This window comes from Antechinus flavipes, chromosome 1 (assembly GCF_016432865.1).
Source record: "Antechinus flavipes isolate AdamAnt ecotype Samford, QLD, Australia chromosome 1, AdamAnt_v2, whole genome shotgun sequence".
NCBI classification, from domain to species: Eukaryota; Metazoa; Chordata; class Mammalia; order Dasyuromorphia; family Dasyuridae; genus Antechinus; species Antechinus flavipes.
Genome location: NC_067398.1, coordinates 715,998,579 through 716,137,173, shown reverse-complemented (window position 1 = coordinate 716,137,173; position 138,595 = coordinate 715,998,579). Strand labels below are relative to the sequence as shown.

The 138,595-nt window shown below is 52.4% G+C and overlaps 4 protein-coding genes across 19 annotated transcripts in view; 1 reads left to right on the top strand and 3 right to left on the bottom strand.

The window, feature by feature from the left end:
- The first annotated feature begins 18,746 nt into the window (after positions 1–18,746).
- On the top strand, positions 18,747–65,742 carry MORC2 (MORC family CW-type zinc finger 2). 7 transcript variants are annotated; one of them, XR_007949765.1, is made up of 28 exons: positions 18,748–19,923; positions 31,134–31,187; positions 37,217–37,251; positions 47,090–47,158; positions 47,406–47,496; positions 50,280–50,388; positions 51,778–51,937; positions 52,048–52,159; positions 52,276–52,380; positions 53,099–53,224; positions 53,323–53,402; positions 53,791–53,873; positions 54,168–54,253; positions 54,913–55,053; positions 55,141–55,295; positions 55,486–55,614; positions 56,468–56,573; positions 56,750–56,882; positions 57,546–57,620; positions 57,719–58,111; positions 58,712–58,855; positions 60,248–60,302; positions 60,424–60,565; positions 60,658–60,855; positions 60,942–61,035; positions 62,169–62,357; positions 63,324–63,844; positions 63,931–65,742. XR_007949765.1 is itself a non-coding variant. In XM_051973145.1 (27 exons), exons 1-27 carry the CDS (start codon positions 19,856–19,858, stop codon positions 63,522–63,524), a joined length of 3,219 nt encoding a protein of 1,072 aa, XP_051829105.1. In that variant the 5' UTR covers positions 18,747–19,855; the 3' UTR covers positions 63,525–65,742. The 7 variants fall into 7 exon arrangements, 5 of the variants coding, with proteins under 5 accessions (XP_051829105.1, XP_051829103.1, XP_051829104.1 ...); XR_007949764.1 differs by having other exon boundaries at positions 63,324–64,255; positions 64,471–65,742; XM_051973145.1 differs by having other exon boundaries at positions 18,747–19,923; positions 57,719–57,997; positions 63,324–65,742.
- A 13,384-nt stretch (positions 65,743–79,126) lies between these two features.
- On the bottom strand, positions 79,127–82,736 carry LOC127543804 (apelin receptor B-like). Of its 3 annotated transcripts, XM_051970121.1 has the most exons (4): positions 81,549–82,736; positions 81,362–81,429; positions 80,779–80,870; positions 79,127–80,591 (listed from the first exon to the last, which is right to left on the bottom strand). In XM_051970121.1, exon 4 carries the CDS (start codon positions 80,515–80,517, stop codon positions 79,285–79,287), a length of 1,233 nt encoding a protein of 410 aa, XP_051826081.1. In that variant the 5' UTR covers positions 80,518–80,591; positions 80,779–80,870; positions 81,362–81,429; positions 81,549–82,736; the 3' UTR covers positions 79,127–79,284. The 3 variants fall into 3 exon arrangements, with proteins under 3 accessions (XP_051826081.1, XP_051826071.1, XP_051826062.1); XM_051970111.1 differs by having other exon boundaries at positions 81,362–82,736; XM_051970102.1 differs by lacking the exons at positions 81,362–81,429; positions 81,549–82,736 and having other exon boundaries at positions 80,779–81,347.
- A 14,740-nt stretch (positions 82,737–97,476) lies between these two features.
- LOC127548713 (collagen alpha-1(I) chain-like) lies at positions 97,477–116,072 on the bottom strand. The gene is made up of 12 exons (XM_051976237.1): positions 115,992–116,072; positions 111,959–112,075; positions 108,964–109,028; positions 108,576–108,847; positions 107,686–108,039; positions 105,090–105,686; positions 104,891–105,011; positions 104,715–104,805; positions 104,107–104,234; positions 103,808–103,925; positions 103,387–103,465; positions 97,477–102,548 (listed from the first exon to the last, which is right to left on the bottom strand). Exons 1-12 carry the CDS (start codon positions 116,070–116,072, stop codon positions 102,451–102,453), a joined length of 2,121 nt encoding a protein of 706 aa, XP_051832197.1. The 3' UTR covers positions 97,477–102,450.
- A 4,994-nt stretch (positions 116,073–121,066) lies between these two features.
- The window catches only part of OSBP2 (oxysterol binding protein 2), a 243,366-nt gene continuing 225,837 nt past the window's right edge, over positions 121,067–138,595 (bottom strand). For all 8 annotated transcript variants that reach the window (XM_051973137.1, XM_051973135.1, XM_051973136.1 and 5 more), the window contains 7 exons: positions 137,274–137,519; positions 131,778–131,898; positions 127,954–128,057; positions 126,118–126,213; positions 125,211–125,395; positions 124,103–124,326; positions 121,067–123,799 (listed from right to left, as the gene is read on the bottom strand). In XM_051973137.1, coding sequence (XP_051829097.1) covers positions 123,660–123,799; positions 124,103–124,326; positions 125,211–125,395; positions 126,118–126,213; positions 127,954–128,057; positions 131,778–131,898; positions 137,274–137,519 — 1,116 coding nt within the window. In that variant the 3' untranslated portion in view covers positions 121,067–123,659. The remainder of the gene's footprint in view (positions 123,800–124,102; positions 124,327–125,210; positions 125,396–126,117; positions 126,214–127,953; positions 128,058–131,777; positions 131,899–137,273; positions 137,520–138,595) is intronic.

The window sequence follows — 138,595 nt, the reverse complement described above, 5'->3', positions numbered from 1 at the left end:
TAGTCTCTTCCACTCATTTTTTTTATCCCAGTCTAGGTCTTCTTGGGTTTGTGGGCTTCACAAAAGTTTTGCTCTATTCTTAGTAACTAGAAATATCCTAGCCAATGCATATGATGTAGCCTATATGTGACATATATAAATTTTACACACACACACACACACACAATCAAGAAGTATATGCACATTTCATAATTATATTTTTCATTCTAGAATTCCATCTTTTGGTTGGAGTTATTTATTTTTAAATATTTATTTTTTCAATGAACAAAGATTTTCTCTTTCTACTATTCTCACTCCTCAACCCACAATTGAAAAGAAAGAAACACAACTTTGGTTACAAATTGGCATAGTTAAGCAAAGCAAATTCCTACATTGTCCATGTCCAAAAATGCACATCTCACTTGGTATCACGAGTCTATCACATCTCTGCTAAGAGGTAAATATTGCAATGTTTTATCAAGTGTGCTCTGAAACTCTGCTCACTGCTTTGATCAGAGTTCCTAAGTCTTTCGCTTGTCTTTACAATGTTATATAAATTGTTCTGGTTCTTCACTTTACTTTGCATCAATTCATACACATCTTCCCAAGTTTGTCGAATACATTCCTTGCATAATTTTTTATGATGCAATAAAATTTCATTCCATTCATATGCTGTAGTTGGTTCAACCATTCCTCAGGAGATGGATGGAACTCCTTTGGTTTCAAGTTCTTTGATACCATAAAAGAGCTGCTACTCTTTCTTTGATCTCTTTGTAGTACCTCTTTGTAGTTCAGTCCAACTAATCCAACCCAAGAAACATTTATTTATGTGCTTATTATGTGCCAGGCACTGTGCTAAGCACTAGGGATGCAAATAAGAAAAAAAAAACAGTCCCTATCCTCAAAGAACTTATAATCTAATGGAGAGATACAACTCACAAAAGGTGGGAAAGCCGGGGTGGCCACAGGGATATCTTGTTCTGAGGCATTGAAACCAAAGCAGCAAACATAGAGTGAACAGAAAATCTAGTTTCTGCCCCCTATAAAGAAAGACTTTCAGAGGAGTTTGGTATCCCACTCTTAAGCCTTCCAATCAAAGAAGAGGAGGCTAAGGAAGGCATGAGTTAATGAAGTTAAGTCTTGAGTTAGTAGCACGAGAATGAGATTAGACATGATGAGCCTCTCCTGGTAAGGGAATCTTGTTCTTAGAACTGAAACCAGGCAAAGCAGCAGATGACAAGTGGAGCACATGAACCATACATGTTAGTGCACCTAGATGACCTGTTTTTAGAAAACTGCTGGAAGAACAGGAGGCAAAACTGATGACAATATTAGACCAGTCAGAAGCTAGTCTGAATGGGGTCAAGTGACAAATGCCAGCTTTACCAAACATTTATCAACTATACAGTTCATATGGTGTTCCAGTGAGAAGTATTATTCAGGTAATTTTCATCTACGTGTGACTCTCCATGGGGTTTCCTTGGCAAAGATGCTGGAATAGTATGTCATGTCTCTTCAGCTCATTTTACATTTTATATATGAGGAAACAGGCAAGCAGGGTTAAGTGGCGTGGCCAAGGTCCCAGAGAAAGTATCTGTGGCCAGAGTTGAACTCAGGAAGATGACTAACTCTAAGCCAAGCATTCTAGACATTGTACCACCTAACTGCCTAGTAATAACAAAGAAGTGAATACAGGTTCAGAAAAAACAAAAGCACTTCTCAATTAGTCACGTCCAAAAAATGGAGCAATAACCATGCTTTTATTGCCAAATCTCTCATTGATTTCACTTGAAGATACATGATTGGGAAGCACTAGAAGCAGGTCAAGACTTAAACCCTTAGGGAGTGATTTGGAGGACATTAGGCTGGAAAATATAAACAAATATTTAAAGATTTTATAAAGTGCCTTATGTATGCACCAGTATTGACTTATGTAAACTTGGGCAAACTATGTCACATACCAATTATCACTTTGGGGGCTGTTCTGTATCAAGAGAACTGTGGTTATCAAAAGTTTATTGTATAGACAAATAGAGGACCTACTGGCAGTGATTCTCGGTATCTTCATAGGCACTAAAGTTTTTGGTTTTGAGATGGATTATTGGCTGTTGTCTTTCATTCTCAAAGATGACCAAAATGACATCACTATGTTAGAGTTAAGTTACAGTGTGTCCAACTGTGGGTGACCAGATCAGCTTATCACACATCAGGAACATATAGTCCACATGAATATTTGGAGTGGGGATGTTCCTAAATTTGTAAATCTCCTGTTCCTTTTGAGCTGTTGTAATTCTGCTCTGCACACAGGACATGCAATTGATTCCAAAGTTCTTCAGAGAAATCTTAAAAGTGTCTTTTCATTCCTTCTTCTGAACTCCAGTAAGCACTTTCCTTGTGTGAGTTTTCCCATAAAATAGTTTGTGTGGCAAACCTACATTTAGCATTTAGACAACATGATCAGTGCATTGCAGGTGTGCTCTCTGGAGTAGAGTTAGATTGCTTGGCAATTTAGCTTGAGAAAATACCTCAGTGCTTAGTACCTTATCTTGTCAGGTGGTCTTCAGACTCTCCCTAAAACTATTCAGATGGAAGTGATTCAGCTTCTTGGCATGGTGCTGGCATACTATGCAGGTTTCATACATACATACAACAGTGAGGTCAGCAAAAGACTCTGTAGACCTTAATTTTGGAAAGCAGCAAAATACCTCTTCTCTCACACCTCTTTTTTTGGAGGAGGGGATATCAAACATTGAGCCAGCCCTGCTGATACATGTTTCAACTTCATAATCTTTGTATACCTCCCTGGAAAGCATATTGCCAAGGTAAGAACTTATCCAAGCAGTCAAAATTTCTCCATTTGCTGTTAACAATGGTTCCATGTAGGGATGGTGTGGTACTGTGAAGAACTTGTTTTCTTGATTTTAATTGTTATATCAAAATTAGCACAAGCAGCAGAGAGTCCATCTATATTTTGTTGCATCTCAGCTTCTGAGGCAACATTGAATGCACAATCATCTGTGAACAAAAAAAAGCGTGCATTGACTCTCCCTCTGTTTTTTAGTCTTGTGGTAGCTTTTTCAAGTTAAATAATTTGCCATCAGTGTGGTAGCTGATCTTGCTGCCATTACTGCCATTGTTAAAGGAACTTAACAATACTGCTGAAAATATCATGCTAAAAAGCACAGGAGCAAGCATACTGTTCTGCTTCACTCTCTTGGTTTCTGAGAAAGCACAAGAACATTGTTATCCAGAGCCCAGACAAGGATGGGGTCATGAAAATGACATAATCCTGATGAACTTCTTTGGTTACCCAAATTTTGCTCTCATTTTCCAGAAGCCTTCATAACTGACAGCTTCAAAGGCCGTAGTTAGATTGATGAACGTTGTGTACAGATCTGTTCTGTTCCTAGCATTGTTCTTGAAGTTGTCAGGCAATAAACACCATATTTGTAAATTGCTTAATACAAAGCTTAATACAGTATAAGTACTATATAAATGCTAACTCTGATGAAGGGGAGAATCTCACTGTAGTTCATGGGAAAGTATGTCTTTGAAGATGTGGGAGCTACAAAGGGTACAGATAATCAGCTGGTTCACCTGGGTTTTAAAACTAGTTGGTCAGCTAAGATAGGTACCACGCATGAACTTTTGAAATGGTTATCCTCCACTGTCCACTCTTCTGCAATGCACTCACATTAGAGAAGCTATATGTGAGTATACCAGACAATACAGACTGAAGGCAGTCACCCGTTGAAGTGAGATAATTCAATGAAAGAGAAAGGAGAGACAGGGGGTGAGGGAGAAGTCATTCCAGGGGAAACTCCCAAGCTAGGAATGGGGACATGCACTTGACAGATGCTCCCATTTCTTCAGTCTTTTCCTTCAGCAATCTGAAATGCAATTGGCCTCTTCCATTTCCTTTTCTATAGCTGAAGGTTGACTGGATGCTTGAAGAAAACGAAGTTTTTCTAATCCCAGAGGAAGAGTTTTAAAGGGGGATTGGTCTTGAAGAGTTCTGAAACAAGACTCAATGGGGATTCTCATTTGGAGAGTCCTGAAAGAGACTGGCAAAGACTAGAATTTTCTAATCTCTCATCATCTCCGGGCCCTTACCTCACACAGAGCAAAGCCTTCATTCTCAGTGATAAGGAGTGGGTCTTTTTAAGGGCAATGGACTTTGGAATAAGGATTACCTTTTTCTCTGGGGCTGAAACTCTTTGCTGTCATTTGTAAAGATCAGCTCCGGCAGGTCCAAAACTCTTATAGTATAAACACAAATATCCATTTAATCCACTGGCAAATGCTTAAAATGCCACCATCCCAAAATGGGTAATGGCTTTGACCAACCATGAGTTGTGTACTATCACTTTAAAGAGAACTAATGTGGAAACATACCTCATTCATCCAAAATAATAGTGATCGTGGAAATGGCAATTTGTGAAATGTAGGGAAGTGAACTAATGGAAGAAAGCAAAGCTAAAAGCTGGGACATCCTGAAGCTGAAACAATCCTTCATCCACAACCATGATGGATAACAAGCTCATTTGCAGGCTGAGAGTCACCAATTGATTATAAGTAAATCACTAATACCATTTAATGGAAACTGCTAGTTGTTTAATTTGAAAGCAATGAAAAGCAAGTCTTTAGAATTTCTGTTCACAGATTTCCTAGCTTTGGAAAGTATAAAAAGAAAATAAGCCAACACCCTAGTGGCTTAAAATCACTCCAATAAACTCACAATATAGAATCCAGGTTTCCACAGTAGCCAAAAGTGATATATGAAGTTTTCACTCACTTCTTTCTTGCCAGGAGAGTCGGGAGTATCAAGAATTCACAATATATTTTAAACTCAACAGATAAGATGGGAATCTGAAACTTGGTTAGAAAGTTCAGCAGAATCAGATGGATTTTTAAATGCACACATAGAATGCCACGAGAAATTGTTTCATAGGCTTTTTTGTACATGTTTGGGTGGGAGTTGTAACTATCCATCGACTTACTTTAAAAATTTTATTCTGAACTTAAAACAAGTATTTCCATAGAATTGAATAGAAAAAGATTGTACATGAAACTGCAAAAATTATATACCGCCATTCCTTTTAAATATATAATAAAGTTATGTAACCCCCCCTCCTTTTTCTCCTCCATCATCTTAGAGATGGTACTATTAGGCACAGATATGTATACATATGTAAAACTCTTTCAGTATTGGGCCACCAAAATGAGATAAGGGGTGTTTCCCCAAAAGTATATTGGATTACAAGCTGGGGTTGCAGATTGTCTTAAAAAGATTTGTGTACTTAGACCTCCTTCAAATCAAGGAGTTGCTGCTAAGACTGGGCTAAATTCATGTTTTTTTTTTTTGTTGTTTTTTGCAAAGAAAAGGAGTTTTAGCATTAATAAGAGCAAGATAGATTTCCTAGCAAAGATGCCATAGGCAAGGGGTAGGTGGAATTACTGGGCTAACCTTAAAAGTTTAGGATCCCAATGTTATCTATTGAGATACTTTTTAAAAAATTGTGTGTGTGTATGGGGGGTGGGAGGGGAGGGGAATTACGCCAAGCCCTAAAAGTCAAGGTCAGTATGAAAAGCTAAAGTTAAGTTTTGATTTGAAAACATGGAAGCATACCAAAATTGCCCTGGAGGCAATGTCGGGGTGGGTGCTGAACTCCTTCCCCACCTGATATTCCAACTATGGAGGTCCCAAAAGAACAAAGATCAGCACACAAAGGAAGAGCATTCCTCCTATATCCAATGGCAGAATTGCATTGAACCCAAGGATACCAATGTATCCACACAGCTTGTGGAATATCTTGAGTGTCACTATGACAGCAAGACATCAGAGAAGTGCCTCAAGACATCCTTTTAATAATCTAACTTGTAACCCCTTATCTATCCCAAGTATTGTTAGTGCAGACATATGCCACCTTCAGAGGATGGCACTCAGATAAACAAGTGAATTAAGATATATTGAAAGCATCTGCATGTGATTCAGGCATTTGGTTCATTAAATGCAATTTTAATAAACAATACTGCAACGTGTTCAGATTGTCTATATATACCAAGTAGAGAATAACAGTGGGCATATGAAAATGCTTTTATTTCACTCCCTTCCACTATCAAGGAAGACAGGGTCTATGCACTATGAAGAGCACAACAAAGACTACATTTCCCCCAATTCTGTGGGTACTCTGAAATTCCTACTTCCCTGCATTGAGGGGTCTCTGCCTTCCTGAGTGGATAGAGAGCTCTTCTTATGTTCCCTAAGGAGGGCCCTCATCTCATTTCCCATCTGTTTGAACTAGTCTGGACTCCCCCCTTTCCCTTTTCAGTTTCCTTTTGTGTTTTCACACAATTAGACTATGAACTCCTTGAGGGCATCCCCAGCACTTAGCAAGGTGCCTAGCTTATAATAAATTCAATGTTGATTGACTGTGGGCTCAAGATATTAATTGTGGAAGACTCCAAATCTCTATGGAAACAAGGGAATGATTGACTATGGCTGTAAGCAAGTGTTCTCTTCCCCTCCCCTCTCAAAAAAGTATGGTTATGTAGTAGCAATGTATATAGCTGGCTACATAGGTAGTTTGAAGGCAAAAAAGCCTTGCAAGGGCTGTGGTAGCCTTTGGTCCATTAGTCATTGACAAGCATTTATTTAGCACATAAGCATCATATTAAGTAATGGGGATACAAAGAAAAGCAAAAAGTTCTTGAGGTCTTCACATTCTAATAGAGAAACCATGTTAAGCCATGCAATAAAACGACTTAAATGCAAATTATGCAGTGTGACTGAAAAGCAGTTAAAGAATGAGTGGTGAGTGGGTAGATTAGGACCAGACATGCGATTTTTGAGTTGCATCTTGAAGCTTCCTGGTATAATATGGCTCGTCTCACTCCTACTCTCAACCACCAACAGACATTTTGAACATAAACTTTATTATGTAAAACAGATATACATGTATAAACGGAGGTAAAAAGTATATCTGGTAGCAAAAAACAACCATGACCCATGGAGAATTTCCAACAGCCTGAAGGTATAGCAATGTTGATCTCATGATAAATGTGGGTTATATATTACCCTGACTATTCACTGTTGAAACCACTTTCAGAGTTGGTATCAATTTCAGCTTCTTATAATCTAGGTTATAATAAGCTGCTGAACAGAGCTGGAGAAAATCATGGAATCATGCTGATTGGATCCACTGCAAATTTATGCTACAAAATCTCAACTGGACTCTCACTGAAGGCAATCCTTTTACATTTCCCAAAGGGATTCAAATTCCACTCATTTCCATGGCTGTTTCAAAGCTTTCCATCCCTTTTCCTCCCTTTTAGTTGAGTATCTTGTTTCACATGTCACAGAAAAATTAAGGACATTATCGAACATCTTTTTTTCTCTCATATGATTCAGACATCTTCCTCTAAAAGCTTTCATTCCTATATCATAGAAAGTGGCTGCTTTCCTTACCAAAGCAAATTCTTTAAAGTATATCTTCGATCTCTTCCTGAATCATATTTACTGTTTTTTTTAATACTTAATTTCTCCTTTTCTTCCCCCACTTCTCTATCTCATCCTTAAATCCTCACTTGATTCTACTACTGTCTTCTCTCCTTTGCTCCTTGAAAAAAAAGCCATCAAAACGTCACCACTTCCCTGCTTCTTAACTCTCTCATAATCTGGCTTCTGACTTTACTATTCAATCTAAGCAATATGGACTTAGTTGGGCAACAGGGAGTAATTTATCAATCTAGCATGACAGGCTTTCTTTCACTTGTAGCTTGAAGTTCAAGCCAGAAGCAACTATCAAAATCAAAGAAAGCTTGGTTTAAAACTTTTACAGACAGTACTGCATATGTATACATGAAACGTATACAACATGAGATGTGTGGACACAATATCAGTGACAATCCCAAGTAGAAAAAAGCTAAAATGAAATCTCATACACTCCTCAGGTTCTAGAAGTTCAAAGTCTGCTTTTTGATTCCCAAATGCTTCACTAGCGCAGCTTGTGATTATCTTCAAGACAGCTTCGTTAATGGGGTGGCTTGTATCAAATTGGTAGGTTTTTATTTTTAAAGCTGAATCTAAAGTCACTTGCTTCAGTTGTCCAGCTTTGAAATGTGATATAATTTGCCTTCTTTTCTTCAATGGACTTCTTAGTTACTACTGGATTCTGTTGTATGGCCTTACAGTACTTAATGGGGTGGCTTGTATCAAATTGGTAGGTTTTTACTTTTAAAGCTGAATCTCAAGTCACTTGCTTCAGTTGTCCAGCTTTGAAATGTGATATAATCTGCCTTCTTTTCTTCAATGGACTTCTTAGTTACTACTGGATTCTGCTGCATGGCCCTACAGTTTGTTTGCTCCTTTGGCTAAATGAAATTTAGTCTGACTGAATGATCCTGAGTGAAAACACTGTAGTTCAAACTAATCTTACCTTCTATTGATTCAATCGAACTTTGAACCTTAATGGCCATTCGAACCTCAATTCCTAGTCTCGACTCAGGCTTAAAGAATTGGAAGGAGTCCCAGAAAGGCCAACTTCTTGAGGGAACTGCACTTTAGAGTGGTTTGTACCTCACCAAAATGGCCTTAATTTCTTCCCTACAACTTGTTATTCCAAATGTGGAGTCAAAACCAAAAAATTGGCTTAGGTCCCTTTTAACTGCAAAGAAGGGAAACTAAAGGAATGACTTTCATGTTTCTTTTGATGTGCTTCAGTTTCATTTTTTTTTCCTATCTGAAACTCTATTCTACTTGCTCTGTATGTTGGTTATTCTTGGCCCCAGATTTCTGCAGTTCCTAGAAAGGTCTGGCTTATGAAGAGTTCCTTCTCACAAAGATATATTTAGGAAATATATGGGCTTCATTCACATCTTTTTTGGCTTCTTTTGACTCTGCAGCTCAATTTCACACTGCATTAAAATGCCTTTGTCTTTTCTAAAAGGTAACTTTTATAAACTTTTCAGAGCATCAATGTTTAAATGTGAAATTTCAATGAGGATAAATGAGTATATATATCTAAGCCCACCGACAGTTGGTGACAACAGGGACCAGAAGCCAAATCAACACTTTTAGATTATTTCTGGCAATTTGAATTCATTCTTCCATTAAAACAAAGTGTTCTGAATCCTTAATAGCCTTAAAGTTCAAAGAAGGAAAAAAAAAATGTTTCATGGTAACTCTTCCGTCCTAGGAAACGTTTGATATCTGGTGAAATTTTTTGGGACACTAAGAATAATGAATTCACTGATGAATTCATTGACAGTACTTCTAGCATTGCCACTCAGAGAAGTAAATACTAAGCTGAAATTTGTTTTTGCTTTAACACCACATTCTGCTTTCAGAAACCAAGTTTTCTCTCCTTCATAAGATTGCATAGGGATCATTCCCATTCTTCTACATGTCTGTAGTACTTTGATTCTGTAGGACCAATGTCAAAGTACAGCACACATGGCCTCTTAGAAACATCTGGTTCTCATTTGTAAGTGGATTTTTCTGAAGATCAATTCATAGATTTAATGCAAATTTGCCTACAATTGTGGAAGGTGGAGGCAGGAAGGGACCTCTTGACCCAGAGACTAGCAAATAGTTAATGTATGGGAGTCAAAGACAGAAATGAGCAGCAGCAGCAGGAGGAACACGTGCAGCCAGCCACGTTGAGGCCTGGCCAAATCCAAAAGGACACATGGAGGTCAGATAGGATGGGGACATTCCATACCCGATCAAGGATAGATAGCAGACACAAGGGTCAAACATGTGGCTAGGCAAATCTGGGAAAAGATCTTTCAATGCTAGAAGTCTTCAGCCAAGTCATTCTTCAGCCTTCGTAGTTGTTTGAGTATCCTTTGGTTTTCACTTTTGTGTGTGTATATGGAGGATGGAGGGGAAGAGATGGAGAGCACATTGAGAAATTAAAAGGTGATTTTTGGGAAAATGTGGATTTCTTTCATAATTCTTTATGGAGTTGATTTTGTGGAATCCAAATTTAATTACAATTGTGTATACTAAAAAATTAACCTTTTTGCACTTAGAAAATAAACCCTTTTGAGCTATGTGCCTTCCCTTTTTGCCCTCATTTCCTTTTGTGCTTTTAGTCATCCTGTAAAACAAACTTCTAAGAGATTACTTTCTTTTTTCAAATGTTTTATCAAAGTTTCTATCTTATTTTGTCACTAATTCTGCCCTGCATTAGTTAATAGTTTTTAATCTCCCATTCTTAGTCATTATTTCTGCCTCAGATAGTTCTGAGACATTTCATCTTTGCTCAGGTCTACTGTTAGCATGAAACCTAATTACAATTTCAATTCTTCTCAAAATGTCAAAGGATTTGAACAGGCAGTTTTCATCAGAAATGAAAATTTTGCTATGTAGGAAAATGCTCTAAATCATAAATCATTTATGAGAAAATGAAAACAAATCTTAAGAGGTAACATCTTACACCCATTATATTGGTAACATCACCAAAAAGGAAAATGCTGTCCAGGATGTGGAAAATTGGGGCACTAACGCACTGCTAGCAACCAAATGGGGCAGTGGATAGAGCATCATGTCTAGTCAGGAAGATTCATCTTCCTGCGTACAAATTAGATCTCAAGTCATCCTAGCTGTGTGACCCTGAGCAAATCACTTAACCCTACTTGTTTCTGTTCATCTGTAAAATGAGTTGAAAAAGGAAATAGCAAATTTCTCTAGTATCTGACAAGGAAATTCTAACCTCAAATGGATCACAAAGAGCTGAACATGAATGAAAATGACTGAACAAAAATGCACTGCTGGTGGAGCAGAAGCCACATTCAAAGGGCAACAAAATTGTGCACACCCTTGATCCAGTAATACCACAACTAGGTGTGTACCCTCAAAGAGATCAAGAAGACAGAAAAGGACTCAAGATGTACAAAAATATTTGCAGCAAATTTTTTGTTGGTAAAGAACCGGAATGCCCATGGGTGACAGAGCAAGTTGTGGTATGTGATTGTAATGGGACTATTATTGCGCTGTAAGAAACTCTGAAAAACTTGGGAAGACTTATATGAGTTGATGTGAAATTAACAAAAGTAGAACACTGCAATAGCAATATTATGACAATCAACTATGAAAGATTTAGCTACTCTGATCAAATGACCCACAATTTAAAGGACTCATGAAAAAATTTACTTCCAGAGAGTAAACTAATAAACTGAATGGAGATTGAAGTATCTTTTTTCTTTTCCATGACTATATCATAGTCATGCAATGGGGAAAGATAGGAAGGGAAATTGAGAATCTGGAACTGGAAAAAAGTGAAAATAAAATTTAAATTACTTCAATTCAATTTACAGAGTTATTTTCAGTTTAAGATTTTAGGAGGTGAAATTTATAGATTTGAATGGCTTGGCTTACCATTCTAGTAAAAAAAAAAAAATGTTCAACTGTCTCTTCCATATGCCAATGTTGATCTAGAATCTAACATGTTAATATCTAGAGTCCATTGACTCAATAGAACAGCTTATAACATCAAGAGGAAAAATTAGGTCAGACTGACATGGAGGATTTTTAGGTAACTTCTGGCTTTAAAACTGTACACTCTAATAGTTATTAGATTGAGATAGCCATTTGAATTTTTAAAGTCATGACCCATCAGCTACTTGCACTTGAAATACAACCATATCATTGAGTTGAAAGCTAATTTGAGTGGAGACCTTTTCCTCTAGATATATAGAAAGCCTATTACAACCAGTGGTAATCTATCATTGCATTCAAGGGGCTTCAGAGGGTCCACATAGTATGCTGAAAGGGCTTAATAGAAGACAAAGTGTTCCTGAAATATAAACTTTCAAATTTTAGTCTTGTATGTTTCTAAATTAAAAACAACACAAGTATGCACTGTGTCCTGCTCAGCTTAAACAAATATTCAGAAATTTCTTGAGCACTGAGTTCTTTCAAAGTGTAAATACAGCAAGGATATACCACTAAGAATACCTTAAAAGATTTATGTGCTAAGGCAGAAAGGTTTCCCTTCCATCTATGGAAAGGATACACTTGCTGGCTTTGCAAACCTTTTTTAAAGCTTTTTGTTCCATTCAATTATCAAATAAACCTGCTGACTCAGGAGAGGGAAAAAGTACTTCTAAATATTCAGCAAAGCTCCATCACAGCTACTTTTTGCACTTGACTTCAAGATCAATATGAGCTCTCTTCTTACAAATACAATTTCATTACTAGTTTCATTAGTTAATAGGATTTAGAGATAGAACTATCTCCCTCATTTTACAAATGAGGAAACCAAGGTTGAGAGACCTCTTTGCTTGAGTTAGCTAGTGTCACAGAGCCACACTTTATAAACTAAAGCCCTTTCAATTTGGTTTTACACTATGCGATTCCAAAGTAAGTACATTAAGCTTTATGGTTTTTCTTGGCAAACAATACATATGATAGAGTGGGAAATCCACTTTTTGCTCTTATTTCCATTTCCAGACTTCTATTACAGTGAAGTCTGTCCACAATATAGGTCTCTCTCTAGCACCGCAACAAGATTAGGTCATCCACTATACCACAACCTCACAGAGGTCTTCTAAACTCATATAGTGAATATGTATTTTACACACAGACACACACACACACACTTATAACAATCTACCTTTTAGAAAGCTTGATCCTGGAGATGAAAAAACCACACTTAACTCAAAAATCTTAATTTGTTGAACTTCAACAAAGGACACCAGAAATCAAAGATGGGAGGGAAAAAGACTAAGGATGTGATTTAAGTGCTTAAAGTAAAACCAAGACCCTGGTTTTTGCTAAAAAGCCAATCTTTCCACTATACATTGCCTTCTTAGTATAATGCTGTTGTCTGATATAAAAAAGGGTGTTTAATCTTTGCACCATTTCCCTCTATTCTCACCAAAGCATCATGAGGTATTTTATTGAACCACTATGAAAGATTGCAAGTTACAATTTTCATGCAGTAAAAGGGCTTATCTGGTTATGTGATTAGGAGTTTCCCACCTGCCCGCAAGAATCTAAGATCCAAATATATTAGCTTCACTGGATCCCTCTTTGCTCATGTTAATACTCCAGGTACCAATTGTGTTTTAAGACATCTGAAAGACTTAAATCAATAGCAGGTAGATAATTGGATGCTAAATAGATAACTGGAGCCAAATTGATGGCTAGTATTCTAGAATTGGAAATAAGAAAATTATATGACCATCCAAGTTTCTAAGAGATCAAGGAAAAGATGTACATATTTTAGTTCTGCCTCATCTGTATTTGAAATTAAAATGTCAAAGTGAATTTGATTTATCAAACTCATTTGGAAAAAAGATTGAATTTCCTTGTTTTCAAGTTCTATATTGGCTGTAACGCAGGGAATTTGAACTAATCAGTGTTCTCAATTATCTTCCTTACCTATCTAGAACATCAATTCTCCCATTAATTTTTATTGCTCTTTCCAAAACATAGGCTAATTTTCTTGTCAGAGAAAATGGATAAAATTGAGTTGAGCAGCAATGTGTTCTGCCATAGATTATACTTGTCCCATCAATCCCAAGCAATGTTACCCAACTATATTTTCTAAAAAAGCCAGAGCCCTCCTTGTTCACAGCTTTCCTTACCTGGCTCAACTCATTCTGAGATTAACCCTCATTAAAGAACTGAGATGACTCAAATATACTATGCTGCTCCATAATGGTTCCAGTTTTCAATAGGCCAGTGAGCATGATTTTTGTGACAAAATTTTGTATTTTTAAAAATTATAGTTTAATCATCTTTGATATCAACACATCATACCAGAATGGACTCATTTATTTTTGATGAGGTCCCTAAACTAAAAGTTCCAGGGAATTTTATAGTTTAGATCTGGAGAGAATCTAAGTCTTGGCTGAGTGAGTGAGTGAATGTAGGAGGATCTAGAATTGGTTGAATGGCTAAACCACAATAGTCATTTTCAATTTGGGAAGGTCTCAAGGAAGTATCTGTGCTTGGCTGTGTGCTGTCATTTTTATCAGTATCTTGGATAGAAGCATAAATGGTATGCTTATTAAATTTGTAGAAGACCCAAAGCTAAAGCATTAGCTAGCACACTGGATTTTTTGGGGAGGAGGTTGAGATGGTTGGGATTAAGTGACTTGGCCAGGATCCATTTTAAATGCCCAAGTTTGAATTTGAACTCAGGTCCTTCTGATTTTAAGGACTGGTACTCTATCCACTGCACCATCTAACTGCCCCTCACTTGATGTTAAAATTCTTGACAAGCTAGAAAATGTGAGCTGGATCAAACAGGATAGAATTTGATAAGGATATGTGCAATTATGCACCTACCTTTTAAAAAAAATTATCACAGTAGAAAGTAGGGAAGGCATAGCTACATATTTTGAAGATCTGAGGAGTCTGCTGACAAAGACAGTGTGACTCAATATATTGCAATCTTAAAACTGCATGGAGAGGACTTGAATCCAGTCATAAGGAGTTAATAGGTCATACCTGAATTAACTGGTTCTGGCTGCCATATTTTAGGAAGGATATTGATGATCAGTTGATGGAACTAGGGATGTTTGGCTTAAGAAAAAATACTTAAGTAGGCCATGAATGCTTTCTTCAGAAAGTGTTTCAGATGTAAGGTGGCTTAGATTTGTTCTGGAAGGTATCTCAACAGTGAGGCAGAGGCAAATTTAAGCCTGTTAGGAAAATTCCCTAACAATTAGAATTATTCCAAAGTTTTAACAAGCAGCTTGGGGCTCCCTTCTTTGAGGTCTTAAACTAAGAGTACATGTGTATGATAAAAAGGAATCCTTTTTCAAGTATGCCTTACACTAGACGGCCTGAGGTTTCTTCAAACTCTGGACTTTTGTTTTTGATGACATCTGTGTGCTCTTACCATCTTCCTCACTTACCTTTTATTTTCACTCCCTATTATATACTTTTATGTTCTTTTCAAAGAGAAAAATGCAAACTAAACACTGAATTGCCTGCTTCTTTTTCCTTATGTTATTGTTCCATGTACCCTTAAAAGTAGTTTACAAACTTTTCTCAAGTTTCTCTAGAGCAAGGAATACATGAATATGCCTTAATATTTTTCTCCCAACCCCCAAGCCTCACCAGTGTCTGATCCACACAGAAGCTTGGCATCTGACTGAATTAACCAATAAAGGAATTTGGCAGGGGAAATCTTCACATCACTGGTTTCCTTCCTGCTTTGGTATGAAGTGTTGCAAATTACCCAAATAGCACAACTAAATTTTAAGTAAAAATCAGAATAACTTCCTCATGGTCTAAAAAACAAGTCCAACTAGATGATCTCTAAGATCCCTGCCAGATATAAATCCTACCATCTCAAAGAACTTCCAAATTATTAGTTATATGGAAATAGGTTGACTTGAAGGTAGTGAGTTCCCCAATCAGTGGAGATCTTCAAGGAGAAACTGAATTCACTTGTTATGGATGTTGAACAGAAGATTCATATTTCAGGTGGGGTTTGGATTAGATGGCTTCTGAAGTGTGTTCCAACTACGATTCCATGAGGCATTTTTTAACAAGGGATTCGTTGAATGTCCTTGATTTACACCTCTGCAGGATTCCTGAATCCTGGCTGTGATGACACTTTCCTGTAAGGACCTTTCTTCAAAGGTGCCTGAGGTTATAGGAATCTTTTATCCTGAAACTAATTACTGAACTTGCTTGAGAATCCTCAAAGCCTGTAACATAGAATTTCCAGGAAGTGATGCATATCATGGCTGATCTTTGTGGGAGTGCTCTTGTAACAGACAATAACACTACTCACACGACTGACTTGGACAGCTTATGAATTTATGAGAGAAATTCAAGCTTGAATCTTAGTTGCTTTTTTTTTTTTCTCCTTTCCTTCAAAGGACTATGCATCACTTATATTTCATTTGATGTTATTTCCACAGAGATAAATGTTTGAGATGTTTTTATCTACAGCAGCCACATCTTAGGGACTGCCTTCTTTTTGGTTCTGGCTCTTAGAAAGATGGCTCCAAGACTCTGGCTGATATCTGCTTGAGACTGAAGGAAGACTGGCAAAATATGTACTTACTGCAAGGATCCTTGAGTCAAACTGAAATTCTTCCAAGCCTTAGTCTTTATGAATTGCTGTGGTCAAAAGAATTCATCAATGGTAAACGAGCCTCTCTGAATTTAAGCAAACAATCAGTTATTTACCTACCTTGAAATATTTTCAGCTTGGTAACCCTACCAGAGCTTTTATTTTAAAATAGCCCCAGAAATAGCTCTTTTTCACAATAAAGCACTGGACAAAAATTTTAAATCATATTTAGAAGTTTTTTACATGCATTAGAAATGTACCATGTGTACTCTTATAAAAGCAATTTATCATTTCTTTAAAATGTCATTGCTAAGGCCAGGACAAATTTGATCTGCAAAATAATATTGAGTCTTTACTTCTAAACACCTACACATTTTTTAAACGTAAGGATTCTCTTCCTTTTGCTCCTCTCTCCCTACTTGACTCTATGCCTCCTGATCATAGCAGTGAGGTTAACAAGAATTTACATAATTTATCTAAACTAGGCACTAGAGTTAAGTTTAGAAAACAATGTTTGTTGGTCAAGTCACTTTCATTTTTCAGAGGAGAAAATAGGCCCACAAAAGGAGGATGGCTTCCTCCTTCCAATCAATTGCAGGGCTGGTCCTTGAAGCCAGCTTCCCCAACTTCCAGTTCAGGGATCTGTGCATTATAACAAAGGAGACAGCTCACAATTGCTGGGAGGAAGGGCAGGACCCCCAGCTTCAAATTCCTGCTCGGCCTCTTGTGTGTGACTTTGTTCAAATCAACTCTCTCCCTGAATCAGTTTCTTCGTCTATAAGATCAGGAAATCAGATTTCTAAATTCTTTTCAGATGCAGATCAATAGGACCTACTCAGATACAAACTTCAAAATGGAGGATCGGAGTAGAGAGGAAGAGTAATAATTGCATAGGACCACGAGATTTACAACAGGAAAAAAAATTCTACAGTAAATCTCTCCCTTTTCTAATAAAGCTGCAGTTGCGGTTCAATGACTTAAGGTCAGGTGACTCGTGAGTCTTCTCTAAACTTCTGAGTCTTTTTACTTTACTGCAGCCAGATAAAAGCCGTATTATAAAATACCCCTGCAGAGCAGCAATTTCCCGTCACAAATGGAGAAGTTAAGTCCCCGAGAGGCAAACGACTTGATCGGCTACTAAGTGCTATCTCGGTACTTGGATTCTAAACTGAGAGAACACGCCATATTGTCTCTGGCTTAATATGAGCTGTTTGCTTTCAGGGCGGGGAAAGAGCCTGGCCTGGACAGTCAGAAGCCCCTTGGACAATTCACCGAGCATTTAAAGCCACGCCCTCTGACTGTCAGGCAGAATTTACAGAACCCACCAGACCGCTCTCGAGGGGAGTCAGGGGTCACTGCCGGGGAGGGGAGGCCTCCAGTGTCTTGGACTGGGGGCCTGCTCTCCCCCGGCATCAGGTGAGGAGGGGCTGCTTGGTGAAGATCGTTAAGTGAAGATGAAAGGCTGGGACGACCGCTCTCCTCTCCCCAACCTCCCAGGGAGGGGTGCCCCAAGGCAGAAAGGGTTAAGGGAGGGGCCTGGCTCCGAATAGAAGCTCTCCCTCTCCCCAAGAGGCACCGAGCCTCGTACGAGATCCACGACAACAGCCCTCCCCCAACCACGGACCGGTGGGAGGCCCGGGCGTGGCGGGCCCGGCCCGTGAGGAGTCCATCCACCCGCGGCTGCGGCCGCGGCTCCGGCCGCGGCTCCGGCCCTGACCGCGTCAGCTCAAGCCCGCCGCGCGGCGTCCCCCTCTCCCCCCCGCCGCTTTGTTCCCCTCAGGCGGCCCGGGCGCCGGGCCTCACCACCTGCGCTCCGGCCTCCGGCCCAGTCAGTTGCCGCGCGCTACCCGAACGAACGAACAAACGAACAAACAACTTCCCCCGCCTCCGCGCCGGCGCGAAGGGGCAGAGGGCGGGGCGATACCGCGCAGGCGCCAGCGCGACCTGCGAATTTTAGCCGCAAGACGAAACAGCCGCTAACCGAATCATCGATCCCTCGGGTTCCCAAAGCTAGACGGGCGTGAGAGCTACCACGTGTGTGGAGGCGGGGGAGTGGGAGTGTCGAAATTCTTGCTCCGAAACCCGATCCAGAGTTTCTCAACTCTCTAAATGCCCCATTAAAGCCCACTCGTGTCGCAAGTAAACCTAAAAACAGCGCCTGCCACGCCCTTGAAAACAAAAGTACTGCAGCACGTTAGGCTCGAGGTCTCTTTAAAAGGCGTGGGAGGGACAGCTCACGTGACACTTCCAGGCCTGCGCTCATCTCTCCCTATCTGTTCTTCGCCGTCATTGGTCCCAGTACTTTAATCATCCGGGCCCTAAGCTCTTAGAAGGAAGTGGTGCGCTGGGATTGGTCGGGAGGGACGGAGGGCGGGACTTTTGCCCTGTGATTGACGGGCGGGGCGGGGTTCCTCGATTGTCTGCAGATGTGAGGGTATGGGTAGCGGGGGCACCGCCCTCGAATGGCACGTGGGCGGGGCTGAGTAGCTGTGATGGACGCCGCGGCCCGGGCCTGTGATTGGCCGACAGAACCGAGCCGGGGCGCTGGGATTGGGCGGCGGCCGGCTAAGGGGGTGGAGGACGAGACGGGTGGGGCGGCTGAAGCTGGAGCGGAGCAGTGTGCTCGAGACCGCGGACGGGGAGCAGACAAAGCAGCAGTTGCGGCAGCGGCGGCGGCGGCGGCGGCGGCGGCAGCAGCGGCGGCAGCGGCAGCGGCGGCACATGGTCTGCGGCGGGGCGCGCGCCGTGGCCGTTACTGCAACGTTCGCAGGGGCTGCCGACGGTTGGGCGTGCGCTCCGCACCGGGCGACTCCGCCGACCTCGGGGCGCCCGTGACTCGCTCCCTCCCCCCAAGAGGAGGCCGCGGCTGCGGAGGAGACTCAGAGCCTGCGCCTTCGAGGGGGAGGAGGCGGAGCCCCCGCTGCGGTGCCGCGTGCAGCCACCTCGGGAGGCGGGAACTGGAGCATTGGTGGCTCGAGCTGAACGCCCCGCCCCCCCTCCGTTGTCCGGATCCTCTCCCAAATTTAGGGGGAGTTCACTCCCCACTAGGGTAACCCTGATTGCCGAGCCTCGAAGGAAGCATCGGAAGTTCTGGGGCCCTTCCCTGCACCAAGACCGGCAGCGAACCCTCCTTTTGACTCCCATCCAAAGATTCTTAGTATTCCCCCCGGCCTCCGAGACTCAGGGACTCCAATCCCCATCCGGGATTCTTAGGAAGTGACACGTGCTGGGCTCACTGGGAAACTCCAAGACTCCGTGGGAGAGTTTGCCTGTTCCTCTCCCTCCAGGATCGGGGGCTGCACGAGGCACCCCCTCCCAAGATTGTTAGGGAGTGAGGTCACCGCCTGGAATACCCGCTCGTGACCAGGACTGGGAGGGAAGAACGATTGTCTAAACAATTCCTGCAGAGCTAGGAGACTGCCTGCTGAACTCCATCCGGACTAGCCCGGCCAAGGACAAAAAAAAAGAAAGCCCATCCTATTCTAGAATCTTCTTTGAGCTTCCCCCCTCCCCATGGAATAGTGGCAGGACTTGCTGGCCAAGGAACCTCAAACCCGAATTTTCCTGAAGAGAGCTTGAAAAGGTGGTTCAGAGCACTTCACTCACCATCCTGAGAAGCTGGCCCTCTTCCAGTCCAGATTGATTCTCTGAAGGACTCTTAATGTCTTTCTGAAATTAACTCTTAAGAAGAATTGTGGCACCTTAACTGTATATTTTTTGGGGGAAGGAGTGGTTAGAACACAGGATAAGTGATTAAAAGCATAATTATAACTCCTCTGAGTGGGCTGTAGAGAGCCCCACATGTTCAGGTTTTGACAAGACTACCAGTTATGGCATTTACTAATTACAGCAGTCTGAATCGAGCCCAGCTGACATTTGAATATCTACATACAAATTCGTAAGTATCATGGGGGTGCTTCCTAAAGTCACCCATAGCAACGTTCCTATTTATGCTGGAGCCATAGTTTCGTTTGACCTTTAAGGTTTCACAGGTGCAGGAGGTGGAATCAAGCCATGGGGAGTCGGCAGAAGAAAAGGGATCAGTGAAGTATGGGGTAGTTGATGCAGAAGAAGCCTCAACTTCACTTATTGGCTCAAGCTGTTCTACAGTGTTGATCTAACAAGGAGAAGCTTTGATTGAAGGCATTTTTATATGGAGCTGTTTCGTGGAAGAGTTTAACCAAAACTCACCAAGGGCTGGCTGATCTGTGGATCCCCACAAGGGAGGATTTCCTAGCATCAACTGTTGTTTCCTTTAGTGGGAGCAGCCCTTACCCGTCCCCTCCCCCTGGAAAAGAAATGATTATTGGAATGAGTGTATTAAAGAAAGGAAACCATTTTGGAGAAGAACTTTCAATGATAATTCATGAGAAGAATAGTCTTACTTGTAGTAGTAAACAGAATAGGCCTTCCCTGCCCTGGGAGTTTGCACATTTATTGAATAAGCATCATAATCTTGTCAGGCAATAATAGCATCCATTTGAATCACATATTTAATTAATCTTAAGAAAGCCTGCTGATTGCAGTCCAGAAATCTGAGTGGGACACAAAGTGATTTGCTATGGTCTTCACTTGTGTACCTAGACAGAACACCATCACTCTTGTAGAGTTGAGGCCTGTGGTAGTATGTTGTTTTTGTATTTCAGTTGATGTTTTTCTGTCTGAGCTAATCAGAATGAGGGAATTTTTGCTCCTACTGGTTCTCTGTTATTTAGAGGAAAGCCTCCCACTGACACTCTCCTAGGAGGAAGGTAAGTATTCTAAGGTTCTGTTAGGGAGTTGAAGAGCAGTTTCAAAGTCACTCCATAATATTTGGTGAGTTGCCCTTCATCTGGATCAAAGTAGAAGTTTCTAGTTTAGAATTTATTGACACATTGCCAAAGGTACTCACTGTTGTCAGAAAAGGACAAGATGTCTTAGTTTCTTAAAGTTCCCTGGAAGAGTTTTAGAGAAAAAGTGAATTGACCTATTTTTCCTCTAGGGAGGTAGTAGGATATTTAGGAAGCAGTGATCTCTGCTGCTATAGTGATAAGATCAAGGTTATTTACTTGTCTTGGTCCTGGAAAAAAATGATGTAAAAATACTGTCTATGCCCTAGAAGGCCCTAAGTATCAAAAAGTAAAGGAATTAGATCTGATGAAGCTCTGGGAACAAGGCGGGGGAAGGAAGAGAAAGAAAATGCAACAAATTAGTCTGTTTTGCTGCTTGTAAAACACTTCTTTGGGTTTTTCCTTTTATCTAAAAGTTTAGTGGAAAAAAGACAAAAAAAAACTTAAAGGAGGTTTGGAAATTTCCTCTGGATTTCAGTTGACACCAGCTTGCAGCTACCCTCCTTTAGCAGGTACATCTTAGGACTGAAAATGTTTTGGAAGCTGTAATGATTGCTGTTTGGATTACACTACTACTCTCAAGTTTGAAGGAGGTTAGAGACCCTCAGAATAGGAAGGTGTCTTATAGGTCAGTTAGTCTAAACATTTGCCTTTCTGTCTCAGTTTCTCTCCAGTTCATCTGATTGAATTAAGTGAATTTCTCAACCCTGGTCACATGGCCTCAGGATTTCCTGACATTTAGACTACTGCTCCATTCCCAAAGCATGATGGGAAGGTTTGAGTGGACACCATTTATTGCATCAGCCATAAGGTTTTTTTGTTTTTTTTGAGCACCATGTAGATACCAAGTTTATGAACCACAACCAGAAGAGAAGATAGACCTTTTTAAAGATAACTTTGTTCAGTATAGGAAATAAAAAACAAATTTCTTGACCTCAGAATCAGAATTAGGGTTGAAATTCTCCCTTGGCCCTTAGAAATCCACACATTTATATTTTCATGTAAGGATTGAGACCAATATTGATCATGGTGTTAGAATTCTGTTTCTAATCCGATTTCAGAAGGAAGAAAACAAGTATAGAGAACTTAGTCTGTGCCACGCAAATGTTCACACATGATAAACCTTTTAAGGCAATGAAATGGAGATTACTGCATTATCTGTTATCTAAGGCGTTCTTTAGGGAGAAAAGAAACCTTTTCTCATTATCAGCTGTTGTTGATCATTGCCATTTTTAAATCAAACTAAATTAGGCCTAGGTCCTGTCTTTTAACTTGGAATCTGACATTGCATCTGAATGATTCTGAACCTTATATGATATAGCCTCTTGTATACCTGTTTTTAAAAAGTTGCTTTTTTAAAAACGGGATGTCAATGAATCAATAAGTCAGCACTTACTAAGCCCTATGTGCCAGGTACTATACAAAGTGCTGGGAGACAAGTTCAAGACAAACAGTTCCTGCCCTCAAGGATCTTACAATATAATGGGAGAAAACAGCACATAGAAAGAAGCTAAAAAAAGGAGGGTGGGGAAAGGGGTACCCACATGGAGAAGTCTGAAAAATCCCAATTTCCAAAAAAATCAGGTGGAAAATGAACTCTCTCATTAAGTGGAAGTTTTGGAGTTTATGGTCCACCCTCCAGAGGCATTTTATTGTTTGTGGTAGTTTATTTCCCTATATTTCTTACTCTTTGTGATCCCATTTGGGGTTTTTTGGGTAAAAAAAAACCACTTGGAGTGGTTTGCTAGTTGCCATTTCCTTCTCCACAGATGAGGAAACTGGGGAGAACAGGTGCAGGTGCCTAAGGTGACAACACCTAGGAAATAGTATTGCAACGTGATTATTAAGGTTGATTGGATTTTGCCCAGTGATAAGATTTGCTCAATGATGAGCCTCCAAGAACGTGTCAGAGAAGTCTTTTTTTGGCTTGTTTAATGTGTTGAATCACATTAAATCCTGTTATTGTTGATGGCACCTACTTTGTGCCTATCCCTGATGATATCAGAAGAAACTTCTAGCGGGGCTTTAAATTGTTTTCTCTGGTTCATTGTGACCATATTCTTATTTTTGATACTCAGTTATTAGGGTAGAGCTAACTATAGGCCAGGGATTTATTTATTTGCACTTAATAGTATTTTGGGTTTTTTACAGTTATATGTAAAAATAGCTTTCAACATTTTTATAAAATTTTGAATTCCAGATTTTTCTCCCTCCCCCACTCCAAGACAGCAAGCAATTCAATATAGGCTACATATGCATGTTAAACATTTCCATATTAGTCATATTGTGAAAGAAGAATCAGAGCAAAAGAGGGAACCCATGAAAAAGAAAAAAAAATCAGAAGAATGAAAATAAGTAAGGTTTGCTCTACATTCAGACTCTATATACCTTGCTCTGGATGTGGATGTCATTTTCCATCCCAAGTTTATTATAATTATTTTGAATCATTACATTGCTGAGAAGAGCTAAGTTGATCAAAGTTGATCATCATGTGGTGTTACTGGTACTGGGTCCAATGTTCTAGGCCAGAGGATTTTTTTTTTTTTTTAATCGTGAACTTGGTGTTTCTGTGCATTGTGCCTTCGGTATGGTTCATGCTAATGGGATGCATTAGAAACTGGATATCAGCTCTGTGGCTATGATGTGGTTAGTGGCAGAAGTTGGTATGTGTGGCTTTGCGTATGAAATCTGGTACATGTAAAAGAACTGACAAGAAATAGCTTGATGAAGGTGTAGTAAGACACTCCCCCATCCCCCAGGGTCACGGTGGTGTGTCTTAGTCATTTAATTGTCTGAATGTTTTGAATACTGTGGATGGCTTGGGAATTGGACTTGGGGACTTGGGGACAGGAGTCTTTGGTTCTCTTTCTAGCCCTAGAGACTAACCTGTGGTCACATGATATTTCCATTGGTTGTAACCATCTGTGACTGGAAATGGACCTACCAACCAAATAGGACCACTAGGCTCAATTAAAGAACTTCGAGCCTTTTAAAATGTCAGTTAATAGCGCAGATACTGTAGTTTATTCTGGATATAAAATATTTCTCAAATTTTTCTTAGAAATTTGGACAATTGCTTCCCTATGAGTGATTTTTCCTTTTTGAAAAAAATAGAAACCAAGAAAGTACATTGAACTGAGCTTAAAACTAATAATTTGTGGGTCCTAGTTCAAGCTGAGCATAACTAGATAAACCATCTCCATATTTAATTACATTCTTTTGTACTTATTTCATCCTGCACTGAAAAGTGAGTTTAAATCCAAATTCTAAGCTATAAAAATTTTTTTGTGCCAGAGTTTGTTGAAAATTGATTTTTAAGTGGTTGATCTCGTGGACCCACAGGCAGAGAACCAAGAAGAAAATGTCAGTTTTCATTTGATAATCAATTTTTTAAAATTCTAAACTGAAGTGCATCTTTTGCTTGCCCCAGTCATATAGTCTTATTTTATGATTTGGATGAGCTTTCTTGGTTTGAAAGTATATATTACTAGAGCATAATTAGAGAGCTCTTCCTATGTTTAGTAATATTATTCATGGGATAAAAGGACCATATTATTTCAGGCCACATTATTTTATAGTTGAAGAAACTGGCCTGTGGTCAGTCAGAACCAGCCCTCCCAGGTACGGGCTCTGCCTAACCAGCTTTTCATTTCTTGTATAAAGTTGCTCTCTTGGGATGATTGGTAAAAGGAGGCTGGTGAAATGGCTGAATGGGCTATCAGGCTGCACCTGGCCCTTGTTCAGGAGGCTTGGCTCTCCTAGGCAGGTCAGCGGAGGTCACTGAGCAAAGGGCTGGAAACCGTGGACCTTCCCAACTTTCTCCAGATCTCTGCTTTCAGAAAGCTTGATGGTGAGCTTATTCTCCCAAGGGCTTTTTGGAAGGTGTGCCTTTGTTAGCTGAGAACTGTTAGTCTGTGACCCTCATGGCTACATCTCCATGTTCAAACCTTCATGTGCTGAACTCTCCCGTGTCCTGGGAAACCTTTGGGAGCTTGTCTTGTGCCTGGAGAGATCGTTTCTTCTGAAATTAGTTCATTCTAATTCAAACTCCAAGTGTCTCCACTGGTGTTAATGAACAAAACCTGAAGTAATTCCAGAAGAAGCTGCCCTGGCCCTTGGGGGTGCCTGAGCATCTGGGTGCAGTGCTGTGCCTGCAGAGCCCGGGACAGGAGTGTGCTTTGGGTGCTCCTGAAAGCTTTCTAGGGGAGCTTCAAGATGAGCCTTTTTTTACTCAAGGAACCACTTGTTAGTGTTTCAAAGGATACTGTGCCAAGCTTTTCTTTCTCTTCTTGAAGACTGAGGAAAGTTCTCTGTGCCTGGCAGAATTACTTAACCAGAGCCCAGTCTACCATCCAGATTTGAGGGCCTCCCTCCTGAACCTCTACTCTATTTTTTACCTGTAGGCGTCTAATATGAGTTCTCTCCTTGATAGAATGTAGATTCCTTCAGGACAGGGATTATTCCATTTTTGTGTCTCATTGTTTATGACCCCAGCACATAGTTGGTGCTTAATAAATGATTGCTGATTGATCAGCTCTCCCGGTGCTAAATTCTTAGGGTCTTTACAAATTATTCTAAATTTTTCCAAATTCAGGTGGAAAGGCTGCTTATCTTTTGTGGGAGCAGCTCAATAATTATGAGCATTAAATTCATTAATTTAGTACATTACCTCATAGGAAATGTTATGACTGATTCATTAAATTTTTTTTTCTTTTAACCATCTCCAGCTACTATGTTTTTTGGTGCTCGTTGTTTTTATAGGATGGAAGTTGAGGTATGACGAGGGTGAGATACTGGATTTAGATTCAGAAGTATTGGGTGTGAATCCTCGTTTTGTTACTGTCTAAGAATTTAAAGACAGCTAGGTGGTGCTACAGTAGATAAAATGCTGGGCCTGGAATCAGGGAGACCTGAGTTCAGATCTTACCTGAGACCTTTACTAACTAGTTGTGTGACCCTGGGTAGTTACTTCTCCCTGTTTGCCTCTGTTTCTTCATTTGCAAAAATGAGCTAGAGAATTCAACATGTAAAGGACTGCTTGCCATCTGGGGGAGGGGGTGGAGGGAGGGAGGGGAAAAATCGGAACAGAAGTGAATGCAAGGGATAATGTTGTAAAAAATTACCCTGGCATGGGTTCTATCAATAAAAAGTTATTTAAAAAAAAAAATGAGCTAGAGAAGGAAATGACGAAGCACTCCAGTATCTTTGCCAAGAAAACCCAAAATGGGGTCACGGAGAGCCGGACATGGACTGAACAACAATATTTGACCTTAAGCGAATCTCTTCCCCCTTTGGACCTCAGTTTCCTCTTTGAATGATGATCTCTTAGAGCTCTTTAATTCTAAGTCCTGATTCTTAGGAAGCGATTTCCTCCTGATCCACAGAGTTCCTACAGTTTATTTAGCATTCAGGTCTTTAGCATCTCATTGAAAGTCTCCATTTTGGATTTGACTGGACAGATAGTTTGACCTTTGTAACCAAAGGTGGTCAAGAAATTTCATCCTTTCTCTGTAATTTTCCTTTCTATTGATTTCATGAAGGCCTAAGTTAAAAGTTGAATTTCTGTTCTGGTCTCCATTTGGGAGACTTTTGTCCTTACTACATCTTGGGATTTTCTTCCCTCTCATTTTCAGATGCATTTTCATCTATGATTCAACTGGCTGAGGTCAAGCTTGGTTGAATTGTGTTATTTCTTAGTTTTCCATGGCCATTTCTTCCTTTCTCCCCATAATTACCATTTATACATGGTAAGTGCTTTTTTTTTTTTTTTATAATAGCTCTGTGATACAGGTATAAGAATTAGTACTTTTTTTATAGTGGTGAGAACAGAGGCTTAAGTTAAACGACTTTACTAAGCTCACCGGGCCCTCAGATTAAATGTCAGCACTGGGACTCTGCATGTTCCTTTCATGGCCTTAATTTTCTTGTGCATTTCTAGCAGCATTTTTTTTTTTTTTTGATTTGAGGGCATTGGACTTCCTTGAAATCTTTCCACTCTTCAGTTTTCTTAGAAGTCAAGGAGGAAGAACCCCATTAATCTTTGTAGAAGTAGCTTGAGGAGGTCAGCGTGAGAGAAAGGCTTGGGAAGTTCCTACCAATGCTTCAGAAGTCGGTAAGAGAGCAGTCTGAGAGGAACAAAGCCCAGCAGGAGAGTTAGGGCCAAAGGTTAAGTGGTAACACAAAGGTGATTTTTGACTGTCTCAGATCTTGATCTTATTCTAAGTTACTCTAACTTTCTGTGTCTCTCTCTGGGTTTTCATAATGGGATCCTCTACAGTGCTTTAAAAAAAATTCAGTGACAATCATAAGATTCCAGAGATGAACGTTATTATAGTGGTACAGAGAGGCAATGGTCTTGCTCTCCACTTAGCTGGGATAAGCCCCTTCTCTCTGAGCTTCAATTTCCTTATCTGGAAAACTGATCATGGACTCCCAGGCAGGTGATTGTGAGGAAAGCTGCACAAGCTACTTAAGGCAACTGATAAAGAAAGGCCCCTAGTGCAGGGAACAGATGGAGCCAGAAGAATTTGTTTTCTCCTCTTTCTGTTATATGATCCTCCTTTTTCTTGGTGTGTTGTCTTTGGATTAAGAGAGCTCTTGCTTAAAACCCTGCACCTTGGTGGCCCTGCTAGAACTGGGGTTCTCTGGTGTACTTTTTACAAATTGGAAGAGTTGGGAGACAGTTTTATCAGATGTTAGCTTTTTCCCTTTCTTTTTTTTTCTTTTTTGCTGAGGCAATTGGGGTTAGGTGACTTGCTCAAGGTCACACAGCTAGGCAGTGCTCAGTGAGGCCAGATTTGAATTCGGGTCCTCCTGACTTCAGGCCTGATGCTCTATCTACCATTGCCACCATTTGACTGCCCCTCTTTCTTTTTCTTAAAGAAAATAGGTCTATTCCTTTTTGTCTAATAATCCACTTTCATTTGCAAATATATCCCTGTCTTCCTAGAGAGTGTGCCTTGTAACAAAAACCAAAACATAACAAAAAATGACATGGAAAGTTTGAACTGGACCCGGTGCCGGCGGTGTTCCGATCGCCTCTGTCCTTTTGAGGAAGGAAGGGAGGGATGCTTCCACAGCTCTTCTCTGCCATTCGAAGTGCACTGGTTTTGTTTCCATTCACAGTCTTGTGTAGCATTTCCTTCTGCTTTTCTGCATCTCTTCATGCAAGCCTTCTCGTGCTCCTCTCAGTTTTACAGCACAGGGATATCCCCTCGCAGCCTCAGTCTGCCTGTTTTGCAGCCTCAGAAACCTCCTTCTTTTTCAGTTCTTTGCTCCCATAGAAAGTGCCATTTAGGGGTCTGTGGGTAGGTTTGAGTAGGTTGCCTTTTAAAAGCTTTGACTTTGCAAACTGAAACTGTATTTTTCACCTGCAGCTGGTCAGGGATGCCGAGGTACTTAACCTGTTTATACTGCCCTGGGGAGTCCTTGCTCAAGGCCTCAGGGGCCTTGGCTTTCTGCAAAGAGAACTTGTTGTTCTGGAAGGCTGAACTGCCCAAGGTGGATGAGCTACAAGTCAATTACACTTAATTATTGGGCTCATTAAAAATTAGTAGCAGAGTTTCATCATCAGCTTTTCTTCTTGGGCGGGGGAGCCTCAGATTCCCCCAGAGGTGACTCTCATTTCCTTGGAATCAGTGCCCCAAGGGAAGACCGCCTTCTAGTGCCATCAGGCTGGTACTGCCCTGTGACAGGCACAGGTCACTTAGTCCTTTGTTTCCATCTTTAAAATTTTGGGGTGGGTAAATTCAGGTTCTGAATGCTGTGGTCTAGGCCTGGTGTCATGGAACACATCCGGCTGAAGCCCACAGGCCTCTCCTGGGGATCTTGTGTGTTGTAGAATCAAGGGAAATGTACAATTTCAGTTAGACACAAGTATGAGCAAAGATGTGACTTTTCCATCTAGGTTCTCCTAGACCCCGAAACCTTTGCATGAATCCTTTGGGGTTCTGTGGGGCCCCCAGGTAGGAACCTGATCAAGATGAAGCTTTGAAGACTAGTGGTCGCTGTTATGGATTTCTTTGCCAAAGGGTAGATTAATGTGAAGAAATCCTTTGTCGTTTTAGAATTGATAGAATAGAAACCTGGAGGAGCTCCCTAGGGAACCGGCAGTGGGTGGCTGTCAGGGTCCCTGGTTATGGGCCGATGCATTGTGGTGGGGCAGAGCAGTGGAAAGCCCGGGCTCTCCTCCCCTTGTAATGTTTTGCTTGGCCTCCAGTACTGTTGTCACTTGACACAGTGTAGATGACCTTCGGTTCAGAGGACCTGGATTTGAATCCAGGTTTTGCTAGTTACCATTTAGTGGCTTCCCCGGTCAGTTCCCCTCAGCTCCCCAGACTGTGACGGGGTGGAGCTGTGCTCAGTGACCTTCCAGTCCCAAGCAGTTGGAATTGGTCTCCCCTTTATTTTCCTCAGCAAGGAGAACTGTTGACTCGAGTTTCTTGTTGACCTGCAGAAATTGAGGAGTGAGTCGGGAAAAGGAGAGGAAATACAGGAATATATTGGGTGACATCAGATAAAGGGGAGTCAAGGAAAGAAGGGTCTGCTACTTGGGGCCAGTGGCCCAGGGCCAACAGTAGTAGAAGGTGGCAAGAATCAGCTCTTTTGCTTCTGTATTCTGGGGAGTCGTCTTTGGGATCAAAGGAAAAGGCTGTTCCTCCTACCCTGCCTCCAGAAAAATGACCAACAGGGAATTGACAGCCAGAGAATTGGGGGTGTAGGTGGGATAGCAGCCCCAATTGGTTCTTGAGGAGTTCGCATTGCTAGGCCTTGAAAGGCCTCCTGCAATTGGCTCAGGTACCACAGCCTTAGAGAACAGGCCTTTTCTAGATTTTCCCTCCCCTTTCCCCAAGAGGAAGAGCCAACAGACTAGAAGCCAGGGAGCTTGACTCTGATTTCTGGCAGCTTTGTAGAATTTATTGTTGTTCATCATCAGCAAGAAAAGGGAGCAGCGATCCCAAAGAGGGGCAGCCTGCAATTTTGTCAAAAATGTGGGGTTTTGGCAGGTCAGCTGGTGTATCAGGAAATTGGCTAAATTGATCAAAATACTTGACAATCTTGTTATCCTCGTGGACAGGAAGTGGGTTGAAAGACAGTATGATCAGGTTGACAGGAAGTGGGTTGAAAGACAGTACAGTGGGTTGAAAGACAGTACGATCAGATGGAGTTGAAGCTGGTTTAATTAAGGGAGGTTCAATAGGTGGTTTGCTGTCAGCTAGGCTTTTGGGATTCGTGTTGACCCAGTGCCGCCTTGCTTTTTTGTAAGCGAGTTTGCTGAGGGCCATGCTACGGGCTTCTCCACTCTCTCAGAGCCAGCAGGGACAGCTCTTGGAAGGCTGGAACCCCAAGCCAAATTCAATTAGATCAGATTTTAGAGTGCTGAATTTGGGTCCAAGAAATCGCCTTCAAAAGGATAAGATGCAGGAAGGTGCTAGATGTTTTATTTGGAAAGACAGGAGTGACCAGTGTGTGTGAGCCAGCATACTGACATGAGATGTCAGTCAAGGATGCTAATGAGACCTGAAGGAGCATGAGGGAAGTCATGGCTCTGCCATACTCTAGCCTGATTGAACTGCCACGGCGATTTGGAAGAGGCAAAACTTGGGCTGGATGTCAGGAAGCAGCTTTTTGTAGCAGAGCTCGCTCAGAGTGGAGCTGGGAAATTTTCTTACTCAGGAAGGAGTGACTTTGTAGTCACTGGAGGTCTTCGAGTGGAAGGACTGCATCGGGTGTATTGTTGAGCTTGATGAGCTTGGGTGGGAATTCTATGAGGTCCCCTCCCTCCTTTCCTTCCCCCCGTCCCCCAAGATCTGTAATTCTCTGCTGAGACTGCCTGGAGCAGCTTGTGCAGACGGGAAACTGAGCTAGAGAAGGAAGGGACCTTGGGGATCCCTTCTTCCAAACCTTTCGTTTTATGGACCAGGAATTGAATCGAAAGAAAGAAAGGCTTGGCTGCCTTCATGCAGACTAGTAGTAAGTGTCATGGCCGACATTCTCTCCACATCTGGAGCTCTTTCCATCCCAAAATGGAGTAGAGGTAAGGCAGCAATGGAAGTAAAAGTACGAGCCCCTTATGTTCATGGGGCTGAGGTTCCATGATGCTGAGAAGCACCAGTCAGCTCAGCTGGTGGGAATTGAGTAAATTAGAAGAATAAGAACATGGGATGGGAAAGTTTCCATCCTAAACTGATAGCAGTAACTTAGATTTTTTTCTCATTTTTCTAATGATGCTCCTTTTGATGTCGCTGTGATCTCACTGACTCTGCCTTTGACCTTTCAGAACCACCCATGAGTTCCTGTTTGGAGCCCTTGCTGAACTCGTGGACAATGCCAGGTTTGTATCCTTCGGGCTTATCTGTCCTGCGTGGATGGGAGGCTTTTGTGTTGTGATGTGTCTTTGTTGTGTTTTTGTTAACTCACCGATCTTTGCCCTCCAAAGCAAGATGAGTGGAGGTTCTATTTTTGGTGGTGCTATGAAGGATAGTTACTTGTTCACTTGATGGAACAAGACCATATACACACGTTGATCACAAGCCAAAACATTTGTCCTCTAGCACTGTTGACCCTAATGGAGACAGAGGAGCTTAGAGTTAGATGGGTAGGGTTAGAGTTGACGCGGAAATACTTGTAAACAACCCTTGTCCATGTTTGCTAATGGTTTTCCCTTTGTAGCTATATCAGATCATTTTCATCAGCTAAAATCTTCAAGGAGATGTGAGGGTTCTGGCTGATGAGGCTTTGACTAGAAATGAGTTTTCTTTTTAATTCTTGTTGAAAACTTAACGATATATGAGTCATTTTCTTGCCCTAGTAAGGAGAGTAGTTTAAATATGTGAATTTTTCTTTTAGGATCTTGCAGTGCCTCCCGTTTCGGTGTTCAGTTTGCATGGGCACATGTCACCTTTGGTGTGGAGGTCTCCCCTGACTGCTTTTCTAGGCCTTATGCTAACTAAGATCTCTCTTTCTACCTCCCATGATCCTGTTTGCTCATGCTGCCCTCTGGTTTGTCCAATGCCCCCCTACATTTATTTGGAGGATTTGGCAGTTCTTGTGGTGTCGGTGGATTACCAGCTCCTTAGGAGTCAAATCAAATGCCTAGGGAATCATTCTGAGTTTTCTGGGCCTACTGTCTTCCAGTTTCCAGAAAACAAGAATCTGCCAAAGGAGTGTCTGCCGTCAGACTCTGGCCCCCGTCGTCACCTCCAGAAGTAGTATGTCTCCTCCTTCCTCTGTGCCCTAACCACTCTTCTTACTCCCCTTGTACTTCAGCGGTGGGTTGGTGAGCAGGTGGACATTTCCTGGGGAGACTGACAGTTCTCCTTCCTCCTTCTCTCCTTCCCTGTAAAACCTAAGAACCGTTTGGTGTCCTGCGTTTTTAGCCAGGATCCTAGCTTGAGGAATTACCATTGGTGCTGCTGCATGCTAAGCCTGGGCATTCCTTTGAAGGCATTTCCCCATCCTCTCTGTAGAAGAGGATCAGATGGACTTGGGCGTCTTGTGGTCTCTCTCCGTTCTCTTTCCTGGCTGCCAGCCCCAGCACAGAGACGATGCTGCTTTCTCTGCATTTACCTGCTCCTAATCATTCAGGCCCTCATCTTTCGTGCTTTTGAGCTCTCCCTCCTCCTGGCTATTTTCCTTCCCTTAGATGTCTGTCTCCATTGGTTCTCTGCCAGTCTGCCTGCCTAAATGCTCCGCTGTCTCCTTTCCTGGTTCTCTTCCACATTCTTCCCCCTGATGATGACTGTCCCATAATGCTCTGTGTCTCTGCTTTGTTGATCTCATCACCCACATATTGAGTTATCACCTCTCTTCAGAAGACTCTCCTCTCTGTAGATCCAGCCCTGCTGTTTCCCTGAGCTCCCACTCAGTCCCACTGCCTGTTAGACTTCTCCATCTGGATGTCCTTTATGTGGGAGTCAGTTGCAAAATGTAACATAACTAACAGAAAGCTGCTTTGTGCCAACCATCCTTCATCCTTTCTAGGGTTTTTAAGGGTGAAATTGGAAGGAAAGAAGTGAATATATGGAAAAGAAAAAAAAAACAGAACTTTCTAGGACAAACCTGCATAAGAGACAGTGCTGCCATCACTGAAGGTGAGGAAACTTGTGGACCTGGTTGTTGCAATAAGGCAATTAAAAAACCAACATCAATCAACCCATAGGCCTTCACTGCAGAATTCTCAAGGATAACCTCTGATTGTCCTGAAGATGGATCCAGGGCCTCCTCTGTGGTGTTTCTCAGGACAAACAACAACCTTCTTCCCAAGGGGAAAAAATGTCAATTAAACGAAACCAGTTGACCCGGCCAATGGCCACTGACAGCATTATATCTCTTCCCTCTGTTGAGAGAAGAGGAAGGTGGGTTTCATCATCTGTCCAAGCTCAGCCAGTCTCATGATCACAGGCGGTCTTATGAAGTTACAAGAAGGGAGCAGAAGGTTAACTCTATACCAGTTATACATTTCAGACACGAAGAGGTATTATGATTCCACTATGCTCCTTGTTTTTATCGCCCCCCCCCCAAAAAAAAAAAAAAAAAAGCAGAACAGAGGTTCTTAAAATTTGAGATGTGGCAAAGCCCATGGACATTTTCCGAGATCACGTATTAAAAGGTATAAGACACATAGAATTTAAAAAGGAAATAAATTACAGCAAAATAGACTTATTAAAAGATAGGAAAAAAGCTTCATAGCGCTCAGGTTAAGAACTCACACAGTGGAACAAAATATATACCATAAAGCTTTCCTCCATCAAGATATCTTCTACATATATGTCAATCATAGAAGATTTCCTGAAAGGTGTAGAAGAAATGACTGTATTGCTCCCATCAAATAAGTAACAAAAGCAGAAGTGTTGGCCACTGCCACGAAGGATGCTGAGGTTATGGCCCAAATGAAAGAGATTCCAGGTGGGCCCATTTACAGGTAAACATGTTGCTTGCATTAATTCAGTTTCAATCCAGTAAACATTTATTAAGCACCTCCTCTGTGCCAGGCACTGCTTAGCACCAATAAGGAAAAAAGAATACAGTTCCTGCCCCGGAGGAGCTTATGGGTCAATGGGAGGAGACCACACCCAAAAAGAAGCTGAAAAGCAGGATAGGAGGAGCCATTGAGGATACCCACATGGGTTGTGGAGTGGAAACCATGCAGATCTGCTGATGGAAAATGGAGAATTTTCTCTACAAAGGAAGGCTTGGGAAGGTGTTTACTGCTCCACCATCCAGCTGTCCTGTCAAAAGAGAGTCAAAATGTGCTAAGTGTTAAAAAAAAAAACTTGAGTCCATTCAAGTGGTGAGAGATCAGGCACATCTCAGTGACGTGCACAAGTCGCTCAAAAGACTAAGATTACACGATGTCTGCAGATGGACAAAAGATATGATTTGATATGAACAGTGGATGGAGCACTGGACCTGGAGTCAGGAAGGCCCGAGTTTAAATGTGGCTTCGGACACCAGCAGTGTGACCTTGGGCAAGTCACTTTACCCTCCTTGCCTCAGTTTAGCTACAAAATGACTTGGAAAAGGAAATGGCAAAAAACATTCCAGGGTCTTTGGCAAGAAAAAGTAGGGTCACGAAGAGTTAGACGTGACCAAGCAACAGAAAGAGAGTTCGATGCCTTTAAGTAACGATTCAGTGCTCTTAGCGTCTCCAAATGGTTACATTCTAGTATCGCTGCCTTGCTTACCCACAGTCTCCAAAGAATTAGAGTCGGAGGCCATCCAAAGAGTGATGGAGAGGTGCCTAGTGGGCTTGAGAAGGTGGTAGCCATATTCAGCCGAAGTAATCTGAAGCAGCATAAGAAAAAGATGACCAAGAAAAGCGGCGGGCTGGCTTGTCAGTGAGGTGGAGAATCCATCAAAGAGAACTTGTGCTCCACTGGGATCTATGCCGATGTCAGCAAGTCCTGAAGGCCGAAGAGATGGAATATTGATGGGAGGATGGGCAGACTCGATGGATCATACTCTGCACTGGTGGAGGAGAGGCCCTTGTGGGTATCGAAGTGTGTTCACATTGCCTGCGCTTTAAAGCTCCTCTGCACAGTCGGGCTTGCTTCTCAGCAGTCCTACTCCGCTTCCCCACTCTGCTCTGTAGCCTCCTCTTCCCTACTGTCCCTGTGCCCTACAACACCCCCCCTCCTCATCACTTCCTGTCTTTCCTAGCTTCCTTCCAGCCCCACCTTCTATCCTACCTGGTCCAGGAAGCTTTTCCCAACCTTTCTTAATTCTGGTGCCTTCCTTCTGCCTGAGGAGTAGTTCCCCTGGATGCACTCCAGGGCCAGTTGGTGCAGAGTTGTTTACATGTTGGCTTGCAGGACTTTGTGCCTAACCTGTGCTGGAGCCTCCCCAGCTTGTGTCGGTCTGCTCAGCCACACATAGCGATGTCATTTTCAAGTAAGAAGGACAACAACTAGCATGTTGTCTTCTCCAAGGGCAGAGACCGTCTTTAACCTTCCTTTATTCCCACTTCTTAGCACGATGCTGGGCACATAGTAGGTCCTCAGTTGGCGTTTATTGACTGGACTAGATGGTACCAACAGTCTCTCCAGCTCTGAGCTTATAATCATGTTGAAAAGGGCCTGGAGAATCGGCCCATTTTCTATCATAAAAGAAAACTCTGGTGTTCTCAGCTTCTGGTTATCCAATCTTGGCCCAGACCACTCAAGTCAGGAGGAGCTCAACCCTTCTCAAAGCCCATTTTCTATGGGACTTGTTCTGCCTCTTTAGACAGGACTTCAGCTGACTCAGCCCAGCACTAACCAGTCAGACCCTGCATCTTTGGGGTGACCCTGTGAGCCCCACACAAATGATTCAGCTGCTTTCCTCAGGACGGAGCTTCGGGGATTTGGACGGGTGATGGAGCCATTTTCTAAATGGAAGCGTTTCTAGTTCTTTCAGCTCTCCCTCTCAGGATGTGGCTTTCGGGCTCCTCTGCATTCTGTCAGCCAAGACTGACCACAGCATAGTATTTATACCTTTTTTGTTGTTGGCTTGCTTTTTAAAAAATCATTTTTTTCCTTTTTGATCCTTTTGATCCTTTTTGATCCACATAATGATGGAAATACGTATTAAAAATGTGCACAAGTTTAACATATGTTGGATTACTTGCAGTCTAGGGGAAGATACGGGGGAAAGGAGGGAGAAAAATTTGGAACACAAAGTTTTGCAAGGGTGAATGTTGAAAACTATCTTTGCGTGGATTTGGAAAAGAAAAAGCAAATTTTAAAAATGCCCCAAAATGAAGACAGCTCAGCCAAGGTGACAGTCCGGAAAAAATGCTGCACATTTCTGTGTTGGAAGCTGTGTCACATGGTTGACTTTAGTCCATTTAAGGCAAAACAAACAAAACCCGAGTGTTTTTTTCCTCCCAATGGCAGGATCATCTTGGATTCCTAAAGTTTCATTTTTTACAAACCAGATGACTTAACGAGCTACTTATCACTCTGCCCATCTGTCTAATGAAGATGTTGGAGGCTAATGATCTATCAGGTCCTCTCGGCTCTAAAATGGGATTTTATCCTGTAGAGAGCCGGTTTGACACAGGCCCTCCGGGTGGCTTCCCTAGTGACTGGATACTGTGCCTGACTCGAGCTCAGGCTGGAAAGGAGTTTAAATGAGTAAACATCCGTGAAGAGACATCTGCTTTTTTCAGGATCAGGAGAAAATGAGATGAGGTCTTGTGACTTGTAGCTGTGTACTCTCCACGTGACCCGCTTTTCCATTAGACCTTGGCAAAACACGAGTTCTCCACTAAGCCAGGGGCAGATGTGATACTGGAGAGGAAAGCATGGCAGGGTTTGGTTTCCGTCTCTGCTGCAGCCTGCCTCGGGGCCAGGCATTTGCTTCTGGACTCTGGACCTCCCCTAAAGGCCCTTCCAGATCAGACTTTGGGTTCTTCTCGTTCTGCTGGTTCTTCTGGCCCGGATCTTGATGACAAGACCCAGGGGACTGATACTGCATGATGTTTTGTAACTTGCAAAAATAGAAGTGAAAATCCAAAAGGCTGCAAGCTGAATCATTGGGGGATCTGTAAAGGAAGCTTTTCTAACTCCTCTTACAAATGTTCGCACCGTGAAGGCGTTTGTAAGATGGGCCTCTTTGTGTCCCATTGCCGGAGCCCAGATAGCCCAGACATGGGAAGGCAAGGCCTTGCTGCCTGGAGCAGTCAGACGTGTGCGGTAGTGCCCCCAAGAGTGCCTGCTGTGGAAATGCAGAATGCTGAGGCCGGGCGGCCACGAGGTCTCGGAGGTCAGCTCGGGGGGAAGTGACGGGGCCATCTCGGAGCCGGGTTGGGGCAGCTTCCTTCCGGTGCCCATCTTCGATGCTGATCCTCTCTCTCTCTCTTTCTCTCTCTCTCTCTTTTAGAGATGCTGATGCCACCAGGATAGATATTTATGCAGGTAAGAGAGCTGTCGGGTCTTAGGAAGTCATTGCTGGGCCTGGAAAAAGAGAGGGCGGGGAAAGAACTTTGCCTTGGGAAAAACACCAGTTTCGGAGACTTAGGCTCCAAATGAGTGCTCTGGTCACTCTCTGTGAGAGTGATGTTAACGTCCAAGCCTCCCCCCTTCCCCCCCGGGTTTTATTCCATCTTTCAGATGAGGGGAATTGAACCAGGTGACCTTTGTAGAAAAGAGCACCCACAAAAGTACTCTGAATGGTAACAAGTCAGCCTCAGAGATTAAAGAAAACATTTAGTACCACAGGACAAGATGGAGTGTCCAAAGATTATGCAGATAGTCAGAGGAGATCAGGAGAAATTTGAGAGGTTGAGGCAGGAGGTGCAGCAGCCAGTCTGCAAGGAGGGAAGTGAAGTGCCCAAGCCTTGGCTGAGCAGGGGCTTGAGGGGAGAAGTGGAAGCACCATGAGGAAGGCCTTCAGAACACATCCTCTTGAGGCCCCATCTGCTCTGGAAGAACCAGGTCATCCTGCTCTGGCGGCCTTCAGAGGCTCCCCCCGGGTCTTCAGCATCTGTGAGTGTGGTTCCCACTGAGTTGTTGGCAAAGCCTTGCCTCTTAGAATTTTAAGTTCTGTGGCATCTCACTCATTGCCGTACTTAGTTGGCTCCATCCTTTTGCAATAATACTTCCCCTTCCCCTCTCCCCCCCCCCCCATTGGTAGGGAGATGAGGGATCTCAGTGTCTTTATCCATTACTTTGCATTATTTGTCTATTGAATGTTTCTATCGATACCTTTCCCTTTTTATCATTTGAACAATGAAAAGTCGGAAAGAGAGCGGAGAAAGGCGGCTTTGAGATTTCATGTGGCTTATGTCAGTTATTTTTTCCTGAGGAACTCCCTGTGGAAGAGACAGTATGGTGTAATGATCTTGGAGAAGCAAGAGTCAAATGCTGACTCTGATGCTTGTTTTATGATCTTGACAAAGTCATTTCTATGGGCCTCAGTTTCCCCATCTGTAAAATGAGGATAGTAGCATTTGTCCGCAAAATCCTTCTCAGCCTCAAGTAAGAAAATGCACAAAAAGCGCTTTATATGTAACATGAGATAAATATTTGGCAGTTCCTCCAAGAGGTTTGAAGTAATTTTGAATGGAATTAATGAGATTTGGAGAACTGAAGATTATATGTTGACTTGTAAAGTGATCTGCCTCAATCCTTTATCTTTTGGGGCTTTGGTCATTCTGCAAATAGAAACTTCCTTGTGACAAGTACCAGGAAAGCAATCACTCCCAAAAGGAGTTATTTCCCCTTTCTCCATCTTCAGTGAAGGAAACATGCACTGCCCTTGGGCAGCTGCCCTGGGTTTGACTCCTGGAAACCTAAAATAGCTCTCTTCATTCCAGAAGGAAAAAGAAAAAGGAGATTATTGGTCACAGTGCCCCTTGAAAAGTAGGTTTTATCCACTGGTGAATAACATGTGATCATGTTCATCATGAAAGAAGGAGCGTAGGACTTGGGAGAGTCCTTTACTCCAGACTCCTTTATTTTCATAGATCTGGGTTTGAGCCCATCTCTGTACTTAGTACCTGTCTGATCTCAGGCAAGTCTCTTTACAAGTACAGGATAAGGGAGGTTGAGGTAGACTAAGACCTCTAATGTCCTAGTTCCAAATCTATGATTCTGTGCTCTTTGTCCATGAACTTAGTGTTAACAGGAATGAACTATGTAACTTTGATTTTTTTTTAATGTCATTTACTAACATTTTAAAAAATATTTGACACTCAAATTGTCTCCCTACCTACTGAGAAAAGGAGCGATATGATCCCGATGCTCCATTGTTTAAACCCAGAAGACTGGCCCTCACCCTGACTCCACCCCGAAAAAGCTCTAACTAAATGATGATCTCCGGCTCTGTTGAGAAGCAGAAGAAATGGCGGAGTTGGCTTAATCCTGTCCCTATGGGGAGCAACATTATTTGATGGAACCCTGGATTGTCTCATTCCAGAAGCCTCCAGATGGACAGATGCACGGAGCCATCACCTTCCTCTGTCAGAGAGAAGGAAGAGGGGAACGTTTTTAAAGAACTCGACAGGCTCCTCCAGATCGGGGCAGAGATCCTTGGCGACCTTAATGTGAAGGTTGAAGGTGGGCATTGGGGAGGAAGATGGCATAGACTCTCAGAGGCCCAGGACAAGACCTGAGGCTTGTGCACTTCTCAGAATCCTCCCAAGATCGTTAGTGTTGCCATTTGCTTTTCTAAATTCTTTTTTATTATGCATCTAACCATCAGCAGCAGAAAAAAGCTTTCTATGCTCAAGAAAGAACATGTCTTGGATAAGAGTTTATGTACTTTTTAAAATGTGTGTAGTTATATATGTGTGTATGCACACGTATACACATGTATATAATGAAGGAGTAATAAGAGATTTCCACTTGGTATCAATTCTGGAATTCTTTGATCTTTGCCTCAGAAAGATGATGAGAAGGAAATGGCGATTTTGGAGAGATTGTGAGAGAACTTGCACGCTTCTGGAAGGCAATATGGAATTGTATACAAAAGTCACTCAAACGTACATAACCTTTGACCCAGAGAGGGAACCCATATGTTCAAGACTATAACAGCAAAGAATTGGAAACAAGATAGGTGCTCGTCCATTGGGAACTGGATGAATCAGTCAAGGTTTATGAACGTCCCTCTACCCAGAGTGCTCTCCCTGGTGAAGACATTCCAGGCTTCCTTCAAGACTCCACTCAAACCCGCCTTTCCAAGGTGTCCTTTGCAGTCTGCATTCTCTCTCTAGACTTGGATTTCTTTCTGGAAGCTCACGTCAACGCTGGAATCACCCATTGGAAGTATTCGCCCCTCCTTCCCCTTCTGATTGGATGGCTTTTGCCTAACCTAAGGAGACCATTCAGACTCACCCTGACTTCTGGCCCCACCCAGGCTGAACACCCTGTGTGTATTTTGATAGTTCCTGTGGCAGCTTGTGTACCTCCCCTCCCCCAGCTTGTTTTTATGTGTTATTTCCCCCAAGGGAGAGTGAACTCTTATTGTATTTATTTTCATTCCTGGCACTTAGCACCATAGCTGGAGTAGGAGAAGCCTGATACATCCTGCCCACTTGGAATGTGTTCCCTTGCCGATTGTGCAGTAACACTGCCTGGGGCTAATGTATACATAGCTATTTGTACTTTGTCCCTCCCATTAAAATGCTCCTTGAGGGCAGGGATCACGATTTTGCTTTTGTATCCCAGGACTTGGCACTGTAGGCTAATATATAGTAAGTGCCTAATAAATGCATATTGATTGATATGAATGGAATGGAATGTTATTATGCCAGAGTGAAAACAAAATGTGACATTCAGAGAAACAAAGGAAGACTTCAGGCAAGAGTAAAGATCTTGTGTTAACCTGGAGATCTTCATGCAAACCCTCTCTTGGGGAGATTGTCTAGCTTCCTATTTACAGGCCGGGGTGGGAGGCTGGACCAACTGCCCTCTGAAGTTCCTTCTCCATCTTGAGTCTGGCCTACCAAAAGTCAGAGCTTTCATCTGTACCATGTTATCAGGTTTTAATAGAACCTGGAGAGAGATATTGAGTTCAATAATTCAATTCAATAAACATTTATGAAGCACTTACTATGTGCCAAACAAGCATCATGCTAAGTGCTAGAAAAAGAGTCAAAAGCCAGTCCCTGCCCTCAAAGAGCTTACGAATGACGGAAGACAGAATACAAAAGGAAGTAGAAATAGGAAAGGGGCCAGGGAGTACCCAGGGCAGAGGCATGATATTCATGATGTCTGTGGTATTACAAAACAAGCAGCGCTACATATACACTGGAGTGAATGAGCAGAACCCAAATTGTTTTATACTATCATAAGGTGAAGAGAACTTGGAACTTGATTAACTGAAGCAGTGGACAGTGACAACATTAGAAGATTAAGGAGGAAGCAACTCTCGCAAATTGACTGGACAAGAAGGAGGCGTGCGTTCTCCACATGGCCAGTGTGTTGATGGACGCATACCTATAGTCTCCTTGGAGAGAGAGCTGGAGTGCTACATTAGGGGTTAGGTAGGCCAAAAAAATCATCAGAAGATTGTTTTAGAATCGGTCATTTCTGCACATTATATTGGCTTTTTGCCACCCTCTGATCCCCAGAAATGAATCTCCTTGAGCAAGGTAATGCCGTCCAAAAGATCATAGATTTTTGAGTTTGAAGGAACTTGAGTCCAACATTATACTGGAAATGAAAGCGTGAGAGATCGACTGGTCCACATTGGCCTGGACACTAAATGGCAGAGCCGGGATTCAGCCTGGACTTCACGTTGCACTGGTGCGCAGGTTCAGCCAAAGCAGCTATTACTGTGACCTTACCTGTTAGTATGTGCAGGAGTCTGTTCCTCCTGTTAGATAGTCTTCGTGAATTAATTCTTTAAGTGCTCGACACAGAGGATACTGAATAACACAGCAAAAAAAAAAAAAAAAAAAAAATGGACGAAACAATGACATTGCCAATGCAAAAGTTTCATTGGAATTGTTATCTGTGTACAGTCAGAATATTGACCAAAATAAAAGTCATGATAACAATTTAGAAGGCAAGCTCAGGACAAGAAGGCAGTGTGAATAACCTCATTGAAATTTCCATTCACATGTGCTGTTGATGCTGAAGATTGGGAAATAGAAACAAGGCAGAGATATTGACCTTAATAATGACTATTATCGGAAGCTGATGGCTGACGTTTACCCATAAAGGTGATGGTGATGGCCTAATATGAGCTGCTTGTAAGATGTGGGGGAGGTTCCAAGAATTATTGTTTTATAAAATTGCTCAAAGCCACAGAAGCAGAAAATAAGGGTAGAGAAACATTGATGTGAACCCCAGCTATCTTGTCACCCCAAGGTTGGAATCTTTCATGGGAGAACCTGCAAGAGGACAATACGAGGATAGAAAATGGAACAGATGTGATGATGTTATTAGGGGGATGGATTATCTCGGGCCTTGAAGAAATAGCACCATAGAGAAGAAATTGGGAATTGCACTAGACCAAACCCAGTGATTCCTGGAGTCATCAAGAAGGTGTGGAATATTGGCTTTACCGGGTAACTCACTTAGGGAAAGAGCTGAAAGATTGGAAGAAATCATGCAGACCATACCCAAGAGGCCACTGAGAGTATATATTAAAAAAAAAAAAAGCCTTTGTGATTTTTATGAAATCAGGGTGATATTGATCTCAATGGTATCTTGAGAGTATTCTTGATGAAACTATAAGGGAACGGGCAGGCTTTAACAATCCTCTACAGCTGTGAAGTTTTATTTGCACCAGTTGACCCAAAACATGCAGAAAATGCAATAATCCTATTCTATGTGATTATTGATGACCAAAATTAAGTTTTAAGTTTTAAAAGGTGTTTGTCATGATAGAGCTTTACAAGGTTCCACCAAGGATGCATATGTTGGGACACGATCCTTTGAAGATTGGGACTGCCGTCCGCTGTTCAATTTTCTATGAGTCATGTCAGCTAAGGAATATTACAGAGATGTCTGCTTGCCAAAAATGTTAATCACTGTCGTGGAGGCTCCCTTGTGCCATGTTCAAGAGGAAGAATTTCTTTAGAACCAGGAGAGTCCATTCTGAAGTTGATGTTTATGAGTGACTGGTGTGCTGGGTAGATCGAGGCCCTCGACACCGAGATCCAGAACTATTCAGAAGTAATTGGTCTAATAGTCCATAGGGAAAAGGTTAAATGCATGGAAAAATATCTCGTGTCCAGAGTGACAATCATCTAAATGGTCAGAGGCCTAGGGAATTGCCGTGCTTTTCACCCCAAATGTTGATAGCAGTCGTATTGCAGAGGGGGTCAGTGCTGGAGAGGGTCATAGTGGGTAAGAGCAGGCTGTACCATCTTTCCAAGGATGAAGAGGACTCGAGAAGCAACATGTCAGTAAGGAAACGTCTAGAAGAGGAGGCAGCCTGCCTGGTCATGTGACAGAAGTGGAAGATTGCAGATGGAGACCCTCCAGTTGTAAGGTCTCAAAGGCCTAGAGGAAGGCCTTCACTGGCACATTCGGCAGAGATTCTTTAGAAGAGAATTCTGGTAGGGTCTAGGCCAGGAAAGTGAGTGTCGGCCAATAAGGTCAAACTGAAGTCTGAATTGTGTTAGGTTCATGTTGGTTGCCCACTTTCCTAGTCTGTTCTCCTAGGCCTTCAGCCCCGAGCTGCCAAGTACCGGTTTACCTTGGAGTTATCTCCTTGGGCCAATTTCCTTTCTGACTCTTCTTGTTTCCCATATGGGAATCACCTGGATTGGGAGAAACCACGGAGATAGATGAATGAGCCCAGCTGGCCCACAGGGAGAACTTTTGAGGCTGATCTTGCTCTATGTAATCAAATCATTTAAAGCAATCTTCAACCCTCGCTAAGTGCTTCGTTGTGGTCGTCCTTTGTCCTCTAAGAGGACCAAAATGAAATCACTTTGCTGAGTTACCGTGTGTCTGACTGGCCGATCAGACCATCATGAACCCGGACTGCCCGGCCACAAGTCGGACATAAATAGTCCACGTGAACATTTAGGGTGGACTTTCTAACTCTGTACATCTCGCATTTCTTCCAAGCGGATTCAATTCATCTTTGCTCATAGAGCCCCTTCTCTGATGAGGGCACACCATGTGGGGTGGTTCTGTACCAGTGTCTCCCATGGCATACAACTGAGCCTGAAGTTCTTAGGCGAGACCTTGAGAGTGTCCTTGTATGGCTTTTTCTGACTACCTTGAGAGCGCTTGCCCTGTAGGAGCTCTCTATAAAATAATCTTTTTGGCAAGCGTCCATTGGACATTTGAACTCCGGGGTGACCCAGTGGAGTCGCGCTCCCTGCAGGAGACGGAATGCTTGGCAGTTTAGTTTGGGGAAAGGACCTCGGTGTCTGGTGTCTTCCCGTACCAGGTGCTAACCCTAAGTATTAGAGACACAAAGGAAAATCAGAGTAGCTCTGCCCTCAGCAGCCTGGAGGCTAATGGCACGTGTGCATGGAAATGGGCATCCTTACGGGGATGGAGTTTAAGCTGAGTCTTAGGGGAAGCCAGGGAGTGATTCTGAGAGGGGGAGGTGAGGAGGCCTGGGGCCTGGCCAGTGCAGAGGCGTCGGGCTCGGAGATGCCCCTGTGAGTAAGGAAAGGCAGATAGGACACTGGGGCTGGGCCTGCCAGGTGTCTGGAGGGCAACAATGTAGCAGGACCGGGTACTGCAGGATGAAGCCCGCTGCCTTGTGAAGGGTCTGGGGGAGGCCAGGCCCACCCACTTGTGGCACCGATTGGCCCAGGGCGAGCCAACATGGAGGAAGTTATTGGCACAGAACTCAGAGAGAAGGCCTGGGGCAAGTTGTCCTATGCTACAGGAGCTCTTTTGGCCCCGGTAGTTCCTCAGAATTATGTTTGAAAAGGATTAAATAAAAAACCATAGTACTAAGCAGTAAATGAACTATATTGAAATGAGTTATCAAAGTATATATCTGTTTTACAAAACAAGTTCTGAGACCTCAGGTTAAGTGCTGTTCTACTTCAGCCCCTTTATACAAAGAAAGGAAACTGAGGCCCAAAGGCCATCTTTTTGTAGTCCAGGGAATGAATGAATAAGGAAGCATTTAGCAGTGCTTAATACGTGCCAGAAAAAGGGAGGGAATAAGCATTTATTAAGCACCTCCTGTGAACCAGGCACTGTGCTGAGCACTTTACAAATGAGGTTTTATTTGATCCTCACAGCCATCTTGCTGGCTCGGGGCTGTTATTATCCACCTTTTAGAGTTGAGGAAATGGAGGCAGACAGTGCTTGAGAGGCACCGCTGGGCAGTCACACAGCTAGAAAGGGACTGAGGCTGGATTTGCAATCGGCTCTTGCTGCCTCCACTCTAGTTCTCTTAACTGCCTCACGGTGCTATCATCTCCTGCCCTCAGAGAGTTTTCTTTCCCCCCCAAATGGTGCACACTTGCTGGCCACAGAGCTCATTTTAGTCTAGGGAGTCTATTAACAAGTCCTGGGAGATCAACCTGATTACCATTGGGGTAGACTGAGAGCTCCTCTCTTTGCCCCGTCCCCCAGGGACTTCTCTTTCTCATAGAGGGGCTTGCCTGTTGTCAGGCCGTCTCCCAGGACCCTAGACTTGGGCAGTGCTACACATCCCCAGACCCCTGGCCAGTGCCGAAGCTGCGCTCCCCTCGCGTCCCTGGCCGATGCCCCCACGGGCACAGCTTGGCAGCGACAAGGGCGGCCCTGGCATCTCTCTTATAGAGATAGAATAAAGCTAGGCTCGAAATTAGTGACCTTGTGATCTACTTTGAGCTTTCAGGTATTTTCCTTTTCTCGGTAGGAAATTTGGGGCTTTTCTTGCCCCGCTTCCTTTTTGTTGCTTCTGTTTTGGGTTCCTCAAGGATTCTCGTAGCTCCCCTTCTCTCCCCCTCCCCAGACTTCCTAAGGCTTTCTTGGGCTCCTGGACTTCATTCATGGGATCATTTGGGAGCCTAGACAATATTTTCTACTCTGCTTGGACTAGGTTCAGATAATTTTAATGAGACCATTTAATTGAAGGCCTCCAGTAGGCCAGAGAGACCTTCTGGAGTGTGGCTGGAGGAGGAGGAGGTTCACTGAGGGGCTGAGGAAGAGCAAGAGCTCCCTCCCCAATCTTGGCTGGCAGCTTGGGGGGGTGGGGAAGGGCTCCAGCGGCTCCTGCCAGGGATGTGGCAGGCGGGAGTCAGGGTGGAGACTTCTGGGCGGAGTCTGCGAGTGCTCACATGCAGACATGTTGTGGTACGGCCCTTCCTCTGGGAGGGAGCAGGCAGGAGGGATGGGAAGCCTCCTCATGCCCAGAACAGTTGCAAGGCTTGCTGGGCGGAGGACAGTTGGCTAGACGTGGAAAGGCTGGTGGAGAGGAAGCCGGAGCAGGACAGCACGCAGGCCCAAATATAGACGTCGCCGGGGGCTGGTTTTCTGTCCGATGTCCGGAGTGGGCCAGCAGCCGGGGGTGCTGAGGGAGCTTTCGGTTCCTGGAGTTCTCAGTTTTCCCCTTGCTTGGGAATGTGGGTGAGCTTCCTGCTGGGCGGTGGGACCTGGACCAGATGCCTCTGAGATTCCTCCATCTTCTCCCCCCCCCAAAAAAAAACAACACAGAGAAAAAGTTCAGCGAGAAGAACTCAAAACCTGAAGGAGGAATTGGAAGGAACTTAAGGGCTGGCTGGACAGAGCAGTGGTGGAAGGCAGCAAGGCCCAGGGGGTCATTTTATCTGTGAGCAGCCCTCATGGGCCCAGGAGAGGGCAGACTACACCGGCTTCTGAGGGGGACCCTGCTTTCCCCCGACCATCCCGTCCCCCGTTAGCTTTTTGCTCCCCGCTGGCGGTCGTGTGCTCGTCCAGGTCCTGAGGCTGCTCCACGGTGGCCGCCTAGGGAAGATCTCATTCCCGGTGTTGGGAGCAGTCCCCTGGATGTCTCCGAGGTTTTCCGTCAGTTTGCAGAAGGCCGGGGGCTGCTGCTGGTCCCGGCCTCCTTCCGGGCTCTTTGGCCATGGTTGGGCTCCCCCGTGCCCTCTGGTGGGGACACTGGGCGCTGCAGCCCTTTGAGCCTCCTCCATTGTGTGGGAGGCGGCCCCATGGTCCAGCTAGGGGGTAGGCCCAGCCTGGGGCAGCCGCCAGAAAGGGACTAGGAGGGGAGAGTTGGGCTGCTGCGGCTGGGACGGGGCCTTCTCCCTGTGCCACGTGACCAGGCCCTGCCGCCTTAGTGCCCCAGAGGCTGCGCGACCCCCCGGTGAGGGCTTCCCCTTGGGCCGCCGCTCACTCTCCTGACGCTTCTTTACAGAGCACCGGGACAACCTCCAGGGAGGCTTCATGCTCTGCTTCCTGGACGATGGCGCCGGAATGGATCCAAGTAAGTGACTGGGGAAGAAGCAGGGTGGCCCTTTGCTGGCCTTGGGCCTCCGGGCCAGGAGTCGGTGGCAGTGAGGAAGCGTGTCCCGGGCCGGGCGGTTCCGTCGCCCTGACGCTCCCCAGTGTGTAGCCCCTGAACATTTCCGGGGGGACGGGGGCTCCTCCCACCCCTGGAGCTCGGTGCCAGCCTCGGCCTTCCTGGGTCCTGAGGGTGGCGGTCCCTGCCCATGCCCGGTGTCTTGTTGCAGGTGATGCCGCCAGCGTCATACAGTTTGGGAAGTCGGCCAAGCGGACCCCCGAATCCACGCAGATCGGGCAGTACGGCAACGGCCTGAAATCGTAAGTAGGGGCAGCCCCGCGGCGCTGTCCCGGGAAAGGCCGTCCGTGCTCCCCGGCTTTCCCGCTCACCCCGACTAAGTCACTAACTCCCCCCTTCGTCGTTGGCTCCTTGGAGGGGGAAACGATTCTGGCAGGCCGACCTGGAAGCCAGTTGGGAGCCTCGAAGTTCCTGAGGGAAGTTGTTGAAGGGGTTTGTGTTTAAAACCTGTAAGAGTCATCCCCCCACTCCCCGCAGGCACCTGGTTGCCTCCTTGTGGCTTGGGGGCTCAGCTGCAGGTGTCAGGCAGGATGGCTCTGCCAGCCTCGAAAGGTGGTGCTGGGTCAGAGAACCAGCCTTGCCCGAGGTGTGGGGAGAGCTCGCCTCGAGGCCCAGGGCAGGTGCGGGGCCGGCCCACGGGGATGGGGGCTCCTCGATGGGCCGACTCAGGACAATGGCGATGGGACGGGCGGAGACGGCTGCCGGTGACCTTGCGCTCGTGATCCCAACTGCCCGGCTCCCCTTATTGGCTCCAGTTTGTGGGGAGCCTCCGGAGCGCATTTCTCTTTCTGAACTGTCGTACCTTTGGGTAGAATCGGACGATCTGGGGGAGCCAGAGACGGCGTGGCGGGAAGGGGGGAGGATCAGGCGCCCAGCTGGGCTGGATGGAGGCTGGACCCAGAGGGTCCATGTGGAGGCGATCGGGGCAGCGGGATTGGGAGCCAGTGACAGCCCATCTGGGGCCCACGCTGGACTTGAGGCTGTGCTGTCTAGGCCTGGAGAAGGGCGTAAGAGGGATTGGGGGCACCCTCGCCAGGAAGCAGGGCTACGTTTGGGGGCCGGGGGCCTCGAGGGCCCCAGGAGCGGCTGTCAGACAGGCCCAGCCTGGGGACAAGAATGGGGCCGGCCCCACTGGGAGGAGTGATGGGGTGAATGGGGCCCCGACTCGCAGGCAGGTTCAGATCCTGCTTCCAAGACTAAGTGTAGCTCTGTGACCCGGGCAAGCCACTCCTCCTGCCCAAGCCTCAGCTTGCTCACCTATAAAGTGGGAGGTGTGGGAGGGCCCTAGGAAGAGGAGCCCAAGCTGCAAATAACTGTCCAAGAGGAAGACAAAGAGAGCTTTGGAAATGGGGGGCCCAGCAGCTGGGAGGGAGGAAAGGAGCTTCTGGAGACCGCGTTGTGAGCCCAGAGTCGTGGAGGGAACAAGGGATACTCCAGGAGAAGAAAGGGGGCCAGTAACAAGGCCGGAAAGCGGCTCTGCTGAGGTTGGGGGGGACGCCCCAAGTCTGCCAGAAAGCCGTAGGCCCTGGCCTGGAGTGCCACGCTGGGCGGCCGAGTGTGGCCAAGGGCTGGATCAAAAAGGGCGTCATTGCTGACTCTTCCCCCCCCCCTCCCCCCAGCCTGGGGGTGAGCAGAGGCTTCAAGGGAGCTTCCCACGGGGAGGGAGCTGGGCCCCAGGATTCTTGTCCGGGCCAGAACTTTCCAGGCTGGTGCTCGGGCCTCCAGGCCTTGGCTGCTGGTAACGTCGCCCCCCTCCCCCCCCCTTACCCATTAATTTTCCACCTGTGCCTTATCTCTGCCCCATCAGCCATTTCTTTCCCCTCAGACCTCACGTGGTGGCTCATGTTCTAATCCCTCACGCACTCTACAATTTTGGATCCTGGAGTTGTCTGGACGGGGAAGAATAAAGAGAATCTGCCCCTGTCCTGCCAGGCTCTGGTCAGGTGCCAGGTTTTGTGGCCTCCTGGGCCACGGTTAAGAAAGGGCACAGGAGCCCTGAGGCTGGGCCTCCAGATGGTTTCATGGCATGGGAGGAGCCCTTCAGTGCCCGCAATTTCTCCCTCTGCAAATTGAGAGACAAGCCAGATGAAGGCCTGACCTGGGAACTGGACAGATTGTTGCCAAATTAGAGCAAAAGAAAGACAAATCCCAAGAATTTGCCCAGAAAACCTTAAGTTTTCTGCCTCAGTGAAGAGTTTTCACGTTGCCAAGGGCGAGGAGAGGGGGCATTCACGCGTCAGCAGGAGAAGGGCTGGAAAGTGCCGTCACCCGGAGGCCTTGATGTGTTCCAGGCGGGCTCTTCTAAGTATCTCGGGAAAGCTTATTTTAGCGAGCCCTCCCTCCCAAAGGCAAGCAGACAAGCGAGTGCCTCGGCCGCCCCCGCTCCCTGACGCAGAAGCAGACATGGAGCGTGTCTGATGGAGGCAGGAGCCCGGCTTTTCACAGGGGCCGTTCTGCAGGACCGCGGTCACGGGGCCTTGTGGGTAAAGGCTCCGAAGGCTGGCAAGCTGGAAGGGTGGAGATTCAGTTCTGGATGTTCGTGCTCCCAGAAGGCACCACAGAGCATGTGGGGAAATGGAGTGACACAAAAAGAATGGAAAGTGGGAAAAAATGGTGGCAGTTTTATACCTGTTTTATGGTAAAGTCAAGACAAACTTTCCATAAATATTGGCCCTGTCCGGGGCCTCAGGGCCCCCGCCACCTTCTGTACGCCCAGAAGCGGACGGCCAGAGGGTCGCACCTGGCACTTAGTGAAGCGGTGCCATTTTCTACCCGGGCACTCTTTCTCTGGGAAGAAACCACCCAGAAGCAGTGCCCGGGACACTCGGAACCTTCCCTGAGAACTCAGTTGCATCAGGAAAACTCTGTTTCGCGGTGGTAGCTCCCCTCCCAAAGGCGTCCTCCCGGCCTCGGGGTGGGGGCTCGGCCTTGGGAGGCCCCGCCTGCCCCTCTCCCCCCACTGCTCCCGGATTCTCAGCCTCCTTCTGGGGGCTGCCTCCCATGTTGTTTGTCTCCTCCTCTCCAGGGGCTCCATGCGTATCGGCAAGGATTTTATTCTCTTTACCAAGAAGGACGACACCATGACCTGCCTCTTCTTGTCTCGCACGTTCCATGAGGAAGAAGGCATTGACGAGGTAGGCCCACCACACGGAGCCCGGGCCGGCCCTGCCCGGGGGATGGGGCACACGCAGTCACCAGAGGGTCACGCGGCTGTGGCCAGGAGCGCGTCGGTCCCAGAGAGCCCGTGTCGGGCGGCTTTTGCGTGTGGCCCGGAGGGAGCCTGGGGTAGGGCCGGGCCCAGGAGATGATTCTTCTCCTTGGATTGCCCAGGCGGGGGGCCGGCCGGTGGGAGGAGGCCTCGAGCAGGCACCCCGCGCTTCTGCTCCCACGTCCGCGTGGCCAGCGGGCTGAATCTCCCGGGGCTGATGGAGCCGGGCCGTACTTTGCGCCTCGGCTTCTGTAGCCCCCTTGATGAGACACAGGCCTCTGGGGGCCGGAGGGTCCAGGGCCAGAAGGGTTCCGGGGGATCCTTGGCCAGCTGTCTCTCGAAGGCCGGCCCCAGAACCTGGCTCCCCCTTCCTGGTGGGCGCCCGACAGAGGGGATCGGAAGCATTGCGGAAGCCTCCGGCACCGTGGCTGACGGCAGTAATTCAGGGCGCGGAGCCCAGGCCCTTCCCTTTCTGCCACAGCCGGGACCACGTTCCACCAGAGAACGTTGTGATCAAAGTACGGGATAAAGAGAAACTGAGGCACCAAGTTCTCACAATGGCCCATTTACTGGCGATGTCCGAACCGTGACGTGGGAGGTCCGGCCAGGACAGGCTGTGAATTGGACTTGCACGAGGAGGAAGCGTGTGGGGACCCCTGCCTCTCTTTCCCCTGCAGAGCCGGGGACCGGGGATAGATCAGGACAACGGGACATGGCTCCGGGGCAGCGGGAGGCCTCGGCTCAGGTTCTCACCGGGTCTCAGTCTGCCCAAGGTCGCGCCACTCAGTGGTTGAGGCTGGGCTGGAAGCGAGGCCGGCGGAGACCGGAGCCCTCGGAGAGCCGCTCTGTGCTGGCGGCCGGGTTTCGGTCCCGCTTGGTCGGGACCGCTGTGGACCGGCACCTCCGAGGGGTCCCGCGGCTCAGATTGGTAATTTTGTGGTTTGGAGGAAGTGGCTAAGAACGGGATCCCCAAATCCGGGTTCCGATGAGGTCGGGTGCCCCGAGCAGCCCCTTCTTGGTCAGTGACTGACCCACAACAGCCGCGGTCAGATGCACAAAGAGCGGGTTGAGTTCCAGGTTTGAGAGAATGGAGGGGAGGGGCGACCAGCACGTGGGGGGTTAGTCCTTTGTACTTAACAAATGCTCCTGGAGCCTGTCCCCCGGGGCGTCAGAGGGAGGGGAGGGCACACTGTAGGAGGGCCGGGTGAGAGCCCCCAGGCCCGGGCAGGGCCACGTTCTCCCTCCATCCCCCGCTCCCTCCCCGAGCCGGCTCCTACAAATGTGGAAGGGCCGCGTGGCTTCGTCCGGTTTCCAGGTGATTGTGCCGCTGCCCACCTGGAACGCCCGGACCCGCCAGCCCATTACGGAAAACATGGACAAGTTTTCCACCGAGATCGAGCTCATCTACAAGTATTCGCCCTTCAAATCGGAGCAGCAAGTCATGGATCAGTTTAAGAAGATCTCTGGGGAGACGGGTACGGGACTGTCCCTGTCTCGCGGGGGATCGGCCGCTTAGGTCACGGGGGCGTGGGCTCGGCGCAGGCCCCGAGTCCCGGCTGAACCAACGGCATCGCGACTTCCCTAGGAACGCTGGTCATCATTTTTAACCTCAAACTCACGGACAATGGGGAGCCTGAGCTGGACATTGTGTCGGACCCCCGGGACATCCAGATGGCGGAAACGTCCCCCGAGGGCACGTGAGTAGAGAGGGCCGGGAGGGGGCGGCGGGCGCCTTGCGGGCACAGCCTTGCCGAGAGGCCTTTCCCCTCCTGTTTCTGTAGGACCCGAGTGTGTTCTCACTGGGTCCTTCTAGGGAAAGTCGGCAGAAACGGCAGAACTGCAGAACCTGCAGGTTGGGTCCCCAGAACTTAGCTATTTCCTCTCCCCTCAGCCTCCTAGGGATCCCCTTGAAGAGCTGGTGAGTTGTCTAGTAGTATTGCTCACAAGCCTCATCTTGTGTGTCCCCCTCGTTGTTAATCAGTTAACAGTGGTTAGTTTTTGCAAACGAATATTTACTGAGAAAGCACAGCAAGAGCCAAACCCCTCGTTGTTGCTATTATTACTTTTTGCTGAAGCAATTGGGGTTAAGTGACCTGCCCAGGGTCACCCAGCCAGGAAGTGTCAAGTGTCTGAGGCCAGATCTGAACTCAGGTCCTCCTGACTCCAGGGCTGGTGCTCTGCCCACTGCACTACCTAGCTGCCCCTACGTTTTTATAGAGGAGGAAGCTGCTTTTCAGAGACCCCAAAACATGCTTATGGCCACACGGCTCACCCAGCCTGCCCGGCATCCAGGCCCTCCCCTCCCTCTCCCCCTCCCCTTCTGCCCCTTCCCCCAATGGCCCTTCTCCCCCAGGCTGGCAGCTCTCCCCACCTCATGGACCTCCCCCCACGGCCCTCCCCCCCATGACCCTCCCCTCACTGTCCTCCCCCCTCCCGCCCCCGGCCCTCCCCCAGCTCACCCCCGTGGTCCTCCTGGAGCTGTCGATGCCCCTTCGGGGGCAAGGCCAAGCCCTTCCTTTGACAAGTAGATGTGGGGGCGATGATTTGCCGGGGCGCGAGTTGGTCGGTCAGAGGCAGGCCCGGCTGCCCGGCTCTGGGTGGGCCGGAAGGTTGAGCCTGGGGCCTGGTCCCTGCAGGAAGCCCGAGCGGCGCTCCTTTCGCGCTTACGCCGCCGTCCTCTACATCGACCCCAGGATGAGGATATTCATCCACGGCCACAAAGTGCAGACCAAGCGGCTTTCCTGCTGCTTGTACAAGCCCAGGTGAGCGCCGGCCCTGGGGGCGGGTCGGAGCCGGGGGTTTGGGAGGGTGGGTCTTGGACCCCCGGGGGGGGGGGGTGACACCTGGTCCTCTCGCGCAGGATGTACAAGTACACCTCGAACCGCTTCAAGACCAGAGCAGAGCAGGAGGTGAAGAAGGCGGAGCACGTGGCTCGCATAGGTAAGGCCGCCCCCTGCTGCCCTTGGGCCTTTGCCGTCTGGCCCCCAGGCCTAACTCCGCCTCAGACCCTGCTGGGGCAGCTCGGGCCGTCTCCTTCTGAAGGCGGGACCTGGCTCACTCCCCCGTGCTCGGGGCCTGAGAGCAGCCTTTACCTTCCGCAGAGGGGCAGGAGTCGGTGACAGATTTGTGGTCCTCCCTGCCCCCGCTGTGGGGAGGAGGGAAACAGGCCCGGGACTGATGGGCCGTAGGAGGCCGGGCCTCCGGCTCCCTCCTTGGGGGCTGCAGAGCCCCCGGGCCCCTGGCCCCAGAAGGCCCGGCTCTCACCCCCCTCCTGCTGCCCTCGCCACTGCTCCCCACGTCCCTCACCGGGGCCTTGTTTGGCTTTCAGCGGAAGACAAGGCTCGAGAGGCTGAGAGCAAAGCCCGAGCGCTGGAGCTGCGCCTCGGAGGAGACCTCACGCGGGAGTCCAGGGTGAGAGAGCAGGCCGCCGGGTCTCGGGGTGGGGGAGGGGGCGGCCCCCAGGCTCTCTCAGTTACTCTGGGCCGGGCAGAAGGGGCGGCGGCCCCTGCCGTGGGGATGGCAGGGGTCAGCGCTTCCCCGCCGAGAGCCAGCGGCTCGGATGGTGAGGACGCTGTGCAGGCGTAGCCGGGACGTCTCTCTGAGGCGGGACGTGGGCAGCCGGACCTGGGCGCTGGGGGCACGGGCCGGGCGCCGGCTTTCTGGTTTCCCCGTCGCCCTCCCATCCCTGCCTCCCGATCCCTCCAGGTGGCTCTGCGGCAGGTCCAGGGCACAGCCATTAACCTGCGCCGGGAAGCCGACATCAAGAAGCGCATCAGGGAGGCCAAACAGCGGTGAGTGCGTCGGGGACGGGAGGGGGCCTGGGGCGGGGGCCGTGGCCGGGTTTAGACGCCCTGGCGAGCAGCGTCTCCCTGAGGTTAGTTACAAAGTGTTTCACCAGCCTCCGATTCTGAAAACAGCCCTGGGAGGCCGGTAGCCTTTGGGGTCGAGTCCTTGCCCAGAGTCACAGAGCGGGGCCGGGCCGGCCTCGGTGTCCTCGCTGCCGCGGCCTCGGGCTGCTGAATGTGGCGGCCCCAGGGGGGCTTGGGTCAGCGCCGGGCCTGGCCGTGCTGGCAAAGCCGGGGCTTCAGCCGCGAGTCCCAACGGGGGCCCAGCCCCTCTCCTGGCTCTAAGAGTTGTGCGCGCCAGCCAAGTCCCGGAGACTTGGGAGGGGCTTGTGGCCGTCTCACCGGCCCCTCATACTAGACTCTGGGCCCTCTGGGGGCAGGGCCGGCTGGGCCCGTGGGGGGGGCAGGACGGACGCTCACTGGGCTGAGCGTCCGGGCCCCTCGGATCCAGCAGCCTCCGTGTTTCCAAAAGCCTTCCCTCCTGCGCCTCGCAGCACCTCTTCCCACCATTGCCAAAAGCTCTAGAAGGCGGGGCTGGGGTCCCCGGGCCCTCCTCCTTTCTGAGGGGCAGCAGCTTCTCTCAGCGACTCCCTCGTTCCCCTCAGGGCCCTCAAGGAACCCAAAGAGCTGAACTTTGTCTTTGGGGTGAACATCGAGCAGCGGGATCTGGACGGCATGTTCATATACAACTGCAGCCGCCTGATTAAGATGTACGAGAAGGTGGGCCCTCAGCTTGAGGGAGGCATGTGAGTATCTTCCCCGGGCCGGCGCCGGCAGCCCCTCGCGGGGACCCGAGGCCGCGGACCCTGGCAACCGCCCCCTCTCCTCCCCAGGGCCTGCGGGGGCGTCGTCGGCGTGGTGGACGTGCCCTACCTGGTCCTGGAGCCCACCCACAACAAGCAGGACTTTGCGGACGCCAAGGAGTATCGGCACCTGCTGAAGGCCATGGGCGAGCACCTGGCCCAGTACTGGAAGGATGTGGCCATCGGTAAGGGGGCGACGGTGGGGGCAGCACGGGGGCGACGGTGGGGGTGGCGCGGGGGCGACGGCAGGGGCGATGGTGGGAGCGGCGCGGGGGCGGGATGGGGGCGGCGCAGGGGCGACAGCGGGGGTGGTACAGGGGCGGCGCGGGCCCCGACCCTGCTGCTGACAGTGGCGCTCTGGGGTTTGCCTTCCAGCCCAGCGGGGAATCATCAAGTTCTGGGATGAGTTTGGCTACCTCTCGGCCAACTGGAACCAGCCCCCGTCCAGCGAGCTTCGCTACAAACGGAGACGAGCCATGGAGATCCCCACCACCATCCAGTGCGGTGAGCGCGCGCTCCTGGCCCGGGCAGAGCCCAGCGTGGTGGCGGGAGGTGGTGCTCCCTTTTCCGTCAGTCATTTACAGACCTTCCCTCCTCCTGTCCCGCCCCCACAACAGTCGGACCAGCCGACAGTGACTCTGACAAGACGGGCCACGTCCTGTCCCCGTCTTCCCCAGGGCCGGAGTCCTGGCCTTTTCACCGGGGACACCCCTGATAGCCTTAGCATACAAAGGTCACTGGGGTCTGGGGGTCATTGTGGGGAGGGGGTGACTTCCTGCCCCTCCCTCTGGAGCAGAGACCAGAAGTGACTCTGTGCATCCAGAACAGGTGGGGAGGGGAGCCCCCGGCAGCCTGCCTCTCTTAGGGCCTGTGAGGCCAGGAGAAAAGCAGGTGACCGCTGACCAGCTCAGTGGGAGCCGTCCTGGGGGGCAGGGGGAGGAGGTTCCTTGGCTCGGGCACCAGGTGACTTGGGTTTGAGTCCCGGACATGTCCCCTTTTCTGGCTGTGGCCTTGATTTACTCATCTGTAAAAGGGGGACAGTAGTTGCGTGGCGCAGTTTCTAGAGTAGTTATGAGGCGAGGGCTTTGGAAGCCTCCGGGGGGCTTTGGGACGTGTGTGGATGTGAGGGGAGAGGGGCTGTTACGTGTGGGACGCCCGCTTCAGATGGGCTGGGCTTGAAGGGGCCGCCGGCCTTCGGTCCGGGGCTCTGGCTGCTCGGGAGGAGTCAGAGCGAGGAGAAGGCGCCTCCTCGAGGACGGGCCGCGGTGGCTCCGGGTGTCCCCGGCACGTGGCCCTCACGGGAGCTTCGGGGGCGCTGACCACACGTGGCTGACCCCCCTCCGGGCTCTGTTGGCAGATCTGTGTCTGAAGTGGCGGACGCTGCCCTTCCAGCTGAGCTCCGTGGAGCGGGACTATCCCGACACGTGGGTGTGCACCATGAACCCCGACGCCGAGCAGGACAGGTGAGGGGCCGCGGGCAGTGGGGCTGGGGGGAGCGGGCGGGACCCCCGGGGGAAGCGGGCGGGACTCCCTGGGGGAAGCGGGCGGGACCCCCATGGGGGAGTGGGCGGGACCCCCTAGGGGAAGCCCAGGGTACCCCGAGTCTTCCTCAGCATCAGCTTTTGTCTGGGGGGTGCAGCTGTAACGCCTCTGAGCAGAAGCAGAAGGTTCCCCTGGGGACCCTGAAGAAGGACTTCAAGACCCAAGAGGAGAAGCAGAAACAGCTGACGGAGAAGATCCGGCAGCAGCAGGAGAAGCTGGAAGCCCTGCAGGTGGGTGGGTCCCAGGCTGCCCTCGGCCCCTCGGAGCCCGGGCTGGACGGCGGCCAGGAGCCGGATTCCCGGGCGTGGTGTTGGCGAGCGGGCCTGGGTCTCTCAGCTCTGTCGCTCCGCCTCCTTGGAGTCCGCCTCCCACCGCGGGGGCCGTCCAGCTCTCCGTTCCACAAGCTCCGCCCGCCCCGGCCCCCGCCCCACGGGTGCTTTCTCCCTCTCCGGTTCCCGTGCGCCAAGAGAGCGTCCCCCGCTAGACCCTCGGCTGACCGAGGGCCCGGGGCCTGGCCCACAGCTGCTCCTACAGGCTTGCTGAATGAATGAGTGAATGAATGAAGTGGGGGAGGGGACAGTATGGAGACCGTCCCGATCTGGATTGTGCCACCCTGTGGCCTTGGGCCCCGATTTGTCGGGGTCCGAATGGGTCGTATCCCCCTCCTTCCCCGTCCGTCTCCGCCTCCCCAAGGTTTACTTTCCTCTTCTCTCAAGGTGTCCCCGGTGTCCGGTGAACCTCCCGGCTCCCGCGCCCTCTGACCTCGGCCTCCTCGTCCGGCCCCTTGAGGACTGGGGAGCCGGGGGGGGGTTTGGGGGTGGGGGTGGGGGGGGGCGAGCCCGTTTCCTCGGAGTGGGGGGCACGGGTGAACTTGGCCCATCGTGTCCCTGCAGAAAACGATCCCGATCCGATCCCAGGCTGATCTGAAGAAGTTACCCCTGGAAGTGAGCAGCAGGTCTGGCGTGGAGGTAAATGTGGTGCGGGGGAGGGAGGCCAGCCCGACGGGGCACCGGCGCCTCCCAGACCTCCTGGGGTGACCGCCCTCGCCCTCTCCCCTCTCTCGCAGGAGTCCCACGGCACCCGTCGACTTCCACGCCCTAGGTCCCCCCCGTTGCCAGCTGTGATTAAGAATGCTCCGAGCCGCCCCCCACCCCCACCTCCCCCACCCCCACCAACTCCCAGACCAGCCTTCCCGACCAGAAGGGGCGCGCTGTCCATCTCCCCGAGACCGGGCCAGTCGCCGACCCAGGAGGAAGCCAGCACCTCCAGGATGTCTCACCCACCTCTGACCCCCCGGAAGTCCAGCGGCTCCATTGTCAAACCGGCTCACAGAGTGGTCTCCGTGGTGAGGTCCCCCACACCGCCTGTGCTGAATTCCAGGCCCCCCTGTGACGTGCCCATCCCCAAACCGGTGAAGACCCCAGTGCTCAAGAAGCCAGACCCGCCCAGTAAAGCTCAGGTGATACTTTGCTTCTCCACCACTCCTAGCCCACCCACAGCAGCCTTGTTCTCCCCAGCATCCGCCCTCCACTGGGCCTAGACCTGGGCCGCCTTCCGGTAAGGAGCGCGGCGCTGTGCGTCCCCAGGAGCGGTCCCAGGCGCAGACCCGCCCCTTCTGACCCGGCCGGCCGCGGTCTCTGGCCCCCTCCTGAGGAGAGCCCGAGAGGAGGGCAGCGGGGAGGGAGGGAGGGAGGCCTGGTTCTCAGGGCCAGAGGAAGAGCCCGTTAGTGCAAGCGAGAGGCTCCCTTCTGGGACCCGGGGCGGCCGGGGCTCCCAGGTCCGCCAAGTCCGTGCTGCTGGGGGTGAGCGCCGGGGGCCTGCAGGGAGGCTCCTGGGCCTTGGAGCCCCCCGGGATGGTGGCCACAGCCGATCCCCCCGCGGCTTCCAGTTGAGGCCCAGCTGTGTAAGAGAAGTGATTTCTGACCTGAGGCTTCCTGGGGTCCCCTCGGCCCCACTGTTAGGGGGCAGGGGCACGGGCAGAGCAGCTGGCAAGTCCCGGGGCTCCCACCGGCCCCCCCTCCCGGCGCCCTCGGCAAACTGCCGCTCCTCCTCCCCGCAGATCGTCAGCGCCCGGAAGAGGAGCTTTCCCCTCACGGAGGACGAGGCCGAGGAAGATGTGGAGAGGAGGAAGGAGAAATCCAAGCGGGGCAAAGTCCTCGTGGTGAAAGATGAGAAGAAGGAGTCGAGTGAAGTCGTGGTGGAGGTGAGCGCCCCCTCCGCGGGACACCGGGCCAGGGGCCCCTCGAGGCTGCTCCCTGGTCCTCCCCCTGGCGCTGGGCCCGGTGCTGAGACGGCCCCGACCCCCCGTAGCCCACATTCGGTTGAGAGTTTGCAGAATATGCAGAGTCGTTTTAGAGAGGACAGTGTTAGCGGAAAAGCAGCCTGGCCCAAGCCCGGGTTCGAGTCCCACCTTAGGAACTTAGCTGGGGGAGCACCGGCAGTTCTTCAGCCCACCCCTGAGTCTCGGGGCTTGGACTCCTGGGGTCCTGGGGCCTGAAGGCCCCTTCCCACCCTCGATGACCCGGTAGTTCCCAAAGGTCCAACACTCCAGAGCCGGGATCCCGGGGCCTGGATGGCAGCAGGAGGCTGGCAAAGGGGCTGAGGGGCGGAGGGATCGGCCGGGCCCGGGAGCTTTAGTCGTTTTTAGGGTCTAAACAGGTGTGGGCAGGGCAGGGAGTGGAGGCCTCGGGGACCCCGGCAGCCAGAGAGCCACACTCCCAGTGCTGCCTGATGCCCCCTGCCCTGGGGCCAGACCTCCAGGAACTCGCTTCTCCGAGATTCCCTGGGGTCCCACGGCCCCGCCATCCATTCCCGTGTGGGCCGGGAGCTCCCGCCCTTCCCATGGTGCCCTGGGAGTCACTGCTCCCAAGGCCACAAACGGATCCACCCCCCACTCTTGGTTTCCCAGTCCTTCCATCTTGCCCTCCCGACGCCCGTCCCTGGGCCCCCGGCCCCACTGTGCTGGTCCGGTTGGGGGGCTCCTCGCTCCCTCTCCTCCTCTGAGATGGTTCCCCCCCCCCCGCTGCCCAGTCACACTGTAGCCCGCTGACCCTCAGATGCCCCTTCTTTCCTCCCTGAGTTTGTGGGTGGCTTCCACGCTTGCTTTTCTCCCCAACTTCCGTCCTCTGCCCAAAAGGAGGCTGCCAGGGAGGCCGGAGGTGGTTGGAGCCCTTCCCCCCAGCAGCCACTTCTGCCGCCCCCAGACCCGCCCAGGATCTGTTGGGGTTTTTTGCCACCGTTTGTGGCCAGCCTCCGGCCCTCCGAGGGCCCCCGGGATCCCTCTCTGTGGCCTCCTCCTTGCTTCTCCGGCCTTTGCCTCTCCCGACTCTGGCCTTCCATGCCCAGCTCCCCGCGGGCCCCCAGACGAGATGTTCACAAACACCCGTTTTCCCGCCCGGGCCCCACCGTCCTCCCGGGCAGCGGGCTTGCCCCCTCGCTCCCTCGCCCCGGACCCGGTGATGGCCAGGCCCGGGGTCGCTGCCACGGTTCGCAGCCTGCCTTGAGCCCGGGGGAAGCGGCGTGTCCGGGAGGAGGGGGAGGGGCTCAGGGCAGCGGGGGCCTGGGGGTGACGCCCGGGTTTGCGTTCTCTCTGCAGCTCTCAGACAGTGCCAGCGAAGAAGACCTGGCGGAGCTGAGACGAGCCCAGAAAGGTGAGGGGGCGGGAGGGCGCCCGAGGGCAGGGCAGGGGGATGGGGGCGCCCGCGCAGACTCCTGGCTTCGGGGCCCAGGGTGGGACTGGGCGGGGAGGCCCCTGAGCCTGGTCTCTCTCAGATAAAGGGCTGCACGTGGAGGTGCGCGTGAACAAGGAGTGGTACACGGGCCGCGTGACGGCCGTGGAGATGAGCAAGCACGTGGTGCGCTGGAAGGTCAAGTTCGATTACGTGCCCACGGACACCACGCCCAGAGACCGCTGGTGAGGCCCCCTGCCGGGCCGGGGAGGGCCGGGCGCGCAGGAGGGGCCCGGGGCCGGGGCCGGTCTCAGCCTGGCTCTCCCGCCCCCTGCAGGGTGGAGAAAGGCAGCGAGGACGTGAGGCTGATGAAGCCCCCCTCGCCCGAGTACCAGAGCCCCGACACCCAGCAGCAGGAGGACGAGGACGTGATCGCCATCGAGCCCTCGACCTCCGAGTGCATCCGCATCGAGCCGGACACCACCGCTCCCAGCAGCAGCCATGAGACCGTGGATCTGCTGGTCCAGACCCTTCGGTGGGTGTCGCCCCGGCCCCCTGCCGGCCCCCCACCCCCCGCCGGCCTCCTCTGAGACCGGGCCTCCGGCTTGTCTCTCCTTGCAGGAACTGTCTCCGCTACTTCCTGCCCCCCAACTTCCCCATCTCAAAGAAAGAGCTGAGCTCCATGAGCCCGGACGAGCTGATGGCCTTTCCTCTGGTGAGCCGTGCTCCCGACCCCCACAGCCCCTCCCCTCGGCTCCCTCTCCGTGTCATTGGGGGGGGAGGGGCTTCAGCCGTCTCTGACATGGAGCGGTGAGTTCTGGAGGACCCGGGCTGGGGCCCCGCATTTAGTGACAGTGAAGTCGGGCCCGGGCCCTAGGGGGCGAGCTAGAGGGGCCGGAGGAGGAGGAGGCGGCTTCTCTGACAGTGGAAGCCTAGGAAGGGGCTACCGAGCAAGCTGGGGGGGCCCGAAGCTGCTGCCCCTCCCAGCCCAATGGGGGCAGCCTGGTCCTCCCCCACACTCCCCCCTCCCCCCCCAGATGAGGTCAGAGCATCTGCTGGGGCCGTCGTGGGCTTGTGCTAGGCATGTGGGGGGAGGGACACCAAGGATCTTGGACAAGGCCCATCGGCCCTAATCTCGGGGACCCCCACCCACCGGCTCCCATGCCCGCGCAGGGCAGGGTCATCCCCAGCAACCCCCAGCAGCATCTGCACATTGTGAACCTCTCGCAGCCGTCTGAAAGACGGAGCGAACCCCAGGCTGCTGAGGGGCCTCCCTTAGCGGCCCCTCGCTGCCAGGGGCTTCCTGGGCCAGCGGGACCCAAGAGGCCGTGTCTAGCAGAGCCTCCCAGCTGAAGGCCCGGGTTCGGGCTGAGGAGCTTAGGCTGAGTGGGCGACCCCGGGGGGCCTTCAGGAAGAGATCGGCAAAAGGATGGCGAGCATCTAGGGCCCAGATTTCCGCCCACGTGGAGATGGACGCCCCTAGAGCTGTCCTGGCGGTCACCCAGAAGGGGCTGGTGTTCCAGCATGAAGTCGGCCCTCGAGAGTTTGCAGAGCGCTCTAGAACTGGTCCCAGCTTTGGGAGATAGTGGTGTAATGCCCAGCTCACAGATGAGGGAGCTGAGGCAAGCCCAGGCCTGGTGACTCCCCTAGGGCCACACAGCACCCGAGCTCAGTGGTCTCTGCAGCCACCTGGAACCCCTGGCCTCCGGACTGCCCCGCCCGGCGGGCCTCTCTCGGCTCCCTGAAGCCCTGTAGGACGAGTCAGACTGAGCAGGGGAGCCCTCGGCCGGGTTCGGGGCCCGGCCCGTCAGGCCCCGGGCTGACCTTCCTCTCCCTCTCCCTCTGCAGAAGGAGTATTTCAAGCAGTACGAGGTGGGGCTGCAGAATCTGTGCAACTCGTACCAGACCCGGGCGGACGCCCGCGCCAAGGCCTCCGAGGAGAACCTCCGGGCCTCCGAGCGGAAGCTGCGAGAGACCGAGGAGAAGCTGCAGAAACTGAGGACGAACATTGTGGCCCTGCTCCAGAAAGTGCAAGAGGTGAGGGGCCCCGTCCGACTTTCCTGGCCTGGACACCGTCCCTGATCAGGATGGGGGGGAACCAGTCCTGATCTGGGGGAGTCCATCGGCTCTGATTGGGGGGCTACCAGCCCCAGCCCTGATCTGGGGGAGCCATCAGCTCTGATATCTCTAGGGGCCACGGTGAGAGTCGCCCGGCACTCAGCGAGCATTAATGAGGCACCTGTTGCATGCCTGCTTTGGTATCTGCGGTCTTAGGGCCTAGCTGAGGGAGGCAGCGTGCCCATTTATAAGTAAAGGCAGAAAGGCAGCTGGGGGGTGGGGAGAGGCCTCGGGATCCCTGAGCCAGGGATGGATTCCAAGAGTTGGAAGGAGAGGAGGCTGGCCTCGGGGACAGTCTAGGCAAAGATGTAGAGGCCGGAGGTCAGACACCGGAGGAGCTGCCACCAGGTCAGTGGGAATGAGCTGTGGCTGCAAGAAGGGCGCTCACCTCCCGGCAGGGGGTCATCGGGGCACCTCCCCAGCGGCCGGGCAGCCGGAGCGGCCGAGCCGAGAGCCCCCCGCGGCCTCCTCCCCCGCCCCCGGGTCTCGGGACAGGTGGGCCTCCCAGGGCCAGTCCGCGAGAGTCTCCCGGGGACCGCTGGCTCAGCCCGTCTCTCGCACCCCATTAGGACATTGACATCAACACCGACGACGAGCTGGACGCCTACATCGAGGATCTGATCACCAAGGGAGACTGAGCCGGGTGCCAGCGGGGCAGCCTGGAGGCGGGCGCCGTGGCCAGGGTGGCCTTGGGTGGCCTCGGAAGGCAGTGCCTGTCCTGGCCCAGAGGCGCGGGACCACATCTCCTTCTCGGGCCCTGACCCACACTTGTGCCGTCACAAGGAAGCTTTGAAACCTGTAGTTCTTCAGATTCCCCTTCCTTTGTTTATAAATATTTATTTTTAAATGAAACGAGCCCACGAGGTCGTGCTTTTTCGTTTACAGCAGCAGAAGGTCCTTCTGGCTGGGGGGATGGTCCTCCTGGAAGCCCCGCCCCCCCTCCCTCTGCCCCTGCCGACGCACCCGGGTGGTGGGATGAAGGCGCCAGAGGAGAGGGACTCGGCGGAAGAAGCAGGCGCGGGCCGGGCGTCCTCGCGGGAGGAGCCTCACCAGCTGCTGCCGCTGGCCCTAGTGGACACTCCCTGATAATAAAAGGTTTAAAACTCTGTGCCCTCCCCTCTTTGTTTCTTCCTCTGCTGGCTTGAGGATGCTCCCCCCCTGGCCACTGAGTGACCCAGGGCTCGAACCCCATCCCAGCCATCTCTGCTGGGTGCCCCGGGGTCCGTCCCTCAGTTTCCCCTTCTGAAAAAGGAAGACTCTGCGACTCGATGGCTTCTAAGGACCCTCGTGGTGTGGGGCTGACCCCTGGAACACCAAACCTGGCGCCGACTGCGTGGGCACACTTGGCACCGCCGCCGGATCCTCGGAAGAGCCCCGGAGGGGCAGCGGCCACACGTGCCTGGGATGTACGGCGTGACCTCGAGCGGATGTGCACATAGATCTTTGGGGGGGTTGGTGAGGCTGGTCTACACCTGTTACTTTACTGGCCCAGGGCATCGAGAGGCAGAGGAGGCTGACCTTGACGTGCGAGTCCCTGGGAGGGAGGTCACGGCCATCGCGCTCCGCTGCTGGACTCGGGGAGACCCAGGCCACCGCGGCTCTCGTGTAAAATGGGGACCAGCAGCCCTGGGGGGGCTGGGAAGCCTGACAGCGCGCTCCGTGCCCCAGCTGCTGCTATTGTCGAGGAGCCCGGAGCGCCGAGAGGTGTTCGTCTTGCCGGTGGCAGGCAGGGACTGAATCCAGCTCCGTCCTCCCGGCCCGGGCCTGTCCGCCTCGGAGACGGGGACCGCTAAGCTCCACCTGGATCCCCATGGGCCGTAGGTCGACTTCCTTTTAAAATCTGTCTGTGGAATCGTCTTTGTATCTGTCATGTTGCACTTTGAGTGGCCCGGGCCGCCCTCCTGCAGGGCCCGGGCCGGTCTCTGACCTTCCCCGCCCCCAAAGGATGCGGCTTGAGAGCTTGCTGTCCCTTGTGGGCGACTGCACGGCTTTCTTTGGGTCTGGCGCTCTCCTTCTCTCCCCTCTCTCCTAGGCCCCCAGGTCCTTCTGGGTCCTGGGCCTTCCCGCTGACGCCGAGGGAGCGCACGTGCCGAGGACAGACGGAGCGGGCTCCCCCGTCAGCGGGGACCGGCAGGCGTCTCCGGCCTCAGTGTCCCCAAGAAGACCGGCCTGAGCACCCCGGGATCCAGCCAGGTCCAGCCGGGGCCTCTTCCTTCTTCCAGGAAGCCTTGGGGTTTGTGCGACTCGGGGCCCAAGACAGGCCAAGGACTGTAGAAGAATCGTGGGGTGGTCCCTGCTCACCCTCAAGACCAGGGAGTTGGGGGATAGGTTTCACCTGACAGGTGAACTTAATAAGAACAATCATAAGACTAGAAGGTGGACAGCAAGAAGCCCCAGAGCCCTGGGCGGCATTGATCACGGGACTACCCCATCTCTCCCGAGACAGTTTCTGCCTCCCACTGGCCAGGAGCAGCCGGAGGATCCTGGAGGCAGGAGGACTCCTCTCCCTGAGTTCAAATCTGACCTCAGACACTGCCTAGTGACACTGGGCAAGTCACTTCACCCTGCCTGCCTCAGTTTCCTCGTTTGTAAAATGCACTGGAGAAGGAAATGCCAAGAAAATGCTGAAAGGGGTCACAGACTGACCAGGAAGTGGGCTCAGTTCCCGCGGATCTCAAGGGCACGGCCCTTCCCCCAGCCTGGAAGCCTGCACCCAGGATGCTCTTTGCCAGCGCCGACATTTGTCTAAGGCTGATCACGAAACTGATGGGATGTTGTCGGCAAAGACAGACTTTCCTAAATGGCCCAAAGCTGGGCCCTCTTGCTTCTCGGGAGCGGGGTCCCATGGCTGTTGCTGCGATTTCATCCTGGTCCCGTCACCCTGACCCCCGACCTTCGGGAAGAAGAGCCTGACGGGGAGTCACCCCAGCTTCCTTCCTTTTGGGACTCCATCACTCAAGTGTCCGCGGGGAGAGCAACGCCCTGGTCACAAATGGCCTTGTGTCCTGGGAGAATGTGGACAGAGGTGGGTTCAGAGGTGACTCGGCCTTATCGATCATCCCCGGGCGCCCGAGGCCTCGGAGAAGGTCATGTCGGACACCACACGAGCCACAGACGCTGCGGATCCCGGAGGTGGGGCAGGCCCGGGAAGGCCCCGCCCAGGCTCAGACTGCCCTGCGTGACCCGGCCGGGTCCTCCCTTCCCCCACCTCAGCATCCTCATCTTTGTAGGACTGTGAAGCTCAAACAAGTTACTTGTGAAACCCTGTATCAATGTTAACCATAATTATATACAATGATTTCAACAGGCCGGCATCAGCATGGATCTTGGGAAATTCCGCGGGCATAAGTGACAGTGGCCTGTTGGGTCCAAACAAGCAGCGCCTCCGGCCTGTGGGGAGCGGGGCGGGGAGGGGACGCGCTCCGAAGGTCCCCAGGCCAAGGAGGCCTCAGGGCGGGGCCGCCGGGAGGGGCAGGCGTCCTGGCGGGCACTTTTCAAAGCACCGACCCGGTGGGGTGTTCAGAGGAAGGCAGCCAGGATGGGGAAGGTCTGGAGATCCGAGCGCGCTCACCAGAGGGCCGCCGTGAGCAGAGCCGGCAGCCTTGGGCTCCCGGCCCAAGCGGAGGCTTCCCACAGGCCGGAGGACGGCTCGCTTCCCGATCCCCCTCTGGGTGAGGGAGAATGGGGGAGGCTCTTCTGCCGTGAATGCTCCCGTCCCTTCAGGGCCTCCGGCTCCTCGGGAAAGTGAGGGAGTTGGGCTGGGTCCCTGAGAGCCACTTCCTGCCTGCAGCCCTGGGGGACTTCCCCTGCATCACGTGGCTGCAGCCCCAGGGTGAAACTCACCAGATCACGTGGCTGCAGCCCCAGGGTGAAACTCACCAGATCATGTGGCTGCAGCCCCAGGGTGAAACTCACCAGATCACGTGGCTGCAGCCCCAGGGTGAAACTCACCAGATCACGTGGCTGCAGCCCCAGGGTGAGATCCACCAGAGAACTAGGTTACCTTAACCAGATTGTGGAGCCTCTGAGTGCGAGCCCTCGGACCCGAGCCCGGAAAAAGATCCGCCTTAGGGAGCGAGCGCTGAGGGGAAGGGCCTGGGCAGCACCCGGAATCAAGGGCCGGGGGAGAGGGGGGGGCCTCAAGGTCACCCAGGGACCAACCTGGTGACCTTCACCGGGTCCTTCGGCTGGGAATGCTGGGAACGGACCTGTGGGGTCCCTTCCAAGGTCGAGACCTGGGTGATTCTGAGCCCTCCGCCCCCGATAGCGGTCAGGTTCGACGAGGTGCGCCGGGATGCTGGGGGAGGGGAGGTTGGACAAGATGGCGTCCTGTGCGCACAGAGCTCTGGCATAATGTGACCACTAGATGGCGCGCCCGCCCTGCCCGGGGCCGTCCTTGCTCCCTGAAGCTCAGGGAGCCGCCGCTGTGCGCTCGAATGGGCCTGACAGGAGGAAAGGACGGGCCCTCGTGGGCTTGGGGAAGAATCAGGACCGCCAGCTTTCCTCCGGGTCCGGGAGGCCCAAATGAAGGGCAAGGACGTCGGCATGGGCCAGTGCGCGCGGGGCTGAGCTCCGGGCCACCGGGCGAGCAGCGTTTACCTCCGCGCTTTTATTAGAAATGATCTCCTCCTATTCCGGTGAAGACGGAAGTAAACGGACTTAACCTTGGCTCCCACAATCCAGCTTTTGTGTAGGGGTCAGCGGGAGCCTGGAGTGAGTCTTCCCCACCCCCCCAACATAGACACAGAGGAGAGAAAACCAGGCCCTGGACCTCATTGGGGGAGGGGGGGGCGCAACCTGCCATCCCCTGTAACCGATCCAGCTACACTGGGGAGCGGCTCGGAGCGAAGGAACCGGGGGGGGGGGGGGGCGGTCTCTCAGAACTAGGACTTTGGCCGTGGAGTCGGAAGGGGGAGAAGAGAAGGGACGTGGGGGGCAGGGATGTCCGAGACCAGGAGGAGCATCATATCGGGGAGGACGTGGGGAGGACTGTTTGTCCGTCCGCCACAGCACTTCTAAACCTTTTCACCTCTCCTGAAACCTCCCATGGTTCTCCTCTCAACTGATGAAAAATTGAGGTCGTTCACATGAGCGAGCTCTCCTCCCTCTTGCTAAGTTCCTATTGTTGGTTCGGCTTTTGCTCTTCTCCCTCGCCCCTTCCGTGATGAGGTGACCTTGCTCTCCCAAGGCTGAGCCCTCTACTCCCATCCCCTTCCATCCGAACCCAGCAGCTCGCTCCCTCTGGCACCTCCCCCCCTTTTCTCTTATTTCCCGGTTCCTTCCCTGTGGCCCCCAGACGGGTTCCCTTCTCCTCAGTCCTGAAAATGTCCTCACTCGGTCCTTTCATCCCTAGTATTGTCCCATACGTCTCTGCCGTTTGTGGCTTAACTAAACTCAGGACCGGGCGGGGACCGGGGCCTCCACCCCCTCCCCTCCTTCCGGCCTCATCATTCCGCCCAAACTCTTCTCTCCAACTGATCCCTTAGTTGCTCCCCCCAGCCTTTTCTGTCTGCCCCCTTTGAGGCCCCGATCACTTCTTGATATTCTCCTCCCTCTGGGTTTGTGGGACGCTCCTCTCTCTCCTCTCTGATCCCTGGTGTCTCCTTTGCTGGACCTTCCTCCAGATCACCCCTCTGGGGCCCTTTTCTCTGTGGACTACATTTGGAGATCTCATCGACTCCCACGGACTTGGTTACCCTCCATGTTGATGATTTCTATTTATCTGCCTTTCCTCCCTCTGCTGACCTTGAATTTTGCTTCCCCAAATGGCCGGTGGTTCTCTTAAACTTGTCCAGAATTGAAGTCCAACTTCCCCCTAAGCCTTCCTCACCTTCTCTTCCCTATTACTGAAGAGACCATCATCCTCAGCCCTCAACGTCCCTCAGCTCATGAGCCATTGAAGAGTCGGACCTTTGGTTCTTCAAAGCCATCTAGTCCACTCCATACCTAGGAAAAATCCCTGGTCCAAACCACCTAACTCTGCCAGAGACCCTGTGGTGCTAGGAGCCTCTTCCACTTGTGGAACGTTCTAATCGGGGAAGATGGGGGTCAATGGAATTGACTTTGGCTCCCAGAATCTCTGCTCGAGACCCTATGGTGCTAGGAGCCTCTTCCACTTGGGGAACGTTCTAATCGGGGAAGATGGAGGTCAATGGAATTGACTTTGGTTTCCAATTGGTGGATGGATGAATGAACAAAACAATTCATTAGGTTCTTGACTAAGCACTGTACTTAGCTCTGGAAATACAGATATAAAAACAAAAGCTTTCCTTACTCTCAAGGAGCTTGACCTCTAATGCGGGCGACGTCACATAGAGGGGTAGGCCCTTTGGAAGGGCGTTGGGTTTGGGAACTTGTAGAAATGGTGAGTGGAACTATAGGAGGCCGCCTTTCCGATAGTAATGGCAGGTGTGGGTTTGAGTAGAATTAGAAAGGGGAGAGAAAAAAAGGGGGGGAGGGCACAGCCATGTCCCAGCACAGCCATGTCCCAGGGTAAGAAGCTAGCTAATAAGTAAAGTGAGGCTGAACGAGGAGACGTGGTGTTCAAGAAGCACAGTGGCAGCTTCAGGGCCGGGAAGGGTTAAGTCCCACAGGATGTGACCGCTAGCCCAGGCATTGAAGAGATGGGGCGCTCCAGCGGTTCTTAAGCTTTTGCTCTTAAACTTTTAACACGCTTAAAAAATTATTGAAGGTTCTCCAAAGGGCTTTTGTTTACATTGATGATCTCTCTCAATATCTACTGTATTAAAGAATTGAACTGATACATTTCAAAATATTTATTAACTAATTTTAAAATAATAAAACATATTACATGTTCATGTAAAATAGTTTATGACAGTAATTATGTTTTCCAAAACAATTCGAAGAATCGTGTTGGGGGAAGCGAGGTGGTTCAGTGGATAGAGTACCAACCCTGAAGTCAGGAAGACTGAGTTCAATTCCGGTCTCAGACATTTAACACTTCCTAGCTCTGTGACCTTGGGCAAGTCACTTAACTCCAATTACCTCAGCAAAAAGCAAAAAAGGAAAAAGAAGAAACACATAGTTTTATCTGTTTTTACAAATCTCTGTAATGACCGGCTCAGTAGAAGACAATTGGATTCTCCTATTTGCTTCTTTATCCATTCTGTGGGAAATTTGCTGCTTTGGTTGAGAATACATGGAAAAAATCCACCTTGTGAAGATAAATAGCTGAAAAAAGAATTTTTTTTAGATTATATTTTTTACATGTCTCCATATGAGTTAAGTTGGGAGAGAAAAATCAGAACAAAGGGGAAAAAACAAGAAAAGAAGGTGAAAATAGTAGGCTTTGATCTGTTCAGGCTCTGCTTGCAGATGACATTTTCCGTCTCGAGTCTACTGGAATTGCCTTGGATCGTCAAATTGCTGAGAAGAGCCACATCTGTCATAATTGATCATCACACAATCTTGCTGTTGCCGTGTACGATGATCTCCTGGTTCTACTCATTTCCCTCAGCATCAGTTCATGTAGGTCTCTCCAGGCCTCCGTGAAATCCTCCTGGTGATCCTTTCTTATAGAATAATGATATTCTATAACATTTATATGCAATAATCTATTCAGTCCTTCCCCAACTGATGAGAATCCACTCAATTTCCAGCTTCTTGCCACTACAAAAAGGGCCACCGCAAACATTTTTGCACATGTGGGTCCCTCTCCCTCCTTTAAGATCTCTTTGGGATAAGCCTAGTGGTAACACTGCTGCATCAAAGGGGATGCACAGTTTAATAACCCTCTGGACATAGTTCCAAGTTGCTCTCCAAAATGGTTGGATCATTTTGCAACTCCACCAACAATGTATTAGTATTTCACTTTTCTCCACATCCCCTCTAACATTTACCATCTTTTTCTGTCATCTTAGCCAATCTGAGAGGTGTGAAGTGGTACCTCAGAGCTGTCTTAATTTGCATTCCCTAATCAATAGTGATTCAGAGCATTTTTAATATGACTCGATGCCTTTAATAATATTTTAATAGTCAAATAATGTCTCGTAAGTATTGTCGCTGAGTTGTTTTTTAGTTGTGTCTGACTCTTCATGACCTGACCGGAGGGGTTTGCCATTTCTCTCTCCAGCTCATTTTATAGAGGAGAAAAACTGAGGGTTACGTGACATGTCCAAGGTCACACAGCTAATAGGTTTCAGAGGCTGCATTTGAACTCAAGAAGATGTCTTTTCTACCCAGGCCCAGCACTCTATCCATCATTCTGTTTAGCTCCCCACACCTTGTCAGTATTTTTCGGTGCTAAATACTGGGGGTTCAGCCTCATCTGAAGCTTGAGCAGAATGACCAGAGCAGGAATCCCAGACCAAAGAGCCAGTTCCATCACTCTGAAGCATCAGAGCCTTTCAGCTGGCTTCCAGTCCACTCTGATAAACAAGTATTAAGTGTCTACGACAATACAATCAATAAAGCTACTCCCTGCCCTAAAGGAGCTTACAGCCTGAAAGCTTACAACTCCAAAAGGAGGCAGGAGGGGGGTGAAGGGGGGGACTGGAGCCAAGGAACCAAGCAGGACAGCAGATGCACAGTGGAAGAAACCACTGTAGAGGAACCCACCGGAGTCTAATGGCACCTTGCCCAGGGGCAAGCCTACGGCTATGTCGCCCAGACTTAAATCCAGGTGGGGAACTTGTAAAACCCAAACCAGGGAGCCAGCAATCACACTCTGCCCTGGATCAGACCGCTTTGGGTCCCTGAAAACTTGCAGGTCCCCAGTCTGAGCTGCCCCCGAGATCTGGCAACACTCACGTCCCTGAGAAAGCCCCAGAAGGACCCGAGGAGGCAAAACTCTCCTCCAGAAGTGAGCAGAGCTCCTCCTAACAAGGTCTGAAGTCAGAAAGTACACTGGGAAAAGGAGCGACTAAAGAAGAATCCCATCAACTAAGAGCATATTATGGTGACAGGGGTGTACACACACACACACACACACACACACACACACACACACACACACCAGCAATAACTAAAGAATACTGGAACGGGAGTCAGTAAGACCTGAGGTCAAATTCAGCCTCAGATACCTTCGGGCTGTGATCCTAAGCATGTGACTTAACCTTTGTTTCCTCCACTGTAAAATGTGGATGATGAGGATCAAATGAGATAATAGTTGTAAAGTGCTTAACATCGATCCTGGCAGCAGTAAGCACTATGTAAATGCTGCTGTCGTTATTGTTTTTGTACCCTAGAGAAGAGAATGATCCCAAAGCATCTGGACACAAGTTCAATTAGAATTCAAGAAAAAGATAAAGCAGGCATGTTGCTTTTTTTTTTTTTTTCCAATTTGCTAAATAAAGTGCTAGAGGGGAAAATGAAAAAAGATTGAGGGCTTTGGAGGAAAGAATTGGAAAGAGAATCGACAGCTTGCCATTAGAAGTAAAAGCCTTATCCAAATTATAAACTATGAAAACGAGAATGGATCAAATGGAAGATAATGACTCATAAAAGAATAAAATGTTTCATTGTTGACTGAAAGGAAAAGGAAAATAGAAAAAATGGGAAACGAGTCTGTGTCAGTCAACAAGAAGTTACTAAATGCTTGCTCTGTAGCAGACGTTGTGTTAATCACTGGAGGTGCAATGAAGTATAAGCAGGGAGGAAAACAAGCCTTGACTTCAAGAAATTTATGATCTAATAGAAGAAATTAAATAAAAGAGAAGCCAAAAAGCAGAAGGAGGAGGAGGAGGTACAATTAATTACAGGCAAGGAGAAAAACAATCCTTGACTTTAAGAAATATATTCTAATAGGAGAAATTAAATAAAAGAGGGGCCGAAAAGCAGAAGGGAGGAAGAAGAGGTACCCAGGCAGAGGCAAGAGAATCATCCGGGGCTCTTTTCCAAAATGGAGGATCCAGGAAAAATTCATCAATGGGAGAAGAGATTTGCAGGAGGGGAGTCAAGAAGCAGCCGAAGCATCATGGTGTGCTCATCTTATTTCAAGAAATTATTATTTTTTTAAGCCCGGTCCCTATTTCTTAGAACCAGAAGGTAAAGTGGGAATAGAAAAAAATCTCCAAATGAAAACTTATGGTTACATTAGAGTCGAAACCTAGAGCTTCCAGGTCAAAGGGAAAATATTGCAAACAGCAAAGAAAGAATTCAAGTAGCAAAAAGCCTCACTTACGAGCAAACACAATTTAACCCCATCACTATAAAGAAGTGAAAGCTTGGAATATTACTCTTTCCTCCCTCCCCCTTCCCTCCCCATCCCACCTCACGCCCTAGGAATAGACTCAGTTTTGTTGGGTAAGTTAGCAGCTAGGTGGCACAGTGGCTAGGGCTGTCGACCTAGTCAGGAAAACTCATCTTCGTGATGAGACACTTGCTAGCTCTCTGACTCGAGGTCAATCGCTTAACTCAGTTTGCCTCAGTTTCCTTACTTGTAAAATGAGCTGGAGAAGGAAATGACAAAGGATCTTTGCCAAGAAAACCCTAAGCGGGGTCGCAGAATCAGACAAGTCTGCCGGGATTGTCTTGGATCACTCTATGGCCGAGAAGAGCTGAGTCTCATAGAGGATCGGCACATAATCTTGCTTTTACTGTGCACAAGTTCTCCTGATTCTGTTACCCAGCATCCCTTCATGTCAGTCTCCAAGTTTTTCTGACATCTGCCTGCTCATCATTTCTTCTGGCACAACAGCATTCCATCACAAATATACCCCAGCCTATTCATCCATTGCCCAATTGATGGGAATCCCCCCTATTTTCCATTTCTTTGCTACCACAAAAAGAGCCCCTTCAAATATTTTCCCCACGTGTGGGTCCTTTCCCCTCCTCAATGATTTCCTTGGGATACAGATCTAGTAGCGACGTTTCTGAGTCAAAGGGTATACAACGTTTAAAGGGCATAGTTCCAAATTGCTCTCCAGAGTGATTGGATCATCTCACAACTCCACCAACAATGTATCAGTGCCCCAATTTTCCCACATCCCCTCCAATAGTTATCATTTTAGTCAATCTGAGAGTTGTCAGAGCTATTTTAATTCATATTTCTCTAATACAGATTGAGAGCATTTGTTTGTTTCGAATTTGGAGTCGAATTTTTAAAAGTTTAGAATTACCAGGAAACCAAAGAGTAGGGAAAATAAAGGCGTCCTTTCCCCAGCCTCGTTCTACCCATGGACCTCGGGGAAGGAGTCTGTGGGACTCGCTGCCCTGGAGCTCCAAGCTGTGAGAGACAAGCTTCCTAGCTGGAATTATCCTGGCTTTGTGGATCAGGGGCATTATTAGGATATGAGCTATCAGAGTGCGGAGGGATTAAGGTCCGAAGAGGAAGGGACGTTTATTCTGGAGGTTCAGAGAATCCCAGAGCTGGTATTTCACCTTCTAGAGTCTGTTCTCAGTCCCCGTCGGCGGCTCCCCAAGCCCCCGATCTGTATTCTAAGATCGCTTCCCAGGGGAAGCCTTCCCAGTCCCGGCACCTGACCGCGAGACCTCCAGCAGTGTTCCTCCGCTATCTCTGGTCCCTCTCAGCTCTCCCCGGCCCCGGACACTGCTTCACTGTTACCTCCCCCTCCTGGGGCAGGTGGGAGCCAAAGTAGCCATGCGGCGGGGGGGTCCGGGCGGAGGTGCCCGTGAGTGAAGCAGCCCATTGTCTGGGGCCGGGGCCGGGCACAGAGGAGGAGTGTGTGTCCCTCTGTGCCTCCAGCGGCAGCCGGGCTCCTGTCTCCAAGGAAACCCCCCTTGCAGTAAGAAGCATCCTGAGCAGGGGCTGCCGCCCCTCTCCTTCTCCAGAGGGGCGCGGGGGGGGGGGGGAAGCGCCATTTCTTCTCCCCACAGAGCCCTCTTGCCTCAGCCTGCAGGTGCGGGGAAGTGGGGGGTGAAAGGGATCAGCGGCAGGATTCTGGGGCCCCGGAGCCAAGAGCCCCGCGGAGCGCGCCAGGGCTTCCTGCTGGGCGCACACTGGGGCCTTGTCCCGGCTCCGGGACGCGGGGGCGCCGCAGGTGGGGGACAGAGCCCAGCGCCAGGAAGCCGGAGCCTCCGGAGGAGGGGAGCTGTCCAGCGCGGCCAGGAGCCGAATCCCGGGCCAGCCCTCCCTTCTGGGAGCCGGCTCTCCCTCCAGTCCCACGCCTGGAACCTGGGCTGCCATTTCAGTGTCCCGGAGGCTCATCCCCACTCGTGACAGAGTACCAGCCGGAGCCCAGGGGTGCTTGGGAAGAGCCTTTGTAAGCCCGAGGGGTGCCGGAAATGTGATCCGGTGGAGGACTTCCTTCCCCGAACCTTGAACCTACAGAGAAGGGGAAGGAAGGATGTTTTTTTTTTGGGGGGGGGGTCCCATCAGCTGCATTTCTCCTGCCTCCCCCCAAAATTGGCCATCTCTGCGACTGAGCGGAGGGGAGCCTAGTGGAGGAGAGCAGGTAAGACACCCATTGAGCGCCAGTGGCTGGGGACACCCGGTTTGTGCTTCCTGTCCCTGGCATTTCCTCACCACCTCTGCCTACTCTTAGAATTGGGGGGTCAACATTAGTAGGATCCCAGATGGTGTAGCTGGAAGGAACCTCAAGGCTAGTGCAGTTCAAGCCCTTTTTTGTATAATCGATGGATCGGTATCGCAGACTTTTCCAAGTCATGCAGGTGGACAAGAGTGGGTCTTGAGCCCCAATTTTTTTCATTCCTATCCAATCCCCTTTCCACTATGCTGCACTATCTTGGATTTATCACTCTCCTTAAGCTAATTTTCATGGATTATTTCATTCAGTTCTGGAAACAATTGGTTTTCCTTTTTATTTTTAAAAATATTTGATTCCATCGTTTTATTTAAATATCAAGCATTTTATTTTTTTCTTTCTCCCACCTTCCCCTTAATAATTAAAAAAAACCCTCAGGATCCTTCTAATAAATATACATAATCAAGTAACTAGAATTCTCACATCGGCTGTATTAAAAACAAGGTTTTATTGTGTATTTGAGAACGTCTGTTCGCTATTGTGAGATGAGCAGCAGCTTCATCCATCCCTGGATTCATAGGCTGATCACCACCTCCATCAGAGAGTTCTTAAGGCTTTCCAATCCCTTCCTCTTTACAAAGTTATTGTTGCTTTCTAAATCGTCCTTCTGACTCTGCGTCCTATAGGTTTTCTCCCGGCCCACGTTTTAGAAAGAATCGGCTGGGAGGGCACCCAGGACAGACTAGGATGGCCAGGATGGGGAAGGGCCTGAAAACTTGCTCCTGCCGGACTTATGTCTGGTCCTGAGTTACTTCTCTGGCCATCTCCCGGCACCTTGTTATGAGGGGAAACGGACAAGGAGAAGGGTCTTGATATGGATTCTCTTAAAGGAGACAACAACTTTATGTCCAGAACAGAGTCGATAAGGAACATGGAAACCTCCCGGCTAAAAGACTAGCATGGTGGGACCAGGAGATCATATACTTTAACAATACTGTATGATGATCAATTCTGATGGACGTGGCCCTCTTCAACAATGAGCTGAACCAAATCAGTTCCATTTGTTCAGTAATGAAGAGAACCAGCTACACCTGGCGAAAGAACTCTGGGAAATGAGTGTGAACCACTACATAGCATTTCCACTCCCTCTGTTTTGTCCACTGGCATTTTTGATTTCCTCTTCAGATAATTTTACCTTATTTCTAAATTCGATTTTTCTTGTGCAGAAAAATAACTATGGACTATATATATATGTGTATATTAACATATACTTTAACATATTTAACATGTATGGGACTACCTGCCATCTGGGGGAGGGGGTGGGGGAAGGAGGGGAAAAGTTGGAACAAAAGGTTTTGCAATTGTCAATGCTGAAAAATTACCCATGAATATATCTTGTAAATAAAAAGCTACATAAAAAAAAAAGACTAGCATGGCCTTGGATTAGAATTGAGGGATGTTGGGGAGGGGTTCAGTGGATTGTAATGACCCCAAAGTGTGAAAATACTGCAACCCTGAGGTTAGTTGAGCGTGTTTTGTTGTTGTTGTTTGATGGTGGATGGGGAGAGAATGGAGGTACAATTAACCCTGTTACAGGTGAAGAAGAGGAGAAAACTCAGGATTGGACGGATTAAGAAAGTGCAGTGAGTTCCCCGTCACTAGAGACCGCATTTGGGCCGTACAATGTACAGGTTACATAGGATCCTAGATCTGGAGCTGGAAAAAACCTTAGAGATCACCTAAGAAATCCCCTCTTCTTGCATCTGAAGAAACAGCCTGTGGAGTGGGGAGTGAAGTGACTCGTCCACACAATTAATAAGCACCAGAGGAAAAATCTGAAGTCCTCCCATCCATTAGGGAAGGGAAGGGACCTAGAGGAAGATTTTGGCTCTCAGGTCTGTGACCCATGCTAAGGACATTGAGTATGGAGGAATCAGGGGACGGTGAATCTTGTCTCTACCCCTTATTGCCTGTCTCTTGGTGCCTCAGTTTCCTCCTCTGTAAGGTAAAGGGTTGGACTGGGTGCCCTCTCGGGTCTGCTGTCCTGGGAACTCTGCTCATGGGTGTCATGGGTCTTATAATCCCCAGCTCCCAACATACAGGCTGGCTTGTTGGCTAGTCCGGTGAGCTTCGGGGAAGGGATAGAAAAGGGTTTTAAAACCCCCCTCTGCCATTCTTGGACGCTATTAAGGGGGAGCGATGGAGCAGCTGCCTAATAGAGTCAGAGCTCAGCAGCCCGCAGCTGGCCCACCCCCAAGTCCCTCTGTGTCCTTTAGATCTGCCAGGGAGCACCGGGACCTGGCCAAGGAATGGGGCATGGGAGGAGTCCGGGATTTGGGGGGCCCCAGCGGCCCCACCAGAGCCAGTTTCAGTTCTGTGCCCCACAAGTGTGCCCCATTTTAAGGCTCTCTGCAAGAGCCCTGGTTTGAAGACCTTTGCAATTAAGGGGAACAGTCAAGACTCAGGCAGCTCAGGCTCCCCTGGACTGGGGCAAAGAGAAAGCCCCAGCATGGGGAGGGAACCTGGGGAGGGAACCGGGCCTTGGGGGCTGGAGACGTTGGCCCCAACCCCTCAGCCAGCTGTGCGCCCTGGGCTTCCTCTCCCTGGGTCTCAATGTCCTCCTCTGTCTCTTGAGGGGAATGGTTTGAGTATATGGTATTCTCAGAAAGAGAAGAGAGAGGGGGGAGAGAAAAAGGAAAAGAGACACAGACAAGCAGAGACATAGAGAGAAAGAGAAAGAGAGAGACAAAGCCAAGAGAGAAACAGAGACATTCAGACAGGCAGGCAGGCAGAGACACAGAGAGAGATAGAGACAAAGCCAAGAGAGAGAGACAAGCAGAGAGAGACAGACAGAGAGGAGAGACAGAGAGGAGAGAGAGACATAGGAGAAGAGACAGAGAGGAGGGAGAGAGAGACAGAGAGAAGAGACAGAGAGAGACAGAGAGAGACATAGAGAAGAGACAGAGAGAAGAGACAGCGAGGAAAGAGAGAGAGACAAGAGAGAAACAGAGGGATGGAGAAAGACAGGCAGGCAGGCAGGCAGGCAGACAGAAACACTCGGAACCGAACGGTGGGCAGAGGGGGAGGGGAGACTGGGAGTGAAGAACTCCCGGTTTCTAAGCCGGAGGCGGGGAGGGGGGTCAGTTCCATCTAACGGCTTGCCCTTTAAAGCCCCAAGCCTCTTGCCCTCGCTTCGCCCTCCCACCCCGCTTCCGAGCGCCCGGGACAGCCCCCGCCTCCTTTCCCCCTCAGAGCCCCCTCCTCCCCACCTGGGTGTGTCTCTTCCTCCCTCCACCCGGGTCTCGGTCGAATTGTGAGTCCAGAACTCGGCCCCGCCCCCGCCTCCGCTGGAGATGACGGCCGCGCCTTTAAAAAAACCAAAAAGGTATTTTCGGGGTTGCTAACGCGTCTCTATTGGCAGAAATCCGACCCATCGATTAGCCGCAACTCACCGGCAAGGTTCTCGTACCCGCCCCCCCCCGCGCCTTTGCCCAGCCGGTGCCCGAGTCCGTATTCCCTTCTAGGGTCAGCTGAAGCTACGTCCCCCGCGGGCTTCCTCTAGGGTCCTGAAGCGGGGTCCGAGCATCGCCCGGCCTGGCGGGTTGGGGAGCAGGCAGCCCCCGGGCTGGGCTGGGAGGGGGGAGGGCGGAGAACAGCATCTTTATTTTAGGCGAAGTTCTAACTAAAATGTAGCATTTCCTTCAGGGACAAAGACCGAGGTCAAGGAGGGAGGAGGGGTCCCTTATCCGACAGAGATGAAGCCGCAGGGTTGTTGGGGCCCCTCCTCCCCCCGCTGAATGCTTACTGAGGGACTAAACGTTGTTCTTAGAAACCCCGGGCGAAGAGACCCCCTTCAGCCAGATCGAGTTGGGCGCCGGCTCTGGCACTTACTAGGGAAGTTTCTGGGAGAACTGGGGTGACCGGCACGGTCCGGGTCACACCGGATTCTGACCGGAGCTGTCCGAGGCTGTAACTGCACCCGGGTCTTCGGACCCAAAGGCCAAGTCCGTGGGCGCACGACGCCCCTCTGCCCCTATTCTTGTGGATACGTGGTGTCCGATTTTTACGCACGTGAGATCCCGCGAGCTCACCAAGGGCCGGCTCCCCTCCGCTAGCACGGCAGCTCCGGGGGCTCGGGGCGGCGGGCGAGGAAGGCCTGTCTCCGACCCCACCTCAGACACGTGCCCTGGCTGGGAGCTCTGCGGCATTGGTCCAAAAGGGAGGCCCTACCCCCTGGGCGCGGGGCTCGAGCGCCCGTCCCTGGAAAGAAGCGCGCACGCAAGGTTGCCTTTCCCGCGAAGGTTTTATTGGACTGCAGAAGTCACACCCAGCACACGAGCAGCGTGGCCCGTCCCCCGGGGCCCGCCCTCCCTCGGTCCAGATCCGGGGTGCCGAAGCCCGCCAGGGGCCCGCCAGCCCGGAGCTCCCAGCGGCCCAGCCCGTCACAGCTTGGTGGCCAGCGAGGCCAGCTCGGAGCGCTGCGTGTGGCCGCTGGCTGCGCTGGCGCTGGACGAGGCGGGCGCCGCGGGCTCCTCGAGCGGGGGCCCCGAGGCGGGCGGGCGGGCCCGGCGCCCGAGCAGCGGCGGCCGCGGCAGGCGGCGGCGGCACTGCGCGCGGAAGCGGCGGTCCAGGAAGGCGTAGAGCAGCGGGTTGAGGCAGCTGTTGACGTAGGCCAGGCAGGTGGCGTAGGGGTGCAGGCGCACGATCAGGGCCTGCGCGGCGCACGGCAGCGCCACGAGCCCCAGCCAGCTGAGCACGTAGAGGCTCTTGAGGACGTGGAAGGGCAGCCAGCAGAGCGCGAACACGGCCACCAGGGCGGCCAGGAGGCGCAGCAGGCGCCGCCGCTGGCCCCGGCCCCGGCCCCGGGGGCCCGGGCGCTCCGTGCCCGCGGGCCCCGCCCCGAAGTGGCGGCTCACGGCGCAGCCGATGCAGCAGTAGAAGACGCCCATGAGGCCGGCGGGCAGCGCGAAGCCCAGCAGCGTGGTGGCCAGGCTCAGGCCGCCCAGCCAGTAGGCCTCGTGCTCGGGCGCCGCCGCCACGCTGCTGAAGTCCATGTCGCAGACCGTGAGGTTGGCGGGCGGCTGCGCGCGCGTGTCCCGCAGCAGCAGCGCGGGCAGCGCCAGCAGCGCGGCCAGCAGCCAGAGCGCGGCCAGCGCGGCCGACGTCCCGGGCCGGCCGCGCGCCGGGGCCGGGCCCCCCCGGCGGCCCAGCGAGCGGCCCACGGCCAGGTAGCGCTCGAAGCTCAGGCCCGTCAGGCAGAAGGCGCTGGCGAACATGTTGAGCAGCACCAAGTAGCTGCTGAGCTTGCACAGCGCGGCCCCGAAGGGCCAGTGGAAGCGCAGCGCCGTGTAGGCGGCCCACAGCGGCAGCGTCACCACGAAGGCCAGGTCGGCCAGGGCCAGGTGGCCGATGTAGGCGTCCGAGGCGCGCCGCTTGGCCCCGGCGCCCGCGCCCGCGCCCCCGGGGGCGCGCCACACCGTGACGATCACCACGCCGTTGCCCGACAGGCCGAGCACGAACACCAGCATGTAGAGCACGGGCAGCAGCGAGTAGGACAGCTCCCAGTCCTCGGCCCCCTCGTCCTCGCCGGCGCACGCCGCCCCGCCCGAGCCGTTGTAGTAATCGTAGTAGTAGTCGGGCGCCGGGACCCGGGGCTCCGGGCTCCAGGGCTCCATGGCTGCGCGGCCCGGCCCGGCCGGTCCGGCGCGACCCCGAAGCCGGAGTGTGTGGGCGGCGGCCCCTCGGGGTCCTATAAAAGAGAGGCGGTCACGGCTGCCGCTTTCCCCACCCCTCGGGGGAAGGGCCGGAGCCGGCCGCCCCTCCCGCTCCGGGCCGCGGCTCCAGCTTCCCGCGGCCCGGACCCCCTCCCCTCCGCCTCCAGACTCCGCCCTCTCCCCCCTTCCTCCCCTCTCCCCTCCCCACCGCTCCCCTGTTACCTTCTCCCGCTCCTGCCGGGACTGGGGACCGGCTCAGTCCAGCCGCTGCCCTCTGGGACGCGGGGAGCCCCGACTGGGTCCCGCCGGCCAGCCTGCGGGCAGAGGCGGGGTGGGCCGGGATGCCGCCGCCCTCCCCTTCGCCCCCTCCCAGCCCGCTTCCTCGCCTTCTCCCGGGGTGTTCCGGCCTCTGGAGCAGCACAGCCTGGCTACTTCCTTCTCCGAACCCCTTCGGAGGCCGGGGTAGCCGGGGGGAGGGGGGAGGCCCGGCATGGAGGTTCCCCTCCTGCCTCCGCAGACGCGGACCCGGGTCCTTGACGGCCCTTCTCCCCAGCCCGCCCGGCACTCGGCTCCCCCATGCGCGCGCCCTCTTGCCCCCCTCTCTTACAGCCCCCCCGCCCCGCCCCCCGCAGTCCTTCCTTCCTCTCCCGATGCCGCTCACACAGCCGGCGCTCTCCTTCACCCTCAGCCCTCCTTTCCTCCGGCCGTTCCACCCCTCGCTCCCACGGCCTCTTGCCCCCTTCTCCCCCTCTCTCCCCGTCCTTGATACACAACCCTCCCCCTCCCTCCCCGGATCCACACCTACTCAGCACAACGCCAGTCCCCGCCTGTGTGACCCTAGACCAGTCACTCTCCGAGCCTCAGTTTCCCGTTCTGCAAAACGAAGGGGCCGGAGGTGACCCCGAGGTCCCTTCCCAGCCTAGGAATAGGACCCTGGGGACCCCGATTCCCTCTTTAGCCGCCTCTCCCTGCACGCCGGAGGGCTCACCTACCGTTTCTCACTCGCTTTCACACACCTCCCCCTTCCTTGCCGGAGCCATTTGTCTCTGAAGTCTGTCAGAGGAGAAAAGAGGCCCTTCCCCCCTCCCCGCCCCCATCCAAGGGGCTGGGAGCCCTTGTCAGTGTTTTCCCAGAGCCCGGAGAAGTGTTTTCCTTGGGGGGGGGTGTTTTTCTGGGCCAGTCCCTGGGAGCGCCGCAGCCGTCCCCCGCCCCCCTCGGAGAGCTGGGGATTCCTGCGATAAGAGGTGGGTCCAGACCCCGAGCCGAGCTTCCCATCCCAGGAGCTGGGAGTGTTTGCTCAGCAGGGGCTGGAGGGGCTGGGGGCCGTCGGCTCCAGCCCTGCCCCTCCCCCTCCCGGCTGGGAAAGGGGCAGCGGGAGAAATTCCCCGCGGAGCCGGGGCCTGGGCACTGGAAGCTCCCGATGGAAGAGAAAGCGCTCAGCTTCCCATCGAGCCCCGGAACCGTGGCCGAGTGCCGGGCCTGCAGTCGGCAGGCCCGAGTTCAAATTTGGCCGGTGCCTCATTGAGCCTTGCTTGCCTCAGTTTCCTCAGCAGTAGAATGGGGATAACCACAGTTGGTTCAGGAGGCTGTTGTGAGGATTAAATGAGATATTGCATGTGAGAAACAGCAGCAGGAGCCATAGAAATCACACCTTCTCTAGAGCTGGCCATGGTTTAACAAATGGGGAAACTGAGGCCCACAGAAGTAGAAATCTTAATCCAGCAGATTTTACAGAGGGTCAAACTGATCCTCAGAGCAGGGAAATGCCTTCCCAACATGAACAGAAAGGAACGGGGACTGGGATTTCACTGGAAGAGGGAACTGCTCTTTCCTACTAATGCAATTCCACCCTTCTCTGAAGCTGACAGTGTTAAGAGACACGAGGGCACTGAGAGGTTGTCAGTAAGTCAAGCATTTATGAAGCACCTTCTGTATATCAGGAAATGTGCTAAGCCCTGGAGGAACAAAGAGCGGCAAAAACCTGCCCTGAGGATCTCGTGTTCTAGTGGGGAAGCAACTTGCCAAAAAAAAAAAAAAAATACATTCATGATATCTTTATCTTTTGACCTCTCTCTCCATCTGTCTAGCCTTCCCTGTCTTTCCATTTTTCCATCCATCTCTCCATATTTCCATCTATTTTTCCAATTTTCTATCCTCTCCATCTTTTTATCATCTATCTCCTCCTCTCCTCCTCCTCCTCCTTCTCCTCTTTCTCTGTCTGTCTTTGTCTCTCTGTCTCTCTCTGTCTCTCTGTCTCTCTCTGTCTTTCTGTCTCTCTCTCTGTCTCTGTCTCTCCTCTTTCTCTGTCTCTGTCTCTCTGTCTCTGTCTCTCTCTCTGTCTCCGTCTCTCTCTCTCTGTCTCTGTCTGTCTGTCTCTCTCTCTCTCTTTCTCTGTCTCTCTGTCTCTGTCTCTGTCTCTGTCTCTCTCTCTCTGTCTCCACAAGTGGCTGGGAAGCAGGGAAACTTCTTGCAGAAGGAGGGATGCAGGAGTCCAGGGGAGTCCGGAGGTGGGAGGGACGGAGAGGAGAACCCCGGCCCCTGGGGAGAGCCTATGAGAACATCCAGAGCGAGGAGGTGGCGTGTCCTGTGTGCGGACCAGCGAGGAGGCCCGATTTCTCAGCTGTCTGGAGTGTGGGAGGGGACCAAGGCCTCCAAAGGCCAGAGGGGAGGAAAGGGCCCAGCGGGACTCGGGATTTGGCCCTGGAAGCGCCGCTCTGATGCGCCTAGCAGAAGGCGGGCTGGGCAGGTCCATCTGAGCGGGTCAGTGAAAGTGTGAGAGCAGAGGAGAACACACGGGGAAGAACCGCCGTGTTCGAGGGTCCGGGCTGGGAGTTTCCTTTGAGCTTCATTCGGAAGAGCTCCGTGACACCGGGGCCACTGCCAGGACCTGCAAGTGAGGGATTCGGTGAGGGAGGGCTGGGCGGGGCCACTTGCCTCGATTTCCCCTCCGGAACCAGTGGCAAGATGTGGATCAGGACGACCGGACCCAGGCCTGAGCCTGAGGGGGCACCCTCAGTGAGTGAGTGCGAGCAGCAAGGAGCCGGAGAAGGACGGCTCAGACACGTAGCCAGGAGTGATGGCCGGCGCCCACCGAGTCTCGGATGCTCCTTGCCTTGGGTGTGGGTCCTGGCAGGGAGGGGGCCTGGAACAGCTCCTGGATGTCGGGGGTCACACCTGACGGGGTCTGCTAATGTGTCTGAACCTCCGCGACCCGACCTGGAGTTTTCTTGGCAGAGATACCCGACTGGTCTGTCATTTCTTTTTCCAGCCCATTTTACAGATGAACCAACTGAGGTACACCGGGTGCCATGACTCGCCCAGATTCTCCCAGCTAGTGTCGGAGCTCAGATTTGAACTCAGGGCAGTGACTCCGGGCCCGTGTGACGCTCCCTGGCTATAAAGTCCTAGAAGCTGCCCTGAAGGGCTGAGAGAGATCAAACCTTGTAGACCCTTAAGCGGTGTTCCAGCCAAAATGCCTTACTTGTTGTTCCCCACCTGTGACATCATGGGCAGCTACGTGACCCAGCGGATGGAGCGCTGGCGCGAGAGTGAGGAGGACCCAGTTCAAAGGTGGTTCTGACACCTCCTACCTGGGTGACTGTGGGCCACTCTCTTTGCCCTGCCTGCCTCAGTTGAGGAATCCTCATCTGTCAAATGAACTGGAGAAGGAAACGGCCAACCCCTCCCGTATCTCTGCTGAGAAAACCCCAAATGGGAGCTCCAAGAGTTGGACGCAAGCGCACGACGGTGCGACTTAGGCAGATCCAGGCAAGAGCCACGTTCTAGGAGCCGAGCTCGGAGCTAGGTCCCAGCTGGGAGGCTTCTGTGGACCTCGATTTCCCCACCTAGGTTGTCTCCACGGGGCTCCCTCACCCCTTTACTGGGAGTCTCCCCATGTCCAGCCCTGGGCCCTGAGCTCAGCAGGGAGAGAGAAATCCCCTCCCCCCCCCAGCAACTTGAGGGCCTCAGTTTCTCAAGCTGGTGGAAGGGAGTGTGCAGGGTTGCACTGAGCTCAGGGGACAAGCACTCTGAGTGCTGGGTAGTGGCTCCAAGGGGCTCCTGCTGCCTCCGCCTCCCTCCCCCAAGGCAGCTTAGCCAAAGCCCGAGTTCCCAGAATGCCTCCCTTCTCCATCCTGCGGGGCCGGGGGAGCCCCAGGGCCAGCGGGTCACGGCTCCTCCTTTGTTCTGACGCCCCAGGCCGGACTCGTGCTCTTTGCGCCAGTGACCCCTCGGAGGGGCCCGTGCCCGGCTTAGCCAGCTGCAGGCGCGGGGGCCCGGCCTCCCCCGTCGGGCCCCTTCCCCTCGGCACAAACAGCCCAGCTGGGAGGAAGCCCCCGCGAGGATGCTTCCCTTCGGCCTGACCCCGGCTGGGCCCCAAGGAGCAGGAAACGGGGCCCGGCCGGGGGAGGCTCCTGGAGGGACGCGGAGCTGGCGGCCGGTGCTGACCCGTCCACGCCCCGGCCTTTTCCTCCCGCCCCCTCCGAGGGGGACGGCTGCCAAGGAGCTGGCGAGGAAACCAGGGCTCGAGGCCGGCCCTTCCCGGGGCGGGGGGCGCTTCCTGGATCGCCGTCTGCCCCGCACTCCTCTTCCTCCTCTCAGGGACGTCCCCACCTTATCCTGGGCAGGTCCCGGCCCAGAGGCCTCGCCGTGAGACCTTGGGGGAGTCAGCTAGGGCCAGGCGGGCGCAGACTCCCCAGGGCCACTCTCGGGACTCCCCGCGGGGAGCAGCCCCTTTCCTTCACGAGGGGCAAGCCCACCTCCAGGAGCGGGGATTTGAATCTGGCTCTTTTGGTTCCAGACCACGGCCTCGCTTCCGCATGGGCCCCTGCTCCCCATCCCCTAGCACCTTCCACCCCCGTGATTACCCCTCCCTCCTGGTCCTGGGGGCAGCCAGAACATCCGGGTCCTGGTTCAGGTCAGCCATTGCCCGGTTCTGGGGTGCAAGGTGTTTCCATGGCTGCAAAGGGGGCTGTGTCTGCTTAGGAGAGGAGGAACCAGAGCAAGCCAGGACCCAGACACAGCCCCAGGGGTCAGTGTGTGTCTACAGGTATTCACACTGGCACTGGTGTGTTTTCTCCCCCCTTCCCCAAATCTTACCCCAGACTTGGCTTTTCCTCCATTCAAAGAACCCTGGGAGTGTGGGGTCTTACACCGAGGGGGGCGTGGCTGGGTTGGCAGAGATCTCCAACTATGATCGCCGGGCTCAGGGATGTAAATATTTTACAACCTGGTAAACATTTAACAATCAGCTCCCTGAAAAAGAAAAATGCCCACACAACCCACTTCTATATGACATTAGCAACATTGTCTCCAACATTTTCTCGAGTCCAGACAAGCAGTAAAACAATACATCTAGTCCGGACTTGCTTTGCTGCGCTGATCATTTAACAACTGGCTCTGTGGAGTGGGGCTCTGGCAGTCGATCAGTAAACATTTAAGTGTCCATGATGTTCCCAGCACTGTGGGAGGCACTGGGGACACAAAAAGAGGCAAAAGACAACCCATGTCCTGGAGGAGCTTCCGCCCCCTCCTCTTGCACTCCTTCCCCTCCTCCTTCCTCATTAAGTCCTTCAGGATTCACTCATTGGTTCCCTCACTTAGTAGATTTCTCCATCACCCCCCTCCCAGTTCACTCCCCTGACCCGCACTGGTGCTGCCCGACTGAATCCCCCAAGGGGGCGATGTTCTAGGAGTCACCGTACCCTAATGAGCTCACGACCCCGACCCCCCCCCTCAATGCGCTTCTCTTCCTAGGTGATGTAGCAGACAGATCCGGGGCCAGGAAAACCTGAATCACTTACTAGCCAAGTGATCCTGGGCAAGTCATTTGCATTTTTCTGCCTCAATTTCCCCATCTGTACAAAGAAGATTGTTGTTGTGAGGAATAACGAGACATATCTGTAAAGCGCACTGTGAACCTTTTAGAGCTTGGTTCTCATTAACAGCCCGAGAGGGAGGGCGACTACAAGCCCCGCGGTTTCCCCTCAGGCCAGGGACTTTTTTTCGGTGTTTAGCCATTTCTCACTTGTGTTGGACTCGTCCTGACCCCATCGAGGTTTTCTTGGCAGAGGCACCGGTCAGAGCGATTGGCCATTTCTTTCTCCAGCTCATTTTACAGATGAGGAAACTGAGGCACTCGGTGAAGTGACTTGCCTCAGGTCACACGGCCAGGAAGCTTCCGAGGCGGGATTTAGCTTGGGGTCTCCCTGACTCCAGGTCCAGCTTCGAGCCTCTGCTCTAGGTGGGAGTGGACAGAAGAATGGACAGAACCTGAAGGTAGGAGAGTGATGAGGTGGGAGCCGCCACCAGGACAACTCCACAACCCGAGGGCCTCCTGGGCGGGACTGGGAAGGCTCCCTGGAAGAGGAGGCCCTGAGCTGCTCCCCGAAGGACAGGAGGACTTGGATCAGAGCTTCGCCGCTCCCTTTGGCCCACCTGGCCCTCCCCCAGCCTCGGAAGGCGGCTGGAGCCGATCTCGCTCATCCTCCTCTGAGGGGATATTCTTAGCCGGGTTTCCGACTGGACTCGGGCCATGGGCTTCCCCAGATGGACTCTCTCCTGTCCTCGGTGGGTGAGAGGACAGGCCTGAGCCCCGACTGGAGCCCTCAGAGAGGACCCAGCTAGCGCCAGCCCTTTTGGGGAAAGCGAGGCTCAGAATGAGGTTACCACGGTAACCTGGGTGATAAATAGCAGCGTAAAATTCAGTCCTCCTGCCTCCTGGCCTTGCTTCGTAAGCCCTGTAGAGTGCGGGCATCCCCGGGGAGAAAGCAGCCGGGAGGGCCGGATGTGCCGTCCTCCCAGTATTTCCCCTGCCTCTTGCCCCCAGCCCCACCCCAGCACCCTGGGCTCGAGGATCTGGGTACGGAAGAGCTGGGCAGCCCGGAAGAGCGGAAAGATGCAGCTGATAGAAGGGCTGTGAACTTGGAGCCCAGCAGAGAGCCCGGAGCTGGCCGAGGGGGTTGCTTTTTTTGGTGGTGGTTGTTGTTGTTGTTGTTGTTGTAGAAGTCGTTTTTTATTTGTTTTTCCAGTTCCTGGAGATTTATTGATCCATTAGCCAAAGTGCAAGTTTTCACGGCATCCCGGAGGGAGCTTCCATTCAAAGGCACCTTTGACTGTCTCAGATTGCTGGAGAGCCAAGAGGGGAGGGAGGAAAATTGGAACTTGGGACACTTTTTAAATGAACGCTGACCTTTTAACCTCGACTCTTCAGCCCCGTGGCGACGGTTTGGGGACTTGGCTATGGGTTTGATCTCGATTCCTCCTTCCTCATTGCATTCTGTACAAAAATAACGGGGCGCTCTGGGACTTCTTTGGGACAAATCTCATTGGTTTCACGTTGTTGTAAAAGGAGACGCAACGTTCAAAACGTGCCGACTAGTGTTTCGTCGGACGCTATTCCTCGGATTTGTGATTCTTCTGTATTTCATGGCCTCCCTTCTGTATAATGGTTTTTCATAGTACAAAGAATAAAATACACAAAAGAACAAATAAACGAGTGTTGAAAACTATGGGATTAAAAAATAACATTTTATTAAAGACGTAAAAAGTCTTATTTGCTAGTTTTTTGTTACTTAAATGATGAGCAACACAGCGTGGAGAGCCAAGATTGGTTCGGAACAAGGTTTTCTCCAAGAGATCTCCAAGTGATGTAAACTCGGCACCATTCTAAGCCCGTGGAGTCTGCGCGGCCCTTCCTCGGGGAGCAGCACTTTCTAAATGTTTAATGCTGGGTTTGAAAAATGGCTGGGTTTGAACTTTCCCCCCTACCGTGGACATCGTTGACCCATCTTATTGAAGTTCCCATTAAAGGGCATGTTTTTGCTCTCCGATCCCATCATTCCAGTTAAGTTGGTTAAAAACGTGAAGTTAATATTTTGCAGGATGTCAAGCATTTTCTCTTTCTTTGTTTCTTTCTCTTCCTTCCTTTCTTTCTTTCTTCTTTCCTTCTTCCCTTCTTTCTTTTCCTTCTTTCCTTCCTTCCTTTCTTTCTTTCTTCTTTCTTTCTTCCTTCCTTCCTTCCTTCTTCCCTCCCTCTTCTTTCTTCCCTCCTTCCTTCCTTTTTCTTTCTGTCTTCCTTCCTTCCTTTCTCTCCTTCCCTTTTTTCTTTCTTTCCTTCCTTCCCTTCCTTCCTTCCTTTCTTTCTTTCCTTCCCTCCTTCCTTCCTTTCTTTCTCTCCTTCCCTTCTTTCTTTCCTTCCTTTCTTCCCTCCTTTCTTCCTTTCTTTCCTTCCTCCTTTCTTTCTTTCTTTTCTTTCTGTCTTCCTTCCTTCCCTTCTTTCTCTCCTTCCCTCCTTTCTTCCTTCCTTCCTCCTTCTTTTTCTTTCTGCCTTCCTTCCTTCTTTCTCTCCTTCCCTTCTTTCTTTCCTTCCTTCCCTTCTTTCTCTCCTTCCTTCTTCCTTCCTTCCTTTCTTTCTTCTCTTCCTTCCTTTCTTTCTTCTTTCCTTCCTTCCTTCCTTCCTTCCTTCTTCCTTCCTTCCTTCCTTCCTTCCTTCCTTCCTTCTTTCCTTCCTTCCTTCCTTCCTTTCTTCCTCTCTCTCTCTCTCTCTCTCTCTCTTTCTCTCTCTTTCTTTCTTTCTTTCTTTTTCTGAGGCAATTGGGGTTAAGTGACTTACCCAGGATCACACAGCTAAGTGTCTGAGACAGGATTTGACTTCAGATCTCCTGACTTCAGGGTCGCTGCCTCGCTGCCCTGAGCATTTTTATCTGGGTGATGTCTACCGGCTCCTCCGAGGATGTCTGAGACCCTGAGTGTCATTTGTGGTCATCGTGGCTCTATGGGACGGCTCTCAGGGGGACCAGCCAGCTCATCATTCGCATTTCAGCAGAAATCTTCCTCCGGGCAGCAACTGCAACAGCAGCACTTTCCAGAGGGATCGCAGGAGACCTTTGGACAAAGTGGAGACTTTTCGTTCAGAGTTGGGGCCGTGTAGCCTAGTGGGCCCCTGCCATCTTCAGGCATTAAAGTTTGGGAGGATGCACAATCTTGGAGAGTTTTCCGCTGGGAGCCCAGATAGTGCTTTTATTCCTTGGTAAAACATAAACTTCTAATCCAGGTTCCCCAAAGTGGAGGAAACGCTCCGAAAAGCAGCATTTCCAACCCCCCTTGCCAAGTCCGAGGCATTTCCCTGCGGGTCCTTGGTTTGAGGTTCAGCGGGGGGTTTTAAACATGGCCATCGTGCTCTACGGACTTCGCGAGAGCCTTTCCGGCTGGCAACCTCGGGGAACAAAGCTACCACCTGGGGTCCATCCCCGAGTGGTGGATTCTAAGGGAGAGGGCTCCTTCCCAGTCCTTCCCTTCCGGGACCTGTGGGATTTGGGCTCCAAGGAGGATGGGAGCAGTGAAGGTAAGAGCCAGAGCCTGTGGAGAAGAGCTCAAGTCCAGGAGCCGGGCCAGGCCGTCCGAGTGGCCAGCGGGGAGCTACGTGTCGCCCGTGGGACCGGTCTCAGCTCTGGGGTCCTCGGTGAGAGCCGAGACCTTCTCCGGCGTGGCCGGTGTGTCATGGCCACGTGGCGCTGGGGAACCCAGCAAAAACTCAGTAGCTTCTCCAGGCACCAGGAAGTCTTTTCTCCAGAGTTCTGGGAAATCTCCTTTTCTTCCCTCCTTCCCTTCTCTTCCTGTCTCCCCTTTGGGGATCCCAATATGGATGGTTGTAGAACTGTAAGAGGTCATCTAAAATCAACCCCCTCATTTTACAGAAATGGAAACTGAGGCAGGGGTAGGGAGAAGGCTGTTAGGGGTGTCATAGGGCACAGAATCCTGGGCCTGGATTCAAGACTCATCTTCCTGAGTCCAAATCTGACCTCAGAAACTTAGGTAATCCAAAGGAATCATGGTGACCCTAGCCAAGTCACTTACCCCTGTTTGCCTCAGTTTCCCCATCTATAAAATAATCTGGAGAAGGAAATGGCAAATCCCTCCGGGATCTTTGGCAAAGAAAGCCCCAAACGGGGCCATGGAGACTTAGATATGACTGAACAACAGGAGCCGGGCCCTGTGCTGAGCGATGGGAGGTGCAAAAAGAGGCAAAGGACAGTCCCTGTCTGTAAGGAGTTTACAATCTCCCGGAGAAACCGAAAAATTGTTTTACTTTGTTTTTCTATTTCTCTTTTTTCTATTATTATCGAGCAATCAAGAAGTTTGTGGTCGTGATCTGGAGAATTTTTCCTTTTCTTTTTTCTGGATGTGATTTTACTGTCCTAGGGCCCTCCTGGTCAGGGAGCTCCCTCCACCACGGCAGAACCTGCCCGGGGGCCCCGAGAGGGTAAGTGGGCGAACCCAGGGTCCCACAGCCTTGAATCCAGGTTTCTGACTCCGCTCCCTTCCACCTGGTTATGTCTGTTCTATCTTCTGACCCATCATCCCCCGGGGAACGACCCCTGAACTTCTATTAGTTCCCCATAGCTCTTGGCTCTCGCTCCCTTATCAGACATATTTAATACAAAGCTGGGTTTTTTTCCTCCGTTGACGAACGGCCTCCAATTCTCCAGCCCTTTGGGGTTTCCAGAGATGTGGGAGCCCCGTAATCAGCCGGGAAGTCCGATTATTAATCATCAGAGGCAGAACTAGGGCAGGAGCCTTGGGGTCTTGTCCGGAGCACAGAAATTCCAAGACACTAACTTAGCAGGAAGGAGTGATTCCTCCGGGAAGGGCCCAGGCCTGCTTCCTCCCCAGGGGGCGCTTCTTGGTGCCCAGGGACCTTGGCCTCTCACCCAGAGGTGATGGATGTCCCCGGGTCCTGAGGTCACCGAACACCTTTCACTGTGCTTGCCCCGGGCGCGGTTAAGCCTCTATTATTATTGCATTTTACAGAGAAGCAAAGTTGGGCCCAGAGAAGGGAAATGTCTTGCTGGAGTCGGGCAGCCCTAGAGCTGGGGGAGAGTTTAACAACCGGCCCTGTCCCCTCCCCCCCCAGAACACTTTGCCCTGGATTCTTCCTTAGGAGATCTGAGAGACGGGGAAAGGAGGAGGGAACCAGAGACAGAGTGAGCAAGAAGGAGGAGGAGGAGGAGGAAAAGAAGAATAGGAAGGAGGAGGAGAAGAAGAAAAAGATGAAGGAAGGAGAAAAAAAGGAAAAAAGGAAAGGAAAAGAAAAGAAGAAAAAGGAGAAGAGAAAAAGGAGAAAAAAGGAGGAAGAGGAGGGGAAAAGGAGAAGAAAAAGATGAAGATGAAGGAAGCAGGAGAAAAAAGGAGGAGAAGGAAAAGAAGAGGAAAAAGGAGAAAAAAGGAGAAAGGAGGAAGAGGAGGGGAAAAGGAGAAGAAAAAGATGAAGATGAAAGAAGCAGGAGAAAAAAGGAAGGAGAAGGAAAAGAAGATGAAAAAGGAAAGAGGAAAATGGAAGGAAGAGGAGGGGGAGAGGAGAAGAAAAAGGAGGTGATGGAGAAAAAGATGAAGAAGGAAGCAGGAGAAAAAGGAAGAAGGAGAAGGAAAAGAAGAGGAAAAAGAAGAAAGAAAGAAGAGGAGGGGGAGAGGAGACAAAAAAGGAAGTGATGGAGAAAAGGATGAAGATGAAGGAAGCAGGAGAAAAAGGAAGAAGGAAAAGAAGAGGAAAAAGGAGAAAGAAGGAAGAGGAGGGGGAGAGGAGAAGAAAAAGGAGGTGATGGAGAAAAAGATGAAGAAGGAAGCAGGAGAAAAAAGCAAGAAGAAAAAGATGAAGAAAAAGAAAAAGAAAAAAGAAGAGAGAAGGGGAAAGAGAGGAGTTGTGTCTCGATAGAAAAAAAGAAGGAAAATAAAAATGTGAAAAAAGAGAAGAAAAAGAAGAGAAGAAGAGGAAAAAGAAGGAGGGGGAGTTGACTCTCCTGATATATATGTTTATGTATAAGTATATATATGTATATATGTATAAGCTTCCCAGGGATAGGAACGGTTTCATTTTGACCATCACCTATCCGGTGCCAGGCAGACAATCGGTGCTTAATAAATAACCTCGTATTGGCCACTTCTCACCATGGTCCCGTCTCCTTCCTCCCTGCCCCACTGCAGGCTTGGCTCGTAACCCTCGGTCCCCCCAGCTTTGACCAACACCTGGTACACAGTAGGCGTTTAATAAATGCATGTTGGTGGGCCGGTCTCTACAATCTCCTTTGAAAGGGAACCCACCACCAACAGAGGCAGCAGGATGTAATGGATACGACCAGACTCTGTCCATTTCTGACGTTTTACCTGTTGTATGAACCAAGGCAAGAAACCTCAAGTCCCAGGGACTCAGTTTAGCCGTCTGTAAAATGGCTTTAAACAGCCCCTCAGCTCTAAGTCTCTGACGCCGGGACGAGGCTGTCGTCGTTTGCAGGTTTTCCCGGTCGCCCACCTCAGGCTGCTTCCTTCGAACTCTCCCCCTGCGATCTGGGGCCAAGCAGGACAGCCCTCCAAACATTGGAACCCCTTGGCCTCCTGTCCCCCACCTGCCCCATCCCCATCGTCTCATCCCTAGTTTGGGGGCAGCAGAGTTAAGTGACTTATCCAGGGTCACTCAGCCAGACAGGACCCCGAGGACTCCAGTCCATCCGACAGAGCTGCCCCGTGCAGGGAGAGGGTCTGGCGGCCTCCACTCCGAGGCTCCCTATCCTCCCCTGACCCCAAGCCCGCAGACAATGGGCGGAAGCCCTCAGCTGGGCCGGATGTTTTTCCCAAGTGCAAGTGGATTTCAGCCGCTCTCCGTGGGGGGGGAGGGGAGGGTAAGTGCCCTTTGGGCCTTTCGGCCTCTCCTGTTGTCCAGCTCGCCCGGGTCCTGCCCCCCCCCCCCAGTGCAGGGCCCGCTTTGGAGCTCTGGAAGCGGAGACTCCGGCCCCGGGTTTGAACCCCCCACCCCAAGCTCCGGGAGGCTCCAGGGCGATGGCTGAGCTCGCCCCCAGCTTGAGACACGAGACTCAGAGGAAGGGACTGACACAAGGTCATGCAGCGGGTCCAGGGCTTGTGGATTGGGGGCCCCTCCCCCGGGCTCCAGGGCTGAGAGAGGACCCAGGACTGGGGGCTGCTGCTGGAGGGAGGGTCCGGGAGGAGACGGCTCTGTTGGGGGGGGGGACCGGGAGGAGACGGCTGCGTTCCAGAGGTGCACATCTGGCCCAAGTGGCGGTTTTGCCTCCTGCTGGATTTCACTGCTGCCTGTGAACATCTGGCTTCTCTCTGGCCACATCTGGCAGCTCCCCGGGGCCAGCTGGGGGCGGGGACTGGGAGGAAGGGCACCTGGAAGGGCCCAGGCTGGAGCCCGGGCCTGAGAGGGAGGGGCCGTGCTCCCTGAGGTGGCCAGGCCCCGCGGGGCTCCCTCTACAGGGGGAAAGTTTTCGGGACCGGGCCAGGGCCGGCCTCCTCCTCCTCCCAGACCAGGGACCTGGGGGTGACCCCTCGCAAAGGTGGGGGGCAGTCAGGGGCCCCCTAGAAGCCAAGGCAGGAGAAGCAGAAGAGGCGGACAACCTGCAAGCATCCCGCACCTCGGCTAGGGTCAGAGGTTCCCTCCCAGCATTCCCTGTTCCAAGGTCTTCCCAGCTCTTTGTCAAGAAATAGTCAACCAACCTTTATTAAGCACCTGCTGTATACCTGGCAGTCCGCTAAGGGACTGAGAGCACTGACCTCAAGGAGCCAAATCTGAAGGGAAGACTGGGGCGAACCCATGTCCAGACCCGCTGGAGGATAAATAGGGGGCTATTACGGGGGAGGGGGGGAGGGGGCTGGGGAAGGCTTCCTGGAGACGTCGGGCCTCAGAGGGAGCCGGGGAGCGCGGTGGTTAGAGCTGAGGGACCGTTCCAGCGCCGCCCGCCCACGCCCGCTCCCCCGCTCGGGGAGGACCCACGGTCTCCTTCGAGCCCAGACCACGTTCTCCCCTCAGCCTGAGTTGACTGGTCCAAGGTCTGGCGCCTGCAGGAGGGGGAGGGGAGGCCTTGAGCTGCGAAGAGAGGGGGAGGGGAGGTAGAGCTCTGGCCAGACGGGGGAGGGGCGAGAGAGCTTGGGGCTCGGGAGCCGCCTGAGACGGGCCTCAGTTTCCACCTTTGTACAGGGAAGGGATGAGCGGGATGAGCGGGATGTCCGCTCTTCCCGTTTCTTCTGCCCTCTCGGCCCCCTCCCCAATTTCCAGATCAGCCTCTCCCTCCTCCCCCCACCCCCATTCCCCGGGCCCCGAGCCCGCCCCGGTTCCAGGACTCCGTCCAGGACTCGCTTTGTCTCGGGTCTGGGCAATGTCTCGGCTCCGGGATGATGGGGGTGGGGAGGGAGGGGGCCTGGAAAGGGGCCCGGGGAGGGAGGTGGGCTTCAGCCCCGCCCTCCGGAGGCCGCTGCAAATGATTGGGGGAGGGGAGGGGTCCACGGGAAACTGCGGGGGATAGGGAAGGGCGGGGCCTGGAGAGGGCTCCCCTGGGCCCCCCTTTCCCCCGGCCCCCGAGACGGGCGCGGGTGCTGAGCGCCGTGGGGGCCGCCGCCGGAGGGCCCAGGAGGAAGGGGCCCGGGCCAGTGCCCGGTGCTGGGGCTGACCCCGGCCTGCCGGCCCCGGATCAAACCGCTGCTCGGTCTCAGCGACCCGATCTGGAAAATGGGGTAATAACAGCCCTTCCCTCCCGGAGCGGGGAGGATCAGCTGGGTCCTGGCCAGCCCTCGGCGCGCGCGGAGTCTTATTGTTATTCCTCTATAATGGGGGGGGGGGCTGGAAGGGGAGGGAGACGCGGGGCTCTTTGGAGTCTCGGGGCAGGGGCTGGGGGTGGGGAGCGGGCCCGGGAGAAGCCAGGCGGGACCCCCCCTCCCCGCCACAGCTGGGCCCCCGGGCCGCTCCTCCTCGATGTCGCCTAAGAAGCCCCAAGGCCGATCCCTGCTGATGCGCCAGATGTGAGATGGGGGGGCGGGGAGGGAAGGCGGCCTCCCGGCCTCCTCCTCTCGGGCCCGCCCAGTCACCTCCCCACCCCCACCCCTCAGTCCCCGAGAAAAACTGAGGAGATCGGGGGGAGCCAGGCCTGGCGGGGGGGGGGGGGGGAAGGGGAGGGGGCAAAGCCCGGGCCCTCGCTGAGACTCAGTTTCCTAAAGTGGGGAAATCCCCTTCTTAGCTCGGAAATGTCTGTGTGTGGGGAGAGATGAGAGGCCGAGACGGGAGAGACGGAGACAGAGAGACACAAACACAGAGACAGGGAGAGCCAGCGAGACAGGAGCCCTCGGTGGGCGCCTGTGGGAGAGCCTGAGAGGAGCTGGGGGGCCGCACACGGGGCGTCTCCGCCGCCTTTGCCCCGAGCGGTGCGGGCGTGTCCAGGTGCCTCCGGCCCCCGGGGCGCCCCGTCTGCCTCCCGGCCGTGAGACCCGGGCCCAGCGCCCTGCGGGTCTCAGTCTCCTCATCTGTAAAACCCACGCGTTTTGTGCGACTCCCGCGGGGTCTTCCAGCTCTGGGCCTGGGGTGTCCTGGCTGGCGTTCTGGTCCCCGAAGGCCGGGCCCGACCTGAGCCGGCTGCCTCAGTTTCCATCTTAAGCCAAACGCGAGGTCACAGAATCCGGCGGGCGGCTGTGCTGGGGGTCCGGGCCCAGCCCCTCCCCCCCCCAGCCCCTTCATACCGTACATACCGACACTGTCAGTGCGGGGGAGGGGGAGGCAACGGTGACGGTCCGCGGCTGTTCCCTGAGGCCGCCGGGATGGGGGACAGAGACCCGGGGGCTCCAGCTTCCGAGGGGACCCCGCTCCCTCCCACCCCCCTTCCTTTTAGAGGAAACCAGCGATTTTCTTGTAAAATGCGTTTGTCTCTCTCTGGGGCCCGGCCGGTCCATTCTGTTCTATTCCCTATTGCCCGCGAGGGGCAGATGCATAGAATGTAGAAAATGTTATTTTCATTTCCCATCTTTCTAGCATATTCTAGCACATGATGCAGAACCTGGGTTTGCCAGATTTGTTACAATCCCTAGACTTACCCTGTCCCTTCTAGTCTCTGTTCTATTTGCCGTATTTATCCCGTATTCTATATTCCGCGCCTGGCACAAATATCGTTGTTAGGCTCTATGCCCCTGACGCACGTGTCGCCCGCACGTGACCCAGAATCTCCCTCCCGCTGCCCCACCCGTGTCTCCCCTTTGCTGTGATTTACATGGCAAGAGTTGGGTGTTGTGGGCCCTCATTTGCAGGGACTTCAGAGGAGGGAGCCTGACTCCCCTCCCCCCCACTAGCCGGCTCCCGGGTCTGGCCTGGAGCTGACGCTGGGGGAGCTGCTTGGGGCCCTTCCTGCCCGGGTGTCCTTGAGCTGGTCGGAAGTCCACGAGCACTTATTAGACGCCTGCTGTGTTCCGGGCCCCCTGCCTCGCTCTGGGGAACACAGAAAAAAGCCCCAGTGGCTCCTCCTGCCCAGGGGCCTCCGGCAGCACTGGTGTCCAAACCGGATTACCCACAGTGCTCTTGGAGGCTGGAGATGCCCGGAGGGAAGGCTCTGGCTGAAGGGAGGGGGCTGAGATTTCAGCTGGGCAGGAGGGAAGGAGGGCGCCCCCGGCAGGAGGCACAGCCGGAGAAAAGGCCCGGCCTCTGGACATGGGGAGAAAAGACTCGGAAAGGGGGAGGAGGCGCGTCAGGCCCGGTGGGGGGGCTGCCGGAGCCCGAGGCCACTCAGGAGAATCCCAGGAAGTCTCCCCGTCCCTCGCAGGTCCTCGCTAATTAGGGGAAGTCGCCTCCTTCCTCCTGTCTCAGCCCTCGGGTGCCCAGAAGTTTATCTGAAAGGGGGAGGGGCGGAGGACGGAGCAGAAATCGACTCCAATCTCCTCATTTAACAGATGAAGAAACTGAGGCTCCGTTATTTAATAACTGATTAATCATCTACTTCATCAGTTAATCTAATAATTGTATTTCATTATATATAATTATACTTAGATTTCTAGATAATATAGATTTAATATTAACATCCAACAAACTAAAAACAATTTAATTTTAATATTTTAACAATAATTGTATTTACTAATAATTAATAATCCCACTAGGAATCCTTTTACTTATTTATTAAGCAACTACTATGTACATGCTAAGAGATGGGAATAAAAAAAAGGGGGGGCAGAAGACAACCCCTGGGGGGGCAACAAAGTGAAATGGATTCTGGGAAAATGAGGGGCAGACCAGCTGGGGTCTCTTTCCTGCTCCCAGCCCGGGGCCTCTCCCTTCTGTCCTCACCTTGGCACCTGGTCCTGCCGGGGACCCTGCCTTCAGGGAGGGGGGGCCCGGCGGAGGAAGGGGCAGGGCCCAGGCCTGAGCGCCCCTTTAATTAACTCCTGCCCGGGGCGGGGCGGTAGCAGCCCCCCAGAGCAGCGGTGGCCGGGACCGGAATTGTTCATTTTAAAGGCCCTTCACACCTGGTTCGGGCAGCCAGGGTCGGGCCGTGTCTGGCCCCCTCTCCTGAGGGCTGATGGGAAGTGGGGCCAGGGCTGGGGGGGCCCCAGGAATCATCTGTTCTTTAGGAGGCCCAGCGAGTTCCCAGGACCACCCAGAGAGCCAGCCCCGAGCCCCCCCTTCTCCTGCGGGCTGCAAACAGGCCCCGGGCTCCCCCTTTCTCATTTTTAAAAGCTGTCCATTGCTGGGTAATGTGTGGGAAAGCCCTGGCTCGGGAACCAGAGTCTGGGCTCTTAGTCTGACTCGGAGGCAAGTCTTTCTTGTACCTCAGTTTCCCCTTCTGCAGCCCGAGGGCTGGACCGCACGGTCTCCCCCTTCTCATCTTTCAGGTTGTGACCCCGGGTGTTGGTTTTGGTCAAAGGTGTCCTTGCCAGTTCTGGGGCCCAGCTCTCCCCGCTGCCGATCAGCCAAACGGGGCTGACAGAGCTGAAGAGGAAGGGGGGGCTCCGGGCCCTGCCCCCGCTCCCAGTGCTGTCCGCCCGCCCGGGGCTTTTTACGGGTGGGGGAACTGAAGAAACAAGGCTACAGCGGCAGGGCCCTCCTGCTCTGACAGCCCAGGCTCCAAGGCACCCCCTGCACTGGGAACCCAGCTCTACCCTTCAGGCCTTCCTGCTCTGATATTGTGACTTCTAAGGCCCTTTCCATATCCAGGGTTCTGTGTCCCGGGTCCTTCTTGTTCTGACATTCAGGGTTCTTGAAGTCTTTCCCTTATCTGAGATTCAATGTTCTAGGTTCTTCCTGCTCTGAAATTCAAGGTTCAAGATCTGGCACCGGAGGTTAAACCTAATATTCGGTGTTCCAGGTCCTTCCTACCCTGACATTCACATTTCACCTTTGAGATCTGACATTCAAGGTTCAGATTTTCAGGTTCTAAAACCATCCCAGCTCTGACTTCCGGGTTCTAAGGGCCTTCCTGCTCTGAGGCTGTTCCTATAGCTAATATTCAGTGTTCCAGGTCCTCTCTAGCTCCGGCACCCGGTGGTCCTGTGGCTCGGGATAAGGAAGGTGGGGCTGGGAGACTGTTTCTCAGTGAGGTCCCTGACTGCTCCGTGCCCCAGAGTAACGGTGCCCTCTGTCCTCGTGCTCCTCCGGCACTCCCGTGTCAGCCAGCGTTTCCTGGGGCTCCCGGGTCAGGCACTCCAGGTTCCGGCCAGTTCCACCTCAGACTCCGGTGATTCCCATGTTAGAACCTGAACCGGTGCTCGAGGGAGGCTGGGAAGAGGGTCAGCCCGAGTCCTCCCAGGACAAGCTGGCCCGGTCACCCGGATTCTCTGTGGCAGCAGGTCAGGGCAGCTCCTGGGCCCCGGGTCCCAAATGCCAAGGGCCCCGTTTGGACCCGGCAGCTCTTGCCCCGGAGCCCCAGATCCCAGGACTCCTCCGGCCTCAGTCTCTCTCTCTCCCCCCTGACTTATCTAGGAGAGGCGCCATGTGCCCGAGGGATGGGGTGTCTGAGTCAGGGGAGCCAGGCAACGGCGGCTGCTGGAGCCCAGTCCTCAGCCGGGGCCTCGGTCTCCCGGGAGGGCCAGTCCTCAGGGGCCCCGGTCTCCCGGGAGGGCCAGTCCTCAGGGGCCTCGGTCTCCCGGGAGGGCCAGGCACGGGCGGCTGCCGGAGCCCCGTCCTCAGCCCCGGCCTCCGTCTCTCAGGATACAATTCCTGGAAGGGCCTGTTTATTTTCCCAAGATAAAGAAATGGAGATGAATGGGCTGCCCCAATCACCTCATTCCGTGCCTCAATGAGCCTGGCAACGGGCAAGATGGCGGCCGGGAGATGGACTGGGGCGGGGGAGGGGGGAAAGATGTGACCTGGACAGAGATTTTGTGCTGCTTCAGCAAAAGACGCACCCTGCCTCTCCCTCCCTCCCCCCTCCCTGCCCCCACCCTGTCCCCTCCCTTCCCAGCCCCGCCCTAGCCCCTTCCTCCCTCCCTAGCCCCTCCCTCCCTGCCCCCTCCCTTCCTGCCCCCTCCCTCCCAGTGGGGGCTGAGACAATGGGCTAATTAGGGGCCTGGGACCCATTGTTTATGGGAACGGTCTGCCCTCATTAACCTGGGCCGGGCCCCTAACCGACCCCCTCCCCTCCTCCAGGAGCCCAGGTTCAGGGGAGGGGAGGCTAAGGACCCCAAAGAGAATCCCGTCACAGACCGATCTGGGGTGCGGGGCGGGGGCTGCCGACTCTCTGCCCTGGGGGGGGCACAGACCCCACGGTCACTGTGAGAGACGGAGACCCTCCCCCCACCCCCTCAGAGACGCGGCGTGAGGGGATGGAGATGCAGAGACACCCCCAGAAATCCTGGCCCTTCCCCCACCCATCGCTGTGGGGACTCCGGGGGCCACCGACAGAGCCCCCGAATGGAGAAGTCATTCCCTGATTCGCCCCTGAGCCTGGTGGCCCAGCCAGACACGGCAGAGAAACGGGGGGAGGCCCGAGCAGCCCCCCCATGTGGGGCCACACCTGAGGGAGGCTGCAGCAGCAGGGAGGCGTCTGGGAGGATGGGCTGGAGGGAGGGGCTGCCCCGACAGCTTCCACCACAGGCTGCAGCCCTTGGGGGGGGATGGGGGGAGTCCTCCGTCTGGCCTGGGCCGGGCCCCATGGCTCTGCTTGGACAAATGTGACTTAAGGGGGAACCTGAAAACAGATTAGAGTGGGAGGGCCTTAGAACGGCGGTGTCAGGGTGGGAGGGGGCTGAGAACAGGGGGTGTCAGGGGAGGGCCTTACAACGGCGGTGTCAGGGTGGGAGGGGGCTGAGAACAGGGGGTGTCAGGGCTGTGAGGGAGCTTAGAACGGGGATATCCGATTTTTGAGGGAACAGGGGCCCTCCTGAGCCCTACAGGCGACCTTCTTTACCCTAAGACCAGAGATCTCTCCAAAAACGAGTCCCCCCTCCCCTCCCACCCTGTAACGCCGCATTGTCGGCCTGCAGAGGGGCTCTGGTCCCGAATCCTCCCAAGCTGCCATTCCAGCATCCGGGGGGCCCGAGGGGGGCTGAAGCCCTCTGGATGCGATTGGCGCAGCTCGGCCGCCCTGTGTGGGGGGAGGGAAGGAGGCGGAGAACCCCCCCCATCTCTCCCCGTCTCCTGGGCGGGCAGTCCCCGGGCGCCTCCTCGGGTGCCCTCTTGTGGCCACTTCGAACCCCACAGCCTCACTGTCTCCCCAGCTACACAATCCCGGCCCATCGGGAGGTAGGGGATTATGGGTCAGAAAGTTTGGGGGTTCAGCGGGTTAATTTTTATGCCCCAATTTAGGGAAGGACTTGGGGCCAGATTTGGAGAAGCGATGGGGAGGGCAGGATGATGGTGGGATAGTGAGAGTGTGAAATGGTGGGGGAGAGGGGGCTGAGAACAGGGGGTGTCAGAGGTGGGAGGGGGCTGAGAACAGGGGGTGTCAGAGGAGACCTTAGAACAGGAAGTGTGAGGCTGAAAGGGCTCTGGGGGTCCCAGGTGCTCTGAGGGCTTGGTTTCTTGCGTATCCTATGGGCCAGACAATGCCCGCCAGGGAGTCCTCCCCCTCCCCTTGCAGAGTGGTCCTCTGGGGGTCTCTCGCCCCCCTCCCCAGGGATCAGCCCCTCAGCCCCGTCTTGTTCCAACCAAAGGCTCAGACGAAGGCGGGAGCGGCCTCCTTGTCCCCGTCGGGCTTTCGGGCGGCAGTCAGGGCCAGAAGGGCTGAGGACCCTGGGTCCAATTCGGGGTCCTGAGGGGGGGGCAGAGCGAGGTTCCCCAAAGACAAATGCAGTAAAAACGAAGCTTTTCAAGGCGGGCGTGGGCCCGGGGCGCGGGAGACACAGAACGGCCCCCGGCGGGGGGAGGGGGAGGCCTTGGACATTTCAGGCAAGGATTTTGTTTTCTCTTATTGGGGAGGCGAGGTCGGGTGGGAATGGGGGGAGGGGGGTTGCTTGTCAGTGAAAAGGTGCAACAGAACTTAACGGAAGGACCGCCACAGGCCAGACTCTTCATTTGATAGAGGAAGAAATGAAGGCTGAGGGAGTGACCTGGCCCAGGTACCAGAGGAGGGGCCAGAACCTGGATCAGGGCCCCGGGCTCCGTCCTCTCAGGGGCCAGTCTGAAAACGCTGCTGCATTGTGCAAGAAAAAGATCTGGGGGTCTTAGGAGGCTGCAAGCTTAGGCTAGATTCTCATGGTGACAAGGCAGCCACCGATGAGACCCCAGGCTCGGGAGGAGGGGGATGGGAATCTCTTTCCTGGTCAGACCGCACATCTGGTCAGGAGAGCGTCGATCAGCCGAGGAGCCTCTAACAGAGGCCGGAAAGGGAGGGTTGGAGAATCAGAGATGGGGGTTCGAAGAACTCGGGGAGCCGGGAGAGCCGTCTCCCAGCATTTGAAAGGCTAACCGTGGCAAGGGGGGAGGAGTTTTGTCCTGCCTGAGCCCTGAAGGCAGAAACAGGACCCATGGGTGGGAGGGAGGGTCAGGGGGAGCTGCAAAGATTTGGGCCACTCCAAAGCCGGGGAGGTAGTGAGCTCCCCGCCGTCGGGATCTTCAAACAGCGGCGGGATGCCCTCTTGTGGATGGGAGGCTCGGGCCTCCTCCGGCGTTGGCGTCCCCAGGGCCGGCCCTTGGGCTCCTCAGTCTCCGTCCCAGGGGTCTCTGCCCGGGGTCCTTGTTAAGGACGGCGATGGGGCCTGCTCTCCCCCGAGGCCCTGCAGGCGGCGGCCAGGGAGACCTGTGTGGCGGGGAGGTGGGCCCTTCCTCAGCCCCGCCCCCGTCACCGCTGGAAGAGTGAGGGGGCCGGTCCCGGGCAGTGGACGCTCAGCCCCGCCCCCGTCACCACTGGGAGAGGAGAGGGAGAGGGAGGGGGCCTTCCCCAACTGTGGACGCTCAGCCCGCCCCCGCTCAGCCCCGCCCCTTCTCAGCCCCGCCCCCGTCACCGCTGGGAGAGGGATGGGGCCTTCCCCAACTGTGGACGCTCAGCCCCGCCCCCGCTCAGCCCCGCCCCTTCTCAGCCCCGCCCCCGTCACCGCTGGGAGAGGGATGGGGCCTTCCCCAACTGTGGACGCTCAGCCCGCCCCCGCTCAGCCCCGCCCCTGCTCAGCCCCGCCCCCGTCACCGCTGGGAGAGGGAGAGGGAGGGGGCCTTCCCCAACTGTGGACGCTCAGCCCCGCCCTTGTCACAGCTGGGAGAGGGAGGGGGCCATCCCCGGCTGTGGACGCTCAGCCCGCCCCCGCTCAGCCCCGCCCCTGTCACAGCTGGGAGAGGGAGGGGGCCTTCCCCGGCTGTGGTCGCTCAGTCCGAGAGTGACCCCGGCCTCTGTCCATCGGGTCTCTTTCTCTGGTCTCCAGGCTCCTCACCTGAAAAGGAGAAACCCAGGCCCCTTTATGCCAAGCCCCAAGCGCTGTGGTTTCTTTCCAAGCCGTACTGAGGTCACGCACCCCCATTTTATGGAGCAGCAAACCGAGGCTCCTGTATGAAGGGCTTGGGGACCTGACCCTTCCCCAGGCCCGTTTCTGACCCGACAGTGCCCCCCTGCAAAGGGCAGGGGCGCCACGTCCGTGCCCTCTCACCTGCTCCTCCGTGGCCATCGCGGGTCTGACCTGCCGCGGGTGATTCTGGATCCTGGCGGCCGCCGGGTGGGGGGGCCAACTGGGAGGGGATGGGGAGAGAGCGCTGGGTTGCCTCCCGTGAGCCCTGCCCCCGCTGCCCACTTAGCCGCGCTTGAACACGGTTCCCCTTGGACTCTAGCCCTGGCTTTCAGACCTAGGCTGGGGATTGTAGGGATCTGCTCCCGCCCCCCTTCAGGTTCTTGGGGGAATCCCAGGAAGGGCCTTGTAGAGCCTTCGGGGTCAATGCGCCCATCTCGCAGATGGGGAAACTGAGAGGCGAGGAGGGGAGGCTCCTTCGCCCCAGCATGGCCTCTCTGTGGCTGCGGCCCGGGACCCTCCTCCTGCTCCCCACCCCGGGGCCCAGGGGCCCCACCGCCCTGACCCTTTGCAGCTCCCGGACGGCCTCCTGCAGGCTTTCGGCTTGCCGATCCACGGCCCAGAGGCGGCGGCGGGCTGCCCCGATCAGGGCCCCGAGGAGCTCCAGCTCGGCCCCAGGACTCCTGGGGAGCAGAGGGGGTCACCTTCCCCATCCTGGGAGCTCGGAGGGGGGGGCTGGGTGCGCCCTTCCCCTGCCGGGTCAGACGGAGGCAGGGCTCGCCTCCCCGCCCCCACTGGGGAGCCCCAGGGAGCCGGGGCCCCACGGCAGCGTCTGGGTCCGTGGGCGTCGGGGTCCGGGCTCACCCGGGCCCGGGGGCCTCCCCGCTGCCAGGGGTCTCAGGGCTCGGCTGCTGGCGTTGGCCACTCCTTCCAGAATCTGCCCGGCGTCCGGCGTGGGCCCCCCTCGCTACGAGCCGGCCAGGGCCGCCGTCCTGAGGAGACACCCGGGGTTCCCCTTTCCTGCTCAGGGCGTCTCCGACTCCCCACTCCTCCCAGGGGCCTCCGTCTGACCCGGCCGGGGAAGAGCGCCCCCAGGCCCCGCCCCACTCTGAGCTCCCAGGATGGGGAAGCTGCCCGGCCTCCTCAGGACAGGGAGGGACGTGCCATTATTCTCCCCGTTTTACAGATAGGTAGACTGAGGCAGACCGGGATGATGCGGCCAGAAAGCGCCTGAGGCCGACTCTGCACCCCCTCTCCCTGGTTCTACGTGCCGTGTCCTCCCTGCCCACTCGAGGCTGTGGGATGGCCCCTTCCCGCCCTCACCCGGAGGAGAAGGAAGGACCACGTCCCTGGTCCTCCGAGGGGTGGTGAGGTGGGAGGGGCCTCTCGAAGTCCAGCCCCGTCAGGCCCCTCCCTTCCGGAGCTCTGCCTTAGGGTTCCACTTGGAGCTTTGGGGAGGGAAGGGGTCTCACCTTCATCCTTTCCAGGTCCTGACTCCACTTCCAGGGCTTGGGGTCCCCTGGGATCTCCTGTTCTTTTTTAAGCCCCTTGGGGTGGCTAGGGCTGCACAAAGACAGGGCTCTCGGCAGCTGCTCGGAGTCCCCGCCCCCTCCCAGGCAGTGCCGGCCCCGCCCCCAGGCTGCCTCACCTGGGCTTCTCTCTGTGGGAGCCGGGAGCTCGGTATCCCAGCGGGCAGGACGGGAGGGGAGGCTCCGGTTCCCAGGGAGATGCGGGCCACCTGCTCAGAGGCAGCCTGGGATCCTGGGTTCCTAAGGAGGCAGGAAGAGGGGCGTGTGCCCGGGGCCGGCCCGGCCTTCCCTCTCAGGCCCGCCCGGGCGCCCCCTCACCTGCCAAGGGCCGCGACAGCTGCCTCCGGGCCGAGGCCTCCCGGGCTGGCCCGTGCGGCGGGAGCTTCAGGGGCGGCTCCGGGTCCCAGGGGGCCCTTCCGTGATGCGGAGAAGGGGAAAGGGGGGCGCGAGAGTGGACGCCCCGGCTCTGGCTTCCCGCTGGGGCCGCTCCAGCCTCCCCTCCGGCTCCCCACTTCTCCGGGAAGGGGCCTCCCAAGCGGGGCGGAGCGCGCCCCCCCACAGGGCCCAGCCTGGGGCCGGGGGCCTCTGGCAGCGCCTGGCCGGGACAGCAACCCCCGGCGGCCCCGTCCCACCCCGGGGGCTGCTGGCGGCCCCAGGAGCTGAGGGGGGAGCCCCGGCTCAGCCGCGCGATATGGCCCCCCAGGGACTCGGGGCTCCGGGGGCAGGCCCCTTCCTGCCGCCCCCCCCGCAGCTCGGCCTCCACCGTGGCCTCTTGGAAGTGGGCGGCGAAGTCCTCGGTGCAGATGGAGTCCGAGCTGGGGGGGCGGGGCTCTCCTCCGCTGGCGGGCCCCGGACCCAGGAGCCGGCTCAGCCTCCACACATACTCGTCCTGGAGGCCCGACATCCTCGGCGCGGCTGGGGGAGGACAGGGGGGTCAGGCCCAGAGGCGGGGGTGTGCTGGGGCCCTGTCGGCTCTTCCTGCGGCCTCTCAGCTTTGGGGGCGGGACCCAAGGGCGGGCAGGAGCTCTGTCAGAAAAGGGGGTTCGGCACAGCCGGCCCCCCAGCCACTCCAGGGCTGGACTTGGGAACTCTCCGAACCCCCCCCAGCTTCCGGTGTGTCTTGTGCCCCCATCAGACTGTTAGCTCCCCCAGGGCGAGGTTTGAATTTGTATCTGCAGAGTTTAGCACAGAGCTCGGAACCCAGAGACTTGGCGAGAGAACTGGGGGGCTCTGCAGCTGTTCTAGCCCAGCCCGGCAGCCTCCCAGCCGGGAAGGTTCCACCTCCAGGTCCTGCAGATCAGATCCCGCCCTCATGGGCCGCATCTTCTAAGCCCCTCCCAGCCCTGACACCCCCTGTCCTCAGGCCCCTCCCCCATCCCTGACACCCCCTGTTCTAAGCTCCCTCCCAGCCCTGACATCTGTTCTCAGTCCCCTCCCCCAGCCCTGACACCCCCTGTTCTCAGGCCCCTGCCTGCTCAGCTCCCTCAGTCCTGTGGCCCGTGTATGTGGCCCCGTGCCCAGTGTTGGGGACCTGCCCCCTGCAGTTGAGCCCCCTCCCCAGTGGAGAGACTGCAGAAGGTCACGTGATTGTCCCTGAGCTTTGGGTGCCGCTTGTTCTAGGCACTGGAGACCATTGAGAAGGCGCCCACTGGCACCCGACCCGAGGGTTCCGGTCCCAGGGCCAAGCCCACACTTCACCAAGGTGCTTAAAATGTGGGTTGACCCCCAAGGGGGGGTCTCTATAGCCGAATGTGGGGCCGGGAAATATCAAAATGTCAACTTTGAAAAACGTTGAAGGGGCCGCTAGGGGGCGCGGTGGATAGAGCACCGGCCCTGAAGTCAGGAGGACCCGAGTTCAAATGTGACCTCAGACACTTAACACGGCCCAGCTGTGTGACCCTGGGCAAGTCACTTAACCCCCGTCAGTCACAGCCGGGAAGTTTTTCCAGTAAAGTGGAAAAAACAACAACAACAAAAGAAAAAAGGAAAACGTGGGAAGATGTTCTCCAGCCTGCAACATCAAAGACCCTGCCGAGACTCCTACACAAAAATAAACGATTCCGTGTCAGAGGGCACGCTGGCTTTTGCCCGAGATAAATGTTAAGCCCTTCCTCACCCCAGAGACGTTGAAAATAAAGGTCTGCAGACCTATCATGGGTCCGATTTACCCCGGATCTAGTAGAAACTTCTCCTTCGAAAAGGGTTGCAAATGGCAAAAATGGAAGAATCCCTGCTCATTACTCGGTCTTTGCGCCCTTTCCCAGCCAGCAGGACGGGCCGGGAGGGAAGCACACAGTAGGTCCACAGCAGTCCCCGCACTCCTCCGGGCACCGGCCTGGCTCGGGGGGCTCCGGACCGGGGGAGGGGGTCCGCCCCGGGGATGAGCTCAGGGCCAGCCCGCGCCAGGACCCGGGACAGGGCCCGCGGTCTCGGACCCTGCAAAAGTTTCCTTCACAGTGGGTCACGCGGGACGGCAGAGACATTCACGGCCGGGAGGTCGGAGTCGGGAGGGTCTTAGGGCCGTACTGTCCCACCCCACTTCCATTTTCCGAGGGGGAAACTAAGTCTCAGAGGGGGGAGGGGTTCCGCCCCGGGGATGAGCTCAGGGCCAGCCCGCGCCAGGACCCGGGACAGGGCCCGCGGTCTCGGACCCTGCAAAAGTTTCCTTCACAGTGGGTCACGCGGGACGGCAGAGACATTCACGGCCGGGAGGTCGGAGTTGGGAGGGTCTTAGGGCCGTACTGTCCCACCCCACTTCCATTTTCCGAGGGGGAAACTAAGTCTCAGAGGGGGGAGGGGTTGGACACGCTTCCACAGCTGCAGCGCTCTGGGCCCTCCCTCCTGGCCCCTGCCGGCCCAAAGGAGGGCCCGACCCCCCCGAGGGTCCCCCCCCGGCCCTGCAGGGCGACCTTACCGCCCCCCTCCGGTGCGCTGCCTGCCCCGGAGCCCGGGAAGCGCTGGCTCGCTCGGGAAGGCGTCGTCTCGTCTCCTAGCAACGGCGGAACGCCGCGGAAGCTCCGGCAGGGTTTCCCGGCAACCACCGAGCCAAGCTCCGGGGGAGCGCGTGGGCGCTTGGCCCCCGAGGCGGCGACGGGAAGGGTCTCCTCCCGGTCCACCCGCCCCCCCTTCCCTCGGTTTGACCGGAAGCTTGGCTCCCCGGCTCCGATAATCCGCTCCAATGGGAAACTTGCCAGGTAACCCCCGAGGAATGATCCCGCTTCTCCCGCCCGTCGGCGGCCGCGCTCTGGGGGCCCGAGCCTCCCAGCGACTGCCCGAAATAAAGGCCCGCCGGGGCCGGACTGCCGCACACTCCCCTCTTTCCCTTCCTTTAGAGTGGGATTGTTGGGGGAGGGGGCAACTCAGCCACTCAACCCCCCTTATCTGGGGAAGTGTCTCCTGGAAGAACGTTAGCTCCTCTGGGAGAGGGGGAGGCTTTTCTTTCCCCAGAAGACCGGAGGCTTTGCCGGAAAAAGTTCGCGGCTGCCCCTGACGGGAAACTCGCAAAGGGCCCTGGGGCACCTGCAGCTCGGCCACCTTTCGGCCCTTCCCAGGCTCCACTCAGCCCGTCTGATCCACCTCAGCCTCGGGATGCTCAGCTCAGTCCTGGGTTCCGCCTCCCTCCGCCCGGAGGAGAGAGTCCCAGACTCCCCGAAACGCCTTGTTTTACGGAGGGCAGAAAGGACATTGACACCCCCCACCCCCCACCCCCGCCTCTGCTCCCCCCCCCTTTCATCTCCAAAGGAAGGAGATTCCCAGCCCGCCCCGGCGGGAGTTTTCCTGAGCTGCTGCTCCGGCTCCACGAGCATCCTCCCTCCTTTCGCCGCCTAACTCGGCTTCCTGACAAGAGGTGCCGCAAAGGGGAACCTCCGGATCCCTCGGCCACGAGGGGAGAGCGCCCGCAGCCCGCCCGGCACACAGCCCGCCTCTTGGGCACGAGTTCTGATCCTCTCCAGTCATCAAGATCCAGGCCTCCATTGGCCCTAAATTCGCCCCCTTTCCCCGGAGGTCCTGGTCTTCCTTCCGCTCTCCGCGTGTCGCTGTGGAAGCAGGAGAAGCCGCGGATGAGGCACTTGCGCCTGTCCGGGGGAAAATGGCAGAGAGAGAGCTGGACAGGCGGGACTTTGGGGGGATGGGGGGCCCCAAGTCAAACACAGCCCTGGAAAGCTCCCTGTGTCTGAGACTTCCAACGCGCGAGCAGATTCTCAGAGTCAAGGTCCAGCGAGTAAAAGCAGCTGGTTCATCCCTGGAAGATGTTGCCTGGAAATGGAGACGTTGCTTTACGTAAAACCGGAAAGAGGAGTCATTTTATTCTGCCGTATAATCCGGATGGTCCAAAATTGGTAAATAACGGGGCCGCGAGGTGGCGCAGTGGAGCGCACCGGCCCTGAAGTCAGGAGGACCTGAGTTCAAATCTACCCTCAGACACAAGAGTTGATCCTGGGCCGGTCACTTAACCTCAATTCCCTGGGGGGAGGACGGGGGGGAAGTAAATAACTTGTAACGGCGGCTAGGAAGAGGTGGAGGCTGCCGTCCAAGAAATAAAACAAGCATCATTGAACCTGGTGGTCTGTGATTTCTGGGGTAATGAAGCCGGAAGAAAAAGAAAACGTCCCTCAGTTAGTCTCTGCAGCCGATGCGGAGATAAACGCTGCCCAGAGACGAGTTGAGAGATCTTTGTTCTCTAGATCCAAGAATTGTCTGGTTTGTCGCCCGGGAGAAATGGGAGAAATGCCACAATTCATAAGGTGACATGAACGAATGTCCTCGCATCAAGTTCCCTCAGACGCACTCGGAAGTTTAGAAAATTCATAAGGAATTGAGAAACTTGTACCATCCGACATATTTTCTGCTTAAAAAAAGAAAAGGTTTAATTGTTGAGTTTCATACTGATGATAGTGACCGACCTTTGTGAGACACATAAGATTAGGCTGCTGTGCTAAAAAAAAATGGCCCAGAGCCGGGACCCCCGAAAAGGTCCCCCTCCCTTTCCAGCCTCCTCCTGGGAGTGGCAAGTTTCCATCGCCCATTATACTTTTTGCTCCTTCAGGACAGGGACTTTTTTTTTCTTTTTGGACTCTTTGTATCTCCAGTCACATGGCGGTGCTGCGGAAATGTTTATTGGCTTCTTCAGTTACTTCTGAAAGAGTGAAGGGAGGGATACTCCCCAGGCTGGGAGGAAAGTAAGAAGTGCATCCCGGGGCCCTGTGGGTTCCAACACCTTCTTCCTCTATCCCAAGCTTCCTGAAAACTGCTTTAATCTCTACTGTCTTGTGTTAAGCACAGAATCCTGAGAAATGTTCTGGGAATTCTGTCATTCTATGATCTAGCTCAGACATTAAATATACTGTATCTTTCCAGCCCTGACGCCCCCTGTTCTAAGGCCCCTCCCAGCCCCGACATCCCCTGTTCTCACATGAATCTGTAGTCTACCAAGGCTTTTTCCTTCCCACTCCACTGTTGGTCCAGTCCGCCATGTATCCTCGAAAGGAAGCAGAAAAGACCCACTGCCTCCTCTCCACTCTGTCCCAAAGTCGTTTTCCATGCTTGTAATATCCTCTTTTAACAAACTTTCCATTTTTGTTGTGGGAATCCTTCACAGTCTGAATTTGTCTTCTAAATATTCCATGCTGCTTGTACCCCCAAGAGATCAGGGGGAGGGAAAGGGACCCTCGTGTGCAAAAATGTTTGTGGCAGCCCTTTGTGTAGAAGCAAGGAACTGGAAACTGAGTGGCTGCCCATCAGTTGGAGGGCACTGGATTAAGTTGTGGGATAGGAACATTATGGAATATGATTGTTCGGTAAGAAAAGACCAGCAGGATGATTTCAGAGAGGCCTGGAGAGACTGACAGGAACTGATGCTGAGGGAAAGGAGCAGAACCAGGAAGTTATTGTACATGGCAACAAGAAGATTATACGATGATCAATTCTGACGGATGCGGCTTTTTCAATAATGAGATAATTCAGGCCAGTTCCAATAGAATTGTGATGGAGAGAGCCATCTGCACCCAGAGAGGACTGTGGGAGCTGAATATGGGTCACAGCATAACATTCTCTTTTGAGTGTTTACACTTTATTTTCTTTCTCATTTCCCCTCTTTTTGATCTGATTTCTTTTTGTGCAGCATGATAACTGGAACTATGTATAGAGGAGCTGTACATGTTTGACATAAATTGGATCACTTGCCATCTAGGGAAGGAGGTGGGGGGAAGGGAAGGAAACATTTGGAACACAAGCTTTGCAAGGGTGAATGCTGAAAATTCTCCGTGCCTGTTTTGAAAATAAACAGCTTTAATAAAAAAATTTTCTGTGCTTCTACCTGCATGGGTTCTCTCTGGCCTGGTCTGGAACTGCATCTCATCTTTTAGTAACTCACTCCCAACCCTGGAGGGGACCCAACCCGGTCACTGGGGTAGCACTGGGCTCTCCCAGGCTCAGACCCTGACACCAGCCCACTCCTTTTTGCTTTTATATTGGCCCTTCCTTATCCAAAGCCACCGTCTGTCATGTTCTTAAGTAGCCCAGCCCTGTCTTTCCGTGATCCTTGGAGTGGCCCATAGTCCCGAGGGACTGCTGCTTCAGCGTCCTTTCCTGTCCAGCAGGATTGTTGTGAGCATTGGGGCCTAAAGGAGGAACTGGGATTTCTAGGGGATGGGGAAGTCAGGGGGAGGGACACCTCAGGGGTACGGAGCCACCTTTTCTAGAAATATAATCTTGAGTAAAAAAATAGACCTTTATTTTCACTAACCTCTGAAATCCTTCCGTTACTAAAACAACCTGCTAAGACCTCCCTAGAGCAACAAAGGGGTCTGTGACCCCCAAAAGGTCTTAGTCCTCTAGAACACTGGGGTTATTCCAGGTCACTCAACAGTCCATATTATAGGAAGGGCATCCCTGCTTTTCCTGGCTCTTGTCTTGTGGAGATCAAATACCTGGAATATGGTGGGTGAAGGGTATCTAGGATTATCCCACCATTCATTCTCATCTTTCTGGGAGAATATGAACCAATCCCACAATCCAGTTCATCAATTGACTAAACATTGTCTTGTTTGAGGCAATGGGTCCCTGTTCTTCAGAAGGTCCCTGTACTGGAGAATGAAGTATACATATAGATGGGGGGACAGTGGGGTCCGTATGTCAAGTGACTTTGGGGCAATTACCCAAGCTCCCCCAGACCTCGGTCTCCTTACCTGTAACTTGAAGAAGTCCGCCCCGTGCTTCCTTGAAGATGCTGCCCAGGTGCCATCTTCTGTGGGAGAGCCCCGACCCTCCCCTGCCCGAAGACGAGTGCGCTCCCTCCCAAGCCACTGTGCACACGTGCACATACACGCCACACGCAGCTACACTAAGCGCATGCTTATGCCGATTTTCAGATGTTCTTCTCGCCTCTTCCTTTAGGATATAAGTTATTATCGGGATTATCTGACTCCTTGTATCTCCTGCGCCCAGGAGAGGGCCTGGCACGTGATGTTTACTAATCATGGATTGTGAGAACTGGACGAGAATTTAGTTTCCATGAAGTGACGTTAAAAAAAATCAGAGAAATGAAACTTAAATTGGAGAAATGAAACAGGAAGCTAAAGCTTAGGCTGACCCAGAAGAAAGGAAATTGTAATGGGCTGAGGCTCGAGTTGATGCACTGAGGTCCTAAGTATGTGAGGCTAAATAAGAATTGGACCATATTCTATTAATATATAAGCTTGGAGAAAGAATGGCCCCGCCCACTCTTTGTGCAAGTCCTGATATGTTGTATAGGAAATGATGATTCTGGTGGTTGGAGGCAGGGGAGCGGAAAGGGAAGGGGAAGGAGAGACTGCTGACTGGCGTCTTGTCACAGCTGCTCGCATTGCTATCCTGATCACCCTTCGCCTCCGACCCCCCTCTGCTAGCTGGCTTCCTGTCACAGCTGCCCATATTGCTATCACAATCCTTCTTCACCTCTACTGAGAATAAAGATTAAAGATTTTTCCCTTAACCTGAATTCCTGACTCCGGCTGATTTTAAATACGCGGTCATCACAGGAAATGAAACTTATAGAGGAGGCCATGAATTAGAATGGGAAACACCCTGTCAGATGCAAAAGGGGTGTATATACACCCGAATAAGGGTGAAAAGGGTCTCTGAAATGTGGGGAACGGGAGCTGCAATCAGGGGTGGGGGCTCACTCTTGGGCACAGGCGCTCTGGATAGACTGGACCCTCTGTAGAACCCGGTCATTGGGGCACTGGGAGGGACTTGCGTTTGGGGACGGGGTAGAAAAAGTCACATTTTGGCCCAAGTGGGGCGGGCCTGCTTCCTGATAGTAATATTGTGAATAAAAGTCTTTCCCTGCCCTTTCCTTCCCCTCATAACCAACTATTTAATCCAGCCTCAAAAATAGCTCTTCACTGCTTAAATTCATGAAGATGAGAAGCACTACAACTTACCAGCCGAAGTCAATCTGGAAGCTCGCCAGGAAAGGTTTATCCTGAGGGGCCAGGAACAAACTAGAGCAGGCAGGGAGAGACTAGCGTCCTGAGCAGACCAGGGACGGGGGTGATCTCTGTGGCTAGAGAAGTTATAGAGATGACTCTGCTATAGGCTAACTGCTCTGCCTTGACTACAAAGCAGTAAACTGGCAGAGAAATTAATGCCTGAAACAAAGGGTCCTCTAAAAAACGCCAGAACCTAACGAGAGCTGGCTGTAACCCCTCAAACCCGGAAGTGACTCAGGCAGACTTTACCGCAGCCCTTCGGCCACATCCGGCAGTTCGGGGCTTTTGCGGGGGCAGTTACAAATCTGCACGCCAAGGGGGCACAGCCTGGGTAGCCTCTGATCGGCAGAGTGGGGGGGTCATCCTGGAGCAATAGAACCCTCCCCAGCTGACTGTGCTTCGGGGCAGACACTTCCGGTCCCTGCAAATCCATTCACTGCTCAGCTGCTAATACCTATAGTCCCAGGGCAGGGTTTGGCTTGGGGCAGTGGAACTCTCACTGCTAAGTGTCTAGTCCCAGGGCAGTCGTTATCTCACACAGCTGAGGTTCTTTGCAGGGCACTTTCCCAGCCGGCCCTGCGGGCCTGAGTTACTTTCAGGTGGGGAACTCTTTCCCAGAGCATTCCAGTACCTCGCTGCTTTTTGTAGCCGGCTGGCAGGACAGCTACTCGTCCATATACCTTTCACTGCTCTGCAGAGGAAGCTGGTAACCTCCTGGCTCTGAAGGCAGACCTTACAGTCTTTAACAAAATGAGTAAAAAAATCAAAAGAACGATTGATAGTTTCTACACAGAAAAAGAACAGCTTTTCAACCCTGAAGAGACTAATAGCAGACAGTCTCCAGACAATTATTGGTCTCCAGTACAAAAGGCTCTCCTAGAAGAGACTATTAAAAACCTTAAAAGAGAACTAGAAGAGAAATGGGGAAAGGAGAGAGAAGCTATGCAAGAGAGCAACAACTTCCTAAAATGTGAATTGGAAAAGATAAAAAACTCCCAAGAAGTGCAGGGAAACAGAATTTGCGAATTGGAAAAAGAAAATAACTCACTAAAAAAAAAATTAGTGAAATGGAAAAAAATTCCATAGAGCAAAACAACTCAATTGGACATATACAAAAAGAAGTAAAAAAAGCTAATGAAGAAAATAACTCACTAAAAATCAGAACTGAACAAATAGAAATGACTGATTCATTGAGACATCAAGAATCAGTCCAGCAAAACCAAAAAAATGAAAGATTGGAAAAAAATGTCAAATATTTACTTGGAAAAACAACAGACCTGGAAAATGGATCTAGGAGAGATAACCTGAGGATCATCGGACTACCAGAAAATTATGATGAAAAAAAGAGCCTAGATATTATTTTACAGGAAATCATCAAAGAGAACTGCCCAGAAGTAATAGAACCAGAAGGGAAAATAGGCATTGAAAGAATTCATCGAACACCTTCTGAAAAAGACCCTAAAATAAAGACTCCGAGGAATATTGTGGCCAAACTTCAGAATTTTCTGACTAAAGAAAAAATTTTACAAGCAGCCAGGAAAAAACAGTTCAAATACCGAGGTGCCACAATAAGGGTCACACAAGATCTGGCTGCCTCAACATTAAAGGATCGAAAGGCCTGGAATCAGATATTCCGAAAGGCAAAAGAACTTGGAATGCAGCCAAGAATAAACTACCCAGCTAAGCTGAGTATTTTTTCCACGGAAGAAGATGGACATTTAGTGAAACAGAGGAATTCCATCTGTTTCTAAGGAAAAAACCAGACTTAAACAAAAAATTTGATCTCCAACAACAGGAATCAAGAGAAGTAGAAAAAGGAGAAAGTAGACAACATAGTAAAGTAAGAGAATACAGTTCAACCCAACTCCTCCTACAACTACTTCAACAAAGATGAGAAATTGAAGGATACACTGCAAGACTCAAGTGTTTCATTCAAGTCCTCTATCTTCAGAGTCGATGTTCTTTTCACTTGCCATTGTGCTTCCCATGGTCAGGCACACTGTAACATGCCCTTGACTCCTGTGCCTCCAAATCCTGTATTTGGAGTGACCAAATAAATGTCTCCTCCCCAACCCACTCACACACACAAAAAAAGAGATAGAGCACAGGACCTGAAGTCAAGAAGAACTGAATTCAAATCTAGCCTCACATCCTGCCTAGCCCTGGACAAGTCATTTTACCTCTGACAAAGTGAATCCACTGGATCCACTAGGGAAGATCTCTGCCAAGAAAAGGCCAAATGGGGACAACAAGGGCTGGACAAGGCTGTCACAACTGAGCAACAACCAGAGAGAAGTTTTCCTGATGCCAGGACCAGCCTTCTAGCCACTGTGCCACCCAAAATGACCTTATTAATATGCCTATTAGCAACCTTTGTGTTATATATGTTTATTTTAATATGTGCCTATTAACACTTTTATGTTATATATTATGTATTAATTTTAATATGTGCTTATTAACAATCTTTGTGTTATATGTTACATATTAATTTTAATGTGTGCCTATTAACAATTTTGTATTATCTTAATTTTTAACATATGCCTATTAAAAATTTTTGTTTTATTAAAAAAAAAGTCTTTCCCTGGATCATTGGTGGGTCCCTTACAGCAACCAAATAAACTCCATGAACAGCAGGCAGCCTGTGGGGCTGGGAGAGAGCCGGAGCTCCAGTTCTCAGGCAGGGTGACTCTGGCACGGGATCTTTTGAACTCAGTTTTTTCATCTGCAAAATGGGGATGGCAGCACTTACCTCCATTCTGAGGCTCAAATGAGACCCTTGGAAAGCAGTGCGATTATTCTTAGCCCCGCGGCTGGCACAGGGCTGGCACATGGCGGAGTTTGGGGGACAGCTGGCAGTCCCTTTGGCCGGAATGCAAAGGCAACTAGACAAGGGGGCGATGCTCCCCGGCTGCTCTGAGCCTTTCGTTTTGAGCAGGGTGGGACACAGGCAAGAAGCTGGTTCTCTAACAATTTTTCCATTCTTTTTTTCCACATCCCTTTCCTTTCTGAGGTCTCCTTCCTACCCCTACCCACCGAGCCATTCCTTGTAACAAAGAGAAACAAAGGTCAGAAAATCCTCGGTGCTGCTCTGGGACAGTGGGGACACCCGAGGAAGGCGCCTCCGGCAGCTCCGTGAGGGGAGCAGGGCCGGCTGCAGGCAGGGAGGTGGCTGAGGGAGGGGAGGGAAGGTGACGCGCATGGGGCATCCGGGGGAGATGTCCTCAGGGAGTCAAGCTGAACTGCAGTGACAATACTGATCAAGAGTGAGTATGTAGGTCTGGGCGTCAACTTGTAGAGATGATAACCACGCTGGTGGGAGCTGCTGGAAAGGGAGAAGAAACGGGCCAGGGGGATGAGACAGAGACATAGGGAGGGAGGGCAGGGGGAGACACAGAGACAGAGACACCCAAGGAGGGACAGGGAGTGGGGTGGGGGAGAGAGACACACAAAGAGACAAAGACAAGAGAAACAGACTGAGAGGGAGAGAGAAAGGAGTGGAGGAAGAGAGACACAGAGAAAGAGACAGAGAGGCAGAGACAAAGATATAAAAAAGACACAGAGACAAAGACAGAGAGGGACAGAGAAAGGGGCGGGAGGAAAGAGAGACACAGAAACAAAGACAAAACAGAGATATAGATATGAGAGAGACAAAAAGAGACAAAGAGACAGGGAGGGACAGGGAAGAAAGGACATAGAGGGGTAAAAGGGAGGGGAGAGACAGAGACAGGGAGGAAAGGACAAGAAGGGGAAGAGAGACACAGTCAGAGACAGAGACAAAGAGGTTCTTCCAGGAAATGGTCACAGAACCTAGACAGAGCCAAGGGAGGAGGAGGATGAGAGCATTAGAAAGAGAACAGGATGGGAAGTGAGAAAAGGCCACTGGCTCTGGCCGTTGAGCTGCAGAGTCATCACAGCTTAGGGAAGAGCAGGGACGCCCGTTTCTGGGGCCCTGGGGCAGCTCTCTGTCCACTTGGTCATGAGGGAAGGCCTGCTTTTTTTTTTCTCTTCTTGTGTCCAAGACACCGGAGAAGCAAAGACTCAAGGGACGCCCGTCCATTTCCGGTGGCCACCTGGGCAGAGACGCTAAAACGGCTGCAAAAGCTGACAAGGCTGACACCTCGTCACTGGCCAATAAAAGGCAAAGGGGAACAGCAGAAGAAAATTAATTTGGGAAGTGAATGGCTAAGGTGATGAGGTCTTGAGAATGTGTCTTGGACTTCTGGACCGTGACATAAAAGGGAGAAGTGACAGATTTCTCCAGAGATGATGTTTCCCTAATAGAGTCTTTAAGAATGTCTTTTCCCTGGATCACATGACCAACAAAACGGGAGCCCAGACATCTTCTGCCATCTCTGCCTTTCAGCTCTCTCCATCACAGGAACTCGTGCTCTCTAGGTCACCTGCAGGCTGCTCGAAGCCGACGAAATGAAACTGGGACATCTTTTAACAAAATAAAAATATAGTCGACCCCAGCTAATGTTAACATGTCAATGTGCAGCCCCCATGTTTAAGTGACCTCATTTCTATTGGAATTGAACGTGTCCAGCAGAGGAGAATTCCCCCCTCCCGAGTCCTCCTCTGGCAGCACCTCCCCCTGACCTCACCCCTTTCTCCCAGAGAGCTGAATTCTGGGTTTTGCTGCAAGAAGAAGGCTTGACTAGAGAATGTGGGAACAGAAGGAAGGGGGGTGCTATGGGGCACCCTGCTGAGTCTGAGTAAAAGAACTTACCAACCAGTTAGACCCAGTTTGGTTCCCCTAGAATTCACTTGGGGCAGAGACTGAGGCTGGTGAAGTGTGAATTGCCTCCCATAATAGCATGTAGTGAATAAGCAATAGGGCAGAGTAAGGAAAGACCAATGACCCAGGATCTTGGGAGGAAGAAAAGGCTATCAAAGACCTTGAGCAGAGGAGATAAAGCAACAGGGAAGGGATGGAGAAAGCAAGGGAATTTGACCTCTAGATCTAGTTCAGGATCTGTGAATAAATCTCACAAAACAAACGAATATGAATCTTTAGATGAAGAGACAGATGCAGACAGGGACAAAGGGAGACAGAAAAACCTAGTGATTCCCAAGACAGTGTGGAACCGTAAACAAAGAGAAATTAGAATTAGGAGAGCAGGATTTGTGGTCAGGAATAATGGGCAGAAGGGAAAAACCTGAACCAGGGTGTCAGTCTCACCACAGAAACAAATGATGGGATGTAAACACATGGAAGCGAAGAACAGTCTGGAAGAAGCCAAGCAAAAAGCAATGACATTAGAGAAGATATGATATATATCAATACGTAAAATACTGATCTGGAAGACAGGATCCTGAAAAAGACGACAGAGCTCCCAGAAAAACATGACAGATCAAAACACTTGAATATCATCATTCAAGAAATAATAAAACTGCTCAGAACGTTCTGGAAAACAAAGCGCCAAGGGAAAGAATCCACAGATCAGAAAATAAAGGATTTTCCCAATGTCTTGCAAACCTAATAAAAAAGGGCTTTAAACTACAAAGGATGTGGGAAAGGGAAGGCCTAACTCCCAGACTAGATATCACAGGGAACTACAAAGAAGAAAAGTCTTAATCCAAGGAAAAGTTGAAAAAAAAAATGGCTCTGGATGGGATTTATTCCAAAGGAGTTCCGTTGTCTATGGAGTCAGTCATTGTTAAGCACCTACTATGTGCCAGGGATTGTGCCGAACACCGGGGATACAAAGGAGGTAAGGTGAGCTCCAATCTAAGGAGGGGGCCCACGGGCAAACAATTACACACAAACAGGCGTGTTCGGGATGAATAGGAAATAATCCACAGGGGAAAGAAGCAGAATTAGGTGGAATTGGGAATTCCTGTAGTATTACAGCAGGGACTCAAAGGAAACCAGGGAAGCTGGGAGATGAGGGCCGGTGCTCCAGGTATGGGGGACAGCAGCCAGGAAAATGCCTCTGGGGGAGAGGCGCTGGGAGCGAGACCGCCCGGGATGGTTTTTGCATTTGAGCCATAGGAATTTGGGGTCCTTACGATTTCCGAAATCGCTTTGGTGTGGCGTGGAGGATGGCCTGGAAGACCCAAGCTCCCGGGAGGAAATCCAGGAGAAGGGACAAGGTTTGATGCAGAGCCCCTGGGACAAGGGCAGTGATCCTTAATGGAGGCGGAGAAGACAGGCCAGCTCTCCTTGGTTACAGAAGGCAGCCCTTGGGGGCGGGGGAGGGTGGGGGGCCGGAGAGCCCCTTCTGTTCCAGGGGGGCCTGGACTCTGAGGCCTCCGAGGAGCACCAGATGCTGCGGGCAGCAGAGGCAGGACTAGCAGCCAGGTCCTAGTGCAGGGATTCTCCCCCTGCCCCACACAACCACCTATTTATTTCATTCGAGGCAAAGTGTTCGTTCTTCTACCATGTATTCAGTCATGTCTAACTCATTGCCCCATTTGTTTTGTTTTGGGTTTTTTTTGGGGGGGGCAAAGATAGAGGTTTGCCATTTCCTTCTCCAGCTCATTTTACAGATGTGGAAACTGAGGAAAACAGGGAGGGGTGACTCGTCCAGGATCACACAACTATCAAGTATCTGAGGCTGGATTTAAACTCGGGGAAACAAGCCTTCCTGGCTCCAGGAGTGGCGTTCTGTGTGCCCCGACTCTCCCATTGGGTGTTCCATCTTCTGCTCTGTAAAAAGCACCAGCCTGTCCCTGGGGCCACGCCGGGAACGCGCTCTGCCTCACAGGCTCCTCCAACCCCGAGCCTTTCTGAGGGCCCCTACCCCGTTATCCTCCCCCATTAGAGGGGGCTCTTTGAGGGCAGGGGTTCTTTTAGACTTTGGGGGGGTATCCCCAGTGCTGAGCAGGGACTGCCCAGCCCTCGCTCCTCCATTCAAGGCCCCACATGCCCATGGAGATGACCCATGTATTGAGAGGTCCCCGGAGACCCTGAGCAGCAGCGGCCCCTCCAAGGCCACTTCCCCCCTTCTGACAGCCCCGACTGCAGCCCCAGGCCAGGCGGGGGTGGGACTTTCCAAGCTGAGAACAGTCACCTTTCCCTGGGGCTTCTCGGGTAGCCCAGTCCTCTGTTCCTGGCTCCTGGAGTCCAGCAGGGCACGGATGATGGCGGGGAAGAGAAGGGTCGGGCGGGCTCTGCCAGGCTGGGGATGCAAGCACAGACTCTGAGGCAGCAGCGGGTGCCCCGGCCTCAGCCCAGTGAATGGTGGGGAGAAAGACAAGGAGAAATAAGGCAGATGAGACTTTGGACTTTAAGCTACTTGAACAGAACCAACGACATCTTAAGAGTGGAAGAAACCCTCTTTTTAAAGTCAAAAGTGAGCCAAGAATAATGGGGAAGCTGGTGAGAAAGAAACAAACAAAAAGGGAGGTTAGGAGGAATGGCAAGGAAAGGAAGTGACGAGAGGAAGGAAGGAAAAAAGGAAAGAGAAAGGGAGGGAGAAATGGAAAGGAAAGGAAAAAAGGGAAGGAGGAAGAAAGAAAAGGAAGAGAAAGGAATGAAAGAAGGAAGGAAGGAAGGAATTTCTGGAAATTTCTTTTAATCCAAGGTAGGGAAGTCAGTCCCTGGGGCTGATGCCTTCTTGGGGACTGAATCCTTCGAGACTCAGAGTCTGACCCATCTTTGGGGCCCCAGGATCTTGGTGGGAATCAGGGCACCCAGAATGGAGCTACCTCTTAAGGGCGTGTACATGTGTGAAGAAGCACAGGTTCCATCTATAACCTTTTCCAAAGAAAGCGATGGATTTTGGGGGAACCCTGGCTATTTAGCAACGCAAACGGCCCCTTTGACCCAATCCAATCCAACCCCTACCTTCCTGGCTGATCAGACCGAACCTACCTAAATGACAGAAAGAAACTCAGCAGCACATTTATTGTATAAGCAAAACTCAGACAGAGACACCTGTCGTCATCATTTCCCGTTACTATAGAAACCAACGTCTATGGAGGTCAAATATAGAGATCTATCTGTATCTGTACATAAGTCTTATTTATAAATCAGGAGCCAACAAACACAAGATCAGAGGGCACTGGCATTCACGACACACCCACGTATCCAGTCTCTGCCGCCAAGATGGCGTCTTCAGTGCGAGATGTCTGCTCGCCCCGGGGGTCCGCGGCCCCGGCTCCGTCCGCCGCGCAGCCAGCTCGCTGTGGCCGATTTCCGCCTCCCGGTTCGGACCGAGGAGAGGCGTCCGCCCGGAGCCAGCGCGGCGGTTCTGGGCCTCCTGGGCCCGGGCGTTGCGGAGTCCAGCTTTCAGATGCGCCCACCTCCAGCCCCCAGCTGGCCCCTGGGGGGGGGGCTCCTCTGGCTCGGGGGTGGCTGCCTGCAGGCCTCGTCTTCCCCACAAGAGGACGACCTTCTAGGGTTCGTGGGTGATGGTGGCTAAGGTGCTCGCTTCTCCTTCGTGGGTCCTTATTTTAGGGAATGTTGGTGTGGAGAGTTAAGGAGGAGTCGGGACCTGGGATGACTTCAGTAGAGAGAACTCCCTCCACCATTCTCGGCAACTACTGTCTCAGGGACTGGTCTAGAGTCCTGAGAAGTGAAACCACTTGTCCAGTCGTGCAGCCAGCAGGAGGTAGGGGTGGGACTTTCTGGCTTTGGGGGCCTCTCTCTAGTACCACACACGGCCACTGAAGGGGGCCCTGGCCCCCATTTCCCAAGTGGAGAAACTGAGGCAGAGAGGGGCACAGTCTAACTGGGAGAGGCAGGCCCTGCGATCCCCCCCCACGAGGGGCTCCCTGGTGGTCACAGTGAAAGAGCGTGTCTTGCAGCCAGCCTCCTGAGACCCCATTCTGGGCCAGTGACTGACAGGGAGAGCCTGGGGGAAGGGAGCGGGAAGAAAATACAAAGAAGCCTGGGCTGTGGAGCTGGGAGAATGCTGCTTGTATAGTCTGCTCAGCGGAGCACATGAGGACCCTCTGGGCCTCTAGATGCTAAGCAGCCCCCCAGAGCCACATAGGGTGAGGGGAGAGGGAGGGAGCGGCAAACTCTGCCAACTTGTGTCCTCTTTACTTGAGAAGAGCTCCTCTGGTTGATCGGGGGAGGGGCTGGAGTAGCTGGCTCAGATTCAGAAGGGAGGGGGGGATATTGCACTGGAGACCCCTGCCAGGACAGTGGGAAAGGGCTTTCTGTCTGTTATTCATGGTTCAGCTTCCTGCTGCTGGGACTTCTGAGGGGCATTTCTCTCTCGGGATGGAAGAACCAGACTCCAACTTTCCAGTGGAGCCTGCTGGGAGGCTCCCGGGGGATCCTGGGCAAGCTCAATGCCGCTGCCACTGGGGCCCACAAAGACGCTGGCTCCCAGCTCTGATTTCTGGAACTCACTGCATCGCACTCTCGGGGCTGCTATGGTCCCCAGAGCCCAGAGGCCCCTCCACCACACCCACTGCTCAGCCTGGTCAGCTCTGGGGACAAGGGGCCGCTCCCGACAATCTGGGGAGGGGTCCAAAGCCCCCGCTTGCCGGAACCCTCAGGGCTCTGGCTCGGCCTGGGCCAGGAAGGGTGGAGGAAGGGGGAAGCGGCCTGTGTGCCAGAGGTTTGGGGAGCACCAAGATGAACAGCCCCGGAGCGGCTGTGGAAGGGCATCTGAGGGGTGGATGGGAGCTTCCCTCCGGAAGCACAAGCTGACTCCTTGCTCTCTGAGACAATAAACAACACTAAAGACTTGCAGCTTCCTGATAGCTTAGAAGTGATGTCTTTGCCTGGACACTTCTGGGGCAAGAAAGGACACTTGGAAAAACTGTCTGATAAGTGCTGTACTAAAAATATTTACTAAACATCACGGCTGGAAAGAAATGGAGATCAACAGTTTAAAAATCAAACAAAGTCCAAAAAAGGGGTTTCCTAGGGAGCCCTGAGTGAGCGTGCCTCGGGTGGGGGGGGCTGAGGCGCTCCCAAGGCTTCTCCTCCTGGGATCCCGGGGCGCCCCTGCCACCCGGAGAAGCTGGGTTTCCCACGGCAGTCTTTCTGGGATGAACCCCGCCTCGGAGCTAGAGGGGAGGCTAAGCACAGCCCCGGGGACCCCAGTCCTCACGGGAGGCCCGGGCCCTCCTCTCTCCCCACCTCTCTCCTGAGTGTCTGCCAAGGCTGCGCCTCAGTCAGCCCGGGAGGCCAGAACGTCCACTGCGCTAAAAGGTCGGGGGAGCCGCCGGTCCTCCCAGCCTGACTGAGTGACTAACTGCTCCCACAAAACAAAAAAGTCACTCTCAGCCAAAAAAAAAAAAAAAAAAAAAAAAAAAAAAAAAAAAAAAAAAAAGGAAGAAGAGGGGAAAAAAGGAAGGGAGATCCAATATGCGATTTTCATTAGTGCATAAAAAAATACGTTTGAATCCCTGGTCTGCTCGTGGGTTGTATTTGCGTTTCGCGTGTAGGTTGGGGTTTCTATGTCCCGGCCCGCTCCCGGCCACCGGCAGAGGGGCGGGCCCGAGCCGCGGCTCAGAAGATGTCCGGGCACATGGCCCAGTTCTGCTGCTCCTTCGCCTCCCAGTAGCCTCCCTTGTAGACATAGGCCTCCACCCCAGTGAAGGGGTCCAGCTTCTTCTCGAACCACAGGGGCTTGTACAGCTCGTCCTTCCCTGGGGGCAGAAACGGAGGCGCCTGTGGCCCGGCCCCTCGGAGCCCCGCCCGCCCGGCCCTCTGCCCCGGCCCTCTGCCCCGGCCCTGTGCCCCGGCCCTCTGCCCTGGCCCTCTGCCCCGGCCCTCTGCCCCGGCCCTCTGCCCCGGCCCTCTGCCCCGGCCCGGCCCTCTGCGGCTGCCCCAGCTCGGGGCTCCCGCGCCAACCAAGGGAAGGGCCCCAAGCGGAGCCGGGGGAGGGGGCCCGGCTCCCAAGCCCACCTTCTTGGGCCCATGAGGCCCCGTGCCCGCCGGGGCCCGCTCACCTTCTTCCAGCGTCTCTTGGCCACTGGACTCGAGGCGCTTCCGGCGGATCATCCTCTGCTTCTCCTCCAGCCGCTGTTTCTCGGCATTGGCCTCGTCCCACTGGCCGTTCTCCATGAGGCGCTGGTCCGGCCGCCACCGGCTGTCCGTGGGGGCCACGCCCTCTTCGGGCTCGTTCAGGATCAAGGCCAGCTCCGAGAAGTAATACATGTTCTCGGCGTTCTCCCTGCAACGAGGCGGCGAGAGGACGCCGCTGGAGGGGGGGCCCGGACCCCCGCGGCCCTCTTCCGAGGGGGCTCTCGCCTCTCCCCGGCCCCTCGGCTCCGCCCCCACGGGCTCATCTGGAGGCAGGAGCCCCAAGCTCCAAGAGCACGCTGCCTCTGCCCGCGCATTTCTACGTCCAAATCTGGACCCCCCCCCGCCCCCAGGGGGACCCTCACAGGGCAGGAAGCTGCCGGCCACAAGCGCTCCCAGGTCCCAAGTACCTCAGTACCTCCGAGTACGCTTTGGAAAGGAGCGGGAAGCACAGGCTAACACAGAAGGGGACAGGGAAGGGGCGGGGCCAGACCGGGATGGGGTGGAGCCAGGTAACGGCAGGGCGGGGTCAGGGCAAAGTTGGGTGGGGCTGGGATAGGGCAGAGCAGGGTGAGGCCAGATCACGACGGGTGGGATGGCGGGGGCGGGGCCAGGTGAGGGCGGGGCTGGGTGGGGTAAGTGGAGCAGGGCGGGGCCAGGGCAAAGTTGGGTGGGGCTGGAGTAGGGTGGGGCCAGACCAGGAAGGTAGCGTAGAGGGGGCGGGTCAGGCAAGGGCGGGGCCAGACCGGGCTGGGGTGGGGCCAGGTGGGGCGGGGCTGGCTGCCCCCACTCTATGGTACAGGGCCCAAGGCCTCGGGGATGGGCACTCGCGTGAGCCTTTCACTCTGGGGAGGAGTGGGTGGGAATGGGGGGAATCATGATCCGATGGTCTGGGCCAAAGCCGGAGGAAGCTGGATCCCCAAAGTGAGCGTCCCTCTATCTCTCCGGGCCCAGTTGTCCCAAGTCCCGGCCCTGGCACCCCCCTCCCCCAGAAGCGGGCGGAGCAGGTCCCGGCCAGGCAGGGGGCTCACTCACGGCAGAGGGTACTTCTTCCACAGGATCTTGGCCGGCAGGGTCTGGTAGACCATCTTCTGTTTGCCCTCCGTGCTGGGGCTGCTGTGGCTGCTCTGGATGATCTTGGCGCATTCCATCTTCTCATCCCACGAGCCCGACAGGACATAATGGGCCTTCTCTTTGCTATCTGTCACCACCCCGGTCACCTGGGGCAAGGATGGTTTGTCACCTTCCGGAACCCAGAGCCCAGGGGGGCGCCCCCCCACTTCAGCCAAGGTCAACGGATGGGGAGACTTTACGTGCACACCCCCTACTTGAGAGCTCCAAGTGCTCAACTGCTTGTCTCTTGAGGCATTTTTATTTCTGGCCCTATTACAGGGCCATCCTAAAGTCCCAGGGGAAGTTAGATTTACTCATTCTCAACTTCCTCTCCTTTTTACCACAGGGGTGGCCTCCTCCTGAGGAGCTTCCATAGCCCCCTCCCGGCCCTGGCATCCCCTGGTCTGAGCCCCCTCCCGGCCCTGGCATCCCCTGGTCTGAGCCCCCTCCCGGCCCTGGCATCCCCTGGTCTGAGCCCCCTCCCGGCCCTGGCATCCCCTGGTCTGAGCCCCCTCCCGGCCCTGGCATCCCCTGGTCTGAGCCCCCTCCCGGCCCTGGCATCCCCTGGTCTGAGCCCCCTCCCGGCCCTGGCATCCCCTGGTCTGAGCCCCCTCCCGGCCCTGGCATCCCCTGGTCTGGGCCCCCTCCCGGCCCTGGCATCCCCTGGTCTGAGCCCCCTCCCGGCTCTGGTATCCCTTGGTCTGAGCCCCCTCTCAACGCTCCCATTTTCCAGCCTCTCTGGGAACCCCAGAAAGGCCCCAGTCGCCCGGGCATTCTAGCCCTTGCCATGCATCGCTCTGCCCCCCAGTGCCCTGGCTGGCAGCCTTACCTTTCGGGTGTAATCTTTTGAGAAGTAGCTGTAGGGTGTAAACTTCAGTAGACACTTATCCTTTGTCTTATGGTTAATTATCTCTATGTCTCCTGTCTAGGAAACCGGGAGAGAGGGAAGTCAGTGCCTTGGGCCCAAGGTGGAGGATCGCCTCGCTGAGGCTCCAGGTACGACCGGGTGGGCTCCAAGCCCACACTCCCTGGGCTGCTTTGGCTGAGAACTCCCCGAGGAGTCTGCCAGCCAGTCGGGCAACCCGCGTTTCTCAAGAGCTTCCATGGGCCTGGCACTGACTGAGCTAAGTGGGAAGGATAGACATGGAGGCGAAAGCACAGCCCCCCTAGAGGAACTTATTTTCTAAAGAGGGAGACCCCATGGAAACAATGGCACCCACCAGCCCCCCCGAGGGCAAAAGGAAGGAAAGGGGGAGAATGGCCGGAGACCAAGGACCCAGGAGAGTGGGCACGTGAGACGAAGGGGTCTGTGCATCAAACCCTCCCATCTGATAGCGCTCGGGACAAATCCCCGCCCACAGTGACGGTCCGGGCCAGGGAGAGGATGACATGTAGGCATCGAGGAGCCAAGAGTGGGCAAGGAGGGCTTGGAGCCCCATCCCCGAGCACTGTTCTCTGCTTGTCCAGGCTGGACGTAGGTTCCTCACGATAAGGAACACTGACAGCATCTGGGCAGCTGTGGGCAGGAGGGAAGAAGGGGCTCCCCCAAGACATCAGTCCCCCCACTGCCTCTTCCAGGAGGACCTCCCAGGTCTGACTGTGGATCACCTCAGGGGCGGGACCGGCTCCTCCTGGGGGCCGTATGCCCAGCACAGCTAAATGCTTGGGGACGGCTAGGAAGGACTGGGAAGAGGATGAGCTCTCTTAGCCCCAGTAGCTTCAGATCTCCATCTGCACCTCTTCCTCTTGGTTCCTCAGCTGCTCCCCCTCATATGCACCTGCCCTACGGGCCTATAGGGGCTCCAGAAGGATAGGTCGGGCTTTTCCCACCTGTGTAGACTTGGTCAAGCCCTTTCTCTCTCTGGGCCTCAGGTTCCCCAACTACGAAGGTCCCTTGCCTTAGCTCCAGTGACCACCAGTGCGGCCCACAGAGAGGAGGAGGGTCCACACTGGTGCTCCCAGTGCTTTTACCTGCAGGGTTCTTGATTGCCTGGAAGGCACAGAGACATGTCTGGCCTTCTGAGCATGTGGCCCTTGGCCACTGGTCTGGCAAAACCCTGGCTCTAGGCCTGTCAGGGGAACCCTGAAGGAAGAGTGGGGGGGAGGGGAAGTGTTCCCTGCCACCCAGAGGGATCTCAACACCTCGTCTTTCCTTTGAGGGAAGGGATGTGAAGAAACAAGATACTCTGCCCCCGATAAATGCCGTGGATGGAAGCCTGGGCCATGCTCCTGGCTTTGTCACTAGTCCTGGCAGGAGCTGGAGACTCAGCCTCTCCTCTAGGACCGACCATTTACTTCTAGCAATCTCTAGTATTCTCTTGGTCCTTTCCCAGCTCTCACACTTTTTCTCTCCCCTGGGCGGACCTCCCACATTCCGGAGGCCTTCTCATGCTCTCACACTCCCAGGATCCCAGGATTTTAGAGCCAGAGCTGAGCTGAAAGTGACCTTTCCCCCTCCTCCCCCCAGATATCCAAGGGGCTCCAGGGCCTCAGCAGCTGGCAGAAGTCTGCATGCAGGCCCTTTGACTCCAGACTTGGGGCTCTTCCCTATTTTACGTTTCTAAGGGTCTTTTTGGGTCTGACATTCTGGGCTTTCTTTCCCTAGAGTGGGCCTGCGGAGTAGGGAGTAGGGAGTAGGGCAGGGGGTGGACAGGACTGTTCTTGCCTGATCAATCCAGAGCTTGCCCACAATGATATTGTGCACAGTAGAGGTACTTTTCCGCCAGATGTAATGATTCCCGCTGGCATGGAATTCGAGGTGAATGTCACCTGGGAGAGAGAGAAAGGCGAGAAGTCGGCTCACCCAACGAAAAACAAGAGGGCATCTGCGGGCGGTCTTGGCTCCCATTCATCTTCCCTCTCCATCTACCTCATTCAAGTGAGAGTCAAATGAATTTTTTTTCAATGAAAAGAGATTTTCTTTGTCTCCTATCTCACTCTCACTGGAAAAGAAACAAAATCTTTATAAAAATATGAATTTTTTTTGATGTTAGTTATTAAAGATCATCCCTAAGTGCAAAACTCTGTAAAGGGTTAAGGGGGATCGTACCATTAAGGGGCCGGTCGGTTCTCCGAAAGCCCCCACAGCTGTCAATCATACCACACTTGAAGGAATTACAAAGCAGCCTTTATTGACACAGATAGTGCTTGGGAATTGGGAATGAAATAAATGGGAGGCAAGAGGGAAGAGGAGGGAGGACAGAGAATGCACCTGCCTCTCGGTCTCCTTGTATCATTATCATTCTCTCACATGAATGGTCAGAAATAGACCCCCAGCAGCCACTAGCAGGATGCACCCGTAACAATTAGTGCCAGGTAAGATACTGGATTGAAAATGCTTCGATAAGATCCACGGTTATTACAACAATGGAAATGGAAACGCGGGAGAAACGCTGAAAAGGATGCCCGTGTCATTCTCTTGTTTTCAGAAGTTTAAAAGAAGAAATCAAACCTAGCTACAATTAGGACAAAATGCCCTAAATCACTATTGATTAGAGAAAGGAAAATCGAGACAAGTCTGAGCTTTTCTCACATCTATCGGAAAAGACAAATGCTGGAGGGATGAAGGAAAACGAGCACGCTGATAAACTGTGGGTGCAGTAGTGAAGTCTCCAAGTACTCTGGACAACGGCTTGGAACTACGTCCAAAGGGCTATTCTGCACGCCCTTCTGTACCAGCAATATCACCACGAGCTCTATGTCGCAAAGAAATCAAAGAAAAAGAACAATGAACCCATCTATACAAAAAATCTTTAGAGCAGATTTTTTTTTATGGTGGCAAAGAATTAGAAATGGAGGGGATGTTCATCAGCTATAGGCTATGATTGTGATGATCCTATTGTGTTATGAGAAATGGTGAGCAGGATAGTTTCAGAGAAATCTGGGAAGACTTATTTGAACTGATGCTGAGTGAAATGAGAACTAGGAAATCATTGTGCACAGTACAGCAATGCTAGAATGATGATCAGCAATAAAAGACTTGGCTCCACTGATCAATGGAATGATCCAGGACAATTCTGAAGGACTCATGATAAAAAATGCTATCATCCTCCAAAGGCAGAAGTGATGAACTGTGAGGGCAAATTGAAGCACAATGTCTTTCCTTCTTTTCTTCCTTCCTTCCTTCCCTCTCTTCCTCTTTTCTTCATTCCTTCTCTCTCTTTTCTTCCTCCCTTCCTTCCCTCACTCTTTTCTTCCTTCCTTCCCTTCCTTTCTTCTTTCCCTCCCTTCTTTCCTTTCCTCCTTCCCTCCTTCCTTCCTTTATTATGGCCATTATGGAAATGTGTTTTGCAAAATTTGACATGGCTAATTGATATGAACTACTTGCTTTCTCAGTGGATAGAGGGCATGTGAGAGGGAGGGAGAGAATCTGGAGAGAATCTGGAACTCAAAATTTAAAAAAGAAAAGAATGCTAAAACATAAGTAACTAACAATTGTAAAAGAAAGAAAGGAAAAAAAAAACCATTGCCATCACCATTCCCTTCTCTAGATTCTTTCTTTAGGGTCTGCAGAGCCCTCCCCTCACAAAAGCTGGGAATATTCTCCCTTCTTCCCTCTGCCTTCTGAACTTCCTGGCTTCTCTTAAGTTCTAACTAGAGTTCCACCTCCTCCTGGAAGCCTTCCCTCTTGTCGATAGCTCGCTTGTACATGTGCTTGCTCATTGTCTCTCCCATTAGTCTGTGACCTCGAGGACAGGGAGTCTCTTCTTCCTCTATATCTTAGCTCAGCACAATGGCTGGCACACAGATGGCACATAACACTTGTTGACTTCTCCTATGGACCTTAGTTTCTTCCAGAAATGGCAGGAGCTGGAGGAGAGACTGGTCTGGGTGGTCTCCGAAGCCCCTTTCCAGCTCTGTGCCTTGATGTTGGGTGAGGACGGAGAGGAAGAAATGATATGCTGACCTGCAATGAGAGCCCAAGGGCCGCGGAGGGAACTCCAGGCCCCAGGGGAGCACAAGAAAGGCCCAGGCTCAGGGGGACAGAGGCAGCGCTCCCAGGCAGAATCTAAAGTTTAAAAAACATACTTGGTCGTAAGGAAAAATGACTTCCCAAGTCAATGGAGACTGGCTTCTCGAGAGAAAGATTTAAAACCTTCTCCAGAGAAATCTGTGACTCTGGGAAGGGAGAGAATGGTGCTCTCAGAGGGAGTGGGGCAAGGCCACGATGCCTTGGTGTGAGGCAGTGAAACACTCCTGGGAAGTGAGCGCCTTCTCAGAAAAGATCCCTTCAGGTGAGTGACACGGGAAGCCCACCCAGGGTCAAGGCCCAGCTTTGTCACAAGCTTCCATTTCTGGGCCTGGGGAGGTAAATAAGACAGCTTGGACTAGGTGTCTGTGAGGGCCCCAGCTCTCCCGCTTCAGATCAGTGTTCCCCTCTTACTCTTCTCTTCCTTCCAGTCCTCCCTGATGCCTTCCTCTGGCCTAGACAAGTCTGACCTCCATGCCTGTCTCTGCACTAGGAAGGCTAGGATGACCCAAGTTCCTGCTTAAGGAGATGCTCCTTTCCTCTCAACCATCCCCCGTCTCCAGCCCATTCTCCACAGAGCAGCCTCCCCGAGGGCTGTGGCTCACCTTCCCACATTATTCCCCTTCATATTTCCACCCTTAGCTAAATCAGCCTTGTCACAGTTCATCCAAGTCAGCGTCCCGTTTTCTATCCATGCCTTTGCTCAGGCTGCCCCCAACCCCCAATATCCTCTTTTCTCTATGTCCTAGAATTCTCAGCAGCTCGGACATTTCCTTGTCCAAGAAACCTCCCCTGATCCCCACAATGGCCGCCACGTTCTCCTTTCTCAAATTATATCGTAGTTAAAACTTCTCTGTATCTGGGAACAGAACAGAAGTTCCTCAAGGGCAGGAGCTTGAGCTGTTGCTTTTTTGTCTCCAGCACTGCTGCACTGGCTGCCACGTAAGCAGGGAAGGGCTTATTACAGAGAAGTTCAAATAATTCCCCAAAATGCAAATTCTTTCCCTCAGTTCTGTCTCTGGCACAGTCCATGATGCATTTCAGAGAGAATCCGGGGGGGGGGGGGGGGGATTCTGGAAGTCCACGAGATCCCTTTGACAGGGCATGTGTTACACATTTAAAAAATAGCATAAAAAAGGACATTTTGCCCTTTATCACCATTTTGTGAAGTTAAGTCTCCACTTCATGTATGTCTCCTTTTGGAGACATTATTCCCCCTTCCCAGCTACCTTCAACGTATGGAATGGCACAAAACCACCCCTCTCCTTTATCTTAGGGTCCCCCAATCCCCTCCCCCAATAAAAACTTCACTCCCAAGCCTGTTTCTCCCTCCCTATAAATTGTGTATTAACTGCCTAGAAATCAATGCTTGGGGGGCCTTGGCTACTGAGAACTTTGGATTTTATTTGTTTCTAAAGAAATTGCTTGCTAATATAAGCAAATTAATGTGTTTGCTAAATAAATCACTGTCTGGATGTAACCACTTGGTTTCTTTATTTCACTGAAATGCACGGTCTTACCTAGTGGCATAATGGAGAGATATTTGCCCCGGAACTTGCTGGAGATGGTGATTTCCTGCCACAGGGTCCAGCCATTTTTGGAGAACACATGGTGGGCAGCTGCAGGAGGGTGGTGGCTCACCTAAAAACAAGAGGAGGAGGAGGAGGAGAAGAATTCAGATGACCTCCTGAGGTCCGGCACTGGCAAAGATCGACCAAAATGAGTCAGTGTTAGAGAGGCGGTGGAAATCCCAATGCAACCACGCACTCTTGGTGGAGCTGTAAACTGGTACTCCGTTTTGGAAAGCGATTCGGAATTATGTTATCAAGGCAAGTGTCCAAACTCTGACCCGAAGGCAACACTGCTAGTCCCTTATCCCAAGGAGGTCCGCAGAGCACCATCAAGCAATGCTGAAGCCACTGAACCATACCCTATACTGAAGTCAACCTCCCCCTAGCTGACCTTCCTCCTGAAGAAGAGGTTCTGAACGTCAGTAGGCTCCGCCTGTGTGGCAAAGTGTCTGGAGCCGATTCTATTCAAGCCGAGATACAAGGCAGGGGAATCTGCCGCTCAAACCAAAGCTGACCGACATTTCTGGGTTATGGGGCAAGGAGGTTATCCCCCAGGAGTTCGGAGATGCCTTCTTTGTCCATCTCTCTGAAGGAAGGGAAAGGGATTGTCTGTTGACAATCACGATGGTGGTGGTGCGATGTCTCCTCTTGGTCACTGCCAACGAGATTCTTGCCAGAGTCCTCCTGAATAGATTGATCCTTCACCTGGAAGATGGTCATATACCCGAGAACCAGAATGGCTTCAGAAAGGGCCAAGAAGTGGCCAGTATGGTGTTTGCTGTCTGACAACTGCAGGAGAAATGGCAGAAACAGAGCAGAGGTCTGTGGAGAAGGTTTGTTGATTTGAGCAGTCTTTGACACTATTTGCTGCAAGGGCTTGTGGAGGACCATGGCCAAATCTGGTCGCCTGGAGAAGTTCATCAATATTATACATCAGTTCCCCAGTGGTACGCTTGTACGGGTTCTGGATATTGGGTGACGCCGTAACACCTCCCCAGTCACTGATGGAGTCCTGTGCTTGCTTTCATGCTTTTTCATGGCACTTTCAGTGATACCACTGGACACTTCCAACAGAGACAGAAATGGCACCGAGGTCAGCTACTCCCACTGAGGGTAACTTGAAAAGGCCGCTGACCAAGACTAGAGTAGAGTGAGAGCCGGTGCACGACTTTTTGTTCACGTTGTTCACACGCCTAAGGAACACTTGTCTAAAAGACTATTTTACAGCAAACTCACACAAGGCAGGCGCTCACGTGGAGATCGGATAAAGCAAGACAAGGATGCTCTCAAGTTCTCTCTGAAGAACTCTGGAACTGATTGTGAGACGTGGGAGACCCTGGCACAGGACAGCCCATCATCAGAGAAGACTCTGTTCTGTGGGTGAAGCACTACTGCGGGAGCTCAAAAGAAATGTGAGATGCACAAATGCAGAGACGTCTCTATTCTGGCCGTTCGTACTGGACTTTTGGTCCAAGGGGTGGTAGAACCGTCATGGTTCCCACAACAGACCTGATCAGCTATAGGCCGACACACAACAGAGTGAAGTCACTTTTGTCCTCTTCAAGAACAAAGGATAACAGCCAACCCCAAGGAGGTCTACAGTTAAAATAAAGCCCTCCAATACAGCTACTTATTTACAGCAACTCTTTTTTGCAGAAATAAAATGAGAAACAGCTAAATAAGAGGCATATCGATGTCACATGAATCGCCAGAAATAGCGACCAAAAGACTTATTAGTGAAAGCACCAGAATCAGGAAAATAAGACATCCACATGATGGCAACAATTTACATAGAAAAAACAATACAATCTCGACTCAATTTTAAGAGATTATCATGATTAAGTTTGGAGAAGTGAGAGAAAGTCCCACTCACTCCAGAGAGAAAAGGAGCTTCTGTTTTCCACAGGTTATTGCTGAGATGCATTATAGGTACTGTACAATGGGCACTTTCCAAATGAAGCTTTTGACCACCATCTTCAGGTTTTCTTCAGTATTCACTAACATTTTCCCGGGGGGGAGGGGGCAGCTAGATGGCGCTGCAGTGGATAGAGCACCAGCCCTGAAGTCAGGAGGACCTGAGTTCAGATCTAACCTCAGACACTTAATGCTCCTGGCTGTGTGACCCTGGGCAAGTCACTTAACCCCAATTGCCTCAGAAAAACAAAACATAAAAAAATTATTTCCAGGTTTCCTCAAAGACAATGATGTCTTTAAGGAAGACCACAACTTGAAAGCTCACATGGCTCATCTCCCCAACTATTTTTTCTTACAGTTGATGGAATGTAGCAAGTGCTCCCAGCATGCCTTGGGGCACATCCTTAAGCAGGCACTTTCTGGCTGGGCAGAGCTGCTAAGAGCAGGACTAAGAACCCCTAGCGGCCTAATCCAAAGTCTGGTCCATTCCTGTTCTCTCGTTTACCCACGTTCTTATCTCTCCGTTCTTCTTTGGTACCATTGCTACAGGTGATGCATAGGATTTGCCAGATAGACTTTTAAAATGACGTCCCTGGCCAACAGGACTCTGAGATAGTCTCCGAGATCATCTACCGTAGACAAAGGAATCATCCAACATCATTCTCAGAACAGACAGGAGTCAGGAAGCTGACCTATGGGTCACACCTTTGGTACATCTCCCGACTCATGCCCGTCATCTTGTCTACCTGAGCTTCTGTCTCAACCAACTCTTCTATTCTTTTCATATTGGAAAGTCATCAAAGCCTAGTATCTAAGACTAAGACTTTCTGAGACTGGAGAGCAAGTGCTTGGGGATGTTCCCCAATGCCACTTGTTTCCACTGGCCTGTAAAACTCTGCCCAAATGTGCACCTGCAAGAAGAAGCAGACAGCAAAACTATACTAGTGGGGGATCTCAACTTTGCTCTATCAGAACTAGATAAATCACAACATAAAATAAATAAGAAAGAAGCTAATAAATAGAATTTTAGAAAAGGTAGCTAGATAGGCCTTTGGAGAAAAGGAAAGAAGAAAATCAGATTGTTAGTATCAAAGTTTCTTCCTATCACAATAACACACAGAGGAACACCTTGCTGGCCTAGATGGTAAATGGAAGTGGCCACGTCTCAGGCCACATGTGAGGAATCATTGTGCCAATTACTCAGGGTGTGGACAAAGGGCAGGAGAAGCTTATGTAGCACGTGACTTCAAAGTAGCCCCTCAAAGACCATCTTTATATTTCCCTGAGAGTTGAGAACAAGGAGGGGAATAGTGAGCCAGGACGTCAACCCCAAGTTTTCAGCTGTGATGGGAGCGTTTTCCTCCGGGCATGTCCCCCGAGCGTCTGGCCCTGGGTTTCTCTTTGGAAATGGAGGAAATGATGACGAATGCTTTGAGTCCCCTTGTCTATGTCAGGGTCCCCGAGTGCTCTGAGAGGTCTGTTTCCCAGGTTCTGAAGGAGAATCTCCTTCCAGGTGATTGGCAGTGGTGCTTCTCTGTCCTGTTTCTCTTCGTCACTGTCCTTTGCTGAATCCTCATCCGGGTTGTTCCTGCTAACCGTGGGCGCCCCCCAACACTTTGTCCTGGGACCTTTACACCACATCTCCCAGGCTGATCTCATCAACTTTGTCAACTGGCAACTCCTTGCTGTTAATTCCTAGATTTATGGATCCAGTCGTGATCTTTCTAATGAGCCAGTCTCAAACGATTGAGTGCCTTTTATTTATCTAGAACTAGGATGCTCCAGCGACATTCTGACTCAAAATGCTCAAAACAGAACTCTTGACCTTAAACCTTCCTCTTCTCTCAATCTCCCCAGGACCGCCAAAGGGAGCACCGTTCTTCCTTCACCCAGGTGTGTCTTCTTCGGCGTCATCCTCACATCTTCACTTTCATTCATCTTCTAGATCCAATATGGGGGCAAATTTTATCATTTCACTGTTTCTAGCCTCACACCATTTCTGATACAGGTTTCTTCAACTTCACAGCCTCCATCTCCTCTTTCCTACTTTTAAAAATTTAAACAAATTTTTATTTTCAGTTCCAAATCTTTCCCTCCTTCTTCCCCTTCCCCCACCCATTAAGAAGGCAAGAAATATGATAGTCATTAAACCTATTTCCATATGCAATAAACTCTAATTAGTTTCCCTGCCTTGAGTCTGACCCCATTTGAATCCCACGTCAAAGTGTTTTCCATAAAGTACAATTCTGACCACGTCACCTCCCTACTCAAAGTGACCTCTAGGGAGAAAGAAAAAGCATTCTGGATGGTGACAAAATATCCTGCAGGCACCTTATTTGCCGGAGCTGGGGCCCGGAGCTTGGCACAACCATCGCGCTTTGTGCTCTGCCTGATGCCACCCTTTGGCAAAGGGAATTGTTCTGACGGGCACCAGATTTTCACTGATTTCCTGTTTCCCAGGGCCCTGAGAGCCAGAGCGGGCGCCATCTCCTCACAAGCTCACAATCCTGCTTCGTGAGAGAGCCAAGTGCCCCGAACCAGGTACTGCACTTCTGTTCCCCTCGTGCTAATTTCATTCTGCACCCCGCTGCGAGACAACAAACCTGGAGACTTTTCCCTCAGGACCCAGGACACCTGCCTGGTCCACACACGAGTCTGCCGTGGAAACGAGCAATGACACCATGGTTCAGTCTGCTTTTCTGCCTTTGCCCCAGCATGGGAGGCCTTCCTGCTGAGGAGGGCTTCCACTAGCGAGCGTTTTCCTCACTGAGATTCATTTGTGTCCCGATTCTCCTGTCTCTAGCCTGCTTTCTTCCCACCTCTCTCATGTTCTGGCTCTTTCCTTCCCTGCACATACTCTGTGACCACTGGATCCCATCTCAGGGCTTCTGCCCTGGCTGTCTCCTGGCCCCGTAAATGGAATGTTCCCTTCTCCTCCTGGTCCTCCTTGGTCCCAGCTGCTAGTTTCCATTTGCCCTACTTTGTGCTGACACGTCTTCCCATGAGATAGTAAGCTCTGAGGGCACAGACTACTTTTACTTTTGCAGTCTCCATCACAAGGCCTGGCACATAACAAGCCCTTCACAAGAACTTACCTCCTCTGAGATGTTGGTGACTTCTGGTACCCCCTGCCCTGGCCCTGCCCTTGCCCCCAGTCTGCACATCTTTGATTTCCTTCCCTTTTCTCTAGCTCCCTTGGGCAGCTGTCTGGTCTCTGATAACGCCCCTCTCATGCTCGGAGGCCTTCGTCCCGGCCCAGCATCCCTGCACTCAGCCACGATTCCTATTAATTGGTGTTTCTGCCTTGTAGGACACGGACACAAGGAACCATCTCACAAACTGAGTGGTTTAGACTCAGAGTTAATTTAAGTAGGTGGTCTTGCCTCCAAACCCTCAAAATAAATGGAGGGAATTTAAAGTCCTTCACTCTGATGCAATCTCTGCCTTAAGTGAAGAGGGTCAGGGGCCTTGGGAGTCCCCTAATCCCCACAAAAGCGGGAACCGAGCTTCTGTGGGCTGAGTGCTCCCTACCTGCTCACAGAGGGAACGGAAGCCCATTTCTTCCATCTGGTCCAGCTCATACGTCTCTCCCAGCATGGGATTGAATGGCTTAGCTATGCGGTTGACGGTGGTGGAGTAGGAAGACACTGAGAAGGCGGCCACGAAGCACATCTGCTCCGTGGAGTTCTCGCACTTGACGGCCTTGTCCAGCAGTTCGTGGTACTCCAGGTCCTCCGTCAGTCGCTGGAGCATGGACAGGGGCTCATTAAAATTCACCTGCAGAGAGAACGGCACGAGCTCAGCTCTGGACATGGCTGTAGACTTTGCTCCTAGCTTCCTTCCCCGCGAGCACACTCGGGAAAGTTTCCTTATTTGCAAAATAGAGACCATAACAGCACTTACTCATTGCAGGGCTATTCTGAAACTCAAATGATTATGTCTCTATGTAGACAACAGGTAAATGTTCGTCTATATACGCACACATACGTATCACAGTTAGTCAGCAAGCCTTTATTAAATGCTTCCTACGTGTCAGATAAAAGGAAGGCAAAGGAGCTTCGTCTCAAGGAGCTCACACTCTAAAGGGGGAAGGACAATACACAAACCACTAAGTACAAACGGACTATATATAGGACACATTAAAAATAGTTAGCAGTGGATACAGCACTGGCCCTGGAGTTCAAATCTGGCCTCAGACACTCACTGGCTGTGTGACCCTCACAAAAATCACTTAACCTCAACTGACTCAAAAAAAAATCAGCAGAGGAAAGGCCCTAAAACTGAGAAGAATCCTAGGGAAGGGAAGGGAAGGGAAGGGAAGGGAAGGAAGTGGGAGGCTGGATATACTTTGTAGCTTTTACATTTAGACCCATCCTGAACAAGAACCTGTCAATCGAGAAGATCATACTTCATAACTATGAATTTGACAACCCCTATTAGTCGCACAATCCCAAATCTTGATTGTGAAAACAGCATCATTTCAAGAGATCCTAAATGTCCGGGGATCTCAGATCTCACTCTCCTCTACAAGCACATCACTTACATGGCTATAACTGGCCACACTCAGCTATCATTCCAGCTCCTTCTTTACCGTACAAGCCCAAACCCTCTTCTTCATGCTCACTGTGACCCCCAACCCCTCATCCCTTCAGGGCTTTCTCCTCTGCTCTAACTAAACCCTCCTCCCTTTGCCATCTTGACCCTTCAATCAACCAGTTCAACTATGTAACGTCTTCTACTCTCCAGTCCCTTGGCCCTTATATTGTTGAAATCTGCTAGACCTCAGTCTTGGCTCCCTCCCACTGGCTGCTGCCTTTGCTCCTGTAGGTGTTGACAAATCAAACTGGGAAAAA

What these genes read in the sequence shown, in the direction of transcription:
- LOC127548713 (XM_051976237.1), bottom strand. Translation starts at nt 116,072, where the DNA reads ATGTGCCAGCCCTGTGCCAGCCGCGGGGCTAAGAATAATCGCACTGCT. An exon ending in CGGACTTCTTCAAGTTACAG is followed by an intron (nt 109,029 to 111,958) that starts GTAAGGAGACCG and finishes CTCCATTTCCAG; the next exon opens with GCAACATCTTCCAGGGATGA. An exon ending in GGGGAGGCCCCCGGGCCCGG is followed by an intron (nt 103,926 to 104,106) that starts GTGAGCCCGGAC and finishes TCTGCTCCCCAG; the next exon opens with GAGTCCTGGGGCCGAGCTGG.
- MORC2 (XM_051973143.1), top strand. Translation starts at nt 19,856, where the DNA reads ATGGCATTTACTAATTACAGCAGTCTGAATCGAGCCCAGCTGACATTT. An exon ending in GAATATCTACATACAAATTC is followed by an intron (nt 19,924 to 31,133) that starts GTAAGTATCATG and finishes TTGACCTTTCAG; the next exon opens with AACCACCCATGAGTTCCTGT. An exon ending in GAAGATCTCTGGGGAGACGG is followed by an intron (nt 51,938 to 52,047) that starts GTACGGGACTGT and finishes CGACTTCCCTAG; the next exon opens with GAACGCTGGTCATCATTTTT.
- LOC127543804 (XM_051970111.1), bottom strand. Translation starts at nt 80,517, where the DNA reads ATGGAGCCCTGGAGCCCGGAGCCCCGGGTCCCGGCGCCCGACTACTAC.